This window comes from Strongylocentrotus purpuratus, unplaced genomic scaffold (genome assembly GCF_000002235.5).
Source record: "Strongylocentrotus purpuratus isolate Spur 01 unplaced genomic scaffold, Spur_5.0 spur5_scaffold_18, whole genome shotgun sequence".
In the NCBI taxonomy this organism is placed as follows: Eukaryota; Metazoa; Echinodermata; class Echinoidea; order Camarodonta; family Strongylocentrotidae; genus Strongylocentrotus; species Strongylocentrotus purpuratus.
Window position 1 is genome coordinate 14,059,829 of NW_022145603.1, and position 121,896 is coordinate 14,181,724.

The 121,896-nt window shown below is 38.7% G+C and overlaps 3 protein-coding genes across 5 annotated transcripts; 2 read left to right on the top strand and 1 right to left on the bottom strand.

The window, feature by feature from the left end:
* The first annotated feature begins 55,193 nt into the window (after nucleotides 1–55,193).
* On the top strand, nucleotides 55,194–72,974 carry LOC105445959. The gene is made up of 9 exons (XM_030988793.1): nucleotides 55,194–55,602; nucleotides 57,816–58,964; nucleotides 60,208–60,377; nucleotides 63,375–63,467; nucleotides 69,195–69,344; nucleotides 69,833–70,057; nucleotides 71,036–71,395; nucleotides 71,556–71,973; nucleotides 72,458–72,974. Exons 2-9 carry the CDS (start codon nucleotides 57,863–57,865, stop codon nucleotides 72,640–72,642), a joined length of 2,703 nt encoding a protein of 900 aa, XP_030844653.1. The 5' UTR covers nucleotides 55,194–55,602; nucleotides 57,816–57,862; the 3' UTR covers nucleotides 72,643–72,974.
* Nucleotides 72,975–80,467: 7,493 nt separating this feature from the next.
* LOC577901 (formin-binding protein 4) lies at nucleotides 80,468–99,134 on the bottom strand. Of its 3 annotated transcripts, XM_030989259.1 has the most exons (14): nucleotides 99,012–99,134; nucleotides 97,693–97,938; nucleotides 94,597–94,813; nucleotides 92,871–93,040; nucleotides 91,796–91,997; nucleotides 90,332–91,152; nucleotides 89,581–89,692; nucleotides 88,771–88,958; nucleotides 87,471–87,575; nucleotides 86,338–86,471; nucleotides 84,115–84,332; nucleotides 82,603–83,102; nucleotides 81,949–82,115; nucleotides 80,468–81,461 (listed from the first exon to the last, which is right to left on the bottom strand). In XM_030989259.1, exons 3-14 carry the CDS (start codon nucleotides 94,685–94,687, stop codon nucleotides 81,380–81,382), a joined length of 2,790 nt encoding a protein of 929 aa, XP_030845119.1. In that variant the 5' UTR covers nucleotides 94,688–94,813; nucleotides 97,693–97,938; nucleotides 99,012–99,134; the 3' UTR covers nucleotides 80,468–81,379. The 3 variants fall into 3 exon arrangements, with proteins under 3 accessions (XP_030845119.1, XP_030845118.1, XP_011680467.2); XM_030989258.1 differs by lacking the exon at nucleotides 97,693–97,938; XM_011682165.2 differs by lacking the exons at nucleotides 97,693–97,938; nucleotides 99,012–99,134 and having other exon boundaries at nucleotides 94,597–94,871.
* Nucleotides 99,135–99,454: 320 nt separating this feature from the next.
* Nucleotides 99,455–120,131, top strand: LOC100891746 (synembryn-A). Its single transcript, XM_030989260.1, has 15 exons — nucleotides 99,455–99,563; nucleotides 105,467–105,655; nucleotides 106,220–106,267; nucleotides 107,059–107,251; nucleotides 108,162–108,231; nucleotides 110,093–110,221; nucleotides 110,931–111,147; nucleotides 112,283–112,377; nucleotides 112,858–113,017; nucleotides 114,069–114,185; nucleotides 115,093–115,154; nucleotides 115,793–115,875; nucleotides 117,245–117,398; nucleotides 117,883–118,002; nucleotides 118,721–120,131. Exons 2-15 carry the CDS (start codon nucleotides 105,566–105,568, stop codon nucleotides 118,845–118,847), a joined length of 1,665 nt encoding a protein of 554 aa, XP_030845120.1. The 5' UTR covers nucleotides 99,455–99,563; nucleotides 105,467–105,565; the 3' UTR covers nucleotides 118,848–120,131.
* The last annotated feature ends 1,765 nt before the right edge of the window (nucleotides 120,132–121,896 follow it).

Below are 121,896 nucleotides of genomic sequence, written 5' to 3' on the forward strand. Positions count from 1 at the left end.
ATACGCTGACAAAATGTGTCCTAAAAAATGAAGCCTCGTCCACGAAAAGTTTGCGGATTTTTTTTTTCTTCTGCGGGTTTTGGGTTCCCGATCCGTCTACTTCCATGGGTTGTCCGTCTTCCCTAGGATTTATCGCTCAAAATGTAAAAGTCTCTGTAGACAACAAAGTAAATGTAAAATTTTTGCGGAACCCGTTTTTCGCATCGCCAACGTGCGGATCGGAAATCAGAATCTTCAGCGAAAATGCGGGCGATCCTTATTTTTGCGTGCATGTCACGTCATGAGTTTGTGAGGGATGCAAGTAATTGTAGTTTTTAGATGAATTTCATTTGTACAGTGTATGCCATGTTCAACTCTTAATTTTCGCTAGATTTATTTTGAGAGCATTATAGAATACTACAACGTGCTTAATTTTGTTTTTTTATTTTTCAGGGTATCTTCGGCTGCTGGAAAGTCATCAACGTGGACTGTGTGGCACTGGCATGCTTGTCTCCTGGTGTACATGCAGACATGCAGTCTTAATTTGTAAGACTGAACTGTCCAAACACATCAAGGAAATGCAAGACATGAGTGAGAGTGTGAGACCCATACTGGGTAAATGTTCATCGGTATGGGATTCCTATATTAAATGGAAAGCATTTCAAAATGATGTAAATTATGCCGACCAACAAACATTCAGCAAGTACTTCCAGGTCGCCATGCCCTGTCATAATCACCTTGCGTTCGGTCGGAATGAATCTGAGAAATAAATCTTCAATACACATCTTTGTAACAAGGCAATCTCGACGAACATAAATTGAATTACCTTACAGCGTAATAAAATATTTACATATATCCTATATCTGTGTGTGAATATATCTTCATAACTTTATTTCTCTACACTTTTTGCCATGACAGCTCATTGCTGGTATAGTTGATGCCAGTATTGTGTAACATTTTATAGATGTGTATTCACGTATCTATAGCTTTGTTTTAGTATTCATTTAAATGCATCTGAAGACTATTCATGTTTGACAATTGACATCTGTTGACACTTGACAGATAGACCTAGCTGCAAGTGCTATTAATTAACAATTTTAACATTGTTATGGATGTAAACTTATTTATGTATTGTATACCTTTAATTGCCTTCACATGTATTCATTCATATACATTTTTAAAGAATTAATTTTTGGACTGTTTATGTTCGTCATGATATCTCATTGAAACTTGCCAGATAGCCTTGCTACTGGTATGTAACATTTTATAGTTAATATATACATGTACATGTGTATCCATGCACTTGTACACATATCCACTTAAAGGTAGTGAATCCTATTTGCTGCCAACATCAATTTCTGTAGAACTTTGCAGGAATTTTAAATATGTCATGTATGTCCTATCTGTGAAATTTAAACGTTAGCAGTATTCAAGTATTCAAATTATGCAAGGAAACCCATTTAGTTTCTAGACTTCACTGTCAGACACTATGAGTGACTGACTGACTTGTTTTTTTCTTGGGTAACACCCCTGCATAAAATGAGCTGTAAAGGGTACAGGAGCATTTGTACACATCAATAACCTGTTTCTTGTAATGGCCACAAAAAAACGCATACATTTTCAAATTTGAACCAAATCTGACCTTTTTCTGTTGTAAAGTGTGCATTGAATGTATTTAAGAATATATCAAGGGTTTTATTCTAAAATGTTTGTTTTGCATGGTTTTTTTTATAAGTCTAGTTTTGTCATCTCAAATTCCTGTGGTAATGCCTGGTATATGGTAGGCATGCTAGGTGGTCCTGTGGTACCTGCAATGCGGGAATCCTGTGGTAACTGGCATGTGGTAATCCTGTGGTACCTGCATGGTGTATGGTAATCCTGTACCCTGTGGTAACTGGCGTGTGGTAATTCTGTGGTAACTGGCGTGTGGTAATCCTGTGGTAACTGTCCTGTGGTAATGTCCCCAAAAGCCACACAAATTACCACAGAAATATTCTTGTGGTAATTTGTGTGGTAATTTTATGTGGTTACTGGCGTGTGGTATTCCTGTGGTAACTGGCGTGTGATAGTCCTGTGGTAACTGGTGTGTGGTAATTCTGTGGTATTCTGTATGGTAACCGGTGTGTGGTAATTCTGTGGTAACTGGCGTGTGATAATCCTGTGGTAACTGGCGTGTGGTAACTGTCCTGTGGTAATGTCCCCCAAAACCACACAAATTACCACAGAAATATTCCTGTGGTAATTTGTGTGGTAATTTTTATGTGGTAACTGGCGTGTGGTATTCCTGTGGTGACTTGCGATGTGGTAATCCTGTGGTATTCTGTATGGTCACCGGTGTGTGGTAGTCCTGTGGTAATGTGTGTGGTAACTGCTGTGTGGTATTCCTGTGGCAAATTTGGACATTCCCACAGGACCATTGTATCTAGTACCACATACTAATCCCTTCTGTGGTAACTATTACCACATGTTAATCCATGTGGTAACTGGTGTGTGGTAATTCTGTGGTATTCTGTATGGTTACCGGTGTGTGGTAGTCCTGTGGTATTCCTGTGTGGTAAATTGAAATATCCCAATTTACCATTATGTGGTAAAGTCATGTGGTACAGCCCTGTGGTACAGTCCTGTGGTAATGTCCTGTGGTACAGTCCTGTGGTAATCCTGTGGTATTACCACAGGACATTTTCGTAAGGCCCCCCCCCCCAACAAAAAACAAGAAAAAAGAAAAGAAAAGAAGAACAACACACAGGCATGACTGAGAAATGTAATGGTAATTAGGGTTAGTAATATTAATCGCACCACATGAACTAGAAATATCGCAATCTGTATTGCCGCGCAATGCGAATGTATGCCCCCAGCAGTGGTAGCGATTTTGTGTCATCCTTATGTTTAAAGGAGAGACAAAGATCCCCTCTCCCCTCCCTAAAACAAAAGGATGACTTAGAGATCGCCACTAGTGGCTCAGTGCTCAGACTATTGCCAAGACTAGGAGCAGCATCACCCAAACAATATGTGTGTAGATTAGAGTGTAATGCATCGCTGTAGAAAATTTGAAAGAAATCTGTCAAGAAATGTAGCAGTTAGAGCGCACAAAAGACAGCCACCAAAATAAGACCTTTGACCCTATAACAGATGGAATACAGGTGGTAGCATCACCAAAAACTATAGGCTTGTAGATTATACCAAGATACACCTTGGTTACAAATTTGAACAAAATCCCTTGAAAAGTGTGGCCTATAGAGCACACAAACCATCCCCCAAAATATGGCTTTTAAACCTATAGAAGACAGAACACTGGAGGCAGCATCACCAAAAGTTATAGGTGTGTAGATTATACCAAGATACACCCCCATACACAATTTGAAAGAAATCCGTCAAGGAATGATGCAGTTAGACAGGCACACAAGTCACCTATCAGAATATGACATTTGACCCTATAAAAGACGGAACACTAGAGGCAGCATCACCAAAATCAATAGGCTTGTAGATTATACCACGACACACCTTCATTTAAAATTTGAACGAAATCCATTAAGAAATGTGGCCTATACAGCGCACACAAACTATCCACAAAAATATGGCCTTTTACCTTATAAAAGACGGAACACTGGGGGCAGCATCACTAAAAGTTATAGGTGTTGAGATTATACCATGATATACCTTCATACAAAAATGTTAAGAAATCCGTCAAGGAATGTGGCAGTTAGAGCGAACACAAGAATATGACGCGGCAGCGTAACGCTGCTGAATCCAAAGTACCCCACCGGCATACTGCCTGGGGATACACTAAACCTAAAAGTTTATGATTTATTGCAAATTTTACCGTTTGTTTTGTTTCAACTGAGTGCTACAAAGGTATCGTGTTCAATGGGATGCATCCATCATATGGAGAAAAACAAAATGTCATTGATGATAATGATCGATGTACTTGTAGATTTTAAACCATTAATGGAATGTATGGTCATGTATAGACACCCCCCCCCCCCCTCATTATACAAACCTGTAAATGAAATAAATCTAACTGTATGTGGGTTGAACCTTTTAAAATTTAATCAACATGTGTTTGCCCTCGGACTGCCTAAGATGCGGTAGGGCCTCATGGTGATTATAGACTAACACATAATTTTGGGGATAAAATTCACTTTGTGAAAATTACAATGCTAGTCAGCAGAAGTGATTTTTCTTTCCTTTTTTTGCAATTTCATTTGCAAAAGGTACAAATGTCAGCATAAAAGACACACATGACTGTTTGGAGAGCAATGAAGAAAAAGTATAATGTCTTGGATTATCTAAATAAATCTGGTTAGACTTGAAGGCTCTCCTCTCTATTGGGGGATTAATTATCACCTATCCTTACACAAAATTAAATGTTGACATTCACGAGAAATAATACATACTCCCGTTAAAGGGCATCAAATTATACAGACTGAGAAAGAGAGATAGAGAGAGAGAGGGATGGGCGAAAAAGTAAGAAAGCAGCTTCACGCCTTCACTAACCTTTGAATCCACTTCTCTGCCATGAAGGTCTGGAAAGCGTTCGTCACTTGCAATATTTACGCCCATTTCGAGTACCTCCAAACAACGGACACATGTTCGATGGCAAAGTGCATCCATTATATCTACTGTTAATAATCCAGAGGAGCATTTAACCTGTGCACCAAATGTTATGCTCTCTTGTGCCTGTTGAAAAGAATAGATAAAAAAACCCTGAAGGAAATACCATGACATCGCATAGTGAACACTAGGTATTGGTAATATACAACCTAGCATGTTGTATATGGTAACTACTGTAGAAGGAAAAAGTTACAAATGTTAAATGGGATTTCCATAAGAAGCAAATAATACAGTTTACATTCCAACTTCCAATTAATCTGAATTACAACAATGGAAGTTGGGTCAATTTGCTTACAGTAAACACGTTTCAGAGGAACTGTTAGCCGAATGTCTACATGTACAGGTGTCTGAAAATGTGTATGCTTTTGATGTTGTATTTGGAATGTTTTACTGGTAAAAAACGGGCAAGTAAAATGTTTGCTCTTCATTAACATTTGATAAGAAAATTGTAAAGCAAAGTTTTTTGGGGTTTACTTGTGCATGTTTCTATGCAATTCCGCAGTTTATATGGGTTTTTTGAAAGATGAAAAGTCGTTCCGACTCGTATTTTCAAGGGCGATATCATATAATCGTATTTCACCTTTATTATCATACTAAATACGATACAATCGTACTGGTTGGCATCTCCGTTAAACATCTCAAAATAATCAATAAATTATATTATTCTTTATCAGGTTTTGCACAAACATTCACTAATTTATTTCCCTAAATTTCCTGCTCTCATCAAAATCAACTGAATATCAGGGTGAAGTTCCCTTTAAGTATCATATTTCCACTTTAAAAAACTTCTTTAGGACTAACATAGTCGATGTGACAAAGACATTTACCATGTCATGTTGAAGTGTAATTTTCATCCTGTTCTCAGTAGTTATTCGTTTAGCCAGGGGGTCCAATTCGTCATCGGTAAAACAGCTGATGATACTATACAAAATATTTGGTCAAGGAAAGTATATATTTAAACATTTTGAATCATTGAATGTTTCATGGATTTAAGAAGAATATAATACTATGTGATACAATATATTAGACTATTAAACCATATCAGACATCTGAGCAGGACAATTTTCAAGTATTATTGCCCAGTGCTAGTTTGATGAGTTTTTGCAACTTGTTAGGGCAATACGACTCGTCATATATTACCCTCACCTTCGCGGTTCGGGCGATTTATGTCGTATTGCCCTGAAGGCAGTCAATATTACTATTATTATCCATATCCACATCAGATATCTAGAACAAACAGGCTATATATCAGCTCCCAGAGGGAATTTTATAGTATTTGTTTGAATAATTTTTGTTTAGGTTAGAAAATGATCGATTAGTCTCTACTATCAAACCGAAAATACCATTAAATGTGAAATAAAAATCCCATATATTATAAATGATCTAGTGGCTTTGTAGCAAGGAAAAGTAAAGTGCCATCATTGTTCCTGACTAGGGTATTATTCCTTTCAGTTTTGTCAGCTTTGAAACGTTGATCATGAAGAAAAAATCACGAAAAATAAAGCAAAATCACGGAGCAAATATGTTTTTGACTACCTGAATACATGAGCCCCTATCAATTTATTCATTCATCTATTTATTAATTTGTATCATTATTATCATTATTATTATTATCATTATTATCATTACTATCATTGGAAATAATGACAATTTCTGCAAACATGGCCCTGATTAACGTACCTTATTGATTTCAAATGCAGATGGTTCTTTAGATTACGTAGTATTGCTTCACTGCGTATGTTGCCCATAACTAGCTCTCGGAAGGTCAGACAGGTGAGTTGTGGGAATGAACTGAAGAAAAGTTGTCCCAGTGAAGTAGGTGCTCCAATGAGAGGAACTAGATCTCTCCCTTTCTTACCACGCTCAATAGAAAACACTGCTAGGCTGGAATGTGCCAACTGTTCAACTCCTCCCGGTGAGACAGTTTGAAGAGTGGTGAAAGTCAGTTGTTTCAAGCTCGGGAATAGGTCCCCAATGGTCACATTGATATCACCGTTATTAAACTTCTGTAGACCATTAAGGAATTGATGATCTACAACCAGCTCTTTGATTGAGGATTTATCTCCCTGTATGCAAAATGACAATGAAGTAGAGTATTATTAACAAGTCTTTTCATATAATATGATTTGTATATTCTCCACATTAAGAAAAAAAAACTAAATGCTTGTCAGTATGAAACCTAATGGCAGTTTAGTAATGTTTTACAATATGCTATACAATTCTCATTCTAATGAAAAGTATGAAAAAATTATAAATACAACTGTTTCTTGATAGAGCAGACATATTTTTTCCTCAAAGGCAGATATCTTTTGGCCCAATTCAGTTGTGCTATCCGTCAAGACACAAGAAGGGGTATTGTTTCCATTACTGCTCAAAGAAAACATACTCGTAAACGCTTTTCCCATTTTCCCCTTAGTCGCCACCCTGCTAACGGTAATATACTTTATCATTAACTTCTTCATTAAAAAAACGGATTACGTATAAATTGGACCGGACATTTGGGGTCACTTTTGTAACAAACTATATGATTAGGTGTTCTCATATTATCGTATGTTCTATCTTACTCCTGTTGTTTTGTTTATAATGCAAGTGCTTTTTATAAATGCTTTTTAACTTTTTTCAAAATTGGGAAATGCAAATTTAATTTGAAGTTTATTTGGGGCATTAAAAATCTCAATTATTATTACTACTATTCTTATTACGCTGTATCATTATTGTTATCATCATATTTATGAGATGGTCTGTTATCGACAGACCACCTATTGATTTTGTCAGAATCTTCTTTCTTTATTTATTTATTATTTATTAATTTATAAGGTGGTCTGTCATAGACGGACTACCTATTGATTTTGTCAGAACTATCTTTCTTTATTCTTTATTTTTATTTCTACCCCATTTTTGTGTGTAGACGATTACTCAAAATCAATGCGGTCAATTTCTTTCAATGTTAGCACAGGCATGGGTCATTGTCATGAGACGTGACAGGAACATTTTCAATTTCATCAAGTACTCATGACGTCATCCATCCGCTTTTTTTTTTTTTTGACATTCAAGTTATTGGCATATCTCTAAAATGGAAAGTCAATTTTCATTCATATCTATCATGATTAAGGTCAATATCCGTCCTGTCAATGTCAGGTCAATAACGCCCACGTACGCGTATGTCCGCGCGCAAAATTTCAAAATCCTCAAGATCACTTTTTAATCAAATTAAAGTACGTTTCAGACCATTTTAAGCATTTCGCCCCCAAAACGCGCACACGCGATCGTGACGGCCGAACAAAAAAAAATCCTCCTCTTTTTTTTTTTGCTTGATATTCCTCACTTTTTCCAAAGAATTTGATAACGTTTTTTTTTTAATGACCATTAATAACGAAATAAGCGTCCGTCCAAGATATTGTCCATGGGTGCAAGCTCTTGTAATACATAGCATATATGGGCAAAAACATGCCTATACAATATCGATGGTAGCTCTTTAGGATGCAAGGCGACCCCAATTTTTGTTTCATCTTTGGATTGAGTATAAGTCGGAGATATCATTTCATGTCTCATTTGGCCTTATTGTGGCGTCATCATAATAGCCTTGGAACTTTAAAAAAACGAATTTGCATATTATGACTTCAGTATATTTACGGAAAAATTGATTGTATCTCTGTACATATTGACTGATTTTCTTCCAAATTTTAATATGTTGTAGCTAAGATAATTGTCTACAAGATTAAGGTACATCATTTCTCATTGTGATGACGTCATCATAGTGAAAAATTCACTTAAAGGCGACTTGTCAGAATTTTCTTAATTTACGCGTTATGCCTACCAAAGATGAATTTCGTTCACATCATGAATCTACATGACATTGATCTTTGAGCGGTCTCTCACTTATTTTTGCTCCATTTTTTCCTGGATTTTGATATGTTATAGCTGATACTATAGGTATAGTAGGTGTGCCTTCCGTTTTTTGATCAGATGTCGGTATCATGTCAAAATTTTCAATTGAAAGTTGAAATTGCAACTTTGCGAAGACCGTTTGTCAGCTGTGCATGTAATGTCTATGGGACATATCGACTCCCATTCCGGTGACCCAGGTTCGATTCCTGATGAGTCAATTTTTTAATGATTTTTTTTTTCCTGTCGTTTTATTTTGCATTTTATCACCTTCTTCGCCAATTATAACATGACATATGTAATCACCAACAATGTAATGAAATGCCTTATTTTGTGTGTTATATCTATATGGGAGAGGAATGTCAATAGTCTCAACCCTATGGTAAATCCGATTCCTTGTCGTGTATCATACCTATAGGATTAATGTCCAAAGTCTGCACAACAAAGTAGTAAAAGTTAAGACTGTAGAAACCCTGTCTCACAGAGGCATCAAAAGGTAGAGGCTTAGGTTTCCTTCCATCGAGGCAAATCATTTCTGCCCCTTCCCTCACAAGGGCTCATCTCTCTAAAAAAAGAGGGGGCAATTTGTTTGTTTGTTTGTTTGTTTTTGTGTTTTTTCGGTCTCATTCACAAGATAAAATTAAGCCATCAATCGTTTTGCTCATTCACTATGCTCCCTTGCCTAGTAATAAAGTAACCCTTTTAGGCAGCAAAATTCCTGAATACCTTCATATTTGGAGGTGCCAGAACATTCTTTTATTCAACAGCGAGGTGTCAGAATATTGTCATATTCGCGTAGCATTGTCCGCAGCAAGGTGCCCGAAAATATCTTATAGTTTTTTTTCTATATGTATCTAGTGAGTTTTGATAACATTTCTACCATATTTTTTTTATTTTTATGCAAGACCGCATTTAGAAACAAATGTGCCCACAGGTTTATTGACGAGTGCCAGGGTGATGCAAAATGTATCTTCTTTGACAAATTTGGAATTGGGGTGACGCGAAACTTATTATTTCTTGAAAGGGTGCCGTGACTGAAAAAAGGGTTGAAAAACACTGAGCTAGTGTATGGCACAGTACTGAAAACACACCTGATTAGATTTAGATAATACCTTACTTGTACTAGCCCATTGATTGTTTATCTTGTATTTTTTCACCTGATTGGTGACAAAGTGAGATTCATGGAAAAAGTGTCAAGAATATTTACGCCAATTTATTTGTATTCCTATCACGCAACCTCAGGTTTTAAAAAACCGAAACAAATATTTCCCATTTCTTTTTATCTGCTTCTTTTTTTTACCTGAGATGAAGAAGCTCGATCAGCAATCTCTTTGTAGAAATCAACATGAGGGGAACATGTGTGAATCTCCAGGTCTGTAAGATGAGGCAGGAGACTGAGAAACTTCCCCAGACAGTAGGATGCTGTTTGATCATCGCCTAGATTCAAATTGTAGACCTTAAACGTCTGAATCTGTGCATGGAAATGCAAATAAATAACATACATGAATCAGAAAGCTTGACATAAAGCTTACCGGTAAATAAAGTCTGTAGTGTAACATTAAGCATTCACATAATTACAAAAGATAATTTGAGGGGGGGAGGGAGACAGTCGGCAAAAAGGATTGAAGGAAGGGAGACGTGACGAAGTGTTGTCACAACGACCGCCTGCACAAGGGGCAGGGCTGTCACCATAGGCGCCGGAAGTGGGGTGGCAGGGGGGGGGGGGGCAGTTGCCCCAAATTTACAGTTGGGCGAAAAATATGCTTGTTTAGAAGCCTTGGTCATGTCATGGTCTGAGCACCTCACTTTTTGAAAAAGTATGTTACAGAGAAAAAGAAAGGAAGAGCGAGAGAAAAAAAAAGTGACCTGCCAATGTCCCAAATGAGGTATCAAAATATGCTCATCTGACCGTAATTAAATGACTAAAACCTCTGAGCTTCCGGGGGCTCTGCCCCCTGGACCCCACCAAGGGCCCTATATAAGGCGGTTCCCTGGATGCTCATCTGACCGTAATTAAATACCTAAAAGCCCCGAGCTTCCGGGGGCTCTGCCCCCTGGACCCCACCAAGGGCCCTAAGGCGGCCCCTGGATGCTCATCTGACCATAATTAATACCTAAAACCCCTGAGCTTGCGGGGGCTCTGCCCCCTGGACCCCACCAAGGGCCCTAAGGCGGTTCTCTGGATGCTCATCTGACCGGAGCCCAGAGCTTCCGTAATTAAATACCTAAAACCCCTGAGCTTCCGGGGGCTCTCCTCCCTGGACTCTCCGCCAATTAGTGACCTGCCAGTCTCACAAATAATGTATCTAAATATGCTTATCTGGCCGTAATCTGGCTCAGACCCTGGACTTCGGCCCCCAAGCCAATTTACGCTCTACCTGACCGTTAATACTCCACTTTGAAAAACGTTCCGCGGGGCCTGCATGTAACGTGTAAGAGTGGTGGTGATGCAGATTTTTTTTTCTGCCCCCCCCCCCCTCCAAACGTTTTTGCTTATTACGTCACTGCCCCTGAAAGGTGAGCCCCCTGGAATGTTTGCCCCCCCCCCCCCCCCCCATCCCAAACTGCTTCCGGCGCGCCTGGCTGTCACCGGTAAATAGCTGGCTCTAGCTCTGCCGCTGTGTGAAAGACAAAACCGCGGTCGTTACACAGAAATGCATACACAAACAAGGACACCCACTAGCGGTCACTTCCAGCCACAGGCGCAGCGGCTATCATTGCTAAGAAACATTCAATTCAATCACGAAATGCGACTCGAAAAACATCCAAGTTATCAATGGAATCCCGACGGACGTTTCTAGCACGCATTCATTTCATGGCTATCCACTTAGCGTGTATATGTAAACAAAAAACAGTGACGTCGTTCGTTCATTCGTGGACCTGACAGGGCGAAAGATTAGCACTTGCGATAGCACGACGTACGCAGTCATTGTCAATGGTATTTTCTGGTTTCGATACGTGATGTCAGGCTCGTCCATATCTTTATTTGATCTTGTTAATTTTCTTTAAAGAAAATAAACTAGAATTAAATTATGCAGTAAAAATATTGGCGCTTGTTCACAACTGTCACCATACTTTTGACTTACGACTCTGGCGTGGTGATACCGAACTGTAACACACCAAAAATCATCTAAATCTTCCACAATTGTTCAAATTTACGGTCATGATCTCTCTTACCTGTTTTTGTCAATTTTCTTAGCTTTTTTGGAGTATTTTTCCTAAAAATGAAGACATTAGAATTTTTTTTACCCGAGATGAAGAAGCTCGATCAGCAATCTCTTTGTAGAAATCATCATGAAAGGAACATGAGTGAATCTCCAGGTCTGTTGGCAGGAGACTGAGAAGCTTCCCCATACAGGAGGATGCTGATTGATTAGTGCGTAGGTCCAATTCGTGAACCTTACACTTCTGAATCTGTGCATGGAAATAAGTATGGTAAAACCGGTCACTCAAAGATTTTTACTTTTTTGAGGCACTTCATGATCATGTTGAAGCGCAATTTATCTAGGTCTTCAATATTTCACCATATCACAGACACTGATCACACGTAGGGCCATGCATTTAAGATTTAATTGTTAAATGATGCCTTTAAGATGATGGTGCCAATGAGGACCTTGTTATACTGAGTTTCCAGCGTACTATGACAAAATTAGTTATGCCTCTCTTAGCAGTAAATCTGTGTATGGAAATACAAAAGATTAATAACATACATGAATCATACAGCCTCACATGGGAATAATGGAACCCTTAATACAATCTGTACTGTCACATTAAGCATAAAAATAGTTACAGAAGATGATCCAGAGCTCTGATTTGATGGGGAGGGGGGAGGAGAGAGTCAGTAAAAAGAAATCTGAAGAACAAAATACTCGGTAACTGTTTGGTTGGTTTGAACACAAACATATGAACAATTAGTTATTACAAATACAGCTGGAACGCGCTAATCCAGACACAGAGAAACTTTTCCCGACAAGAGGAAGCTGATTGGTCATCATTTAGTTACAGAATCTGTTTTGTTGGTAGAGTAATGGTAACGAGATGATGTGTTCAACCTTCAACGTGTGAATCTGTGGAAATGCAATCGAATACGCCGTACACTGGCAAGTCATGAAGAAGGATGATAGTAGATAACCTTCAGTCGGTAATTAAGTGGTACTTTGTACAGCGACCCCCCCCCCAAAGGACACAAATAAAACAAAACAAAGAAAAAAGAATAACACACAGGCATGACTGGGAAATGAAATGGTAATCGGGATTAGTATTATTAATCGCACCATACGAATACCCCTAACAGTGTGTAATTTATGGCAAATTACATTCACAGTAACAAAGGAAACGGAATTCATTTTTGCGGGAACTTGAGATTTAATAGAGGATGGAATCTTGTTTTCCCTGAATAGCAACATCATGACAATAGCAACAACTACCAATTGGTGCTCTGCAAGATACAATTGCCAATTAAAATAATGCAATTCATATTCGCAAAAACACAACCTTCCCATGAGGTATTTTACAGCAGTGTGTAATATATCTTGTTACCCTGAATATCAACATCATGACAATAGCAACAACTACGACACAAACTTTCCCAACTGAATATAGAATACTTTTACTTTAAATGTTACACTGCCCAAATCCGCCCCAGGGAAGGACCCGGGTATTACTTTCGGAACCTTTGATCAATTTATACAAGTATCTGCACCTGAAAATACTGGAGCATTGAGCTACCATGTCCAATCCAAAGTACTCTCTGCATCAAGGCCACCAACAGACGAGACTAGTTTACAACCCCCCACAGGCCGTAAAAAGGCGACACTGTTCCCTGCATTTAAACAGGCAAACAGTACTACCTTCTCATTTGGAACTGCGAGTACAAGATATACGTATAACACCCCTCTGCATAAAAAGAAGGCAAACAGGTCCCTGCATTTGACAGGCGAAAAGATGCCAAATTAACAGGCGGATACAGGTTATAAAAAAACGACAGAACGGAATGCCTGTTATCATCGGGGCCCCACCGGAAACCAATAGGTGCTCTGCAAGATACCATGGCCAATTACAATAATGCAATTCATATTCTCAAAAACACAACCTTCCCATATATACTAAGAGGCAAAAATGACAATTTCCCAAAATATAAGGGGAAAAGGAACTTGGACGAAGAGTTGTCATAGTTAATCTATGACAACCCCGTGATCGGTACCACCATCGACTTCGCCCCAGCCCGGGACGTCCCATCGTCGCTCGCCATGGACAAGTTCGGCCAACTTAAGGAATCGCACGCCCTCTTTCGAACTTGACATTCTAAGTGCGACGAAAAAGCCGCTCCGGCGTTAGTGCGGAGACAAAGGAGGTCCCGACACTTACCCTAGGATTGGGTGAAAACCTGCTAAAACCGCAAAGCGGGAAAAACCTCGCAGGAAAGCCCCAACCTGCCAAGCACTGCTTCGACATCAAGATTTACTTGACTGAGGTGGATAAACCATCATTATTAATCCTTTATGTTAATCACTTGACACACTATTAATTTCCTTGACCACTTAATATTAGTAAATCATACTATCGAATACGCTTGGAAAACGTAAGGAGGTGGAAAAACAAATTGGGGCTGGTGGAGGGAAAATTAATTTGCGACCGATCAATGTCTACTTCCATCCTCAACTAAGTCTGCAAGGAGATTGAGGTTTATCACGCTAGCACCGTGGGAACCCATTACATCCCGGCTAATACAGTTCCATATATAGATTCGAAACATACCGCGCACTATTTCCGTTTATAGCTACGCGCACATGAAAGATACCGCGCGGCTGACACAAAGGGCGTCGGCATGTTATTGTTTTCTCTCAAGATGCCGCAAAAGGTCATCACAAAAGAGCCGCCGCCCCCTACGCGTGCTGTCACTGATGAATGTAAACTATTCATATCGCCCTACGTGCGATAAAATTCCTTATCACCATTTGTTTGTTTGTTTTGTTTCAACAGAGTGCTACAAAGGTATTGTGTTCAAGGGAACGCATCAATTGGATTATGGCCCTATCAGGGGCGTACGCAGGATTTTATTCGAGGGGGGGGGGGGGCGATAAAATGTGAAAATCGCGCCGAAAATTTCCCAACGACTCAGCCAGCCACAGGGGGGTAAGATCAATTGAGTGTTTAGAGAGCAATGAAGAAAAAGTACAATGTCTAGGATTATCCACATAAATCTGGTTAGACTTGAAGGCTTTCCTCTAGTGTGGGGGATTAATTATCACCTATACATACAAACAAATAAATGTTGACATTCAAGAGAAATAATACATACATTAAAGGTCATCTAATTATAAAGAGGGCACAGAGATCATGGGGAGGAGAGAGAAATTGAGAAAATAGAAGGAAATGGGAGAAAAAAAAGTTAATTAGAGGCTAAGAGATGAAAGAGGTGTCAGAGATATTAGTAATAGACAGGAATCGAAGAGATTTTAACATGATGATTTTATTTTGGATGGAGAAAAAAATTGCTGAAGTCCAGGATTTCATATTCCTGAGATCAATTGTTAGCGCTAAAGGATCAAGTGAGAAAGAAATCAAAAGGAGATTAGCAATAGCAAGGAATGCAACTCAGAAAATGGTGAATATCTGGAGAAGCCGGGGAATAAATAACAGTTTAAACTTAAAGATAGCACTGACATCTATATTTCCCATTGCTACATACGGAAGTGAGACATGGGCCATGACCAAAAGAGATGAAAAGAGAGTAGATGCGTTTGAAATGTGGGTGTATCTGCGAATACTGAGGGTTCCATGGACAGACAGAAGGACAAACCGATGGGTACTGGACAAGCTGGATACAGAGATGTTGCTCAGAAATAGTATTGCCAGAAGGAAACTGCAGTTTTTTTTTGGCCATGTAGTAAGGAGATATGGTCTTGGAAAGTCCCTTATAACAGGAACAGTGGAAGCCAGGCGAAGATGAGGCAGACCTGCCATTTCCTGGTTCAAAGACATCCACATACGGACAGGGAAAAAGCTGTCAGAGGCAACGAGAGCAACAGCAGACAGAAGAGGATGGCGTAAACTTGTGATGGCCACAGCAGCGCAACTAGCGCCACCTGACTGAAGAAGAAGAAGAGATGAAAACTGAGAAAGAGAGATAGAGAGAGAGAAAGAGAGAATGAAAGAGAAAGAGAGAGAGGATGGGGAAAATGTAAGAAAGCAGCTTTACACCTTCACTAACCTTTGAATCCACCTCTCTGCCTTGAAGGTCTGGAAAATGTTCGTCACTTGCAATATTTACGCCCATTTCGAGTACTTCCAAACAACGAACACATGTTCGATGGCAAAGTGCATCCACTATATCTACTGTTATTGTTGATAGTTCAAAGGTGCATCCAACCTGATTACCAAATAGTATGCTCTCTCGTGCCTGTTGAAAAGAAAAGATGAAAAACCCAGAAGGAAATACCATGACATCGCATAGTAAACATATAGGTATTGGCAATTTTGGGGAAATATTCCCAAATACAACCAAACATGTTGTATATGTTAAATACTGTATAGAAGGAAACGGTTAAAGATGTTAAAGGGATAGTTGAGTTCTGTTTTCAGACCGCAAATGCCTTCAAAATGCATAGTTATTGCTCATATACTTATCTATGACATTTCTAGTGCCCTTTTAGACCCCAAAATGTGTGAAATTTAGCCAATACGATCACACCAATTCAGCTCCACTTTCAAAAAAAATACGGTGACTGTTAATTAATTATTTAATTAAAAATAACAATACATGGGCCGGCTGGTTGTGCGTGATAACGAACACGAACATGCCAACCTAAAAGCCAACATCGGCATTGGCTGAAATACTACGTAAAAGGCGTGATTTCGTTTTTTCAAATTATCTAATATTTGTGGTGGTACACAAGTATTAGAAATCGTTATATTTATGGATATTTCAGCTGTCTCTGAACCGATTTTGATCAAACAAAGATGATTTTGTCATTTAGGTTCTTTCACATTTGACACTAAGTTTTTCATTTTCTCACAAAAAAAATATTTTGTGTAGCGCCCTCTGCAACATAACTCAACTATCCCTTTAAAAAAAATCCTCTGTACGACCATGCATTATGGTTCAAGGCATGGGCACCCCGATTTTTTGTTTTCTGTTTGGGACCGGGGGGAAATTCAATGAATTATTGAAAATTTATTGCATTTTATTTTTTTATTTTTTTATTTCTGGGAACTGCCCCCTACCCTAGCCCCCGCTGCGTACAGTCATGGTTCAGTGGCCAAGCAATGGTCTCGTAACTGTGAGGCCCCAGGATCAAAACCGTGTCGATGTGCCATATTAGTGCCCTTTTGTGGGGCATTAATCCTCATTACTGTCATTTATGACTTAAGGGCGTAGGTCCCCTAGCTGATACGCATAGTAGCATACACATGATTTAGCAGTCACGCAAAACAAACACTGGCAAATTATTATTCAATACAATCTGAGAATGTATACTATTATCTAGATCTATTAGGAATAAATCATTGTCAAAATAATTCCATAAATTGGGGTAAAACAAATATTCCAACTATATGAGCGACAGTGTATATGTTTTGTACACAAATCACGAAAATGAGCGACATTCGGGCTGACATGCATAGACAAATAATAATAATAATCTTTTAAAGTCCACTCCAAATTTAATTAAGTTACACCGGAAATGGAAATTCTTTTTGCCCAATTGATCGTGAGCCCGGCAGCCACTGAGCAGCGCCAGATCGACGTTGCTCTATCCCTTATTGTTGAACGCCAAACAAGGTAGCAGCAACTCCCGTCTTTTAACGTCTTTTGGTATGACGCGGCCGGGGTTCGAACCCATGACCTCCCGGTTGTGAGGCGGACGCTCTACTGACTGAGCTAATTAACACACCGGTTCTCTATCAGGTTTTCTCAACCATTCACTTATTTATTTCTCTCAATTTCCTGCTCACATCAAAATCAACTGAATATCAGGGTGAACCTCTATTTAAGTATCATATTTCCACTTTTAAAACTTTTAAAACGACCAACATAGTCGATATGACAAAGACATTTACCATGCTATGTTGAAGCTTTATTTTAATCCTGTTATCAGTAGTTATTTGTTCAGCCAGGGGGTCCAATTCATCATCCGTAAAACAACTGATGATACTATATGAAATATATGTTCAAGAAAAGCAAATATTTTAACATTTTGAATCACTGAATATTTAAAGGAATTAAAGAATAAATTACACTATGTGATATAATATATTAGAATATTATATTATGATTCCTCCAAACAGGCTTTATGCCAGCTACTGAGGGTTTTTTAATTATCAGTTTTGTAATAATAGTTTACGTTACAAACAGTTTAGAAAATGATCGATTAGTCTCAACTATCAAAACAAAACTAGCATTAAATGTGAAATAAAAATCCCATACATTGTAAATGTTCTAGGTGGCTATGTACAAATGAACACCAATGGTGATGGTTTAATCATTAAGATGAATTTAATTATGTAGTTTATATCTGTAGTTTAAGACTCTTTTACTTTCGCACCGACCCTTGAATTTATTCTGATGGAAACAAATTTAATAATAGACAACGCTGTTAGAAACACACAGTTCTTACCCTTTAAAAATTACTCTTGGGATAATTCCGATTGCTGTCAGAAATTGAAATCATTTACTTATTTTTTGTATTTTCGTAATACATAAAAAAAGGTGTACGCCCATCCGTGTTTTAAATTAGCTAATCTAATTATTTATTAACTTGTATTGTTATAATTATCTTCATCATTATTATTACTATCATAATTATTATAATCATCAGTATCATCATTGGAAAGAGTGACAATTTCTGCAAACATGGCCCTGAACGTACCTTATTGATTTCAAATGCAGGTGGTTCTTTAGATTACGAAGTATTGCTTCACTGCGTATGTTGCCCATTACTAGCTCTCGGAAGGTCAGATAGGTGAGTTGTGGGAATGAACTGGAAAAAAGTTGCCCCAGTGAAGTAGGTTCTCCAATGAGAGGAACTAGATCTTTCCCTTTCTTACCATGCTCAATAGACAACACAGCTAAGCTTGAATGTGCCAACCGTTCAACATCTCCCGGTAAGACAGTGTGAAGAGTGGTAAAAGTCAATTGTGTCAAGCTTGGGAATAGGTCCCCAATGGTCACATTAATGTCATCAATATTAAACGTCTGTAGACCATTTAGGAATCGATGATCTACGACCAGCTCTTTTATTGAGGATTTATTTCCCTGTATGCGAAATGACAAAAAAGTAGAGTATTTCTAATAAGTCTTTCAAATAATATCAGACTCTAGTTATGATGCGTATACTCTCCACATAAAAAAAATAGATTGTTAGTATGAAAACAAATGGCAGTTTAGTCATATTTTTCAATGCCATTCAGACAGAAATTCCCATTCTAATGAAAAGAGAAAAAATTCTCAATACTACTTTTTTATGATGGAGCAGATACGTTTTTTTCCCTGAAGAAGTGAGTTGTGTTTTCCAATCATTGGAAAACATACTCACAAAATGCTTTTCTTGTTTTTCCCCTAGTAGTCACCCTGCCTATGGTCATATACTTTTCATTAACTTCTTTATTTAAAAAAACACCTTTTTAAAGGGAAGTCCACTGCTATGTCCTGAACACGTACACAAAGAAATTATCAAAATAACTTGGAGTAGTTATGAAAAGTAATTATTACAAATATGTATCTATTAAACCCCTGTATGGATAACAAAATTATTCCATCATCAATAAAACAGAAAATGAAAGTTTATGAAATTTTAGGTATAGCGCAAATTGGAGAGGACCTCGCAAAATACGTCAGTCTTACCAATTTGTGTCTGATTGATCACACCTTCAAAAAGTCTTACTGTTAATTGGAATTTGCTCAAACTTTCACTGACCTGTTTATCTCATTTTTTCTCTGTCTATTAAAACTAACTTAGATCAGGGTGCACTTCCCATTAACAAAGAATATGGTTAGTTGTTCTTTTATTATAGTTACTTCTATCTTACTCCTGTTTTGTTTATACTGCAGATACTTTTATGCGATTTCCTTTTATTTTTTACAAGTGTGCCTTTAAAATTTGATTTCAACTGGATTCAGAGCCTTAGAAGTCTCATATATTATTATTATTATTATTATTAAAGTGAATTTTTAGTTCTTGCCATACGAAATTATACATACAGAAGTATTGACTGTCATTTGGGAGGATTTTTAAAATACCGGTAACAACAAATTTGTTATACTTTAATGTTTATATTTCTAAATTCTTTTCATTAAATTTCCACAAAGGTATTTTACGGTTAATTCATCTTTTGTCTGCTTTCTTTGCGTGCCTCTATGAACGGTCCGTTGGTCACACATGCAATTTTCCTGTATAATGATACCATTTTCAAAATTGTGCTGCCAAGGATGACTGAACAGCAGGATTTTCAAAAAGTATTGTCATAAAGTTTGGGCTGAAGCAAAGAATGCGGTTCAAATGCCATTATTTGTGTGTTATCTCATTCCAAAACAATTGCTCTTTTATTTTCATTTTCTATTAGGCAGTTGAAAAAAATAATGTTGACATCAACTCAAACTCAAAGAGCTGCTTATTACAAGCAAAATTATGATATTCTCTTCGTTATGATGATTAGAATTTTGACTTTATTTGCATCCCTTGTTTAAGGTAACCTTGTCGTTGAGTGATACAAAATGGATAAAGTTTATCTGGGATGTTATCTTTTTTATGAAAGTCTGCTTTCAACTTATTTCATACTTATCATCAAAAATGTACTTTCTTGCATTTGGGATTAGCACCGGTAAGTAGTAACCTTTGAGTTTTCGCTCGCTATTCAAGATAAATGGTGCAGTGGACAAGTGAGCAGAGAGAACTTAGATTTCATGAAACAAGAAGTAAGTACATGTAGGCTGTTCAAAATAATTAAAGGTTATCGGCGGGATTGGAACAAGGTTCAATGAAGGCCTAGTTACATTGCATCATTTTAAATAATGAAGCACGAAGTAAATTTTAAACTTTTAAAAGGATTTAAAACCAAAGAAGCACATGCATATGGCCTGACCCACATTGGCTCCTTAAGCTCAAACTTGGTACAAGGCAATTTTGACAACACTTTTTAAAGACCCTGGTGCTCATTCACCCATGGCAGAAATGTTATGAATAGGATATCATTGGACAGAAAATAAATTACTCTTCATCATGAAACCAATTCCAAAGTCATACTGGTTATGACTTTACAATTAGGAGCCACCAAAGTTGGGTAAACCTTTTATTGATACGCCTAATGCACCCGAATGAGGAAGAGAAGATGTGTATGTCTTGATCATACAAACACTGCTGTACTGGTTGCGGGGGGGGGGGGGGGGGGGGGGGGTAGATCAGGAGCATCTGCCTTTGAGTTTGAGGGAGGGAATGTGTCAATGTATGAATTTTGCTTGGTTGTTGTTGTTGTTATTGATATTTTTATTTGTGTGTTTTGTTTAACACAAATTTAATAGCAGATAAACCGCCGGCCCTTTTTTCTGTCTCATTCACATTATAAAATTAAGCAATCAATCATTTTGCTCAGTCACTACGTTATATAGATTCTGAATTTGTGTTTTAAGCATTTTCAAGAGTTACAAAAGCTTAGTACAAAACGCATAATGAAAGTTGTAGATATTCCCTTTCCTAGCAAGTGCTCACTCTCTACCCTATGTCAACCATTATCCTGCTATCCTGCTGAGACAATAATAATTCCATGTCAGGCCTTATAAGCAATGGAGACAACAATGGATGGATTATATTCTTTTTAAATATTTTTTGAGCGAATTTTGTAATTGTTGAAAATGCTTGCCAGTTGACCCCCCCCCCCTTCCCCAAAAAATGAAATGGTTCAGACGCGCCTCATCCCAGGGTTACGTTTTTGAATGGAAGTATAATTTACACTGTACTAATTTAAATAATAATATATATATTTACCGCCTTTGTAGAAACTTGTGTATGCAAGTAGAAGTCATGATCCAATGTTGTACAATAAAACTCTAATCTTGATAATGAGTTGCATGTGAATAGAACGTCTGCTAGGTCACGTGATACAGTCGGGCCACATGATCTGTCTCTGAATACCAAAGTCACCTGAAATAGACAAAAACACGTTATAATTACTATACAATTCTTATTGCTGAAATAATCCTGATGTGTTACACAGGCCTAGGTATATCATACAGTGTGTGTCTATATATAGGCCTACATTTACATGAAACCATTATTTGAATTGTAAGAACTTGTTCTCTAGTTTCAGTAATTCTCTCTCAGGCTATGGTTCTAATTCATCGAGGTTCAACTGGCAGTAAATGTCTACCATTTACTGCCAGTTGAACCTCGATGAATTAGAACTATAGAAATATAGAAGCGTTACATTAACATTAATAATGTTAATGTAACGCTTCTATATTGAATTACATCATCTTTTCAAAGAAGCACATTGATACGGTTCTAGCACAATAACCCCTGAATATTACCCCCCATTAAATTACCTACTGTGTGTGTCAATATTGTTTCTGAGATTTTAGAAGAACACATGTAAAGCTTCAATCAAAAGAGGGCGCCAGATGGCCCCATCAGTATTAAAGACTCTCTCGTTACTATACCAATCTGACTATACTATCTTTTGTCGTCTGACATTAAATGCCATCGAACTAAGCTTGAAACATGATGACAGCGGTGAAAGTTTGTAAATCCATGTAGGAAAGTGTTTGTAATACACCTATAACTCAATTATGCGTCTGCATACCGTGTTATGAACTGGAATTCACCTGTTTACTTTGAGAGTCAATTCAACGTATAGTCAGCCCCACTCATGTAAGTTTGTGTAGTGTTACTTACATGCAAAGCATTGACATTCGAGATCTCTGTCTGAATTGTTTGCAGTGGTGTACAACATGCCTGACACTGTGTCTCCTGAGGGTACTGAGGGTGATTTGCAAGGGGCCCATTTCGTAAAGCCTTCTGTCCAACCCCCTGGTCATTTCCATGCGGCTGCGGGAAATGTAGGTCTAGTTGAAGGGTGGAAAATCTGGAGACAGTAATGGGACAACTACACCATTCTCACAAACCTCTCCAAACAACCAGATCGGTACCAAACTGCACTACTACTGCAGTGTGGGACAAGATTGTCTGCGTGTCTACAACGGCATGAAGTTTGCTAATGCCGCTGAAAGTGTGAAATGCTCTGTGGTACTGGATAAGTTTGATAAACATTTCCTTGGTGAGAGCAGAGAATTCTTTGAAAGATTCAAGTTCAATCAACGCAGTCAGGAAGATGGTGAATCTATTGAACAGTATGTGACAGCTCTGCGTACAATGAGTAAGACGTGTGGATTCTGTGACTGCATGAATGACAAATTGCTCGTTGATCGTGTTCTACTGGGAGTACGTGATGATCGTATGCGAGAACTACTCATCTCCAAATCTGATCTTGACCTCTCTACTGCCATTGATGTTTGTAAAGCAGTTGAAGCGACGTCTACTCACACGAAGGCGTTGAAAAGTGAGGAAATCAACAGGGTGAATCGAAAACCTTTCCCTAAACATGCTAAAACTGGAAGTGGAAAGCAGAAGTTTGTAAAGCAGAAGCCGAAAGAGCTCAGAAAGTGCAAGTTCTGTAATAAATCACACGAAATGAAGAAGGAATGCTGCCCTGCATGGGGTCAAAAGTGCAATGTGTGCCATAAGCCCAATCACTTCAAGGGATCTGCAGTGTGTACTTCCAAGAGTGTTCACCAACTCGAAGATGATGAGTACTCCTCCACTGAAAGTATCAGTGTTGTACAGATAAATACAGTAAATCCTGAAGATGGACCAATTCATTGCAACATGCTACTAAATGGTCGAAGAGTACAGTTCCAGTTGGACTCTGGAGCAACAGTGAGTGTTCTCCCACAGAAGTTTCTGTCTGAAGAAGATGTAGTGAGAAATGAATGCATCCATCTCCGGATGTGGAACCACTCTCCGCTACTACGTGCTGTGGGAAAGTGCAAAGTCGTGACAAGGAATCCAGCTACTGGACAAAAGTACAGGATTGACTATGTCATAGTTAAGGAGGATCTGACTCCACTGCTAAGCAAAACAGCTTCTGAGAAGATGCAGCTTATCACTGTTCACTACGAATCTATGGAAATAGTCCACAACATATTTCCTGAGAATGTCTGCAACCTAGCTCCTGAGAATCTTCACAAAGAGTATCCTGTGGTCTTCTCATCCTCTGTGACTGGTACTCTGCCGGGGAACGATGTTCATCTGACTGTTATGGATGATGCTACCCCTAGTGTTCGTCCTGCTAGAGTGATACCAGAATCCTTGAGAAGTATTGTGAAGGATGAACTTGATGCACTGCAGACAAGAGACCTGATTGAGGAAGTAAGTTCTCCAACTGACTGGGTAAGCCAGATGGCTGTTGTACAGAAGAAATCTGGTAAAGTGCGTGTGTGCTTAGACCCTAGACCACTCAATCTCGTGCTGAAAAGAGAACATTATCCTCTGCCTGTTCTCGATGATATCCTGCCTCAACTGTCCAATGCAACGGTCTTCTCCATCTGTGATCTTAAAGATGGATATTTGCACTGTGTTCTTGACGACGACTCAAGTCTGCTAACTACCTTTGCAACGCCCTGGGGAAGGTATAAATGGAAACGTCTACCATTTGGCTTGAAGGTTAGCAGCGAAATCTTCCAAAAGAGACTTCATCTAGCACTGGATGGTCTTCAAGGGGTACGATGTGTGGCAGATGACATCATAATCTGGGGTAACAGTGATGCAGAGCATGATACCCGACTACAGAGTCTTCTACAGAGATGTCAAACTGTTGGCATAGTGTTGAACAAGGAGAAATGCCAATTTCGACTGACGGAAATCAAGTTCCTTGGCCACATAGTATCCAACTCTGGACTGAGAGCTGATCCATCCAAGATCGATGCAATCCTGAACATGAGTTCTCCAATCTGCAAGGATGACATCCATCGCTTACGAGGCATGGTCAATTATTTGGCCAGGTATCTGCCCAAACTATCTGATGTCATGAAGCCTCTCAATGACTTAACCCACAACAACTCTGCGTGGACTTGGGACTCCAACCATGACAAAGCCTTTAGGTTGCTGAAAGAGATGCTGATACAAGCTCCTGTGTTGGCGTTCTACAACCAAAGCAAGCCACTTCAAATCCAAGCTGATGCCAGTGCTACAGGGTTAGGTGCTGTGATGCTACAGGATGGTCAACCAATAGCATATGCCAGTAGGATGCTGAGTGATCCTGAGACCAGATACTCTGTCATTGAGAAGGAGATGCTAGCAATAGTCTTTGCACTGGAAAAGTGGAACCAGTTCACTTTTGGTCGTAAGACAACAGTATATAGTGACCACAAACCACTGGTCCAGTGCATTGTGAAGAAGGCCCTGGACAAAGCTCCCAAACGCCTACAAGGAATGTTACTACGCGCCATATTCCGTATGAGAGCGGACAGCATGATCTAGAGGTGGTGAATGCTGTCAAACTCTTGTCTCTCCCTGATGACAAGATAGCTGAGATAAAGAGACAGACTACCCAAGATCCAACTCTCTCCCAGCTCAAAGACACCATACTTGATGGGTGGCCAGACAACAAGACAAAGCTTCCTTTGTCACTGACTCCATACTTCAGTTTCAGAGATGAACTTTCGGTGACTGATGACCTGATTTTCAAGGGAGAACGGCTGGTAATCCCTAAGCAGATGAGGCGACAGATCAAGGAGGAGTTACACATTGGCCACAATGGAGTCGAAGGAACTTTGAGAAGAGCCCGTGAATATGTCTATTGGCCAGGTATGAACAAGGAGATAAAGGAGTGGATCCAGACATGCGAGACCTGTCAAGAAAACTCAGTCTCTCAACCTGCCCAACCTTTGATGTCTCATCCTATCTCTGACAGGCCATGGTCAAGAATTGGAATCGATCTCTTCCATCATGATAACGAGAACTATCTCATTATGGTCTGTTACTACTCCAATTTCTTTGAGATAGAAAAGCTACAGAGGACGACTGCCCCCGCAGTTATCAAGCGACTGAAACGTCACATCGGACGCTATGGAGTGCCAGAGATCATTGTCTCAGACAATGGACCTCCTTTCTCTTCAAGGGACTTTGCTGAGTTTGCCAAAGAGATGGGAATCAAGCATAACACCATCTCACCTCACAACAGCAAGGCAAATGGCAAGGCAGAGTCTGCTGTTAAGACTGCCAAAAGACTGCTTACCAAATGCAAGGACACTGGAGATAACGTTGATCTAGCCTTACTCAACGTTCGTAATACACCAACTCAAGGTACCCAGACCAGTCCTGCGCAAAGGTTCATGGGTAGACGAACACGTACACTCCTACCCACCACAACTCAGTTGTTGATGCCTGATCGTGACTCAGGACCTGATGTCGAGAAACTCAATTCAAACCAGAGACGACAGGAGAAGTATTTCAACAGAAATACAAGGAAGCTCAAGGATCTTCCACTTGGAGCAACTGTACGTGTGAAGCCATACAACCATGGAAAGAAATGGAAGAAAGCAGTGATCCTGAAGAAACTAGACGATCGCTCATATGAAGTTCGCTGTGATGGTCAAACACTTCGTAGAAACAGAGAACATCTCAGAGCGACCTCATCCACGTCAGATACACTTGATCCTATTCCCAACATGTTTAACTGGGAATGCCAGGACAACAACCAACCCAAGGTGAGGACAACAGAGCAGCGTCAATCTACCACTACAAGTCCTGTGAAGTTTCGCGGTGATGGTACATCTGAGACGCTTGACGAGAACAACACAAGCTCGCTGAGACGTTCAAACAGACAACGTCGAGAACCGCATAAGATGAAAGATTTCGTAACATTTTGAACACTTAAAAAGAGAACATTCGCGAGATACGTGAATGACATCACTTCATCTCACTCTGTTTGGACATTTGAACTTTTTTTAAAATTTGAAGAAACTGGACTCTAAACACAATCCCAAATCTTCTGACACTATGAAGACTCACAAGAACTCAAAAGGACTCTGATATTTTTTGCTTTGAAATATTATTTTGTGCAGTTATATGATTGTAAAAGATCTCATAAACCAATCTTTTGATATTCTTTAATCTTTTATCTGTTTTGGTACCAGGTTGATATTGACCTCCAAAATTGAGACATTCTCCGGCACAAAGCTCAAAGAGGGGAGGATGTGTCAATATTGTTTCTGAGATTTTAGAAGAACACATGTAAAGCTTCAATCAAAAGAGGGCGCCAGATGGCCCCATCAGTATTAAAGACTCTCTCGTTACTATACCAATCTGACTATACTATCTTTTGTCGTCTGACATTAAATGCCATCGAACTAAGCTTGAAACACTGTGGACAATTACCCCCCCCCCCCCCCCCCTTGGACAGTCACACCCCTCCCCGAGGACAATTACCCCCCGGAAAAATTAAAACCAGTTTATTATCAGGGTGGTCTTCCCCTTTAAAGGGATCCGGTAACTTTGTCTTAGATCCTTTAGAAATAATCCTTGATTTAGCTCATGCTGCAATGATAATTATAAACCTTTAGGTCAGTCAGGAACTCCATGACTTTTACAAGCCGATCGCCTGTCTGATTATCAAGATATTAATGATTGGCGTTACAAATTTTGAAAACCGTTCGCCGAACGGTTTTCATAACACTACAGTCTATTGGGGAAAACGAGTATGGTAAAACCGGTCACTCAAAGATTTTTACTTTTTTGAGGCACTTCTTGATCATTTTGAAGCGCGATTTTTTTTAGGGCTTCAATATTACACCACATCACAGACACTGATAACATGTAGGACCGTGTATCTCAGATTTAACATTGTTAAACGATCCCTTCAACCTAAGGACCTGGGAAAACGGGTCCCTTTAAAGTAAACCAGTAACATTGTTGAAGGTTGATGAAAAATCTGTGTAATTTTGTATTCCTTTTACTGTACTAACCCTCTATTATACATGCACAAAATTCTGAAAAAATGTAAACTGCAAAGATATTTATGATTTTCTTTGAAGGTATCACTGTGCGACACCCTCTAAACAGTAAATTCTCCCAACCATTTTTCTATGAAAATAAGACATGAAGCAGGCTTTTAACTAGATGGATCTTCGTCTGCGAAAATGATGCCTCCGCCAAAGAGCGATTTTACAAACCAGAACAGAACAATTTTTAAAATTCAAGTTTGATTGTAATCTATTAAGAGGTTCTCAGAATATCGTGATTACAAGCTATTTTTCATATACATGTATGACCTCATGACCCTAAAATCTAATCAGTTTATTGACTCTCCAAGATACATACATGTCCTGATTTTGATAGTAATCCGTCGGTTCTGTTGATATGTTCACAAGCTATTTTTGCATACATAATGAGCCCCATGACCTTTGAACTTTGACCTCATGACACCAAAATCTAATCAGTTCATTGGCTTTGCAAGACACATACAAGACCCATGTTTGGCAGGAATCCGTTCATCGCTCCTAAAGATGTGATCACAAGCTATTTCTGCATACATAATGAGCCCTGTTACTTTTGACCTCGTAAACCCAAAATCGAATCAGTTCATTGGCTCTGTAAAATATATACATGACCCAAGTTTGGCAGGGATCCATTAATCGGTTCTTGAGATAGAGCGATCACGAAAACGGGCAACCCAAAAACCTTTCAACACTTGAATGTTTGGAATGGTATATGGAGCCAATTCATTGCTTTGTGACAATTTACATTCACCTAAAATTGAGTAAATTTTACTAATGTAGTTGGGAGAATTAAAGTGACTCGGTAACATTGCATGCCTCAGATTCTGAAACAAAATCCTGGATTTAGCTCACGCTGCAATCATACTTATAAACCATTAGGTCATTTTACAAGCCCATCGTCTGTCTGATTATTAAGATATTTATGATTGGATATCGAAATTTCGTTTTTTGTTTTCCTAACGGTTTTTATAACACTACAGTCTATTGGGGAAAATGAGTATGGTAAAACCGGTCACTTAAAGATTTTTACTTTTTTGAGGCACATAATGATCATTTTGAAGCGCAATTTTTTTAGGGCTTTAATATTACACCATATCACAGACACTGATAACACGTAGGGCCATGCATCTCAGATTTAACATTGTTAAACGATCCCTTTAAGGCATCGATTGGTTTTTTAGATAATAATAATAATAATAATACTAGTAAGATTTGTATGGCGCCAAATCCACTTGACAAACAAATGCTCAAGGCGCAGCTTGTGCAAAAGATGAAATACATGATAAATATATATACAAAAGTGCAATAGGAAAGGTGCAGACATGAAAGGTAATGGTAATCAATTATAAGCTAAATTGAACAGATATTTCTTAAGATTGTTTTTTTTTAATCCATTGAGGGAGAGTATTTCATAATGAAGGCCCAGCATGAGCGAGAGTTTTAACCCTAGGAATAACAAGTAAGCCAGAGTTTTTAGAACGTAACTGTCTAGAGGGAATGTAATACTTGATCAAGCCGATGTTGGACTGCGGAGCAGAGCCATGTATACAGTGAAATAATAACAAAATAATCTTGAAAAGTACAGGTTCTTCTACGGGCAACGAATGGAGTGATGTGACTGTTCTTGTTAGAGAGGGTCACGACACGAGCGGCAGCATTCTGTAATTTGTGTAACTTTGCAAGTAGGTTGTGAGGCGAACCAAACAAAAGGCCATTACCAAAATCCAAGCGAGATGAGATTAAAGCATGAGTGATTTTCTCAGTGGCACTACGGTTAAGATATTTACGAATAAAACCTAAATTGCGTAACTGATAACCTATTGATTTTGAGACATATTGAATTTGTGTAGACATTGTCATATTTGAGTCGAGAAACACACCAAGGTTGCGACATACATTGGATAAGGTAATTTCATGTCCAGCAAGAGTAATTGAAGTGATGGAAATCTTCTCTAACTGAGTCTTAGAACCATACATTACAAATTTGCATTTGGCGAGATTTAATTTGAGTGAATGTGAGTTCAACCAATCATGTTATGGATAGCGCTGGCTGCATTCCTCTGATTGGGCTTGAAAGAAGTATATATTTGAATATCATCAGCATAAACATGATAAGAAAGAGAATGGTGATGAAAAATATTCTTCAAATCGGTTAAATATAACGAGAACATGGTGGGCCCGCCCACAGAGCCTTGCGGAACTCTGCATGTAAGTGATACCAAATCTGAAAGGCAGCCGTTTATCAAGACAGCTTGAGAATGGCATGACAGGTGTGATTTAAACCATTCCAGGGCTTGACCTTTAACACTGAGTGACATGAGGGTATTCACCAGAGGAGTGTGGTTAACAGTGTCGAAGGTAAAAGACAGATCAAGGATTATCATAGCAGTTACTTTTCCACCATCCATCTCCCGAAGTATAAAGTTAGATACATTAACATTAACATTTAGGCAATCACAAGCTATTTTTGCATACATAATAAGCCCTGTGACTTTTGACTTTGTGAGCCAAAAATCTAATCAGTTCATTGGCCCTGCAAGATACATACATGGCCCAAGTTTTGCGGTAATCCATCAATTGGTTCTTGAGATAACGTCATCAGAAGCTTTTTTTGCGAACATAGTGGCCCGAATTCACAAAGGAGGTTTGTCGACAAACCTTGGTTTTCGTGCGTCATTTGACGCGTTTCGACGCGTTTTTACAAACCAGGTTAAAAAAAACCTGGTTTAAAAAAAACGCGTCAATACGCATCATATGACGTACATAAACCTCGGTTTGTCGACAAACCTCCTTTGTGAATTCGGGCCAATGAGCCCTGCTGTGACCTTTGACCTTTTTACCTCGTCACCCCAAAATCTGTGTGGTGGTGATTATTTTACCTGACTGCTAAGAAAGCATAAATGCTTGTAAGTAAGAGTAAGCAACCAAACAGCCGACGGCTTTAGGCCTCTCCGAGGGACTTGGTAATGAGGATCATCGCCTTAAAGGGCACTAGCGTCTTGTTTTCGAACCCGGGTCACCGGATTACGCTCTACCGACTGAGCTATCGCGCCTCCTGTCTAATCAGTTCATTGGCTCTGTAAGATACATACATGACTAAACTTTGGCAGGAATCTATCAATGGGTTATTGAGATAACGTGATCACGAGAACGGGACTTACAGACGTACGGACAACCCAAAAACATCTCTGGCAAGGGATAGATGTACAAACATTTTTAACAAAATAGGCATGTCAAAATGTATTTATTTGTAGGCAAATTTACATGCGTTTCTAACTGCGTATATTCATATTTGTTGACTTTCATTGAATGCACAAGTATACCCGGTCAATATTTTTCTGTATAATGCCAAGCAGTCGGTAATGAATTTCATGCCTGCAATTTTGAAAAATCAGAGGCTTAGAATCTTTGTATGCGGCATATGAATAAAACTATAACAAACCATTCCATGCTGTTCCATGATGAATAAATAACCAGAAGTTGTGTGAGCAGTCATGTCTTTATCGATAGTCAGTATTCTCTCGTCTGCAAATATCTCCTGTCCTACTGCTTTCGCCGTGTCTTTGTTATACGCTTCAAAAGTGACATCTACTAGAAATTCATTGTTTCTTTTTTCTTGTTCTACATTCAGTAAGTCATTTTGTTGTATTTTCTTGACAATATCAAGTCCCACCTCCTTTCCCAGGGCAGCGGTGAAATACAAGAGGTAACGGAATTCTTGTGGGTTCTTGCTCAGTACTTTTCCCATTGAACTACTGTATTCTTTGCGATTCGTGTCATATAGAGAGGCAAGATAAACAGACGCAACATATTCTTGAAATAATTTGTGAGGAAAGAAGACACTAGTGGTTACAGACTGTGAAGCAGTCAAAGTTCTTTCCCATCTGGAAACTTTATTATTTTTCAGACTTAGAACTCCGATTCTGCAACACCTCTCCATAGCTTCCGTACACGAGCTGAAGTCTTTCTCATTAAAAACCAATTTCTTTTTCAGGAGTCCTGAGAAGGCAATCGATCCTATTCTTTGCAAACTAAGCTTGATTTCCTTGTTCAGATGGGCTTCATGTACTTTGGGAACCTTTGACACATGATGGTCTCTCAGAAACAGGATCATGTGATCAAATAACTGAGAAAATGTCTTCAGTCTGCGTATTACTTCTCGTTTCTCACTGTCACAATTTTCCCATAAGATGCATAGCATTGCAACGTAAATTGGGAAGGGTGCCATGTTCTCCTTGATCACATCATTCACTTCAATAAACCGAATCAGTTCTAATCCTGCCATTTTATCTTTCACGAAGTACTTGCTGATGTATGTCGAGACATTTTCAGCACTAAATCCTTCTACAGCAATGAAAGCATACGTCCTACTCAATCTTTCGTTGGATTTGATCTGATACGCCCTCCACGATCTTGTTGTCACCAGAACGATGCATTCCTTGAATTTCTCCAATCGTAGAATCTGAGAAATATCTGAGCTTTCTTTGGCAGAGAGGTCTCCATCATACTCATCGAGTCCATCAAGTACAATCAGAACCTTTGCAGGTTGGGACAATATGTACTTATCGATCTGTTTAGGGTTTACAGCATTACTGTCAGAGAGATAGGTTTTCATAATATCACCAATTGTCTGACCCTTGACAACGTTGCGCAGGGGTATTACCAGAACCCAACTGAAGCGCTGAAACTCTCGAGATCCATTGACCCAATCCCATGCCATCTTCGAACAGAAGGTTGTTTTACCAACACCACCTTCACCTTCAACCAGAAGACGTTTAGGAAGCCCCCCGTTAATCTCTGTAGTAAGAAGATCAGTGTAATCCAGTGGCGTTCCGGTTCTCCTTGTTCCCATTTCGTTCCTGAGCAGCGTTAAGTTTGTGTAAATATGCTCAAATTCAAAGATAATATTGAAATCAGTCGGGTCAGGTTTGATTTTGCACATATCTTCCCGATAGAATGTCTTCAAGTCTTCCCCACACTGGAGAACCTGTTCCTTAGTCAAATCTCTTTGGGAAGTCTCCAGTATTGGATCTGTTGGGAGATTAAAGACATTTCATGTAAATTCCGACAAAATATCTGTTTCAACAGAAAATGATGTTACAAATAAGGACACAGACATTAAATGCCTAACGCGTCATGAGAGGCAATTGACACCTTTTGGTCATGAATGTAGGAACAAATCAAATATCTTCAGGATTTTACCACATCCTGGGACACAACCCATAGGAAATAAAATGATTTGGGTTTGAACATGCAATTACTATCAGTCTTTGACGGTACGTTATAGATATATGATGAATAGATGATTTATATATCAATGCTCTTAAAGGACAAATCCGGAAAAATCAGACCAACCAATCAAAAAAAGTTTGAGCAAAATCGGATAACTAATAAGAAAGTTATGAATTTTAAAAAAAAGTATGTTAAACTATGGAACAATGAAGAGCACAAGACAAATTGGGAGCTCACTCATCAGTCTGTGACGTCATGTCCTCACTATCCACTAATTATTTTCTATATATTGATAATATAAATTTCCTATTTTCCCCCTAAGAATCTTATTACTTCACACCAGCATCCAAGATAGATTGATAGTAATATGTTTTTTGTGTTGATGCACTAATATAGAGTAATATTTCCAGTTAAATCATGAAAAATGTGAATTTTGATAAACTATTTATATAAACATCAATAATTATGAATAAACAATATTCAGAAAATAGTATAAATTCTTCAAAGTTCATAAAAGATTTTGTGAAATGTCATGCACGCAATATAATACAAATCATATAATCTGGGCAAAGGTATGGGGAATCAAGTTTTGGGGATAAAAAGGGAAATTAATGGGATTAAACTATATAAAGCAGTTGATAAATAGTGAGGACATGACGTCACAAACTGATAACCAAATTGGCAATTTGTGTAGTGATTTTCATTGTTCCATATTTTTACATACTTTTTCAAAAATGTATAACTTTCGTATTAGTTATCCGATTTTGCTCAAACTTTTTTGATTGGTTTGTTTGATTTTTCTGCTTCTATTGAAAGTAAATTATATTTGGAATGGACTTGTACTTTAATAATAACGGATACACAACGCAACAAATTACATTCTATATTTGTCTAGTGACCTGTCCAAAGAGCTCGCTTTAAAGAGAAAGTCCACCCTAACCTAATTTACTTTTAAATATGAACAGAGTATGAGAAACAGAGTATCTTAATTAGTTTTCACATTGAAATAATAATATAAAAATCTAGACCAAACCTGCATTGTTCTGGAATTACTATGAAAATTCAGTATATCTGCAATTGTTTCAATTATTGGAGTTTTTATTAATAAGACATGATAGTCCCCTGATGGACAAACGTAAAGTGTAAAATGTGTAATATAAACTTACCAGACGGTGAGGTTCCAGATGTGAAATATTTTCCTTAAGACCGGAAATAAAAATACATAGACACAAGAACAGTTAATGTTATGTTAATTAATGTGGTAAAAAATGTCCACACACCATATTCAAAACAGTGTATTTCTCTGGCAGTGGGGTGGGGGTCGAGCATAAGTCTGAAAATTATGTAAATAATAACCAAACCTTGGATATGCTTCCGAACCTTTCGTTTTTCTTCCATGTTGTTCAATAGTTCAATACTTCAATATAAAGTAATAATAATAATAATAATAGATCACATTTATAACGCGCTTATACATTGTTTCTGGGCGCTGTGGTGCTGTTGTCCCAGCAGCCATTAAGTGAAGCAATGTCCGTCCACGAAATAAAAGCCGGGACTACAGCACCACGATTACACAATATTATTTAGTACGATATTACAGTATGTTACGCTATGTTTCGTTACAAAATTATAGTTTGTTACAGATAAATGAATAAATCAACTTAATATAACTTAAATTGTGCTAAAGTAGTTTTAAGTGGATAAGATTCGAACGCCAAACCCTAAGCCTACACAATAATATTCTTGGCTGATAATACTTCTCCTTTTTAGGTTTTATTTGATTAATTGTGTTTTTAATGCGAATAAAATCATTCACGCTTTCGTATCTACATATTTCTCACTATCCGTTGTATGTGTATCACAATGTTGATCGTTATAATGCACCTTTATAAATACGAATGAAATGACGACATTCATGTAACAAAAAAGACATTAAAAATACGATGACAAATCTACCTGTCAATAATTTTGTCTGAAGTGCACCCATATCAGCGTGTTGAAGAATTTCTCCAAGAAGTGCTCTACAATTGGTGCCATCTCTCTGCTTGACTTTCCATCTGCAGAAAAAGTGAATCAAAGCTCCTGGGAAGTTGAAATGATGGTGGTCTAATACATTTTGGCTCTGCGTTAAGCTGAAACCAAGACCAGTGCACAGTTTATTGTAGCAGACGCATGGAACTTCTTCAGCGAGCAGTACGAGTTCACTGTCCTGCAGTACACTATCTATCGATCTGAAAGAAAACAAGAAGAGAAAAGAATTTCCAAACATAAAGTAACAAAATGTTACATGTTGACATGTGCAGGACATGGTTCATAACCTGTTTGAAAATTTGAACAAACTTACAATAAATAATGATGAGAAAAAAAAATCGAAAGCACTTGTGAAGTTAATACCATGCTCCTCTTTTTTAAATCCTATATGATGTTGTGACCTCTATATTTTTTAGTACGAAACTATATATATATATATATATATATACATAAATAATGAAATATATAATATGGTTGCATGTGTACAAGTTGAGCGTGTGTATGCGTGGGTGTACAGGGTGCATGTCGTGTGTGCTAATTCATTTAGTTTAAATTGTATTACCCATGAAGAGGACCCGGATTGAGCTCCACATCCCCCGCTTTAACAAGCAGTAACTCAGTGAGGTACGGCTGCTGTGATAACATCACATCAACTGTTCCTTTTAAGCTATCTGTTTTGTGGCATGATGATCTTGATGATGTATTTGCCATCTCCTGCAAATTAAATGATGCAATAAGTCCAATAATCTAAGGAAAATAAAGTGTACAGGGAATGGTTAAATTATGAATGTTGCATGGCCAAATAAAGTAGGACATGTATTTCTATTAAGGGCAAACGTACAGTTAAACTAACTGATACCGGTAGGTGATTATTCCAAGGAGCAATTTAAGTATGTCAGGCGTTTGCACCGGTGAAGTTTTTACTCGGGGTTCAAAGTTGTTAAAGGCAAGCTATAGGGTTATGGTTTGGGTTGTGTTAGTTCTTTGGATATGAAAATTGGAGGGCTTCTATTAGTGTTATAAAATCCTCGTACTCCTTACCAGAGCACTGATTCGAATATTCAACTTTACCACCAAGCAATTGTCGCTGTGCATATAATGTCAGGATTTAGACAAACCTTTACATATACATGTATCTTCACATTGATTGTTTTTCTCCGATGTCAGTTCAATTTGAATAAAGAAGAATACAATTAAGAAAAGTAGTGGACACAAACGACCAGAGAGTCTGCTTACCTTTCCACCGAAGGGCCCATGTTGTACGGCACCACTGTCTAGGCTAGATGTAGGTGAAGTTTCTTGGTCTCCTTGCCTAGGTGATTCAAGTTCAACACCAGTAAGTGACTTAATGGTGTAGGAATGTCCTGGTGTAAGTCGCTCATTAGTGTAGGAATCTCTTGGTGTTAGTAACTCCTGAATGTAGGAGTCTCCTGGTGCAAATGACTCATTGGTGTAACAATCTCTTGGTGTCAATAACTCCTGGATGTCAGAATATCTAGGTGTAAGGAAGTCCTGGGTGTAGGAGTCTCCTGGTGTAAGTGACTCGTTGGTGTAGGAATCTTTTGGTGCTAATAAATCGTGGATGTAGGAGTCTCCTGGCGTAAGTGACGTATTGGTGAAGGAATGTCCTGGTGTAAGTGATTCATTGGTTTGGGAGTCTCCTTGTGTAAGTGGCTCATTAGCGTAGGAACCTGTTGGCATCTGTAACTCATTGGTGCAGGAATTTCTAGGTGTCAATAACTCTCGGATGTAAGAATCTCTAGGTGTTACAAATTCCTGGTTGTAGGAGTCTCCTTGGGTAAGTGACTCATTGGGGTAGCAATTTCCTAGTGTAAGTGACACATTGGTGTAGGAATCTCTTGATGTAAACACTTCCTGGATTTGAGAATTTACTGATAATAACTCCCGGATGTAAGAATCTTTAGGTGAAAGTGACTCCTGGATGTAGGAATTTCTAGGTGTAAGTAACTCCTGGATGCAATAATCTCTAGGTGTAAGTAACTTTTGGATGATAGAATCCCTAGGAGTGAGTAACTCCTGTTTGCAAGAATCTTTGGGTGTAAGTAACTCCTGAATGTAGGAATCGATTGGTGTAAGTAACTCCTGGATGCAAGTATCTCTAGGTGAAAGTGACTCCTGGATGTAGGAATTTCTAGGTGTAAGTAACTCCTGGATGCAAGAATCTCTAAGTGTAAGTAACTCCTGGATGCAAGAATCTCTAGGTGTAAGTAACTCCTGGATGCAAGAATCTCTAGGTGTTAGTAACTCATGGATGTAGGAATTTCTAGGTGTAAGTAACTTCTGGAAGATAGAATCTCTAGGTGTAAGTGACTCCAGGATGTAGGACTCTCTAGGTGTAAGTAACTCCCGGATGCAAGAATCTCTAGGTGTAAGTAACTCGTGGATGTAGGAATCTCTAGGTGTAAGTAACTCCTGAATGTAGGAATCGATTGATGTAAGTATCTCCGGGATGCAATAATCTATAGGTGTAAGTAACTCCTGGATGCAAGAATTTCTAGGTGAAAGTGACTCCTGGATGTAGGAATTCCTAGGTGTAAGTAGCTCCTGGATGCAATAATCTTTAGGTGTAAGTAACTCCTGGATGCAAGAATCTCTAGGTGTAAGTAACTCCTGGATGCAAGAATCTAAAGGTGTAAGTAACTCCTGGATGCAAGGATCTCTAGGTGTAAGTAACTCCTGGATGTAGGAATCTCTAGGTGTAAGTAACTCCTGGATGCAAGAATTTCTAGGTGAAAGTGACTCCTGGATGTAGGAATTCCTAGGTGTAAGTAGCTCCTGGATGCAATAATCTTTAGGTGTAAGTAACTCCTGGATGCAAGAATCTCTAGGTGTAAGTAACTCCTGGATGCAAGAATCTAAAGGTGTAAGTAACTCCTGGATGCAAGGATCTCTAGGTGTAAGTAACTCCTGGATGTAGGAATCTCTAGGTGTAAGTAACTCCTGGATGCAAGAATCTCTAGGTGTAAGTGACTCCTGAATGTAGGAATCGATTGGTGTAAGTAACTCCTGGATGCAAGAATCTCTAGGTGTAAGTAACTCCTGGATCCAAGAATCTCTAGGTGTAAGTAACTCCTGGATGCAAGAATATCTAGGTGTAAGTGACTCCTGGATGTAGGGATCTCTAGGTGTAAGTAACTCCTGGATGCAAGAATCTCTAGGTGAAAGTGACTCCTGGATGTAGGAATTTCTTGGTGCAAGTAACCTGTTGGTGAAATAATCTTTTGGCTGAAGTATCTCAATGATGGCAGAGTCTCTTGGTGTTAGTAAATCTTTGACCTCATAATCAGATAGCAAATCATCTTTACAAGCATCAGCTGACATATGTAGCTCTCGGAAGCACGAATCAGAATGTATAATCAACCCCCTGATGTTTGAATAGTTTGGTGTAAGCATGGCAAGATCTTCACATGCTGTATGTTGGTTCTTTCTACATGAATTGGTGAGAGATAGCAAATGTCTAATGTTTGAATCAGTTGGTGTCAGCAATTGTTTAATACATGTATCAGAAGGGGTGAGCATCTCCTTGATATGAGAATCACTTGCTGTTAATAAACCTTGTATGCACTGATCACATGAAGTTAGTGAATCCTTGATATCTGATGTGTTTCCTGACGACCGAATGTTTGAAGTTTTATGAGGACATCCCTTGGAATCAGGGCCATATTCTTTGCTTTTGTCATCTTCGGACTCCTCTCCAGAATCACCCATTTTTTCGTCAAGTCTCTCGCAAAGAACCTTCAGTCTCTGAATCCTTTGCAATCTTTCTCTCCTTGGTGTCAGCAATTGTTTAATACATGTATCAGAAGGGGTGAGCATCTCCTTGATATGAGAATCACTTGCTGTTAATAAATCCTGTATGCACTGATCACATGAAGTTAATAAGTCCTTGATGTCTGATGAGTTTCCTGACGACCGAATGTTCGCAGTTTTATGAGGACATCCCTTGGAATCAGGGCCATCTTGTCTGCTTTTGTCATCTTCGGACTCCTCTCCAGAATCACCCATTTTCGCTTCAAGTCTCTCGCAAAGAACCTTCAGTCTTCGAATCCTTTCTTTAAGCAATCTTTCTCTCCTCTCCTTAACTTCATACTCCCTAATCCAATGGACGAATGTTCCGATTCGGACCCTCCACTCACTTAGTGATACAGGCATCTTGGCAAATCAATCGGCTCAATCACAGGAACAAGCCAGGATCTGGAAGAAAATAATGGTAGGGGGCCAAATGAACAATAGCACTGGTAATGTCCACACTTATACAGTAACACAGTCATGGAAAACAGTCAACCGAAAGTGCTAAATAACAAGAAAAAGAGAATAGTCAATCTGAATAGCCCACATTGTTTTATTCTTCAAACTATCTAGTAAGTTTTGTTGTGCATAAGTAATGACTGGAAAAAAAGTATACGGGTAGTAGTAGTATGAGAAGTAGTTATAGTAGTAGTAGTAGTAATAGTACGAGTAACTAGTTAATAGTTGTAGTCAGTGGCGTACGCAGGATTTTTCAAGGAGGGTGTTTGAAAATCCCGCCGACCAAAATTTCGCTCGGGGGGGGGGGGGGGGGGGGGGGGGTAGTGAGCCATAATTTTTTCTTTCTTTTTTGCCCCCCGAAATTTGGAAGAAAACAAATTGAGGGGGGGGGGGTTAACCCCCAAAACAACCCCACCCCCCCCCCCCTGCATACGCACCTGGTTGTAGTAGTAGTTAATTTTGCTGTTAAGCTGTTTGGATGGTAGATATTGAAGGCTGCCCCCAATGTATGCCCTATTTGAACAACCTTAAAAACTCCCTTGCCTAAGGATGATTCCTTCCAAGTTTTGTGAATATCTGGCCATGCGCTTTTTGTAGATGAAGTCCAAAAATGTAAACCAGAGGGGTTTTCGGAGGTGGGGGGGGGGGTGCTACTCCCAGTTGGGGGCCTAATAAGGGACCTAACTCCCATCCCCTTGGCAACAGGGACATAGCCATTTTTTGAAACAGTAGAGCGATTTAAGAGTGCTACTCTCAAGTACCCTGCAGGTGCAGACATGAAGTTGGGTCTTCTTCATATGAAAATAATTCCTACAATATGGCCAGAATCCGTACCAACTTTTTGGTATAAGTCAAATCTACAATTCATGATCTATCAGAATATGAAATGAAAAAATGAGGGTAACCAGGCATTTTGAAGAGATATCTTTCATTCAAATGGAACAATTTCTGCATTTTTTGTTGACAATTTCCAAGATTCGCGCATGCACATATTTTAAAGCTTGCCGTGCTCGCAGTGCTGTTTGCATGGTGGATATTCAAGGCTGCTCACAATCCCCCTTTGGTGGATATACCCCATTTCACAAACTTTAGATCTTCCTTTCCTGCAGGTAATTCCAACAAATTTTGGATGGAATCCAGCAATGGGCTTCAAGAAGAAGTAGAAAATGTGCAATTACTACCAATGAGGAGCTTTAGGGAGGGGCTGCGCTGCCCCCAGGCCCCCCTTGAGGGTACATACCCCAGTTTAAGAACCTCAGATCTCCCTTGCCTAAGGATGATTCCTACCGAATTTGGTTAAAATCTGATGATGCATTTTTGTTTCTGAAGAAGTCAAAAATGTAAACCAGAGGGCATTTTTTCCTAACCATTAGGAGCCAAAGCATAACACTGGGTTCCTATAGGAAATATACTCATTCAGATGGTCATATCTCAGCCAATACTTAACATATTCAATTTGTTTTCGACATTTGGACATTATTTTTGGTGCTCTTTCGGAAAATGAAGAAAAAATTGAGAAATTGAGAAATTAGATTGTTATGACTTCACAGCTTCGGTACTTTATGTTAGTTTATTCTGTCATCAAGTTTGAGGTTCAAGAGATATTAGGGACTTTTAGATTTGCGTGGACTGATACGTGTGACTTCCATTCAAGGCAGTGCATTAAAAGGACGTCGGTCGTAGCAATCCCCATTGTCTTCGTGCAAATCTAAACGTCCCTAATGTAATGACAAGGAAAAACCTGTAATTTCAGAGATTGACCCCTGTGACCTTGGACCTACATAGGCCTACCTATAATATCTCACAATCAAATCCAATGGTCTTCATATAGTGATACACAAACATAAACACACAACGTAATGCCGCAGGCACTACCTTCTGTGGGTGGGGGCATACAAAATCCCCACATATTCGAAATGTGTTTGAAATGGATGCATCCATATTCAGATACCCCGCCCCCACGGCCACGCCCCTCTTTCCAACAAAATCGGCAAAGTAACCAATATCAAACAAATCAACTCACACAAAGTCACAAGCATGAAAGAACAATAAAGCACCAGAAAAGGATACTTCCTTTGCAGCAAATCTTTATAACATAATCAACTAGATGGAATTTTGACTGCGCGCAGTCGAAAATGATGCCTCCGCCATAGAGCAATTTAAGCAAGTTTGGAGTTTAAATCTCCAGTGGTTCTTGAGATATCATGATAACAATCTCAATGTATGGAATTTCATAAGTTGACCTCTGTGACCCTTGACCTTTGACCTACGTGCTCCAAAATCTAATCAGATTGTCTTCCTATGGTGATACACACTATCATTAAGTTTGAAGTTTAAATCTCCAGTGGTTCTTGAGATATTATGATATGGTGATACATACTATCATTAAGTTTGAAGTGAAAATTCTCCAGTGGTTCTTGAGATATCGCGATAACGATCTCAATGTATGGAATTTCATAAGTTGACCTCTGTGACCCTTGACCTTTGACCTACGTGCTCCAAAATCTAATCAGATCGTCTTCCTATGGTGATACATACTATCCTTAAAGTTTGAAGTTTTTACATCTCCAGTGGTTCTTGAGATATCATGATAACAATCTCAATGTATGGAATTTCATAAGTTGACCTCTATGACCCTTGACCTTTGACCTACGTGCTCCAAAATGTAATCAGATTGTTTTCCTATAGTGATACACACTATCACTAAGTTTGAAGTTTAAATCTCCAGTGGTTCTAGAGATATCATGATAACAATCTCAATGTATGGAATTTCATAAGTTGACCTCTGTGACCCTTGACCTTTGACATACGTGCTCCAAAATCTAATCAGATCGTCTTCCTATGGTGATACATACTATCCTTAAGTTTGAAGTTTAAATCTCAAATGGTTCGAGATATCGCGCTAACAAACTCAATACAAGGAATTTCATAAGTTGACCTCTGTGACCTGTGACCTTTGACCTACGTACTCCAAAATCTAATCAGATCGTCTTCCTATGGTGATAAATACTATTCCCGAGTCTTAAGTTTAAATCTTAAATGGTTCTTGAGATATTGTGATAACGGTCAAACGGGACGGACGTACGGACGTACTGTACGGACGGACAACCCGAAAACATGATGACTCCGGCACCACCTTCGGTGGCGGAGGCATAAAAATTGAGAAATCAGATCAACACAAGAAGAAGAACACAAGAATCGAGAAGGCTTACTTTTACCATCCCGCGGCCCCCCAGTATATGTACGGTACTTTTTGCATAGGCAAACTGTTTGGTACTATACAGGTATCTCCTTGCTCTTACCCATGACGAACGTGAACACAAATCAAAATCGAGTAAAGCAACTCTTTTGTATAACATTCTCCTAAGCGTGGAATGCACGCAATTCAGACAAAATACTCACCATCAACACCAATGGCAAATGTTGGCATGTATCATTGAAAATGGTATGCCGAAAACCAGCACATTTGCTGTAAAACGGAAGATCGCTACACAGTCTCAAATCAAGTTGGTATTCTAGCTCCGCATCCGAATGTATGGGGTCTCTTACAAGAAGGTTCATGAATTATGCATTAGTTATCTGGACGAAGAAGTGGAAGAGTGATGTTTATTCATGAGCACTTAATCAACTAGTCTACTGTCGGAGGAAATGAGACTGTAATAACTTTTTTCTTCTACGGAAATCTGTTTGCTTTTTCCATGGATCATTTCTTATTTTATTGAATATATTTCTGATATTCAAGAATTATAATGTGATAAAACCTTAATACCATGGACATGGTATTCATCGGTTAAGAGTGAATCAAAGACTAACTAACTATTTAGGCAAATCGAAAAATGTGAAAGTCTAGCCTGTGATGCAGCTTGTCTTTAAATCGTGTCTCCCCCCCCCCCCTTTCCCCCTTTCTTTTTGATCGTCTTCTTGTCCCGACTTTTTGGAATCTTGTTCTTCTTTCATATTCTTCCTCCTTCTAATACCTCTAAATATGGCCTACTTTAGTTTCAAATTCTCATATCATGCATTAAAAGCTTGACTGCTTTTGTGTAATGTAGGCCAACATGTAATTGTATTTGATTAAACCAGGGAAGTGAGACTATTTGGTGACATTCATATTTGCTTAGTTACCTTCATGAATGATATGTGTGTAGAGGCGTACGTAGGATTTTTTCGAGGGGGGGGGGTTAACATTTGAAAATCGCGCCGAAAATTTCGCAACGATTCAGCCAGCTGCTGAATAAGCGGGGGAGGGGGAGTAATTAAGAGCACTTTTTTGGTCACCCTTTAGCACACATTTAAAAAAAAATGAGGGGGGGGGGGGTCCTCCAAAACACACACATACAACAAAATGCTTTTTAGTGGGGAAATACCGACCATTAGTTGTCGAATCCATTGCAATCACCCAAGTAATAGTTTGATTTTCAGACCCTCCTACCGAATGGTCTTACGTTTGTGCTCCACAAAGATTCAATCAGTTTAATTTTGGCGATTGCAAGTAGAGGGTTATCGGTAGACAAATGCTCCTGTATCTGTTACAGCTAATTATATGTATGTTCTTACCAAAGAAAAAAAGATGTTAGCCAGTCACTCAATAGTGTCTGACAGTGAAGTCTAGAAGGTAAACGAGTTTCCTTGCATAATGAGAATACTAGGACACTGCTAATGTTTAAATTTCACAGATAGGACATACATGACATATTCATTATTCCTGCAAAGTTCTACAGAATTTGCATGATTTGCAGTCATTATATCTATATTTATAAGAATAATAACAATATTAATAATAACAATAATAATGATAATGATAACGATATTAACTATTATAGCAACAACACCAATGATAATAAATATAACAAGGAAAATAATAATGATTATTATGATACTGCTGCTGCTGTAACTACTACTACTAGGAAGAAGAAGATGGAGAAGGAGGGGAAGGAGAAATATCATTTCTGCGATATTAGTGATTATATTCTCTATGGTTGAGGCATACACATACACATTACATACTCCGTGGTAAAAAGGAAGTAAGCGAGGGAAAAGGAAGACAATGGCAAACGAGAGAAGAAAAAGAGAGAGAGAAAGAAAGAGAGAGAGAGAGAGAGAGAGAGAGAGAGAGAGAGAGAGAGAGAGAGAAAAAGAATATGGCCCGGGTTCAAATTTAGTTTTCTATAGATTATTAGACCCGGGACTGATGATCATTCATTTGCCATGTGATTGCTACGTGAAGCTACATAACAATGATACCAGACTACCAGAGTGCCGTCTTTTGTCATCAAATATTGTTCAAATAGCATTGTAGCAAGGGCGTATCAAAAGGGGGTGTAACAGGTGTTCAAACACCCCCCCCCCCCCTGCCAAAAGGGGGTGTATAAGAATTTTAAAGACACCCTATATCTGTGTTTTATCTATGCCCCCCCCCCCCCCAGGCACAAAGAAGGGGGTGGATGTTGAGGAAGAAAAAAAAAGAGTGTTCACTCCGCCCCCCCCCCCCCCCATTGAGCCCAACACAAGTTAGTGTTTACCCCCACAATAGAAGGATGATAATACAAGGTTGTTTGTCATGAGAATATCAACTTCTATCTCTCGATCTCTGCTAAATACACAAGGGAGGTGAAACTATTTGATAACATGTGTGTATTCATATTTGCTTAGTTACCTTCATGAATGATATATGTGTAGACTAATAGCTCAGTGTAAAGGTATTTAATTCCAAGGTACGTCCCATTTGCAGGCCAAAAAATGAAAAGGTTTAATTTCAACGGCTTTTGAAAGACAATACTTAATTAAATTCAGAACTTCCCTCAAAATGAAAGTGCTTGAAAATGACTTAAAGTGGGAAAATAAAGACCATTAGTTGTCGATTCGACTTAAGTAATTGCAATCACCCAAGTAAGAGTCTGATTTTAAGACCCTTTTACCGAATGGTCTTACGTTTGTGCTGCACAACGATTCAATCAGTTTAATTTCGGCCATAAGTAGTGGGTTATTGATGTAGACAAATGCTCCTGTACCTGTTACAGCTCATTTGATGTATGTTATTACCAAATATAAAAAAAAGTCAGTCAGTAACTCAATAGTGTCTGACAGTGAAGTCTAGAAGGTAAACGGGTTTCCTTCCATAATTTGCACACTAGGACACTGCTAATTGTTTAAATTTCACAGATATAGGACATACATGACATATTCATGATTCCTGCAAAGTTCTACAGAATTTGATATTGGCTGCAAAAGGGACATAGTACATTTGAGGTCATCTGTAGAGAATTACCTGGTAACCATACTGTGATTGATTTGTAATGTGGTATTCTCATCTTCTGGATAAGTGAATGAGAGGAACAAGTTAGTAGGCTACTTTTGAACATTCTTTTGTTGTCAAGCCATGCATGCATTCATCCTGTAATCCATCATGTAATTATCACCCAACAATGAACAAGTATAACAAAATGTTGTACATATGACGTGGGAGGGGCACAAAACAAGTTGAGTGGACATCTTGTTTTCTGCAATGATTTCCTTTCAATAAATCTCTAACACTCAACATTGATTACATTACGTTAGGCCTGCAATACTGTTCAATATGTTTTAATTGGTTGCTTATGAATACACGACTATCATTTGCTACCTGCATTTTCATAGATAATTCTTTTTGTATAAAGACTGCAGCACTTCAAACATGAATACTATTATAGCTAAATATATTACTCATGGCGGATATAGTATCGAAAATAATATCGCTAGTGACATACGTCGTGATCTTTTAGGTCCCTTGTTGACAACACATTGCGAGACAAACGAATGTCACTAGCGATATTATTTTCGATATGAATACTATTACTGGGAATACTGGGATAGATCGAAAGTATAATTTGTTTTGAAGCATATGCATTTTCTGTTCTCTCAGACATACATATAAAACATGGAATATTTACATTTATTAGGAAATTTGTTTCACCCGTTGTGTATACATGGCCTTCATAATTCACCCATAGTTGAAAACAATGCCTTGTAGGTATCTTAACTTGAGATTCACACCTTTTCATGTTAGCTCATATAGTTACTAAGTTATTAACTGGTGTAAAACTAACTAACTGAAAAAACATGTTAATCATCCAATACCAATAACCCCAAAAAAGTAGAGCAAGATGCAATTAAGGGTAAGCTTAAAGACAATAATTTATGACATATTGTCTATTGTCATGATTGTATTCTCTATTGTTATTTCTTCGTTATGTTTAATTTTAATTCAAAATATATATTCTTATGTTTCTTCTTTTCTCTTGATAATATTTCTGCAACGAATTGACAGTTTTGGTAGACATCTTGGATGTATTATAGTAATAAATCCTTGCCCCTTAACGTATTGAAAAAGATTATTATGAGAAGAAGAAGCATAAAAATAAATATAAGAAAGATAACAATATTAATAATAACAATAATAATGATAACGATATTAACTATTATAGCAACAACACCAATGATAATATATATAATAATAATTATTATTATTATGATACTGCTGCTGCTTTAACTACTATACTATAGGAAGAAGAAGATGAAGAAGGAGGGAAAGGAGAAATATAATTTCTGCGATATTAGTGATCATATTCTCTATGATTGAGGCATACACATACACATTATATACTCCGTGGTAAAAAGGAAGTAAGCGAGGGAAAAGAAAGACAATGGCAAACAAGAGAGAGAGAGAGAGAGAGAGAGGAAGAGAGAGAGGATATGGCCCGGGTTCAAATTCAGTTTTCTTTTAGCTGGTACTGTTGATCATTCATATGCCATGTGAATGCCACGTGAAGCTACATAAACATGGTACCAGAGTGCCATCTTTTGTTATAAAATATTGTTCAAATAGCATTGTAGCAAGGGCGTATCGAAAGGGGGTGTTACAGGTGTTCAAACCCCCCCCCCCCCCTTGGCAAAAGGGGGTGTATTCGAATTTTAAAGACACCCTATATCTGTGTTTTATCTATGCCCCCATCCCTCCCCCCAGGCACAAAAAAGGGGTGGATGTTGAGGAAGGAAAAAAAGGAGTGTTCACTCTGCCCCCCCCCCCTCCCCCCCCCCCCCCCCCCCCCCCCCGTTGAGCCCAACACAAAATTAGTGCTTACCCCACAATATAAGGATAATAATACAAGGTTGTTTGTCATGAGAATATCAACTTCTATCTCGCGATCCCTGGTACATAATCCGAACAATAGAATCAACCAAGTGGAATCAACTGTTAAATGAATTTAGGATGAGACCTGAAATATCAATTTGTTACTGCTTGGATTCGGGATATACATGGAAGGGACCTAGATAGGGCTTATAAGCTCTGCGTGCAAAACGAATGGGATTGTGGTGAATGAAGAACACAACATGAGGCGTGCAGTGGCACAAAAGTAATGGCCGTCCAACTAATATCATCACCTCGGGCGTTAAATGGTGTCTAAAATTTCCCCCTTGACAGATTAAAAAAAAATCCGGCTTCAAGATGCAAAATTTCGAGGAAAAAGGGGAAGGAAAGGGGCGAAAAGCAGTCTTTAAAAATGACGTCTCAGCCCACAGTGTGTGAGGGTGTGTATGTGGGTGTTTCTATGTGTGGGTATGAATGGAGAGAAGGGAAGAGAGGGGGAGAGAGGGGAGATAAATATAGCTAGTACAGTGTGCATTAACTGGACTGTATATGTTATATAGAAATTAAAACATTGATGGAATAAGGAAAAAATGTTTGTGGAAAGCATGATTGTAGATATGAAATAAAATTAGTGTGCATGCATGTCTGCATGTGAACGTATAGGTTATACGACTGTGTTTGTGGGTGTGGAAGGTACACACACACGCGCATAAACTAATATTTGGGAGTAACAATACATGCATGGGCAAGCTGGTGTCGGAAAAATTGCCCTGGTTTTATGTCCTTACAACAATCAATCAAAACGTTTCCCTCTTCGAGACCAGTTTTGGAAACGCCCCCTCTCTAAAATGAAATGGAAGCTGTTATTACCAATCATGTGAAAGAATATGTTTTTATTAATACGTGATGATACAAATTTTGCCGGGCCGCCTACTAATTTATATATTTGGTATATTATCGTATCGATCCCGCCTGGATAGATATCGCGAATGCACCTCAACAATGAACATTTGGGCATATATTTCTGCTTTTTTTTTTGCGAATTGAGGTTGAAGTTTTGCAATCTAAACCTCTGAAGGCAATTTTACCACTACCGGTCTTTACCTTTAATCACGACAGCCTGATCAAAAGAGAGCTAGTGGAGAGAGAAAGAGAGGAAGACAGAGAGAGAAAGAGAGAGAGCGAAAGAGAGCGCGCGAAAGGAGCGAGATAGGCACGAGGGAAGATGTAGACTTAAGATAGTTTTGAAGTTATCACTTACGCTTACAGCTTGTATGTCAAAAGTATACCCAACTTTAATAGACTGATTCCCATTTACAGATACAAACCTGTATGGCATTGAATTATAATTCGTATTAGATGGTAACTTATATTCCGTGTAATAATTCCTTACTCATAACTCTGCCGCCAGGGATGACTAGGCCTTTTCAAGAAGCATTGTCGAAATTCTATAGTACCTGTTACGGATTGCTTGCTCCACCCGTTTTCCCAGGTCCTTAGGTTTAAAGGGATCGTTTAACAATGTTAAATCTGAGATGCACGCCCCTACGTGTTATCATTGTCTGTGATGTAGTGTTATATTGAAGCCCTACAAAAATTGCGCTTCAAAATGATCAAGAAGTCCCTCAAAAAAGTAAAAAAACCTTTGAGTGACCGGTTTTACCATACTCGTTTTCCCCAATAGACTATGACAACCGTTTGGCAAACGCAAAATTTGGTTTCGATTTTCAATCATGAATATCTTCATAATCAGACAGGCGATCGGCTTGTAACAGTCATGGGGTTCCTGACTGACCTAAAGGTTTATAATTATAATTGCAGCATGAGCTAAATGAAGGATTTTTTTTAAACGATCTAAGACAAAGTTACCGGATCCCTTTAACATAAACAGATCACATAGTCACACATAGTGGTTAAGATTCTGGAACCTATATTGTTCAATCTTCGTTTCGAGCTCTCTTTTAAAACTAAAACTAACACAACTCGTCCACAGGACGAGTATGTATATACATCGATCTATACATCCATCACAGTACCAAACCATTTGGGGTGCAGCATTCACTGGGGTGAAAAGCCTTTACGAACTGTTAATTCAGTCCGCAAACCTATTTGCCTTATTTTGTGCAATTGCGTAAAAATAGTGATATGTCAACTTATGCTTTAAAAAATGCTCATTTGCGAGAAAATGTTATGATTCTCTCTTTATTATGATAAAACAATTTTGGCTTATTTCGTATTCTTTGTAGCAATATTACATATTGTCAGGCGCGTACACAGGGGGGTGGTTTGGGGGTTAAACCCCCCCCCCCCCCCCTCGAGTTTGTTTTATGTGTATGTTTTATGTATTTTTTTTTGGAAAACCCCCCCCCCTTTTGATTTTAAAACCCCCCCTTGAAAAAAATCTTGCGTACCCCACTGCATATTGTAGTAGTAGTAGTAGTAGTAGTAATAGTAGTAGTAGTAGTAGTAGTAGTAGTAGTATTAAAAGTAGCAGTAGTAGTACGTAGTAGCAGCAGCAGCAGCAGTAGTAGTAGTAGCTAGTTATTAATTGTAGTAATAGTTGATGATGTTGTATTATTAGTAGTAATACTACTACATGTAGTAATATTATTAGTACAAACATGTACCTGTAATACAGTTATAGTTGTAGTAGTACAGTGGTAATAGTAATATTAGTACAATGTAGTTAGTAATATTAGTACAATGTAGTTAGTAATATTAGAAGTAGTAATCGTAGTAGGAGTAGTAGTAATTGTAGTAATAGTAGTAGTAGTACTTGAATAAGTATAGTAGTAGTAGTAGTAGTAATAATAGAAGTAGTAGTAATGGAAGTAGTAGTTGTAGAAGTAGTAGTAATAGTAGTAGTAGTAGTAGTAGTAGTAGTAGCAGTAGTACGTAGTAGCAGTAGCAGCAGTAGTAGTAACTAGTAATTAGTTGTAGTAATAGTTGATGTTGTTGTATTATTAGTAGTAATACTACTACATGTAGTAATATTATTAGTACAAACATGTACCTGTAATACAGTTATAGTTGTAGTAGTACAGCGGTAATAGTAATATTAGTACAATGTAGTTAGTAATATTAGAAGTAGTAGTAGTAGTAGTTGTAGTAGTAGTAGTAGTAGTAGTAGTAGTAGTATAGTAGTAGAAGTAGTAGTAGTAGTACTTGACGAAGTATAGTAGTAGTAGTAGTAGTAGTAGTAGTAGTAGTACTAATAATAGAAGTAGTAGTAATGGAAGCAGTAGTTGTAGAAGTAGTAGTAATAGTAGTAGTAGTAGTAGTAATAATAATAATAGTAAATATTAATAATAAATAGGGTATGCTCCCTAGTCGACATTGACAACCGTCATCATTATTCTGTAGATCAACCAGTTTCATACTTTCAGTACATTCTGTATTTTCCCATTATTGGCATAAAATGACTTTAAGCTTGTAGACGATCATTTTGAAAGACAACAGTGAATTAATTGATTATTCAAACAAATATATGTTTAGATGCACTGGCATAGATGTATTCCTGAGGCAATATGAATTTGACATGAATTAACTTATAGCCATTTTACTAGGCTCTTTTTTTCTTCTCCTGCTTTTGAGATAATCCGAATATGATTTCTATTAGCTCTGCAGTATTGAAATTGCTCTTAAACCCAGATGTATTTCTTGAGTGTGTTTTGTTATAATTTTGGGGTATTTCAGTCATTATTTGTCGATCCTTGGCAGAAAGAAGATTAAAATACACATACATGTACAGATTCTAGGACACCTACCCCTGAACAACCACCCCCAGATAACCACCCCTAGGACAACCTACTATGGCAACCACCCTCCGGACAACTACCCTCTAGGACAACTACCCCCGGACAACTACCCCCGGACAACTACCCCCTAGGACAACTACCTTCCGGACAACTACCCCAGACAACTACCCACTAGGACAACTACCCCCGGAAAACTTCCCCCCAGACAACTACCCCCCTACATCAACCATCCTCTATGACAACTACCCCCGGACAACTATCCTAGGGATAGTTGTCTGGGGGTAGTTGTCCGGGGGTAGTTGTCCTAGGGGTAGTCGTCCTAGAGGGTTGTTATTCTAAGGGTAGTTATCCTTGGGTGGATGTCCAGGTGGTAGGTGTCCGGATACGACATACGACAAATAGCATATGAAAATTGAATACCATATTTTCTTGTTCTATTGTATCTACTGTACATATAATTTAGATAGTAGGCCAGCACCTGGATGAAGAGGGTGAAGCAAACTCAGACACTTGAAGTAAATCTATACGAGTTTCGTTTCATGACAAACGGTCTTTTCTTTAACGTACATTAAAATTGCGTCTGAAATAGACGGCGCCAAGTTTTGACAACACCCCCCCCCCCCTCTCCCAACTAAATCAAGAAACAAACAAACAGACATAAACAAAACAACTCAAGCATTAAAGAACAATAAAGCGACAGAAAAGAGACTTTTCTTTACAGCAAATCCTTACAACATAATCAAAAATACAAAAACCAAACAAAAATTATATCGAGAAGCTTTACTGGTTAACATCCCCTCCCTCAGTACGTACGGTATTAGGTTTTTTGGTATAAGAATACTGGAATACACTTACCTTATATTCTGACGTATGTGTGTCAACTGTTATACCAAATCAGAAGGAAGTCAGTTCTGTTCATCATTTTCCAGCTTGAATACACGCAAGACGAAACACTAATCATCAACGCCAATGTCAAATGTTGGTATACATCACTAACAATGGTAAATGTGTAAACTGATTATATAATTCCGAAACCAGAAAGTTTGCTGGAAAATACAAGATGGCTAGCTACACTCAAGTCAACGTGGTATATATAAGGCGTCACGCCCTCCCAAACTTAACTCTTTCCGGGTTCGTGTGTATGCGCTGCGTGAAAACCAAACACGATATGGATGCAACACCTTTATGGTTTATTACTAATGTGATAACTTGCATAACGCCTCCGTTGCAAATGGGAAACCCGTCCTTTTTGTTGTTGCCCGTATATACATAACACAGAGGCAGTGAACTAGAGATCGACATAACATCCGCACCTAGCTTCTGTATTTAAAGCTGCATTGTACATTTTTAAATGCCGCCGTGAGGGGCCAGCACGGGCAATATTCATTTTAAATGGCCCCCGGACGGCAGACGCCTGTTGTTGTGCATATCACCCGGGCTCTTGATGGGCCCATGAGGGAGCCGTATGGTACACGTACGGCACCCTTGAGCACCGCAAGGCGCCCGGAAAGATTTTTCATGAGAATTGACCAAAACAAATCGTGAGGGGCCCGTCCGGGCACCGTCCGAAGCACGAACGGGACCCGTATAAGGTGCCTTACTGGCCCTTTACGGGCTTTCTACGGCCTAATGGTCAGATAAAAACGCCGGAAGAATCGGGAGCAGCCAACTCAGCACCACGGCGCCCGTACGGCTTAAAAAAACTGTCCCAGAGCCCGTAAGATCTTAACGGCAGTCGGCCGGACACCGGCCGAAAATTTCCAAAATGTCTGTTTTCACTCGCCTTACGGGCTCCAGAGTGTATATGTGAATGCCCCACTAGAAGGCCAAACTCGGGTTGGCGATCAGATCGAGACATAGTTATCTCATAAGATGGCGCTATATAAAAGACCGAATTGCTCAGTTTGCTTTATCCAAATGCAATATCGAAGTGAGTTAAGGAGAGTAGATAGTAATCTTTATCCTTCAAAATCTCCACAATGTCCCCACCCCGCCCCCCATTTAAACAACCATTATTCCAATCCCGCCTGCACCCCCCCCCCCCCCCCCGAAGGAAACAAAAATCAGCGCTTTACAGGGCAAAGCGCTACCTTGAGAAGCGTTAAAAAGATGTGACGACTCTATGCTTTCCTGCGGCCAAAGGCCCCGCGCCTCCAATAGGCACTGACCTCTTTCTATAAATTGTATAATACAAGTACTGGGAATCTTCGGGTGCAGGAGAGCACATATTGTGACGTGCATCTTTCAAACGCTTGTTAAGATAGCGCATTCTCCTGTATTAGCGTGTATTCAGGGCGGGGGAGGGGTGCAGATGGGAATTTAATAAATTTAGGGGGATGGGGGCGGCAACCAAAGGACACCTTTTCCGCTCATTTTGTTTTATCCCAATGCAGTATCGAAGCGATTTAAGAAGAGTAGATAGTGTTCTTTATCCTTCCGAATCTCAATAACGATTACAGTTAAATTAGAAGGCATTTTATACGCCCCCCTAATCGGGTTGGGGAACTTTTCTATCAAAATCATGAAACAGCGTCTAAACTAAGTAAGAGGTAAGGAGGCGTCTGGATTAAATATGTAACAATTGGTTTTGCTGAGCAATAACATAATTAAATTTGTCTACATTCAACGTAACATCGAAATATGTTATGTTTATAGACTGCTGTCTGGACCTCTTCACAGTCATGATTTAGTAAGTTCGCTACCTTTTTGATGATTCCAAAACCTCGTAATACATTATCTTTAAGTACTACATCACCAACCTTTCCCTATAAATTCAAACAATATCTGTCACGATAGGAATCAAATGACCAGTACTTGAATTCATCTTTAAACTCTAGTAAAAGGCATTCGTGACCTCGTATACAATTTTTTTTTAAAAACCTTCCCCTATTTATATCACATACGCTATACCGCAGTTGCAAATCATGAGCATTACTCGTATAGCTCTTTCGGTTTCATGAGCCATTAAGGGGCATATCCGTGAGTTTCTCGCAAAAAGGGGTTTTATAGTTTCGAGGGTACTGTTATCTACGCTGTGGGAATAACCGTTACGCACGAAGCGTCAATTCATTGACGTAGGACTACGTCAGCGACTGCCAAATTCTTTGACGCAAGCACACACAATTTGTTTTCTTCTTGTATTCATACTCATCCTTGGCGTTTACTTACTTTCTATATTTTTGTATCTCGCCCAACTGATATAAACAAGGGCAGGGGGTGTAGGGGGCGGGGGCTTTCCGTAGTACACCCATTCACTCCTGAAAAACTCCTGGCATATAATAAATGGGCGGCGCCAGAGATTTTTTTTTTAAAGGGAGCACGGTCCTCAAAAGTCTAAGATTTTTTTTTAAATCCTCACTCCTTGACGAAATCGTTACATGCCTCAAATGTATAGTAATGAGAAATAAACATAGCCTGTCAATTCGGGAAGTTTGTTTACGATAATCATGGGCCGCCCCTACCCTCCCCTCCCCCCCCCCCCCCCCTCCTCCACCCCACAATGCCGCTTCTGTATCAAAACTAGATTTGATTATTATGTGGTCGTTTCATCATTAACTCTGTCAACTTGATGGCACTTTTACTTCCTGAATGACACGGCAACAGATAATAAAAATTACATCAAATTATGAAAACGTTTACTCACAGAGAGAGAGAGGGTGAGGAAGGGAAAGTTCTGAATTGTGCGTTGTGTCTGATCGACCAATATCGGCCATGTTTGTGTAGTCAGCGGCATTGTAATACTGCAGTGTGTTTCGTTTGTACTGTTTAACAAAATGAAAGTAGGAAGGACGAGTTTCTTCTATTTCTGTGTTTCGCGACATCCATCTTGGTTAAAGAACATCAACTATTCACTTGCCACCTATGTTTGAGGAATTGTATTTATCAGTGGCAAGTTTTCATGCTTTTATCGTTCGTCGGAAAAGTGAGAGCGGTTTTCCTTATTGCTGTGTTCTCCATGTACTTCACCGAAACAAAATAAATAGTTAATGAGTCATTCACAAGGATCAAAGTGATTTTCTGCATGTATGCAACTTGAATATGCTCTTCTTATTTCCGTGTCTGCTCAGAGGAATATAAAGTTTCTTTCCTTCACAGCGTGTGTCTCAACGCGGTATCATCAATGTTAATGATTGTCATCCATTTTGGGGAGTGATTACGTGTCAACAACATCTAGCTTTTCTTGCTATCATTATCGTCGTCATCATTGTCATCGTCGTGGTCGTGGTCGTGATCATTGTAGTCTGGAGCAAAACACCAGTCGTCCTTCACTGTTACAAATCATCGATAAGCTGCTAACTCAACTCTCAAAATCAGAGACAGTCTATTTATATCGGAAGATAGCCTACAATGATATTGAAAGATAGCCTTCTATATATCGGAAGATTGCAGTGCTTATTGCAATCTGGAGCAAAACAAACATCGTCCTGAACTGTCGAAGCATTGATAATCTACTATATATCGGAAAATAGCCTCCTATATATTGGGAAATAGTGTACTATCCATCGGACTACGCATGTGATATTTTCGTTCATTGTCCTGCATTGATATTTGACTCGGTATAAAAACTTATAGTGACATTGATCCTTTCCTTCTTCCGATACTTATTAGTTCTTTTGTGACGTCATCGATACGTTCGAGTATTCAACGTAGATTGAAATGAGGTAAATTACGTTTTTTTTAAGAATCACTTTATTGAATTATTTGGCCTATTTCCTCTCCTTTCTTTCTCCTTTTACGTTTATCTACCCTTTCACCTTCTCTCTCTCTCTCTCTCTGTCTCTCCCTTCCTCCTTTATACACATTTCGATCTTCTATTTTATCTTACTTCATTCTTCTTATATATCTGTTTATTTAGTTTTTTTGCCCCGCTCCCGTTTTTTATTTGTATTATGCAATTGTTTCAATTATCGATTTTGTTTAATGTGTTATATTGAACGTGTTACAACACCAGTTGTAAATCGATTTATATTCAATTATAACCGTGAGCGAGTTCCACTTTTTCATATTGTGTGTATCACTTTTTGTATCTATTCAGGACCAAGATGTAAAACAGATTTGATATTGTTATCTGATTCTTGGCATCGTGAATAATTTTTCTTTCTTCCTTTTTTATATTTAAAACTTGCAATGCTCCTTCTTTTTAACAAGGAAATAACAAAAATACATTAATAGGCGTTTTAATGAGAAGTGGCTCTGAAGATTTATTTATCATCGTAACCAGAGGAATATCGTCAAAGTAATTCGATACCAATGTCTTATTTCATATTCATTATGCTCAGCTTCTCATTCCATTTAAAATCAACTTTTATTCAAAGATTAATTGTTTCCATGAAGCAAGAGATATATTCAATATCAGTACCACGGGTTTAGCATGGCTGCCATTACGGCACTCTAAAATATCATGAATTAGTTCCTGCCAGGTACCCATTTACCTCACCTGTGTCGAGTGCGGCAAATGTAGATCAATGTTTTGCCAAAGGCCGTTAGTGCTGTGGTAGGGATTTGAACCCCGTACCCTATGATTCACAGTCTGCCGAATTACTGTATTGTCTTTCCTGATTGATAGGTGTATTTAAATATGTAAATCAAATTGCTTTTATAGTACACTTTATAGATATTTATACAGGTATATGGAATGTGTCTTATAAATCCAGATGGAAAACATCATGCCCTACTTTAAAAAAAAAAATGATATCAAATATGACGAACGTCATCACATGCGAATTATATATATATATATTGTTAAGTTGGTAATATTTAATCACTATTTACTGAGATTTAGGTCAAACATCATTCACATAAATTGTAATTTCCGAATCCCATTTTTCCATTCATAAACACCCGTTATCATTAATCATCTTGTTCATTTCCATGCACGTAGACTAATATACCCGTTGACTACTGAAGTCTTCTATTTTAATAGGCTTACACGATACGAGTATGTAATGGGTTCACGTGGTTACTTATATAATCTATTTCAATTCTTTGAGCTCCGTTTTTAGCATAGGCACTCTGAAGGGTATGATATATTTGTCATCATATTTCACAAGTAAAGAAAACATGCTTGTGCCAGTAAAACCAAAACCAAGCCAGGCATGACAAATCTGGAGGCGTTCGAGTTTTAAAACTAAATCTTCACACAGTCACACTGCTATATTCGTTCGAAATTTGAAGTATTCATTTGTTAAATATTATCTTCGTATCATTAATTTAAATTATCTTTCGTAGTCTTTCTCTGTATTTCTCTCTCTCTCTCTCTCTCTCTCTCTTTCTCTCTCTCTCTCTCTCTCTCTTTCTCTCTCTTTCTCTGGCGTCTCGTTTGACTATTTTTTCTTTCTGTTTACAAAGGTTGAACGTACTAAGAGACTTACCAACTTTAAATCAACCCATACTCATTTCCGTTTTTATTTGCTTACGTTTTTGTCAATGCGCAATTGTCAACCAATGTGTGAACCTTTTCATCAATGCCTTTTAACTTTAATCAAGTTCTAAGTTTGAAATATTGCTCTATAGATATTCGTCTCTTCTATGTTCGCATTTTGAGTAAATATCAACTTTAAATTGAGAAAAATAGAACATAAATCGCGCAAACACTGTACAACCATTGAACTTAAGCCACGGCCTCCATTTTGTTAAATTAAATATTTATTTCGTTGGCTGTCTCCAGTGCGCAGTCGTCCGCTGTCTTAGACCTTTTGAAAAAATTATGTTAAAAAGAAATATGTGTACGGTATTTTCTGTGTTTTGTCAGTCTCGTGGGCAGGAGGTCTTATGGAATGACCCCCTCCTTCTATAAATTTCATTGATCTAATCACATCCTTATTATATGAGATCGTCTCATTAAACCTTCTCAATTGTATATTTCCCGTTGTAGGAATTTGTTCGTGACTCTTTACTAAGGCTGTAAAATCCAAGGGGAAAATGGCGCGATCTGGTCATGACGAGGAGGTCTTCTTTTCCGCTTGTTTAACACCAACCGATTGTTACGTCACAATGGCCCCTATCTGTGGCACTTCCGAGTCGGCTGACGACCATACTCCGACAAAGAACGCAGAAGAGCGAGCAGCCCGACCAACCCCTGCCCGTCGCCGGCGTATCAGTCATCCAAACCGAAATCTGTCCGGCCGTCGATCGCGCGTCCTCTCACCAACGTTCGAACCAGTGACGATTCAGGTACATTCAACATACGACAACCTAGATATTGCGCCGCAACCGCAATACGAAACACCGCGTCTGAAGCTCCCGGAACCTCGGCGGGACGTGGAAAGCCAATATGAAAATGTAGTCATGAGACCGCAGCGGCAATCACCGAGGGTACAACCGCGGGCAAGCCATGCGGTGCTCACGCAACATGTTAATCCACAACCGGCGTTGCCGCTTCGATCTAAAGTCAGAGAGTCATATTCACCGCAGCCATCGACCGAAAAACGATTTTCGAGAAATATAAACCCGGATATCCAGCAGCAGCTCGAAAAGGCCGTGTTGCGGCGAAGAGATCCGGTTTCCCAGAGTCCGCCGAGTCCAAAGATTATTACGCCCCAGCCGGTTCAGAAATTCCCCTCCTATGATCCGGTCTTTCCCGGTTTTAAGAAAACCGGTTCAATTGACTTCGACGCTCGGATCTACCGATGCAACGAACTTGCAAGGGAAAACATAGGAAAGCAGACCCTAATAACGGGTGAAGAAAATTTCGCGTGTGCCTATGTCAACCATCTTGGTGGCTACTTGAAGCTGATGCGCTCTCAAGCGACGCTTTTTATTCCGCCTCATGCCATACTCGGAGATCCGGAACCGGTTGTGCTCTACTTCATGTCCAAGACGAATCAGGTCGGGTACTCGCCGCTTGTCAGTTGCCTACAACCGGATCAGTTTCTCGTGAGTCCGATCATATACATCGGTAAACCGGGTTTCAAGTACAGTACGGTCGATGTGGTGTTATCGTTTCCTATTGATGAGTCACACAATACCGCTAGTTTCTTCAGCGTTCTTTCCGTCAAAACATTCGATGCTGCTTTCTGTCCCGGTAAGTACAGAGACTTGGGCAACTGCAAATAAAGCATGCTTTTAAAATGTTTTTTAGAAGAGAACATATGTCAAAATAACAAAAAGGAGAGATGGTACAGGGGTAATGTTAAACTGAAAGAGTATAGAAGAGAAGAACAAATGGACAGACAAACAAAGAGAAAAGGGGGAAAGTAACGCTGCATAAAACCAGGGACGAAAGAAAATAATGTTAAAGGTATTACAAAGTTTTGGTAAATTTTGAAAATTTGCTGGATAGTGATTCTTTACAATTTTTATATATTTGGATGCCCCTATGGATGTATTATACGCACTAAAAATTTAAGCCCCTAAAACTCTTCTGCTTTCGAGAAAAATTGAATATAAACATTTACCGGTGCTCCCGGTAAATGTTGATAAATTTGAAATAGCGCCTACGGCCAGACGATGGTAGCTGCGACCATAAAAATCTCAGAATATGCAGATCTGATATATATATTCCAAACAGTAATAGCAAATCGGTCGATTTTATTCAAATCACATTGTTTTATAGCTAAATTAATATGTTGACCTTGAGAGGGCGCTATACAACATAAATAGTTTATTATTTACAATTTCATCACTTTAGACTCGATTTCAACCGCAACAACGATCAATGAATATTGTAGGATTGCATATGCTTCCAATATGTTTATTTGAACCAAATTCATTACCCCATACCAAAACTTTGTATTACCTTTAACGTGGTAGGAGATGGATTTAAATACAAGAAAAAAGCGGAACAGATCGAGTATTGTTATGTTATAATAATCATTCTTACTACACTATTACTATTGCCACTACTACTACTCTTAATACTAATACTGATTCATCATTACTATTCTGCTGTTGTTGATGTTGTTATTGCTGATATCAATGTTTTCTTTTTGTATGTCCGACTATCAGAGACGACAAAACTACCCCTGGGTGGGGAGTGGCGAATGTGAATTAATGCCTTACCAGTTAATGTAAGTGCCGGCCTGGGATGCAAACCCACAATCTATTGGTTGAAATTTAAGTGAATGAACGACTGACTATACCTAGACAATGGTTGTTTTAGTCCTTTGTGTCGTAACAATAGAAAGTAGCACATGGCTCCATTTACTGATCATGGGTCGAGAGTGGCAAATGTGAATTAACGCCTTATCAAGAAAATTAAATTAATGAATGATTAATGCACAAAACTGATTTTACTTGTTTTGTCTTTCTTTCTGTCGGATCACCAGAGAGCGCAAAATGGCGGATCTTGGCTCCGGGTCACGACTACTTCTTTTCAGTTTGCGGTGGGCGTGGCATCCTCATGGTATCCCAGTCCGCCTTCTACGTCATCAGAGCCACAAAGGCGGCGCCGGAATATCAGAACATGGCGATACCTAGGGATACCTCAAAGAGAAAGGTATATTTATTTGTACAATAATTTATCCATTCATGTATTTAATTGCTAATCACTCCTGACGACGGATAGTCAACCTGTTCGAAACGTCGAGCCACTCCCGCCACCCATCCTCTCCAAGCGCTATAGTTCTCCTTAGAACTATAAGCCAAGAAAGATAACCAACATTCTTTTTCAAGACTACACCAACAGTCCTTTTCAGGACTACACACCCTCAAGAAAGATTACCGAGAGTCCTTTACAGGACTCCTCAATCCTCCCTCTCTCTCACATGGTGCGTCCGCAAGCCTACTGTATATCTTATTGCTGTTTTAATTCAATTCAATTCATTTCAATTTCAATTTATCTATGTTTCCAACTAAACAATACAAATCAATCATAAACATTTATAACAATTTAGGAATACATATTGGAAACAGAGAGGTCCACTAAAAAAGCAATGCTTGTACAATTTTATTGTGGACCCCTCCACCATTCAACTCATTCATTTAAACATTCTTTTTTTTTTAAATCTATTTACTTATTTATACATCTTATTTATCTTTCTGTTTAGTTGTTCATCCAAATATTTGTTTATTTATTTATCCGTTTACTTTTTTAATCTACTAATCCATTCATTTACGCATACAATTATTCATTTAATAATGTATGTACTTATTTATTTTATTTACTTATGTTTGATTGTTATGATTTATTCATTTCTTAAGGCTTGTTTATTCGAATGAACGCATATTAGGGTAAGGATTTGGTTTTTAGGTTGAGAATTTGGGACCAGTCCGCTTTCTTCGTCATCAAAGTAATGAAGGCGGCTCCAGAGTATCCTATACCTATGGATACCTCAACAAATGAAAGTAGACTTCTTTATTTAGTGATTTTGTTCAATTTATTTATTTATTCATTTATTCAAATATTCATTTATGTATATATGCACTCATTCATTCATTTAATTTCTTGTGTTTATTCATTAGTTCAATCATTTATGTGTTTGTTCACATGTCTACTTATTACTTATGTATTCATTTGCTGTTTTAATTCATTGTTAAAACTAAATAAGGACCCCTTTGAGAATCATCTAGTTATTAGCTTTCAGGGGCTGTCCTGTCACCCCACCTCCCTTTCTCTCTCTCTCTCTCTCTTTCTCTCTCTTTCTCTCTGTCTCTCGCTCTTTATCTCTCTGTCTGTCTATTTCTGTCTCTCTTTATCTTACTATCTCTGTTTTTCTCTCTCTTCTCTCTCTCTCACTCTCTTACTCTCACTCTCTCTCTGTGTTTCTCGCCCTTTCTCTCTCTCTCTCTGTCTCTACTCTCCTCTCTTTCTCTCTCTCTCTCTCTCTCTATCTATGAATTAATTTATAATTGCGGAATAACATCAAATAAAATTGAATGAAATATTTGACGATTAGTACAAGACTGCTTCCAACTATTTGCCTGTACAAGTCATTTGTTCGGTACACCTCGTCCTGTTTCTTCTTCCAAAATAAACTCATTGGTCTTAGACTTAGGCTGCGTTCATGCTTAAGTTTTGAAGGCAGAATGAGCGATCTGAAACGCTCATCGTAAACGCTCATCGTGATCGCAGTTCCACGATGTTCTGTTCATGCTTACTTCTCTGGCTCCCCCAGGCAATTCTCAGTGTGTGGCCTTAATTGGTCTTCCAGCTGGATTCGCAAACCTTCACTGTGCATGCTACGTAGACCCACTAGAGGTCAGTGCGTTGACCCCATTTAAACGCGTTTACAAATTGTAAACGCATCTTTTTGTGAGTTTACGATCGGCGATCGTGATCGCCGTTTTTCGGTGATTCTACAAAAGTGAGCTAAGACGCAACCGTGTTTTAAACTAAACGCGTAACAGATGCCTGATTCTGGCCGTCAAAATCAAGCATGAACGCGCCCTTAGAGCACCCACACAGAGTTTTGAAAGGTCACTTAATAAGGTCGGAAGTAACATGAAGTATTTTCGTTCTTGACGTTTGAAAAGAAAGCTGAATAGGAAATGCATATGCTAATCATGCTAGTGAAATGAAAAATCATAGCCCAAACCTGACTATGAAAGTGATACAGTTTCTGATCATATTTTATGATATGTTTATGATTCACTTTCAGTGATTATTTATAGAAAAGGTTTTGAGTACTGAGGAAAAGGTGAAAATTAATCTATTGGCTGCTTGATTATAGATATATTGACTGCTATGAGAGGCATCGCTGTTTCTATAGGCTAAAGTGGATGTAACGTCCCCGAGAGCCAGTATAGAAACAGTTATGCTTCGAATATTAAAGCAGTCTATACATCTTTTATATACCGAATTAACAAAAAAAATCTACAAAGAAATCTTACCTTATCAATTTCTCGAGTAAAGATTGGTTAAAACATCACAGAAAATCCGTGATACTGTCTGTGAACCTTCGCTGAAAAGTTGCCTGAATGTGACGTTCATTTGGGAATCGCACACACACTGCACTGTATGGTATCCGCGCTCGCACAAAGAAACTTTTTACACAATCCGGGTAACGGGCATATTTCCCATGAACTATTGACCGTTAGACGGGCATGGCTAAAATTACAACTCCAATTTCAACTAATCGGATGACTAGATTTATTCAACATACTAAAGAGAGGTAAATAATATTTATATAAAGTGTGCATGTTAAGAATACCCTAGAAAAAAAATCTTCAAATGCCATCATATTTTGAATATGAGTGTTTGGACAAATTTCCAGCCACATGTTTGTGTAGTCCCATATAGACATTTATGTGTACAGTGTATGTGGCGTTCAGCAAGACTGTGTCTGTTTCTGATCATATTAAACCTATATGATTAAAACCTCCCAGTATAGACCAATAATTATTCCTATGTGTAACATAATCTATTGTTTTCCAAGTGCTTCCAGGTGGTCGCTTTCACAATGAAATCGCATGACCAAAACATGATCTTCATCTTTTAAGTATCATAAGTGTAATTGTTGTGTATGCTTGTCTCCTTCTTCTTATTTTTGTATAGATTCGAGTGGCTCTTTTTGGTCGATCTTTACCGGAATCCAATAGAGCCAAACTTCATGTCGTGTTCTGCAAAGACTGTGACAAAGAGGTCGAGGTAAGATTTTTAAAAGGCCCAGCCAACTTTTGCAGTTTTCCTGTAAAAACAAAGTTATCAAAGCCATACTGAAATAGCATCAAGATGTGAAAAGTAGACATTAACAATGACTGTTTTTAAAGCCCTTACAGTATGGTCACTACCCATTTGGATTCAACTACGATTCTACACTTTATAATAATAATAATAATAATAATAATAATATATGTATAAAGCGCATAATAAACAAAAGTTTCTCAATGCGCTGTACAAGCATGAATGACGAGAAATAAAATCACATAAAAGGAATCAACAAAGAGAAATATACAAATCTTTTAACTTCTAAAATGATTAACTTAACTCCCCTTTGGGGAGCATTCCACCTAGGTACCCTTTTACTATTTAAAAAAAATATATATACGCGCACATTCTAATTCAATCACATTGACTGTCACACCATAGATTTAAACAAAGATCAGTTAAATTTACGAAATCACAATAGAGAAATTTTGTTTAAAAGTATGAACACAAGGAATAGGCCTACTATCCCAGTCGATAGTCTTTCGAAATCGTTCGTAACCATACAGCTGCATTGCTGACGAGAGGCTGTGCAGCTAACTAGATATAAGACGATTTAAACTTGTAACCTTGTAAATCAGCATGTACGCAACCTTACCTTAACAATTAAGTTCTGCAAGGATCTTAAAGGTTTAAGGTAGCAGACTGCAACTTGAAGATAGAAGAAGAAAAAAAAATGAGAGAAAAAGAAAGAAGAGGTAACAGAAGAAGAAGAAGAAGAAGAAGACAAAGATTAGAAGGAGGGGAGGAGGAAATTTTCTGCAAGAATCTTCAAGATTGAAGGAAGTAGAGTACAACTTGAAGGAAGAAGAAGTAGAATTTGGGGGAAAGAAGAAGGAGGAGAAGAAAAAGAAGCAGAGAAAGAAGCAGAGGAAAACAAGAAGAGCCACTTCGAGTGTCAACATATGACTTTTGTAACTGGTGGTATAGTGTTAATTTTCGCTTTCGACCATATATTTCATGACAATAATCACTTTATTTCAAGATAGCAAAGAGTAAGTTAGGAACGTGTTGTACTTAGTCCCATATTGTGCGACCTAATAAAAAAGATACATGTCCCAGATATTTCAATATTCCGCCAGTGATTTCCAATGATTTCTTTTCGGGGGAAGTATCCGAAAGAACCCCAAATCAATGCTACCCTTAAAATCTGTCCTCGCCGGGGCTCACGACACAATTATATTAATTATGTTAGACTAAATAACAACAATTAAGTGTTTTTCGTTTCCCCCCGCCTCCTTTTTGGCCGCCGCCGCCTTCCTTTTTTTTTTTTTTTTTATTTTTTTTTTTACTATTTACTATTCAGATGAAGAAAAAAAAGCAACAACAAAAAAAAGCCTGTGATATACATTTTTTTTTAAAGCTTCTAAAATGATACAAAGCATTTGTTTTGACATACATTGCATCAGTATACTAACATAGCACAATATCTGTGAATAAATAGGCTCGGCCAGCTATAATTAGCATATGGCAGCCATCTTGGAAAAAAAAAACCTAAAAATTGCAAAATAGTAAATAGTAATGCCCTGCCTCCTCCTTTTTTAAAAGTCCGGACGAGATTACTGATTTTTTTTTGTTATTTGGCCTTACTGCGGTTCGTACGAATCGCGAGCACACATCCGTCCGAGGGTTATTACGCGTTAGAATTTACATCTCTGGCCAAGATATAGATTAGAGTTTTTTTTTTAATGAACAAAATGTGGAGTTTTCACTTTCAAACAAACAAAATTCATCGAATTTTAGAGTCGCTCAGTATTTAAAAAAAATATGTCAACGAACTTGATATAAACGTCTGACTAAAGCTTTTCTCGGGTTAACCAAAATTATATGTGGGCTTTAAAAAATGCTTAGTCACTTCCGGATGCATGTCAAAGAATAGAATAATTGTGTTTTGTCGGGATTAAAATGGGCAGAAGAACCTTCGAAACAGACTTGCTCATTTTTGGTTTCGGTGTATCAACATCACGAAGACGAGTCAAGTGTGTGTGGTGGTGACATTCGCTTATTTATTACAACTTAAACATAATGTAATGTACAGATTCTTTTCCCATTGTTATACTAGTCTTATCACGTTTTCTTGATAAACGACTTCGCATATTCCGACATGATACCAAGAAAATGGCAATGCCCATGTCGTGCTGAGAAACTAAACATCCTGCTCTATATCTCTCTCATACACACTTTGGTGGGGAATCTTGTAGATTAATGGACAAGAATACAATAAATCTCTCAGAATAACTCAAAACTTGAGTTATTTTCACGAAGTGACGGTAGTGAAAAAAAATTGCATTCACTTTGCGTTACGATTTTCCTCACTACCGTCACTTCGTGAAAACAAGGACGAAGTTATTTCTTGGGGGGGGGGGGGTCCTTTAAAGGAAATCAAGTTTTAGTTGTGGGAAAGATGAACAATAATTTGTTATTCATGATTATGTGAGTGTGGAAGAATAAAACAAATTTACATTGAAACGGATGGCTCTCCAAATGCCCTCATTTCGAAATATGACAAGAAATGGTTAAAGGTAAAGACCAGTTATGGTCATGCGATTGCATTGTAAAAGAAACGTTGTGGAATCGATCAGAAAAGGTTGATCATCTAGCATCTAGCATCTGCAAGGTTCTGGAATCATCAAAATGATAAGAAATTTGGCCCATTCTTCGTAAAGTTACAAGCACTATACACAGAAAGATGTATATGGGACTACCCTATATCTCTCACAGACCATGAGAGAAACAAATTTACCAAATATATGAATTAGTAGGCGGTTTCCCGGCAAATCTTTTATCATCATGTATTAGTCAAAACATATTCTTTCACATGATTGGTAATGAGAGCTTCCATTTCATTTTTTGAAATTGGGGCGTTTCCAATACTGGTCTTTACCTTTAAACTGTGACGACCACGCTTTCATGGCGCATGTTTCTGCAGTCCCATGTGACTGTTATCACTGAGACTGGGCCAATTTCTAAGTTTGATTCCAAAACCTCAAAGTGCACGCGAATTCTATATATACTACATAATCAACGTGTATCTAATCGCTTACAGACAGTAATCTTTAATATTGAAATTACATCGTAGATTTCTAACCTAATTCTAACTCCTTAAAAATCCAACATTTGTTTGTGGACGAATTGATAGGACTTATAATAAATGTTGTTAAATATTTTTTATAACGCTTATGTCCATTACGCGTGACCCTCCTGCCGCCCTAACGCTATACTGAAAGCTTTGTTATTTTCGCGTGAGTTCTAAAATTGCCGATCTTAGTGCGAAATCCGCGAAAGTTAATGTTCCGCAAATATTTCTATTTGACAGTATGACTCCCGTCATAGCATGGACGTATTAGGTCCATGGTTATAGCCAAGCGGCCGAACTATGTATCACTCTGACGTATCGGTTACCAAGAGTGCACCTGGGTGGAGAGTGGAAAACTTGGATTGATGTCCTGCCAAAGGGCAATCGTGCCTAGCAGGGTATAGCGATATAGAGCACAAGAGTCAGTACGACAGTGTCAAATGGCATTCATAAGCATTGATAAACGAATGTTAAACTAAAGATATGTTTTGAAGGACTTCAAGTGTTGCTCTCCTATTGTTCTTACACTGATAGCAAAAAGCCGCAATAATCCCTAATCAAATTGAAGACAATGACATCGAGAGAAAGTAGTTATGACTCGACCCTTAGCTCTTCTCGAAAGTGAAAGTAATGTTATGTGATATCATTTATATTGTACAGTCACGATTACACGGGCGTTGTGGCGTGCGCCAGCTAACAATTATTTATTTTGTAAAACATTTTATAGGCAGGATACTATTTATGTGTTCAGGAAACGTTTTCTGTGGCACTACATATAAGGTTATTTTTACAATAATGAGATTTAGTCCTCCACATGCTAAAAAGGTTGTTGGATACAGTCAAAATAACCCAGAAACAATCATAAAGTATTATACTAGAAGCACTTGTTTACAAGGTTGCACTTGGTTACACTGCATTAGTTGGTGGACATCTCTCGACGGTTTTCTTCTGTTTATTCATGCCAATATAAGCATCCGAGGATAACTACCAAGTTAATTGCTGACATCTTGAAAAGTGTTGAGTCATTGTTGACTTATTACTATTTAGCATTGACGTAACGCCTTTCTGACTCTCAACTTACATGTGTATGCCAATGTTTAAATTGTATTACATACCAATGGTGAAAATATGTTTGCATTATCAAATACAGTTAACAGCTTAATTATTCATACCCCTTGTAAATTTGATGTTTTGTTTTTCCACAACTCAAAAATGACAGATGAACTGCTTGAATAAGGGCCTTTGTTGAATACGTTTGAATACCTGGTGACACCCTAGGGCAGGCGCGGATCCATGATTTCTTAGGGGGGGGGGCCCAAATTTGAAATCAATTGGAAAATTGCGACGGCCGACAATTCGCTCAGTAGGGGGGGGGGGGGTAGTGAGCACTAATTTTTTTTTGGCCCTCGAAAATTTAAAAAATCGCACACAGCCCCCCCCCTTGAGCGTCAGGGGGGGGGGCATCTCTGTTTTTTTCCCAGACCCCCCCCCCCCCCCTGGATCCGCAACTGCCCTAGGGTACTCGTCTTTAAAATGTGCAGGAGATTTGCCTTTGCAGCGGGTTTTAGTTTGCACCCTCGCGCAATTTGGGATCATGTCCAGCTATTCAAACCAAGTTTAACGGGGAGCGATTATCGCTACCGCAACTATGATATTTAGCCATAGAGGGTAGCACCGTATATTTGGCAAAGGTACTTCCGGTTACCGTACAAAATACAAGGAGTCGAGAACTAGAAAGTCTGATAGAAATAATAGTTTTGGAACAACAAAAATACCACCAAAAAAGAACAGAATATGATTGTGCCTACATAGATCTAATCAAGTCATCATGGCAGTTCATGAAACCTGAACAATGCTTTAAAGGTACTATGTCCCTTTTGCAGCCAACCTCAAAATCTGTAGGACTTTGCAGGAATTATGAATATGTCATGTATGTCCTATCTGTGAAATTTAAAACGTTAGCAGTGTCCTATATTCAAATTATGCAAGGAAACCCGTTAACTTGCTAGACTTCACCGTCAGACACTTTTGAGTGACTGACTGGCTTTTTTCTTCTTTGGTAATACATGAAAAGAGTTGTAAAAGGTACCGTGAGCATTTGTCTACATCAATAACCCACTTCTTGTGATGGCCAAGATTAAACTGATTGAATCTTTGCGCAGAATAAAACGTATGACCATTCGGTACAATTATTGTCTGAAAATCAAGACTATTACTTTTGGGCTCTATAGCCCTAAAGTCGATTTGACAACTAAGAGTCGTTATTTTCCCACTTGAAGACATTTTCAAGCCCCACCTTTTTTTAGGGAAGTTCTAAATTATTATTATCTCTCAAATGCAATTGGAATTTAACTTTTTCATTTTTTTTGGCCTGCAAATGGGACTTAGTACCTTTAAGATAAGGGATTAGTTGCTACATTTTCAAGGGAAGCCGAAAGAAACCTACTTTTCATCTTCCCCAGTATCGTATCTGCGATTGCGCTTAAATGCACTGTCCTTTTAGTTTTAGGCGGTTTACTGCGTTATGTATGAGAAGAGACCGCGTGTATCTATCTCAATCTATTTCGTATTCTCCCACCTAATTCATACTACAGAGAGTAATCGAATCCGAGAAGCAAGATTCATTCCGTAAGTTAGACCACGTGAGGGCGCTGTCCATCCAGACGTCGTCGGGGCAGCCGATCTGGGTCTCCTTCTGTCAGCTGAAGAACACTTCATGGATTCTACAGACCAGCTCTACCGCGGTAAGTAAATTCCATGACCTCCAGAACTTATATACGGGTAAATCGTCCCCTCCGCCCCCCCCCCCAAAAAAAAAACCAAACATCGCTTTGAGAGATATCAACTCAAGGGCTATTTTCAATACCCTATTGAATATTCCATAGCAATATACGTTCGGATTACGTAATACTTCATTGTCTGTTCACGCACATGGACAAGGCTTTTGATTTGCCTTAGCCTTAGGTCTATTTTTCGAAATGTATAGGCCTACTCATAAACAAGTATATAGGCAATGTGACCAACTTTAAGTGTGAACTTTGCGGAAAGCTAAATTGCCAGTTCAATATTCAAATATTGGAAATATTTGACAAGCGCCATAAAAACCGAATCTAACAAATCAACAACAACATCGATCATATTTCTAAATACAATTCTGACCCGGCCAACGCAAGCAATGACCTGAAATTACATAACCTTGCAATTTTCTTTTGATTTGGATCACACTACGCAGAAATTCACGCATGACGATCTATTCAACTACGCTGATCAATACCCACCCTCGGTAACCTTTGCCCTTTCAAACCCCACCACTGACCTCATGTCAACGGAAGCGTTCGTCCAGTGCATGGTGGTCGTTCACGAAGGAGCCACGGCTAATTACCAGGATGCAGATGTGAGCAGCTTCGTTCATCTGGTGGGTGACGTAACTGTGGCAAAGAGTGGCCAGTTCCAAAGCGTAAGTTTTCAATAGACCACCTTTAATTATTTACATATACGAATTTATGGATGTTTCTTCCCTTGGGACCTAGTGACGAGGAATCCATTAACGTGTTATTAATGAAGGAACTATAATATTTGGAATCCAGTTTGCCTACATTGTTTATTGCTATGTCGGACAAGCCCTCAGGTTGTCAAGAACAACCTCTATTTAAAAAGTATGCAAATCATTTGAATATGTTATAACCCGGTCTATTCCTCAACTTTTCCAGTTACGTTTTGTGTCAACTGTTTTTCGGTGGCAGGAGTGGGATTAATATCAATCCGAAAATAACCGATTATATACGAAGATTCTGTTGTGAAAAAGTTTGCTGAAGGCCTATGTCTCGGGAAGATTCAGTGAATGATTTTTTTTTTTCTCAAAACATCTGGCGTTAAGGAACAACAAGGGGAAACAATACAGCTTTCAAAACTTACCGTCTGGTATTATCAAAGACCACTACATGGTGTCCTTTCCACACACTGTACTTCCTTAATGAGGTAGCTCTATGATCATGTTTCGCATTAACTGTTTCAAGGTGTAAGGAGTAGGATTGATACCAAGCAGATATTAACGTTATTATTTTACGAGGCTGTATGACCAGAAAAGATTCAGTTTCAACTAACACTTTTATGATTTATTACAGATTATGATTAACTCATTTTTACGAGGCTGTATGACCCGAATGATTCAGTTTTTTACTACACATTATTTTTATGGAATAATAAGAGACTAATATTTACTGGGTGACGAGCTTTAAACAAAACTGGACAACAACCAGTGATAAAATGCAAGGAGATGAATAATGAGAAGGAAGAGAAGAAGAAGAAGAAGAACATAACTTATGCTGGCGTATAGGTATATGAATCAGCCAGCTTCTTTTCTCTAAAAGATAAAGTACTTGCCATGTTTAAGTATTATATCACCGAAACTGACTTTTAATCTTTCTTTGTACAGCAATCACTTGGTCGAGCTTCCGGAAGACGTCTTCCGGCTTTGACTCTACCACCTTCCACTGGAGAACCACTTGGCACACACCCTAGCAGTGCGTCCAGTCATCCGCCTATATCACCGCGATCCTCCCAGACACCTTCGGACTGCCCTTCGGCGTCACCGCCACCAGTTCCGGGTGACCGAATGTCCGTGTTGCTGTTAAATTCGTACGAGCTCGACACGACGAAAGGATGCTTCGAGGAGATCTACGTTTCCTACCAGACTTTAGCGGAGCTTTGCTTGCTGCTACAGGCGGCCAAGACCGAATCAAGCAAGAGCGACTGGATGAAATTTGCCAATAAGATTGGGCTTTCAATGCAGCAGGTTAGTTTTGCCTTTTGTATACACGAGGCGTCATGATTTATAATATTTCGTCATTACCTTCGCTGATAGAGCCTGTCAGTGTACCGAAGTTGTTTAAGTGGACAGCTGAAAGTCAACATTGGACCTGCTTGACCATTATACACTTTATTTCTCTTCATAGGTTGACCGGATGTCCGATCGCTACACTTTCCAGTCCCCACTTTCCATCATCCACCTCTTCTTCGGCACCTGTCCGGCAGCGACATCGTGCTGCCAGTCGACGTCGCCTCGGGACAAAGCCCGAGGACTTCTCGCCCGCCTCCTCTCCGTCTTCCAAGAAATGAAACGCGACGACCTGACCCGCGTCGTCCGGCGCGAGCTGACGCGCTTCGACCAAGAGACCGACCGCTACAGCAAGTTCCTCTTCGAAGGGGGCCAGTTCGAGATCAGGACAAACGTTGGAGGCGCTGCTAACGCGAACAGGGGACAACCCCGGCACTCGTTTAGCGACGGTGACGTAACGATGGTGGCCTCTTCGGGGGAAACCACCAAAGGTCGTCTGAATGACATCGTGAACTGGTTCAAAAACAAGTCATCTGGTGAGTGTATGGTAAACTAGAATCGAAAGAGAGAGTAAGATAGAGAACGAGAGATAGAGACTAGAAAGAGAGAGGGGAAGAAAGAGATCGAGCGAGAGAGAAAGAGATATCAAGGGAGACGGGACAAGGGAACGTGGAAGTACGACTCCCTCCAACAGGCGCGTACGCAGGATTTTTTCAAGGGGGGGGGGGTCTCGAAATTTGAAAAATTGACATTTCGCTCCACTGGGGGGGGGGGTAAGGTCACCTTTTTAGGTCAGCCATGGGAATAATTTTTATTTTAAAACAAAAATTCAAAGGGGGGGTTAGGGGGGTGATGGGGGGGGGGGGGTTTACACACATAAAAATACCAAAGGGGGGTGTTTAACCCCCCAAACACCCCCCCCTCCCCCCTGTGTACGCGCCTGCCCTTCAATACCATCCCTCTAACTAACGGCAACCGAGTAAGACTGATGTCCCCTCATCACCTATTATTTTATTACAGATGTCTTCAGACTGGCGGGAAGCAGCAAAGAAACAACCGTGGAAGAACTCTACGAAGTCCCGCCGGCGAATTTCAGCGTCTTTGATGATCAGAACACGTACGAAGCACTCCTACCGATTAAGGGACGGAAAAACTCAGGCAGCGATAAGAGAAAGGAAAAGGCGAAGCAAAATGAATATTATTAAGATTTAAAGGATCGATGCACCTAGCTAAACCCTGGAGATTTTATATGGTCGAGAACAATTTCTGTGTTTCCTTTACTCGAAGCACTCGTACGACATAAATATTCGAACAGCTAAAAGAGAAAGGAAAAGGCGAAGCAAAACAAATATTATTAAGATTTAAAGGATGCACCTAGCTAAACCCTGGAGATTCTCTATGGTCGAGGAAATATTTTGTGTTTCCCTTACTCGATCGCGAAACACTCATTCGACGGACTTAAGCAAATTGAACATTATAAAGGTTTAAAGGGGAAGTCCACCCTGAAATTAAGTTAGTTTTAATAGGAGTAGAAAAATGAGAGAACCAAGTCAGTGAAAGTTTGAGCAAATTCCGATTAAAAATAAGGAAGTTAGGATTTTTGAAGTTGTGATCAATCAAACACAAATTGGCAACTCTATGACGTATCATGCGAGCTCAACTTCCATTTGCTCAGTACTAAAAAAATCTAAAATTTTCATTTTCCCTCAAGAAAAATTTCAACCATACATGCACCCTAAATATAATAATTGCAAATATGTTTCTATACTCCCCCTGCAAGGAACAAATATATATTCCGTCATCAAGAAAACATGATTTTATGGAATATTATGCACAAAGCAAATGAAGGAGAGCTCGTATAATAAGTCACAGAGTTGCCAATTTGTATTTGATTGATCACAACTTCAATAATTCATAACTTTCTTATTTTCATTCAGAATTTGCTCAAACTTTCACTCACCTGATTTTCTTATTATTCTGCCTCTATCGAAACAAACTTATTTTGGGGGTGGACTTTCCCTTTAAAGGATGTAGCACGCTAAACCCTGGAGATTTCCAATGGAAAGGAAAATCTGTGTAGCTCCCTTACTCGAAGCACTCATACGACGGAAATTGTTCCTATTGATGAATGAGTAGCAGAATGTCTTCATTACTGCAACATTGTCTTTCACTTCATTAATTTTACTTAGGCAAATCCATGACAAATTAATATGCACATAATTTTCATCAAAAGAGTTGTTGCCGTGGTCCTAGGTCGACAGAGAAGAAACTATTAATAATTCGACTAGGAGACTAAATTCAATTGTTGTTACGAAATAATGGACAGAGTTGTCCGTCACTTGTCACTTTTGCATCACAAAAAAAAATCAAAAGTTATCTTAATTTAAATCTTAGTTTAAATCTTTTGCGTCATCAATAACTAAGAAAATGAAAGTTTATGACATTACTGTACAGAGCAAATAAGATAGGACTTCGCAAGATACGTCATAATGTTGCCAACATGTATTTCATTGATAAAACTTTAAACTATACATAACCTTCTTTAGTATCATCGGTTACGTTATTCGATTAACATGTTATAAATAAAATGATCACACTTAGAATCCAATCTGCAAACATAACTTGTTGCTTTGTCGGGCAAGCGTCCAGCAAGCTTTCACGTTTTCAAGAAAAACCTTTGTTTTAAAAGTATGCATAGAATTAGAATAGAATATGTTAGTTAGCCGGTCTATCAACATATCGATCCCGTGATTGTTTGTATATAAATACATTTTGTACAATTTCTTATATTTGTATATTTAGAACCAGAGGATACATGGATTATAATATGTTTTGTGACGTAGTATCTAAAATGCCAGGCAACTCTTTTAAGTCAGCTTCAATTATTACTACACTTTTACGTTTCTCTAAATGATAAATTCTCCTCTTTTTATCTACCATTGTCCTTTTCTAATTGTGTTATTCACTTCTGATCATTTCACCCTTTATCTTTCTAATGTATTAGATCTTTATTAACCATCCCTTTCTTGCTCTTTCTTTTTAATTTGCTATATTCATCCTCTTCTTCACTTCTACTTTTTTTCCCTCCTGATTTCGTCTTTCTTCGTCTTTCCTTTCCACTCTTTTCCTGTCTGTTCTTCCTTGTCGAATTTGCTTTCTTTCTTATTCTCTCTCATTTTTACCTTCGAATTCTCACCCCTTTTACAGAGGATGCATAAAGGAAATCTGTCATCCTAATTTCTTTGTTGTGCCATTGATGATGAGAGAGGCTGTAACGCCTACTCTTCTGCGCGCAATTTTTAATTTGCTATATTCATCCTCTTCCTCATTTCTACTTTGTTTTCTTTTCCTAATTTCGTCTTTCTTCGTCTTTTCTTTCCACTCTTTTCCTGTCTGTTCTTCCTTGTCGAATTTGCTTTTTTTTCTTATTCTCTCCCATTTTTACCTTCGCATTCTCACCCCTTTTATATCTATTTGTCCACTGTCCACCCTTCTGTCTGTCTGTATCTCACTCCCTCTCCCTCTCCCTCTCTCTCTCTCACTTCCTTTCTCTCTCTTTTGTTTCTTTCTCTCTCTCTCTCTCTCTCTCTCTCTCTCTCTCTCTCCCTTCCTCCTCCTCTCCCTTCCTCCTCCTCTCTCTTTTCCACTAATCTCATGCAAATAATTAGTGACACGATCGCAACACTTTCGTAAAATCAACTCAAGAGCAATCTCAATATGCCTGTATATACCCCATAGAAATTATGTTCGGAGTACGCAATACATCAGGCCCGTTCACACATCACAATTATTGCGATTTGGATCGCGAAGAAAATATCGATTTTGGGTTGTTGTTGTTGTTTTTTGTTTTTGTTTGGGGGGGGGGGGGTTGCGACCGTTCACACAGTCATGTCAATTGAGTGCGAATTGGATCGCGATGCAAAGATTTTTATTTGTGGGGGGGGGGGGGGTCGACCATTCACACGAATCTCGACGATGTATGCGCGCTTGGAATAATGTGATTATTTTTTTTAATTCTCAATACCATTTACACACACCGCGCCCGGCAAACTAGCGCGATTATTCTGACAAATCGCAAGACTTACTGCGAATTGGATCGCGATGTGAATCGCGAAAATTAGTGAAATTAATCAGTCCGCACACGCAAAAAAAATGTTTAAAAAAAAAAAAAATTGGATCGCAATGCAAAAATCGATTTTTAAATCTCACTTTTTTATCGTTGCAATGTACACACATTTCAAAACTTGGTGGACTGGCTAATTGCAATTGTTGTAAGTTGATCTATTGAAAGAAGTTACAATCGTGTTAATAGGACTTCTACGTGCTCATTTTTACAAATTAAAACAATACAATGACTATTGCTCCAATTAATGAAAGTGAAACGCACTCATGTATAAGTAGTATGAATCATCGGCTCGTTTTAATTACCACTCCATTGAGTGCTCCTTAAAAAATATGTAATGCACTTCATGATGTATTTTTGAATGCTTCATTTTTAATATAAAGATATTCACATATTTTCTAATATAGAAATATTTTCATATCCTATCGGATTTCGTGTTTCGTTATCATGTTTCTATAGAATGCGTGGTTTGTTTGTGAACGGGGGAACGGGGTGAAGTGGGATGCGAATCATGAATTGGTACTTGTGTCTCGTGGTTATGTAAATATACACTAATAATAATAATAATCCGGTTTTTTATATAGCGCTCAATACAACGATCCAACGATGTGCCTAAGCGCTTTACAGATATATTATTACCACGGTCATCGGATTCAGGCTTACCCGCACACAATGTGTGCACATTTTCCACTCCCTGGGGAGCATACACTGTTGCGCATACAATTGGAATAATTGTTTTAACGTGTTTTCATGAAGTGATTGTGCGAGTAATGATCAATAATAATAATAATAATAATAATCAGTCAATTTATATAGCGCAGCAAGCCAGCTACTATATACGAAAGCTAAAGTTTATGTCTTCTCAGATCAGAACTTGTTTATTGATCAATCTCTGAGACTCTTTAGATTGTTTAATAAAGTTCTGAGAAGATATACATTTTATCTATCAATCTATCAAGAATAAATCATATTCTCACAAACATTTCACGAACAGAGGTAAGAGAAAATATCATTCCAATTGTATGGGCAACAGACATCAGTGTATATTGTAACCTCTACATGTTTATGTTGTACATTATTAAGGACTATACAATTTGTAGGTCTACTAAAAAATACTAGGTTACAAAAAGAAGGGTTTAGAAACTGTCGCTATAGTTAGTGACAATTATACCTACGATCGTAATGCAACTGTGGGGATGCATAAATTATGAAGGTTGCTTGTTAAGACCTTTTGTAGGATTTGATGAAAGGTTATTTCCTTTGAGTTGGGGGAAGTGTCCCACTTCTCTCGCGCCCTGTTCACCCCGTTCTTCCCATGAACAGTGATCTGCTAACTCGAGTCAATCTAGTTACCGGTGGGGGAGGGGTAGGGCATACGAGGACAGAAGGAACGGAGAGAGAAGGGGGCAGAGGAATAGTTTGGAGAAATGGAGAAAGAGAGGGAGGAGGGAATAGATGAGAGATATAGAGAGACAGAGACAGACAGAGAGAGAGAGAAAGGGAGAAAGAGGGAGAGAGGGGGAAGAGAGAGAGAGAGAGAGAGAGATAAAGACAGAGAGAGGGAGATAGAGGGGGTAGGGATGAGGGATAAAGACGCAGAATCGAAGAAAGACAAAAAAGGACGTGCAAAGAGGAGATGAACAAATGTGTCCTGTGGTGCTGGCACCTGTAGTAGTACAGCAAAAGCTCTCTCTTCATCTAACTCCACCTCTCTCTCTCTCTCACTTCTTACATGTCTTTCTTCTCAAATCGTCACCTTTCTCTATCCTTATCTCTCCTATTGAATCTCCCTCTCTTCCCCTTCTTTCTTCCTAAATCTTTGTATCTCACCCCATCTCTCTCTTTCTCTCTTCTCTCTCCCACTCATTAACAAATTCACCTCATTTCCATCATGTCTATATGACAAAATAACAAGACAAAGATTATATTTTATATTTAATATTTTTTAATACTTGAATATCAAAATAACAATACAATAATCCATTGCTTATCCAGTGCATCGATATTGATCAATGCGGCCTTTTCACAAATTTATATAATTCAGAGACACTTCTTCCTCTATAAACACATCCAATCTCAAGTCCATCCACCTCTTAAGAATCTTAGTTTTGTTTTTGCAATATACACATTCAGAATGTACATGCTGCTATGACAGAAAAACCTCAGGTCCTTAGAATGCATGATGCATAATGCGCATGTTGCTACAGCAGATAAACCTCAAGTTCTTGGACTATGCCGTCAGAATGCATGATGCATATTGCGCATGGTGCTATGATTAATCTTAATTAAATTTACTATATGGGGAGTTAAGTTCAATGCTCCTTGCATTTTCTTCTTCTCACTTGGTTATATCTACAAAAACGCTGACTTGACATCAGGCATATATAAACCTCTTTAGAGTCAGCTTAATTTACCAACATCAATGGTACCACTCTCGTAATGTATTTTTAACCGCGCCATCTTTCGGTGATGGCGTAAAAAGAGCGATTTCCGGTTCCTGTACACAAGCATTATCACTCGCACGCCATTCAGTTGGTGATGCATTGTGGGACGAGGCTGTCAACACATCAGGACATTGTGAGCAGTAGATGGCAGCATACATAAATCTGAAGAGGAGTCAGTAGAATACCCTACTTTTATGTCAAATAAGCAGAACATTGAAAATAAGCAGCATTTATACTCGTCAAATCATGTAAAATATATATAAACATGATTTATCCAATGTTTTCTCCATAAGGACTGAATACAAAATACCAGCGCTGAACAAATCTCTTGGCTCGTCTATGTTTTTCTTTTTAAGGATTAGTTATCTAAATAAATGATATCCACTTTGTAAACAGATTAAACCTTATCTTTTAAGAACAATACATGTAATGGTTAACTGAGATAAGCAGAGAACAAAATGCTACTTATTACGATCGGATTGAATGATAAATCATAAACCCCCTCAAGAGAAGTTTGGAAACTCAAGTCTAATTCATTATATCTCGCTTGTTTATGACATAAACATCGCTATGCCGAGTATCATTAGAAAATGTGTTTATTCCTCTTTGAAACGATACCCCATATATAATGATTTTTCAGTCATGGAATGTGATTACAACAAAATAAGGGGCACGGTCAGAAGGGAAAAGTTGCAAAATGAACTACTCATGTTCGGCTGTGTATCCCTCTTCCTTTGAAGAGTATAGGGTTGCTGTGTGGTACAGTACACTGCATAACAATACCGGAGCTTACCAGTGCATTTTGAAAATTTTCACTTTTAACCCTGCCCCTTATTCTGATGTTCTGCTCAATCCAGAGCTGCATAATCATAAGAAATAGGGTATCATTTTAGAGAGGAATAAGCACACTTTCTCAGGATAACGATCAAAGCCAGGATTATACCATGATAAGAGAGCCATAATTCAATGCAACTTGAGTTCCTAGCTTATTTTGAGGCGTTTAATAGGGCCAAATGAGCATGTTCATGTATGCATATAAGGAAGTCCACGGTACGTCCAATATATTACCAAGTATAAGCCAGTTTATAAATAGCTTCAGTACGCATGAACCCAAAATATCCACAGATCTTTTACACGATGGATACGTCCCACTTGCGCATTTTAGAATAATCACTGCTGAAGTGATGGAGGTGCTTCATGAATACCTTTTGTTTGCCTCTTGAGAAGAAAACTTCCACCTGTGTATCAGATAAATGTACTGTTGGTGCATAAATGAATAATGATTACATAACTTTCATGAGCACTATACCAGTATTCCTCTCGATGGGTTTACAATTGGGAACAAATGACCTTTATCTGCCCATGTGCAGATAGTATTTACGAACTGGCTTATTGTATTATGGAATCGTGAACGTAAATTGACAAAAAATACAATATCATTTTATTAGATAGTTTGTCTGATTCAAGCTCTAGCAGGGCTATCAGCTTGATACGGTCATTACATAAACTGAAATCTCAGAGAAGCCGTCCGTAATGTACATGACAAAATAGCTTAGAGTTGTCCATACGATAAAGAAACAGAGGTAAAATAAGAAATGTCCTTTTTGTATGTTTCTGAATATTTTAATTAAATTGCAATGATTATAATGAACATATGTTCTAGTTTAAAGCAGTTCGATCCTTTCATTGTACAGTGAAACCGATCTATAAAGACCACCCAAGGTAGACAAGAAAAGTGGTCTTTATAGAAAGGTGGTCTTTATATATAGGTTCCTTTAGTACATGTTTCAATGAGAAACCTTTTTCACTGGGAACCAAAAAAAGTGGTCTTTGTAGACAGGTGGTCATTAAAGCAGGTTTAACAGTGTGAAAGTGTAGAGGTTATCGCCCTTTTGGTCCCAAACAGAGGATATGCAACATGAAAGATATTAACAGCAGAAACATAACACACTACATTGTATCAAATTTTTATGGACTGTCTGTATTTGACATTTCAACATGTGGGTACATGATAAGCAATGGCCAGAATCCTCAAAGAGCGGGTTATGGTAGTGGGCTCTCATGGGCATTTTGACACCATTCATGTGTTTACCCAACAACAGGCATCATCAATCACAAGGATTAGCCTTCAGTTCTATGACCAAAAGGCCTTAGGTAATGTCCTGCATTTTTAACCAATCGCGCCATATGGAGAATTCATCATCTTACAATTCCTTCACCGAAGACTCTTTGAGTGACTAGAAGGTATTTCTTGATGGGACCCCGGATTTGCTATGTGCAAGACTTGTACATCCATTAACAGTATTTCCACCAAGTGACCAAGTCAGGTGTCAGTGATTATGACCTTCTGCACATGGAAACTGACGGCAATCACCCTTTAATCCATAGTTTAAACTTCCATAAGCGTAGTATGCATGTGTCCTGATGTCCATGGCAAAATAATACAATTATGAGTCACTAATGATGATTATATGCTTTATATTTCCGCTTCATATACAGCAATACGATAAGCAATAGCATGTTCAATTTGACCCACAGAAAAAATGACATGGTTTGAATTTTTTTTTTACAATGACCATATCGACTCCTAACAAGAATTGATAACCTGATAACCCTATGTACAGAGCTGCCAACCTGTCACTTTCAAAAAACTGAATGTAGTGTGCCTTCAATTATCTTACGACTATTAACAGATAATTATGATAATAATTTTATTTACCCAGGGAAGACTCATTGATATCAATACTGTTCTTCCAGAGGGCCTTGCAATCGTAATTTCCTCAGTATTGGTATGTACCAATTAAATACACCTTGGTCGAGAAGGGAAAAGTGAGGGTAAAAGACCTCGTCAAAGGATCGAGTAGGACAATTGAGTTTTGACCCATATACCAGAATGCTCCCACTGATCGGGAAGAAGCTCACAAATAAGGCTCCATCACACAAATTTATACATGTTTGTTAACAAGAAGACTCATGTGAATGTCTGGTTTAACAGAAACATGTTATGTTATCCTAACGTACAATAGTTGAAATTGCTTTTAAACATTGGATGACAAATATTCATCTGGTGTTGTCATAAAAGTTGTTGTACTTCTGTAAATTACGAGCAATTACGCATGCTACTAAAAACTATGCTTTAAACTCTCTGGCTTTTCTCTCTCTTTCTCTCTCTCTCTTTCAATCTCTCTCTCCCTCTCTGGCTCTATCTTATTTGTCATATCTTACAATCTTCAATCCAACACCTAATAACAAAAAGTGACGGATATCTATCAGCGACGTTTCAGTCTGACTACAGGGTCACAAGAGAGATACAAATAGATGTAAACATGTAAACCTGCTTCATGAAAGGCAAAAATACCGATGTGGTAACAGTTATCATGGTTTGTTTTTTCGTTTTAGCCTCTCTCTCCAGTCACCCTGGATTTGCTGGAAGTTGGCGTTATGCTTCGTTTTGCCCCTGCAAAAAATAGAGGAAAATAAAAGTAATTTTAGTATTTAAGGTATTATCTATCTTGTTTGAGTATTATGCGCTGTGTAAAATTATATTTATCATTATTGTTATCATTATCTCTGGAACGGACCTGTTGGATAATATCCTGTCTGAAAGGTGATGGAAACCAAGATTATAGAGATGGTTGCTATTGTATGGAGTCCATTTGAAATCACTCTTATGACTTGTAATGTGACTTATGACTAGTCATCATTCTTGGTTTTATTGCAGGTGAAAAACGAAGGGGTAGCAAAAATACAGGTGGGGTCCCTCAGGGCTGCCTCAATGGACCATTGTTGTTTATAATGTAAAATAATTCCATGCGCTTTATCAAAATTAACTGCATTTTCAAATCTGTGAAAAACTCTCAAGCTATATTCAAAATGTGTGGTATCCCTCAAGGAAATGTACTTGGCCTACTATTGTTTAGCTTAACAATATAGGTTTAACTTACATGACCAACTGCTCCTTCTTCCAGTCGCTGATTATCTTCTTATTGCGGACTCCAAGGTCCTCCTCCTCACTCTCCTCGCTCTCCTCCATCTCCTTCTCCTGCTCTTCCTTGATCTTGCTCCACTTGGAGACCAGGGAGTGAGGGAGTTTGCTTTTCACCAACTTAGGCTAAGGGTGGGGCGAGGGGGAGGGAGGGGGGGGGGATGAAAACCAAGTGATGAAATGCCATTTAGTAATACTGAATAAGTATACATATAAATCGACCAACCCACAAATTATTTAAATCAGATACCAAGGGAGAGGGATCTTATTTGGGCTTAGTAGGGGGGAAAACACATCTAAAGATCGTAATGGTGAGAGCAAACAGTGGCATGAAAGGCCTGCCATATTCAAGTCCAACTTAAAGTATATCTAAGTCTTTGTGAAACACTCCCTAGGCTTGATAGAGAGCATATACATGTAAAGCTAGAAGTTTTTTCTATAGTATAATGTAACTGAGGATTAATGGACAACCAGAAATATTAGAGAACTTGATGTTGATTATCAAAGGGATATGAATACATCTACTTCTAGCATCTAATTCTCAATGATGTGCTTATTGATTTTGTAATGCCTCTGGACTTTTGTATGCTCAAATATTGTATTGTTATCTTACCTCTTTCTCTTTCTTCTTTTTCTTTTTACTCCGAGCAGGGGGTGCAGTTGGTTGCTGAGGTACTGGCGGTGCCGGGGCTGCTGTAGCTGGTGCCGCCAGTACCGGTGCAGCAGCTATGGTGGCGGCACCCGTGGTCATTGCAGGCGCCGAGTAGAGGACCTGGGGTTTCCCTATCACCACTGCCGATGTCTGGGGTGGGGGAGGGGGTTGTGCCAAGGCGGCAGTCAGGAATGGGGGCGGGGTGAGGGGTCGAATGGTGTCCCCTTCCTCCGGGGGAGGTGCTGGTGGTGGGGTGGACGGTGGTGGGCTTGGGGGTAATGGGGGTAGAGCCGGTTCTTCTCCAGGTGGTGGAGGCGGCGGTGGGCCGTCTGGTAGAGGAGGGGGAGGGAGGGGTGATTCTGCTTCCTCTGGAGGGATAGGGGGTAGGGGCGGGGTCGGCGAGTGGGGAAGGGCAGGTGGAAGCTGGATCTCTGCTGGTTTAGGAAGGGCTGGCTCATCATCTGTTTAAAGAAAGAGCATGGAAACAAATGACTAAAGAAACAAAAACTTAGATGAAAATCAAACTATAACACCAACAAAAAGAGCTCTCGCCAGCATCAAACTCCCAGAGGTTTCATATTTGCTTCTTATTTGACTGACCATTTTATGTTTTTTTCTTTGTTTGGATCATTGATAACTATGGCAGCAAACCACTGGATATTGCAATTTCCATCTAACCATTCAACATTCTAACGATGACCATATATTTTATGAGACTCATTGTAAAGTGGTTGTACGGCATATACTCCTGCAACAACTGCTCCACAGCATCTTCTTTAAATGACCGAGTTCCTTATTTCAAACCTGATGCATAACACTACGCCTAACCCTAACCCAAATCTTAACCCTAAACCTATCCTAAACCCAATTGCAACCAGCCTAGCCGTATAAAGCCCAAACCAATTGTTGCTGAAGCGAATGGCTGACCACCCATAACCTATTAGTACTATGAAATATATTTTTAGTCACAGCTGCTTAAAAAGCCAGGGGTATAAAATGATTATCTGTCCAAAAAGGCCACTTTTCTACTTTTATTGAACAGTGTTTCTCATTCATATCTGCAGATTTCTTCAATGGATAATTCATGGTAGTGTGTTATCAGTTACATTTTGTTTTAATCTTAGTATTTTTTATAATTATTACATTGTGTACACGTTCAACAAAATTGTTAATATGTTGTATCTCTGAAATGTAATTTGATTTGTATGTTGTAAAAGAAAATAAATTGAATTAAAGGCTGTCTGAACTAGTTGGACCAGAAGGTATTAGACCACCCAGCAAAGTCACCGACAGGTGGCTATCTAATCAACTCAGCTCTCTTTTAACATAAAAAAGAGGATCATGGGGGACCAACAGGCACCGATTGGGGAAGTTTTCTATATAGAGGGAGCAAGTAGCTACAACTAGTACAGTGGGGCTTTAAATTCAGTATATACATACAGGGCAATTACCCTTATCAATTATTTTCTTTACCTGAGGTGTCGCCCTCGTCCATTGACTCCTCTCCGCTATTCCCACCGCTGTTCACCGATCCTCGGTCAGCGGCAGCAGCACAGCTGAACGCACTCCTCGTCTCCTCCCTCGTAATCGTCGACTCCGCCCCTTTCGCGTCTTCATCCGCAGCCTCCAACGGGTAGTCCCACTGCGATTCGTTGGTCGCCATGTTGGTGTAGTAGTACTGCTTGTGCGTCCTGGTGGTCACAAGAGGGCGGCAGACAGGAGAGTGCACGGTTGGGTGAGGAAGGATGGGAGAAAAAGGGAGAGAAGGAAAGAGAGAGAGAAATCGAGAGAATGAGAACCTAGAAATGAGATGAATTCCAAGCAAGATGTAGTAAGTCATTTAATATCACTGACACAAATGAAATCCAATACATATACGTTTTTTGAAAAAAAATTAAAATCCCAGTTTTCAGGCATCTTTTCATTTCAAAAAGGGTTAAAATCCTCAATGACAGAAAAGTGCAAATTTCCGATAATGCAAAATGATCCCTTTCCAGCACAAGCTGAGCTGAATTCATGCACAGCCAATTTTATTGATAAATTTTGACCGTGTTGTAATCATTTTTGAGAACAAAGAAAACTAGGGACTTGGGGTTTGTTGCAATTTTTGTGGGATTGGTCCTGGGATTCAAATGCACATTTGAAGGGGAAAAAAATCAATGTGCAGATGGCATCATGTTAGAACACAAAAGCAAATTTCCATGTTCATTATGAATATTCACTGCTCATGAATATTCAGGTCACATGAAACATGATTCACTGATGAATATACATTCACTCTTGAATAATCATTGAGTAAACGTTTATTCATGAAGGTCTGGAACATGTCCAAACAAAATACATAGCATTGATCGTTGATGAATGTTGCATTTCCTGAAAAATAATTGAAACCTCCACGAGCAGAAAAATGAATCATTTCTGCACTCGCTAAATTCATTTACCGCTGGGTTTGATGGCAAGGGTGTATAAAAAGAAAATAATCATTGTAATCTTTAAATCAGCAACATGATAAAGATACAAAAATCTCTGCTTTTCCACACAAAAATTATGTCTTTTATTGAAATACTTGCAAAGAATTTAATTTTATGTGAGTTTAAAATTTCAGAAAATGTAACATTCACACATTCACATTCAACAATATCATCAAACATAACAATAACTGAATAGAAAAATGGTAGAAAGATTTGTTTTTGACTGACCGCACCGGAACATCTTCTCACTGGTGTTGCTGAGTTCTGCATCCTCGCCGATGGACAATCCTTGATGCCTTCTGAAGTGCCGCATCCTGCTTGCACCATCTTGGTGACTTTTAAAACACAATTTCTTTTTGTTCTTCTTTCATTTTTTATTCTTTTCTTGGCAATGGAGAGAAAAGAGGCTTGTGTTGTGGGAAGGGAGGGACGTGGATTGGATGGGGGGGGGGGGTCGACTGATGAATAGGAGACCCAAAGGGAACAAATTTTGAAACAAGAAAAAAAAATTGATAGGAAATGCTTTCTGCTCCTTTTGAAATTCATTAGCTTTCTTCCCCTATATGTTCAACTAAATGTAAATCTAGCATAATTTGTTTCTGTTCCCTTTCAATTTCTTTGGCCTACACATGATAGTCCGGAAAGTATTCAGATTTTAGATTTCAAATGGAAGTATGGAAATGAATTTCACTAAGTTCCAATAAAAAAGCTTGTGAACGAACTGATATAACAAATTTCTAATTTATTTTGGATTTCATATCTTTTGACAAAACCCTTGTCTTTTTTCAGCTCTAAGGCTTGTAATCCGAAAAATCTTGAATAGTCTCAAAAAGTCTTTACAAAAAAATCTTCATGTATCCCTGTGAGAGTGAATTAGGCCGGGGGAGGGGGCATAAAGGGGGAAACAGGAGGAATGAGTTAATCGACAGGCAAGGGGTCATGGGAAAATGATGGGAATTCACGGGGAAGGGGAAAGAGAAAAAACACATAGCAACTGCACACAGTAATGAAAAGTGTCTTGGCATCATTGTTAATACAGAGTCGTTAATGGTGCTCCACCCGAACACCTTCCACAGGCGAGGGTGAACCACACTGCTAAGGTTCGCACACCAGAGCAATGGCCACTCGGGACAGAGTCTACTGTTCAATATTTTCAATTTCATTCATTCATCCAGTCGCCAACAAGAGGGGGCGCTGTTGAAAGTGAGAAGTCGTTTGACCGTACCTGTCCCATGAGCAGAGCCAGCCTTCGGGGGCGGCCTCCGTCTCGTAGCGCTGGAGCTCCCAGTCGGACGTCTCCAGGCGCTGCAGGAGCTGCTTGCTCTCCAGGAACCCCTCCCTCCAATCCTGGATCCGAGTCTGCGAGCGAGAGAGAGAGAGAAGAGACTTTAAAAACAACCCTCACACAAAACAAAGCTGGGCGTTGTGGCATGCGCCTGTAATCCAGCTAACAATGGAAGTTACAAACTGATTCAGCCAAAGACGCAGGCTCGAAACCCAGAAGTAAATAATCATCTGATTGATACACGTCTGTAAAAACCCAAAACATGCCCCAAACACAAATTTTTACACGTAGTCCTGACCACATGTATGCCCCCTTGACAATATTCACAAGAATACAGTGAAACCTGTTTATAAAGACCACTCAAGGGAAATAGAGCACCAGGAGTTAGCAAAAGGTCCCAAACTTTCACAAATAGTGGCGAAAGATTGGCAAATAGTTGCTAATTTTCGCAAAAACTGTCGCTAACATTCGCTTACAGTTGTTAATAGTCGCCAACTGCCTTTGGCAAACAAATCGGTTAAATGTTGCTAATTGTCGCTAAATGTCGCAGAGGCGAACCCTGATTTTCGCCAACATTTGTTGGCGAATACAAATTTGCAACTTTCGTAAGCATTCACCGCTCAGTGAGATACCCCCTTAAAGGCATCATTTAACAATGTTAAATCTGAGATGCACAGCCCAAAGTGTCTGTGATATGGTGATATATTGAAGCCCTAAAAAATTAGCACTTCAAAATGATCAAGAAGTGCCTCAAAAAAGTAAAAACCTTTAAGTGACCGGTATTACCATACTCCTTTTTTCCCAATAGACTGTAGTGTTATGAAAACAGTTTGGCAAACGCAAAATTTAATTTCGATTTTCAATCATAAATACCTTGATAATCAGACAGGCGATCAGCTTGTAAAAGTCATGGAGTTCCTGACTGACCTAAAGGTTTATAATTATCATTGCAGCATGAGCTAAATCAAGGTGTTTTTTTTTAAGGATCTAAGACAAAGTTATCGGACCCCTTTAAAGCTGTATTTTCTTTATAATTTCATTTTCCATCCCTTTCCATATTTTGTTTTACTCACCTCCATTTCTATGAGCAAGACCTGGAACTTGTTGAGGCCCTTGGTGGAGATTCCAAGGAACTCCAGTTTGTTCATCATGGTGGAGACCACCTCAACGATCTCCTCCTGGAAAACGCAAATGAAAATGCCATGAAATATTATAGTATTAATGACTGCTTTGAGAGAAATAGTTGTTTTTATACGCTCAAGGGAAGGTTAGAATTGTGCTATTGCCCCGAGGCGTGCCGAGGGCAATAGCCCAATTGTAACCTTCCCGAGAGCGTATAAAAACAACTATTTCTCGAATATTAAAGCAGTCATTAATACTTTTATATGCCAAAAAAAAAAATAAAAAAAAAATAAAAAATAAAAAACTTTTGTCGAAGATGGGATTCGATCTCTTGCGTACAAAAGATGATGTATCTAAAATCAGCACCTTAAACCGCACGGCTATCGCGCTCTGTTACCATACTTATCAGTTTTCTCTAATATATACATGAAAATGGATTTAAAACGGCTTCGCGTGATTGATGATTCGCGGCTGCTCCATTAATCGGGCCCTTCTTTTAGTTTTGCAATGCATATTGGCACGAACTTAGATCAGGATCTATCGGCAGATGTTGTTTTTTTGTTTTTGGAAGTTTATTTTCGTCTTCATGTCAACAATGCAAGATAAAATTGTCGGTAAGATCGATCGAGATTCAATTGTATTGAAATTACTGACCAATTCTTCGCACACGTACGGTATCCTCGATCGCTCAAACCATTTTTTAACATGTAAACCTATGGGGTAACCATGGAGACTGACCTATTTTCCCAATAACCATGGTTATTGGGAAAATAGGTCTGTTTTTACAGGAACAGTTAAAGTTTATGAATGCAATTTCGACCAATCAGATTGCTGGATTACTTAAGTGAGGTATATAAATTACAATAATAATAATTGATCACATTTATAACGGCGGCCTAATACTTGGTTTCTAGGCACAGTATATATTATTACCCCGGTCATCGGATTCAGGCTTACCCACACACAATGTATGCACATTGTCCACTCCCTGGGGAGCATTCCGGCCAGTCGCCATTTTTCAAGCGCACACTTGCTCACCCAACCACATTAGAAAACAAGTCGCCAGTTCAGTATCTGCGAAGTTGGGAATTTATGTTGAAAATAAAGAAATATTCATCACTCTAATCCCAAAACCTAAATCACGACCTTACCCATATATCCCTGATGGAATAACACAACTACTGCTGATATTGTGAATTAGTATGATGACATACATCATTTTGCATTTTCATATTCATATTTTGAACTTACCTTCTTTCCTTTCTCTTCCCTTTTCTTCTTTTTTTCCTTGGCCTTGTCTTTCTCCTCCGGTGTGAGTTCATCCTGGAGGTCGCACTGAATACCAGTTTCCTGCGTGTTTCCGGCGCTCTTCTGCTTCCCCGCCAAGTTCTCCAATCGCTTCTTCTTAAACCTTGATAGATCAACGCTCCCACTCTCATCTGAACAGAAAATGGAAATACAACATTGATTGACTAATATAGTTCACATCAATGTCGTGGCAGAAGTAAAATTTGTATGAGTATGTCTTGGGAATCACATTGTACACTGGTCTTCAGTTGTTCCAGAGCTTTACTGCTTCCCTGCCAAGTTCTCTAATCGCTTCTTCTTAAACCTTGATAAATCAACGCATCATGCTACTGGTTGCTCTCAGACTCACCATTCCTGGCATTAGTCTCTCAAGGGACGTACAAATTGTGGTCACAAATAATAATAAGATCATAATTTCTAAGGTTTTTTCCTCTAATTACACATCTGGTTCAAGACTTTAAAGGGCATAAGTCGCCTACCGTAGTACGAGTCCTAGTCTTAAATGTAACTTAAGTTTAAAATGTAAGTAACTTTTTTTCTGAATTGTCGAAAAATGTAAATTCTGTAGATATGTGACGTCTTTTGAAAGACCAATTATGAGAGCAACCAGTGGCATGAATTGCGTGCCATAGTTCAATTGTTAGTCTTTGTGAAATACCCCACCCCCCCCAGGGTTTCCTAAATAAAACACAGGAGACTGGATTGCCATGAAGGATGATAGGGCGATGGTTGATTTCAATGAGCGTGCCTTACCGTAGATGCTGGCCATATCTGCCACGTCTGATTTGCGTTTCTTGCTTTTCTCAGACTGCGGGGGCTCCGGCGACTTCTTCTCTTCGGCCTCTTCCAATTCCTTCAACTCCGCCTGTGAGAGATAGAGAGAGAGAGAGCAAGAGAGAAAGAGAAAGAGAAAGAGAGAGAGAGAGAGAGAGAGAGAGAAAGAAAGAGAGAGAGAAAGAAAGAGAAAAAGAAAGAGAAAGAAATGGAGAGAAAGAGAAAAAGAGAAAGACAAAGAAAGAAAGAGAGCAAGAGTGAAAGAAAGAAAGCAAGAGAGAAAGAGAGAGAGAAAGAGAGCAAGAGAAAAGAGAGAGAGAGAGAGAGAAAGAGAGAGAGAGCAAGAAAGAGAGAGGGATACAGGCAGATGAGAGAAGGATAATGAAGAGTAACAATTGAGACGGATGGAAAATAATCTATTTATGAGTTGTCTCATAAATCGGTTGGCTAAAGACAAAGTTTTTATGATTGCCATTTTGAAGTTATTTGGTAGTTTTAATTACCATCCACCCACCATGTTCAAGGATGTTCACGTACTCATTAGAATGTATTTTTGAAAATGGTGTCTCATTTCTAACCAATGGTAGCTTTATCAAGTCAGAGAGGGAGGGGCACCTGGCTGTTCTTTTAGCTGCCAAGTTCTACTAAAATAGCATACAAACTCTGTTTTGTTCTGGATTATATTGTTTTATTCAAAATTTCAAAATATATAAGGTATTTCAGTATTTACCTTTTTCTTTTCTAAAGCCATCTCAAGCTGTGTGTCAATGTCGTCCATCTCATCAGCAAACATATCAACAGCATAAAGCTCATCCTTCTCCTTCTTCTCCTCCTCCTCGTCTTCCATCTCCGATTCAGGATGAAGATCATATCTTCCATCATCGGATGAATCATCCCCCTCCTCCTCCTCATCCTCCTCCTCCTCATCATCGCTTTTCTCCTTAACATTCTCAGTCCGTTCATCAATGCTTTCCTCTGGTTTGCTTGTCTTTGCGTCCGTACTTGCTGGGAGTAAGGTCTCCCCTTTGGTAAATTGCGAGACGTAGTTCAGCTTGGGTTTCCGCGAGATGGGAGCGATAACCTCCTCCTCCTCCTCATGCTCCTCGTCGACATCTTCCTGCGATTTCAAATCGTCCTTCATGATATCCGCCAGCTCATCAGGCACTGGATCCAACTGGTAGTTCGCTCTCGCTGACCCATACACGGGGAGTTTCTCGATCTCGTCTTTGGCGACTTCGCCAACATCTGCCGTCATTACCGCAAGGAGATCCTCGGACGCGACCCCATTTGGAATTAGCACACTGGCGACATCGCCGTTTTGTGTGTCCATTGCGTTCGACTCTGCAGCATTCACGGCTGGAAGATTCAATTCGCCTGTATCTACTGCATTCGCGTCCGATGCGACAGGAAGGGTTGTGCCGGCTGCAGCCAGCTGCTCTTGTTGGAGTTTGAATGCCTCAGGCATTTCCCATGTCACTTCATTACTATACATGTTCCAATAATAGACACAATTAGTGTTCTCATCCAGTAACTCTTGCCACTCCCCAACAGCTGTGAATAAAAAGCAAACACACACGACATTAACAAAACGTTGATTTCTGGTAAATGTGAAAAGTGATTTGTTATCTTTTTCATTCATTGTTTATCAGCTTGGAATCATATCTTGGCATAAATTTATCCTGAAAAAAATGATTGCTATTCAAATACCATCATATTCGAAATATGACAAGGAATAGCTGAAAAGTTTGGACCATATTTTCAAGCCACATGTGTGTACAGTCCTCATGTCCCACATACCCGTTTCTGTGTGCATGTGAGTTCCGGCAAGATTGAGTCACTATCTCTTCATTTGGATAATTCTAAATCCTCGAGGGATACATAAATTCTCATGCACTACACAATCAACCTATTCTTTCAAAACGTAATCACATGATCAGGGACCCGTTTCACAAAGCCTTTTTTCAATGACAAACAAAAATTAGTGAAAAAAAATCTGCCGACAACTAATCAGAAGGAAGGATTTCACTAGCTTAAAACCAAAACTGTCATTTATCACTGATGACAAGTTTTGTGAAATGGGGCCCAGTACTCAACTTTATCTTTAAACCCATAGACTACTTAATTCTCCTATTCTCATGGGTTTTATACAAAGATCACCCGGTTCCTAGAGGCAATGGGTTAAATGTTGCGTTACCTGTGAGTTCAGGGTTCTCTACCCCTGCCTCTGCCTCTGCCCCGGCCACCGCCTGGGTGTTTCCCACTAACCCCTGGGGATCCGTTGCAGCAGGCTCTTCTGAATTTAGGGGTTTCCCCTCAACGGATTCGTCTTTTGTCGGTTTTCCATCCACCATCTCTCCGGTTGGACTGTTGGAGGCGGTGTCCAATGCATCAATCTCCTGGAATAAGAAAGCAAAGGAAACCAATAGGTTATGATATCTATTAAAATAAAACTTTCTAGTAACCACAACAAAAAGGAAAAGAATGGATCACTTTGGATTTAAAAAGAGGCAAATATTGTACAAATTATTGATCACCTTCATCCTGTAAAACTTCTCACAAAAGACTGTAAATGGACAAATAATTATAAAATATCCTGTGAAATTATACTGAAAGGAATTTGTAGGAAATTAAATGTGAGGCATTAATGCTCGGAATTCTTAGTATCACTGATTACTATTACTGACAAAGGAGACTATTTAAGATTCGCATAGCCTTACTGATCTCATAATTCAAAGATTCATAACTTTCTTATAATCGATCCAATTTTTTCAAACTTTCACCTCTCTGTGTATCTTATTCTTGTCTGCCTCCATAAATTTTCAAGTAATCACAAAGGTTGGATCGCCCTTAAATTGTTCCTTGCCTGTGGGCAGTAGATAAATTTTAGTGCTTTAGTGACAACCTATACAGAAAGATCCCCTGCCTATAAAGACCACATTCATATTTCCCTTGTTTCTCATTGAAACCTGTACTTTACAAATACCACCTGCCTATAAAGACCACTTTCTTGTCACTCTCGAGTGACCTGTTTCACTGTACTTACAGCTAAGGAAACATGATTTCCCTTGTTTCTCATTGAAACCTGTACTTTACAAATCGGTGCACAAATACCACCTGCCTATAAAGACCACTCTCTTGTCATTCTCAAGTGATTTTTATATGCAGGTTGCACTTCACTTTCCTAGTTTCTCATTGAAACTTGTACTTTACAAATCTGTGCTCAAATACCACCTGCCTATAAAGATGTACGCAGGTTTCACTGTACTTACAGCTAAGAAATCTGCCAGCTTGGCATCCATTGCATTCTTGGGCTTGGCTGGGGCGTCGGCAGGTTTGGGGTCAGTGTACGTCGGGGTGGTGTATTCCTGCTCGTCATCACTGTCACCGTAGTTGGCCATCAAGCCGCTGAGGGCGTTGGCCCCAGAGCTCGGTCCATAACCTATATCAAAAAGATTCCGATGAGGTCAGAGGTGTTGTGGACTAGTGGATAAGTCACCTGACTGCAGATCACAAGGTACAGGGTTCAAGTCCCGTCGCAGCACTAATGTCCTTTGGCAAGACGTTAATCTACATTTGCCACTCTCCACCCAGGTGTAAATGGGTACCTGATATGCTTGAGCGCTAGTTACTTTGGCAGCTCGGCTACGACCAGGGTAATATGTGTAAAGCGCCAATTTATTATTATTTAATGAAGTGATTGACTAACTTTGCCTCTGATTCTAAACAAAATCCTGGATTTAGCTCATGCTGCAATCATAATTATAAACCTTTAGGTCAGATATAAATCCCATGACTTTTACAAGCCCATTGCCTGTTTGATTATCAAGATATTTATGATTGGAATTCGGAATTTCAAAAACAGTTTTTATAACACTACAGTCTATTGGGGAAATTAAGTACCGTATTTTCCGGCGTAAAGGCCGCAGTATTTTCGGGTGAGAAAAACTCAAAAAGTCGGGGTGCGGCGTATACGCAACAACAACAAAATTCAGCGGTCAAAACATCACGTCCATTTGCACGTATGGGACTATAGGAACGGTAGCATGACTAGACAACTGTACAGGACAATTCTAGAATAACTCCACACAACTTACCGACAAGTTTATGTTGCATAGTTGACATGAAGACGAAAAAACTTATTTTTCTAATAAAATCTGCCGATAGATCTAGATCTAAGTCCATACCATTGCATCGCCAAAAAGTAAACAAAGGGACAGGCCGTTACTTACGGAGCTAGCTGCCGCGCAACGCAACTGCGCAGGTCGAAAAATGCTATTTCGGATTACACCGCACATCGAGGAAGGGGTATTGTAGGATACCAAATCTGCGTACGATACAGTACTAGCTTAAAAGTCGATGAAGATCTGCTAAATTATGATCATTTTTGAGGTTAACTTCTTGTTGATTTATAAGAATATTGATGAATTTGGTATAGTTTGTAAAAAAAAAAGAGTGTTCTACAAGAAAATTACGATCATTTTGTTTGGTCTGTTTTTTTTTTCTCTTTTTTTTTTTCTTTTTTTTTTTTTTTTTTTTTTTTTTTTTGTTGTAGTTTTTTTTTTCCTCTACGAAATGTCAAAGTTGGGGGTGCGGCCTATACGGCGGTGCGGCCTTTACGCCGGCAAATACGGTATGGTAAACCGGTCATTCAAGGATTTTTACTTTTTGAAGAGTTCATGATCATTTTGAAAGGCAATTTTTTTAGGCCTTCAATATGACACCAGATCACATACACTGATAACACATAGGGCCACGCATCTTAGATTTGTAAAACTGGAAACATTGTTAAACAATGCCATAAATAGGCAGGGGAGGGTGCCCAATTCGTGAGTAAATATTTAGCGGCGAAACACCCAGCCGGTCAATTTTACAAAATATTTTCAGAGACTTTCCATAATTGTTAAGTCCAACTTAGAGATAAGTTCAACTTAGGATCTTTGTGAAACACCCCCAGGTCTGTTGTAACAGGAGAATGCGTCCTATGACTGCTCTTACCTTTCTTGCTGCTGACGGAGGGTCCTTCGATCTGGAGCACGGTTCGTCTTTTGCCCGGGCCTGGCATGACCCTGTCTTTCTTCTTCCCCATGGTGGGGGGCTTTGTGGAGTGGGACGTTGGATCAAACTGCTGCTTACTGGCAGTCCTTTAATAGTCTATCTTGTGTGGCTTGACCAGCATTTCTAGGCACTGGATATGCAGTTGCAGTCCATACATCTAAATTGAGACAAATACAAATACCGTTATCAAAATACTGAGGTCTTAAACTTAAAGCCCATCTGTACTAGTTTACAGGAGGGATTAGACCACCCAGCAAGGTCACAGACAGGTGGTTATCTCATCAAATCGGCTCTCACTTAACATTAGAAAAAGAGGATCATGGGGGACCAATGGTCACTTATTAGGCATTGTTTGCTATATAGAGGGCGCAAGCAGCTGTAAGTAGTGCAGTGGGGCTTTAAGTCCAGGTTGTGGCTGGCAGAAAGGTGTATCTTCTTTTTCGGTAGCTATCTTTCATGATATTGATTGTACTTTTTGTGTTATACCATTCTTGTTAAAACATCAAATGAATTTTTCCTTTTATTGACTAATAAATGAAAAAAAAGAAATTGGACCCCAAGTAACCGAAATAGAGTAGTTTCATTTCAAATTCGCACATATTTTTGGAGTTACAGGCATTTTGATGCTAGCAAGCTTCTTAAGGCACTAGTGGGCATTAGCGTTGAGGAAAAATGGTCCAATGCTCTTATACATGTATATGCCTTTCAGCCAGAAACTGGTGGCTCCTGTATTATAAAGCCTATGGGAATGAGAGAATTCAGTCATCAAAGGGTCAATGGAAAAGATAGCTCATAGGACACAAACCATCACCATTTGATAATAAACTGCAGAGGGAAACATATTGCAAGAATGTGAGTGGTAGTTCTATTAAAGGCCAACAGCTAAAAGCCAAAATAACCACAAAGAGCCACAAAAGAGTCGCAAAGAGCAAAAAAGAAGCTTAGAGTCAAGCTACTGGAAGCCAAAAGGGCCAGAAGAAGCTTAGAGTCAGGCTACTGGAAGCCAAAAGAGCCAAAAAGATGCTTAGATTCGAGCTACTGGAAGCCAAAAGAGCTGTAGATTCACTTTACTGGAAGCCCCAAAAAGCAAAAAAGAAGCATATAATCAATGTACTGGTAGCCAAAAGAGCCAAAAAGAAGCATAGAATCAATCTACTTGAAGCCAAAAGAGCTGTAGAATCACTTTACTGGTAGCAAAAATGAGTAGGAATGAGCTGAAAAGAGGTAATAATGCTGCAAAGTGCTCAAATCACCTTAAAAAATATAATAATTTGCATTTAAAATGTATTAAATGACACATCAAACATTTTTTTTTTAACGTGGGCTACATGTAGCTCTATGGGTTTTACAGTTAAAAAGGTATGTAAAACATGTTTAAAGGATCCTCCTCCTCCTCCTTCTTCTTCTTCTTCACCTTCATCATCTTCTTCTTCTCCTTCATCATCTTCTTCTACTTCTTCTTCTTCTTCTGACTTCTTCTTTTAAATCTTTTCCTTTATCATTGTCTTCTTCTTCTTCCTCTCCTTTCTTCTTCTTCTCCTTCTTCTCCTTCATCTTATTCTTTTTCTCCTTCTTATCCTCCTCACCCTCCTCCTTCTTCTAATTATTATTATCATTATTGTCATTATTATTATTATATTATAATCATTAATATTATATTATAATCATTAATATTATATTATAATCATTAATATTATATTATAATCATTAATATTATATTATAATCATTAATATTATATTATAATCATTAATATTATATTATAATCATCATTGTTATCTTATTTTCTACTGCTACTAGGGTAGCGTGCCCAGTATTCGGTCAATTCCCAGTATTCGGTCAGACAGCCGTTTCAACAGCTGTAACAATTTAAAAAATAATTTATGAGCCACGAAACTTGCACAAATCAGGCAGCTGAACAATTTTTCTTAACTCTCAACATTAAATCAGATTTAGGGCCCCGGAATGATCTCCAACTTAGCTCGAAATTGGTCAGTGTCGCACAACTTTCTGCACTTCCGCGTTCTCTTAGCACATGCGCTAACATGCATAGCCATATGTAGAAGTCTATTTCGAAACAACTCCGTGTGCTGTCACAATGAATTTAGTATGTGTGTGAAGAGAATCACTTCCGTGTTCGCTCCATCGCAGCGAATTTGCAAATGACGCACTTGCCGATGTGCAAGAGGTATTTATACGATACCCTTGCCATGCGGTATCGCATGGCCAGTATTCGCTCAACGCATTGACATTCAGTGCTTTATCGCGCAATTGTGTGAAAATAGTGCGCAAATACGCTACGCTCCTTCGCAACGGAGATACCACGCACAAATCGCGTGACCGAATTCTAATCGGCGCGACCGAATTCGGGGCAGAAAAATGCTCCGTCTTCTTTCGGAAGTATTTTGCTTATCATTATTCTATATTTTAAGTGACTATAAAATCCTGTCAGAGGAATGAATTTCTTTTCTTTTGATGGGTAGATTGCCAAATAAAAGAGGTAAGAATTCAAAATATTAGTGATTTCCCCTTAACTGACCGAATACTGGGCACTCTACCCTACTACATAACTATTATGAGATTTCCACTTCAAGTTTTTTTTTACATAATTTTTGCTCGACAGTTGAAACTGCAGTGTTTTTTTCCAGTATCTCAAGATAGGAAAAAACTAAAATCTTGTACGAATTTTAAAGTAAATTGTTGTACATGTATAGGAACATACATATTCTGCAACATGATACTGTTATAATTCTTCATCAATCACCATCCTTATCTTACATGCAAAAAGAGAAAATTACATTGTTTACATTAGATTTTACACATACCTGTAATGTAACTGATAATAATATTAACCTAAAAAAAAAACACTACAAACACTTCTTGGAAGAAAAAAACCCAACAACCACAAGATGCCAAATTTTTCCAAAGTCAAAGGTGACCCTACATGTTGTAATTATCAACTTACTTTCAAACACCATTGCCAATTAGTCAATTACATGCTGTAAATGAGAAATTAAGTAACCAAAATTATTTCATACCGTGAATAATAGCATCATAAGAAAGATGATAAAAATGACGAATGCACTACTCCAATAAATACATGGATCTGAAGACGTTTTTGATCCCGAGTTACGAGCCATGTCTGCAAAGTGAGACAAACATGCATTACCAAATTAGCATTGACCACTAGCAGTCTACCATGTGTTGTTGGTGTGGGTGAGACAGTCACTAGTGGAGTAGTGCTTTATACCACAGTGACAGTTCCAATTCGTAAGCCCTCAGCGCTACAAGATAATAGAAACATGATATTGAACTGTACATGTATGACTAAAATTCTAAAAAGAAGGAGTACAAATTGCTTTTGACCAATCTTATAGATATTGCATTATCCTTACACCGGGCCCCCGTCGCAAATTTTTTCAATCTAGCCAACCCAGCTTGCTTTCAGTTCGTTTTTTCACCATTAATATGGTTGGATAATTGAAAAATTAACTAGTCTACTCAGAAGGGCACATTAAAAATTTCAAGACTCATTGATGATTCTATCAAAAGATACAGCCCCCCCCCCCAAAAAAAAAATATTAATGACTAGCGCATGACGCATAGGTTTCTTTCGAGCCAATCAAATGCAGCACTAGACTGGCCAGTAGGGGCGCTGGTCCGAGAATGAAGATCGTCTGCATAAACAAGGATATCCTTGTAAACGCGAACAAATCACGTCCTAAAAAATAGGTATCGTTAGCTTTTTTCGCGGAAGATCCTTATTACCGCGAAAAAAAGGATTCCGCGATGATGCACCATGAATGATGTGTTTCTCACTTACGATAAATACTCGGAAAGACAAACACCTCATAAAGGTAAGTAGACAGTGAACTGGGGGCATTTTACTACGAGGAATTCGTTTTTCGCATTGCCAGCGCCGATCGGGAACCCTACACCCACAGAGCGCCGAAGGAAAAAATGTCCACGAAAATGCAGAAGTCAAGATCCATATTATTTTAGGACGCGATTTCTCCTCGTTTAGAACAATATCCTCAATTATGCCAACGACCCTCATTCTCGGACCAGCACCCCTACTGCTGGCTGGACTAGATTTTGAAACAAGTCGCGCCCCCTTCATCATCGCGGCGGCCATGGCCATGGCCCATGCCACATCCACAGCAGTACACACTTTATTTATCAGTTTATACATGACATAGCCTCTACACACAATCGCGACACAACACAACCGGACCTGCAGCGGAAAATGCAGGAATTTGGAATCACCCACCACTTAAATATCAGATATCTAAAATCAATAAGTTCAATAACTGAATACGGAAAACTCTAGTCTTACTAAAACTAAACTATTCCTCACCTATTAATTTAGACAACATTTTTGCGACAGAGCATCTTCATCATGTTTTCGCGACGATTGATTACACTTTGCACATAATATAAAAACCTTGTTTTCATTGGACCTTGCAAACGCATGAACAACTCCTTAGCCAATCGAAGAGCACGTTTATTAAAATTAGTTCGAGATCACTCTCTGTGTAGGCCTGATCTGAACACAGCCGATTATTTTCAATGGTATTCAGTAATAGGATATAGGCCTAGACTATTAGTAGATCTTGTTCAATAAGATTTAAACACTAAATTGACATATCAAAATAGGTTTTAAAAATAAAATATAATCTAAATATATTGGTTATTTAAATAAATTGAATTTTAATATTTTTGAAGATATATACGTTTAGAAGTGTAAAACGATCTCCACTATAATATGCTATGCTTATAATTCACTCCTCCTTTTTAGTAAGCTAACTTCATTCGTTTGAGAGAAAAAAGTAAATGTTCATTCTTGTCACTGATGTCTGATGATGTCAACAATAGAGTGAAGAGACCTTTCCTTGGCTGGCAATTTTGGGTAATTTCTAACTTCATTTAAAATTTCTCGAACTTCTTGTGTTACCCTAAATCCATATACCATGAACCTAGAACTTGTAATTACTAGTAATTTGCTTTGGAACTTGGAAGTTCAAACTTCGCCGGTGGATGAAAAAATGTTCACAGTGCCGACGATCTCCGACCTGTGGCTGAGCGGAGGAAGGATACAAGAGAGAGATTGACAGTCACATTTCAGTGTTCATGGTGTTGTCCTTGTCTGCACGTCGCTTCTGTTGTTGATAAATAATTGATATTTTCGTATCGTTTTGTCAGGGCAATGATTATGCGAAAAGTGAATGAAAACGTGAATGAATGAATAAATGAATGCATGGATTATGCTAGACCGAATTTTCCGTCTCTTTCGTTCGTTAGCCTCTTATTGGGGTAGGGTCGGCTCTCTCTTTAGAGACGGAAACCGTCTATACACATTCCCTTGATAACGCCACGGCCATTTCAGGTCGTAGCGTTTTGCCCCCAAAATCCCCCAAAATCCCCCAAAATGTCATTTTACCTCATGCATTGATTATTTAAAATTAGGAGAAGGTTATAGACCTACTACATCGGTTCCACTTACCAACTTGACTGAAATAATCCATTTAATGGTCCCTTTTATTAGGAAATTATGGGTCAAAATCGACATCCATGTTGAAATCTTGCAAGCCGTGTTAAACTCTCGCTGCGCACGGAGTCATCTAATTTTAAATAATCAATGCATGAGGTAAAATGACATTTTGGGGGATTTTGGGGGCAAAACGCTACGACCTGAAATGGCCGTGGCGTTATCAAGGGAATGTGTATAGACGGTTTCCGTCTCTAAAGAGAGAGCCGGCCGACCCTACCCCAATAAGAGGCTAACGAACGAAAGAGACGGAAGATTCGGTCTAGGATTATGCTAGACCGAATTTTCCGTCTCTTTCGTTCGTTAGCCTCTTATTGGGGTAGGGTCGGCTCTCTCTTTAGAGACGGAAACCGTCTATACACATTCCCTTGATAACGCCACGGCCATTTCAGGTCGTAGCGTTTTGCCCCCAAAATCCCCCAAAATCCCCCAAAATGTCATTTTACCTCATGCATTGATTATTTAAAATTAGGAGAAGGTTATATGGCGGTGTGACCAAAGTTCGCGCGTGACCAAAGTTCGCTTTCTCAAAAAATCGGTAAGATTTCGAAAATCTGATATCACCAATGGAAAGATGGTCATAAAATTACCCAGAAACGAAATTTTCTTTAGAATTGGGTGCGAAATTGTGAAAATATTGACAAAAGATCGGCAAATTTTGCAGTTATTTGCGTCCGTTCCGAAAAATTATCAACTTACCGATAAGGGTCTGGAAATCTTCATTTTGAGATCAGAAATCCTCAAAATTGTAAGTAAAGAGTGGTACTAACTGATTGTACGATATCTTGCCTTGCAAATTATGATATTACCTTATTTTTGATGGATCGCATTTTTTGATAAATCAACTGTAAACCACCGTGCGTGAAGTTAGGTCTCATTGTTTTTATGACTTTTTTAGATGCAGCGCGCACGCACGATCAGACATCGAATTTTTAGATCGCGATATCTCCGAAATCCTTCGACGGTAAATTTTTCTAGTTGAACCAATCTGTTATAAAAAACTTTGCCGTCCATTCGGTAATAATTGAAATAAATAAAGTTGTGTAGAATGTGAGAAATCATAGATCGAATATCACATTTTGTAATGTGTTCTAAAATGTCCGCGAACTTTGGTCACCCCTTCATACTACATCAGTTCCACTTACCAACTTGACTGAAATAATCCGTTTAATGGTCCCTTTTAAGGAAATTATGGGTCAAAATCGACATCCATGTTGAAATCTTGCAAGCCGTGTTAAACTCTCGCTGCGCACGGAGTCATCTAAATCAATCTCATCCCTTCTAGTCTACGCCGAAGGCAAAACGATTATGAAGGAAAAACTGTGCACCATCTACACGTTCGTAATGGCGTTATCACAGTTTTTCCTTCATAATCGTTTTGCCTTCGGCGTAGACTAAAAGGGATGAGATTGATTTAGATGACTCCGTGTGCAGCGAGAGTTTAACACGGCTTGCAAGATTTCAACATGGATGTCGATTTTGACCCATAATATCCTTAAAAGGGACCATTAAACGGATTATTTCAGTCAAGTTGGTAAGTGGAACCGATGTAGTATAACCTTCTCCTAATTTTAAATAATCAATGCATGAGGTAAAATGACATTTTGGGGGATTTTGGGGGCAAAACGCTACGACCTGAAATGGCCGTGGCGTTATCAAGGGAATGTGTATAGACGGTTTCCGTCTCTAAAGAGAGAGCCGGCCGACCCTACCCCAATAAGAGGCTAACGAACGAAAGAGACGGAAAATTCGGTCTAGGATTATGCTAGACCGAATTTTCCGTCTCTTTCGTTCGTTAGCCTCTTATTGGGGTAGGGCCGGCTCTCTCTTTCGTTCGTTAGCCTCTTATTGGGGTAGGGTCGGCTCTCTCTAAAGCCGACCCTACCCCAATAAGAGGCTAACGAACGAAAGAGACAGAAAATTCGGTCTAGGATTATGCAGGAATAAATTTGTGAGTGAATGAATAGACCTAGAGTAAAACCACCAAACTTCGGACACCGCCAAACTTCGGACAAAAATTACTTCGACGGCTCGAACACAAAATATGAGCCTAGCTCAGGTGGGTAACTTGCATGCATTTGATACTACTACTAGATCTAACCTACATCGTTAGTACAGAAAGTTAGGGCAGGTTGCCGTCTGCAAAACTCACAAAAAACATCGAATTCAGAGACAGATTTCAGGTTGGATTTTTACAGTCCCTTAACAGGGGAGTTAAAGTATAGAGCCTTCAATATATCGATTACAAACAAATCCTTGGCATATTTCACGTGGTTTCTGCCAAAATTATGGGAGCTTATGAGATACTTTTTCACTCTATCGCGAAAATTTTCTAATGGCGGCCGTTACCACGGACCTAGGGGTACTATACAGGTACCCCTACCAGAAGATGGCGCTCTTCCAAACTTCGGACAGGCAACATTGAGTGTCATTTTGACTACGAAAAAATAGCGCTTTCGTAAGATTTAGCACCAAAATATTGTGTGAGTGTTGTGAAAAACACCTTTCTGATAGTTCTACCTAAAATAAATCTACTCAAAACGAGAAAATAATACTTTTTTCATGAAATCAACGCAGTCAAACTTACCCCCGTCGTACCATTTTTGATCCGGTTTCCAAACCTCCGATGAATGCGCACTTTAGCGTGCGCGCTATACGTGCACTGTACGTGCGCTATGCGCTATACGTGCGTTATACGTGCGCTACTCATGAACGTCCGAAGCTTGGCAAGTGCGTCCGAAGCTTGGCATATAAAAAGGTTCGGCGGGTAAGTAAATAATTCTAGTTTTCCATTTCCTTTACTAATTTTCTTTTCATGATATACATAAACAGTATTTGCACAATAATAATATATTTGATCTTTCAATAATTAAAAAAAGAATTTAATTTTTTCCCCCGTTTTGTCTTAAGTGTCCGAAGTTTGGCGATCTTACTCTAGACCTAAAAGAATTTTCGCAGAATTTTTTTTGATCGGCGCTCTGTGGGTTTCGGGTTCCCTAACCGCCCACTGGCTATGCAAAAAAAACGGCTTCCGCAAAAGAAAATATAAATAACCCCAGTTCACTGTGTACTCCCGAGGATTTATCGCTCACAACGTGAAAGTCTCTGTACAAAGTCAATGGAAAATGCATTAAAAAAAATCATTGAGGAATCCGTTTTTTGCATCGACAACGGTAATGCGCGGATCAAAAATATGAATAATGACCAGCACCCCTACTGATCAGTATTAATAATGTTATAGATATAATGACTGCTGTGAGAGGAATAGTTGATTTATAGGCTCAAGGGGATGTTGCATCCTGATATCACCCCGAGGCGTGACGAGGGGTGATGGCAGGATGCAACGTCATACGCTGTCAACACTGTCAATGTCAATATGTCATTCCGAATAGATTTAGTAATCCCTTTTTGTTTGTTATTTAATTATTAATCTCTACAATATCTCCAATATTTTTTCAAACTTTCACGATATTGTTTCTCTCTGATTTTTGTTAAAACTATTTTTATATAAAATGTAAGCACAAAACAAATGCTAATATATTCATTCATTTATTGCAACCAACATCCAGAGTTGGATTTCATACAATAAAAAGGCAGGCATAAAAATGGTTCATAAAAATGTATAAATTGACACTTTAAATACATAGATATGAAGAAAGAGAAGAAGAAAAAAACACATTCAAGAGCAATCGCATTTAAACATAATTATAAGGTACATAGGACTTCACAGGACCAATAATCATATATCAACTGACATCAACGTATTGTTCAACAATTAAAATTGATAACGCTGTTTATATATTTCTTTTTATGCCTCCGCCACCGAAGGTGGTGCCGGAGGCATCATGTTTTCGGGTTGTCCGTCCGTACGTCCGTACGTCCGTCCGTCCGTACGTCCGTACGTCCGTCCGTACGTCCGTCCGTCCGTCCCGTTTGACCGTTATCACAATATCTCAAGAACCATTTAAGATTTAAACCTAAGACTCGGGAATAGTATTTATCACCATAGGAAGACGATCTGATTAGATTTTGGAGTACGTAGGTCAAAGGTCACAGGTCACAGAGGTCAACTTATGAAATTCCTTGTATTGAGTTTGTTAGCGCGATATCTCAAGAACCATTTGAGATTTAAACTTCAAACTTAAGGATAGTATGTATCACCATAGGAAGACGATCTGATTAGATTTTGGAGCACGTATGTCAAAGGTCAAGGGTCACAGAGGTCAACTTATGAAATTCCATACATTGAGATTGTTATCATGATATCTCAAGAACCACTGGAGATTTAAACTTCAAACTTAGTGATAGTGTGTATCACTATAGGAAAACAATCTGATTACATTTTGGGTCACGAGGTCAAAGGTCAAAGGTTACAGGGCTCATTATGTATGCAAAAACAGCTTGTGATCGCGTTATCTGAACAACCGATTGATGGATTCCTGCCAAACTTTGGTCATGTAAGTATCTTGCAGAGCTGATGAACTGATTAGATTTTGGGGTCACGAGGTCAAAGGTCAAAGGTCACAGGGCTCATTATGTATGCAAAAACAGCTTGTGATCGCGTTATCTGAAGAACCGATTGATGGATTCCTGCCAAACTTTGGTCATGTATGTATCTTGCAAAGCCAATGAACTGATTAGATTTTGGGGTCACGAGGTCAAAGGTCACAGCGCACATTGTGTATGCAAAAACAGCTCGTGATCGCCTTATCTCAAGAACCGATTGATGGATTCCTGCCAAACTTAGGTCATGTATGTTACTTGCAGAGCTGATGAACTGATTAGATTTTGGGGTCATGAGGTAAAGGTGAAAGGTCACAGGGCTCATTATGTATGCAAAAACAGCTTGTGATCGTATTATCATTAGAACAGATTGATGGATTCCTGCCAAACTTAGATCATTTATGTATCTTGCAGAGCCAATGAATGGTTCATAAGATCAAAGGTCATGGGCTCATTATGTATGCAAAAATAGCTTGTGGACGCATTCTCATTAGAACTGACAGATGGATTACTATTTAACTCAGGAAATCTTGCAGAGCCAATGAACTGAGTAGATTTTAGGGTCATGAGGTCAAAGATCAAAGGGTCATATATGTATATGAGAAATTGCTTGTAATCACGATATTCTGAGAACATGTTAATGGATTACAATTGAACTTGAATTTGAAAAATTTCTTCCGTTTCGGTTTGTAAAATTGCTCTATGACGGAGGCATCATTTTCGACTGCGCGCAGTCGAATTCCATCTAGTTTTTCTTCCAGATTAAACTGATTTCAGGAACTTGAAGTTCTGCCAATACCCAGAGGGGGATCTCAAGCCTCAAGGAACTAATCAAGCTTGTATCAAACAGTGTCCCGAAGATGAATACGCTGCTCGTATCGGCTGTGCCAGCCTTCGAGTCTGGCAACCAGACCGAAATCTGCAACAAGCTGCAAGAATTCACAAAAGAGGTATGAAAGTTTGACCAGACTTACTGATTTCTCTGTCCCAATAAATTTCATACGGGATCCTCCTGGTTCTCCAAGTCAATGGATTAAGTTGGCTTAACAAAATGTAGTAGCATGTACAGATGAATCCGGAACGTAAAATTAATAATAGTTTAATAGTGATGTTTGTTAATTAAAAGTTCTTCGCTTTGTTGTTTTTTTTTATCTGAAATTCCATTTTCCAGAAAGAAAGTGTTTAATCATACATGCACCATAAATATAATTATTGCAAACACGTTTCTATATGATTTAACCCCTGTATGAAACAAATCTATTCTGTCATCAATAACTATGAATATGAAAATTTTTGAAGTGTATGTACAGAGTGAGTTGAAGAAGACCTCACAAACTGCGTCACAGCTTCACAAATACAACAATTCTTAACATTTTTTATTCTTTCTCAGATTTTGCTCAAACTTTCACAGATCTGTTTTTCTATGTTTCTGCTTCTATTAAAACCAATCAAATATTAGGGAAGACTTCCCCTTTAAATTTTATTTTATTTGTTTTCTATTTTCATTGAAACAGAATGCTGGTACATTCTCTTTCACAGATGTGCAATTGGAAACCAAAAAGGTAAGTTAAATTTGTATCTCGTGATCTCAAATCTTTCCCCAAACCAATAGGAGTTTATCGTCCCATTTCATTGTCATCTTGGCATTATTTTGATTCAGAATGCTATATTAAATATAAAAAGAATGAACAAAGTTTTAGACAATGTTGATTCCATTTCTGTTGCAATTCATTTTGCCATTTATGAATAGAATGATTTAATTGAAAGTGAGCAGTAAATTGGCAATGTGTGGAGTGAAGGTTGCAATCGCTATATTTGTGAACAAACTGGCAATTTTTATTCCATTTTCATTCTATTTTCATTCATACTGTGTGGAAAAAACATGAATGAAAATGACTTGTAAATGTTTCTTTGGGATTATTGCTATCTCCATGCTTTAGTGTCCACTTGTATAGAAAAAAAAACATGTCTGTTAGTTTCTTTTGAGTGGTCTTTTTACAGGTTTTACTGTATTATGGATTTTACGTCTCCCATTTTATATGAAATTTGTTGGTGATGTGATTGATATACATGCTGATACTAAAAGAACCTGTACTTACAGATCACCTGCCTATAAAGAACACTTTTTATTTCTCCCTTGAGTGGTCTTTATATACAGGTTTCACTGTATTACTGATTTTTTTTTTTTTGGTCTCCCTTTTTATCAGAAATGTGTTGGTGATGTTATTTACATGCTGGTACTAACAGAACCTGTACTTAAAGAACACCTGCCTATAAAGACCAATTTTTTTTTTCTCCCTTGAGTGGTCTTTATATACAGGTTTCGCTGATTTTTCATTTCCCATTTTATCAGAAATTTGTTGGCGATGTTGTCACCATGCTGGAGGCAACGGACAGCTGGGAATGCCAGTTACTGTGTCTGGAATCGCTCAAGATATTCAGTCGGGATAAATACAACATGCTGCAGCTGGAACAGAAGGAATGCGTGCACCTTCTGGCCAAACTGGCCGGCCTTAGTGAAGAACCAAAGGAGTGTGATATTAAAGGTCAGTGCCGTCCTGTTTGCTGCCCTCTTGAGGCATGTTGATTTTGTTAATGTCATCCCGTTTGGCCCAGCGGGTCGTGCATAGCCATGCGGCAATAAATTGTACGGTAGCCTAACAACTCCCAGTATTGTGATATAAATACGTCCTTACTGCCACAGTGTCGTGGACGAGTGGATATGTCACCGGACTGAGGATCACAAGGTCCGCGGTTCAAGTCCCACCGCGGCACTAATGTCCTTTGGCAAGACATTGATCTACATTTGCCACTCTCCACCCAGGTGTTAAATGGGTACCCGGTAGGATGCGAAAGCTAATGTGGTTAGATTAGCAAGTGTGTGCTTGTAAAAATGACGCCTGGCTGGAATGCTCCCCAGGGAGTGGAGAATGTGCATACATTGTGTGCGGGTAAGCCTGAATCCAATGACCGGGGTAATAATATACTTATCTGTAAAGCGCTTTGAGAGGGCCTCCGGTCCTGAAAAGCGCTATATAAGAACGAGCTATTATTATTATTTATATTGCATACAATATGAAGTATCATTATCAAGCGAATTGGTCGTAGCGGAGTAACGAGCAGTAGTAACAGATGTTCATAAAGCATACATGATAATAGTGATGAACGGGTCTTGAAACTCTACCAAGGCAAAATGGGTAAAATGAGGGAATACTGTTTTCATAAAATGCAGGGAACGTTGTCATTTAATTGAAAGATGTTTACAAGTTTTAATTTGTGTACATTTTATTCATTCAAACATCCCTCCTTATATTTTACATGAATACATGAATAACAAACATGATACAATCATTCAAAGCCAGTATCTCTTGAAATGCTTTTCCACCAGCAGAATTTCCTGGAATATTTTTCCAATGTGACCGTAACTCTGTGTTTATTTTTCTCTCACCTCTCCAGTTGTCACAGAAGCCCAGAAGTGCCTGTGTAATCTCGTGTTCAACAATGCCAACGTGCGGACAATATGCAGGTACATATAACTGGCTTTCCTTGCTCAAGATTGCCACTCTCTTTTCTTGCTATATATCTCAGTGCAATATGTGAACACAATTTAAGAATACCAGTACTTTAAGATAAAGTTGAGTTCTGGTCATGCGATTGCATTGTGAAAGAAAAGGTGTGAAAAAGTTGATCATGTAGCATGTAAGTATTGGTGTGTACTGCAAGGCTCTGGAGTCATCAAAATCATAATAAATTTGGCCCAGTCTTGGTAAAGTAACATGCACTGTACACAGAAGGATGTATATGGGACTACACAAATGGTGTCGGGGGCTACTAACCTTGATTTCCTTATCTTTCTATGCTCATTACTCAGCCATTATACATCTTCTACCAAAATTGTTTGGCACATGACATTTATTTGTAATCTTGAATATTCAGTGTAAGTTGAGTTAGAATTTATTTTCTTTTTTTACCACAACTCAAGTTTATCTTTTAATACTTTCGAGAAACAAACTGACATCGAAGTTTAAAAGGTTTTGGTGTGACCTTGGCAGTAGATTTATGGATGTTACATGTTTTTGGAACCAAATTTGTATACCTGCAACCCTGTTAGTAATTCTGGCAATGTCATGGAAACAGAGTGGTTTCGCTATTGAGAGCTCCAAAAGTGCTTTGAAATATTTTGAATAACCCTATACAAATAAAAGAAGTTTGACTCAATTCTGCAATGTTTACAACTGCTAATCCAGGACGAACTCTACTAAAAAAAAAGATATGATTCAGATTCTACTGAAAAGATATTGGTCACTGCAGAACTAATTTGTCCTGTCATTTTAATAGTTATGTCAGAAATATGAGTATTTTAATAAGTTTTTGGCTCAGGTAAAATACTTAACCAACTGTGGTATTCAATTGATGCTTCTGGCTAAGCACTTTTCCCTAGATTTAAGACAGCTCTCAAGCAGACTTAAAGGTAAAGACCAGTTATGGTCATGCGATTGCATTGTGAAAGAAACGTTGTGGAATCGATCGGAAAAGGTTGATCATCTAGCATCTAGCATCTGCAAGGTCCTGGAATCATCAAAATGATAAGAAATTTGGCCCATTATTCATAAAGTTACAAGCACTATACACAGAAAGATGTATATGGGACTACCCTATATCTCTCACAGACCATGAGAGAAACAAATTTACCAAATATATGAATTAGTAGGCGGTTTCCCGGCAAATTTTTTATCATCATGTATTAGTCAAAACATATTCTTTCACATGATTGGTAATGAGAGCTTTCATTTCATTTTTTGAAATTGGGGCGTTTCCAATACTGGTCTTTACCTTTAAGCCAATTTTATTGAAGGCCCTTGATTGGCAAGCATATGGTTATCATACGCAGTTATCTTATTTATAAAAGCGCACATTCAATGCGACGCGTTAATTGTGCATAATTCTGGATTGACCGTGTGATGTCACAATACTTTAATATCAGTAAGTATTTTGACTTAAAGTCGACTTGCAGATGTAAAATTCTCAGATATGATCCGAAAATAAGACATATAACTTAGCCAAGTAAAATTGTGAGTAAAATACTAACTCAATCTGCGTACTGAATTGAATAAGGCTCCTGGTGCCTGCCATATAAATCATTCTCATAATGTTTTAAAGCCCCACTGCACTACTTATAGCTACTTGCTCCCTCTATATAGCAAACAATGCCTAATTGGTGACCATTGGTCCCCCATGATCCTCTTTTTCTTATGTTAAGTGAGAGCTATTTGATGATAACCACCTGTCAGTGACCTTGCAGGGTGGTCTTATCCCTCCTGTAAACTAGTACAGATAGGCTTTAATGATTAACTCTCCCTCTCTCTCTTTCTCTCTCTCTTTGTCAGTGAGAGCACGTGTGTAGAGAAGATCCTAGCCCGTACAAAGCGATACTCTGACTCCACGGTAACATGGGAAACCAAGTTCTACGACATGAGACTACTCTTCTTACTCACGGCACTCACTCCTGATCTGAGGTAAAGTAAAATCATGTTCCGTTCAAGTCAATTTCTGACAAACTTGCATTTCCAAACACCAATGTGTATATTTGCATGCTACAGTGTATGTGTTCTGTCTGTTCCAGATATTGGCAATAAAGCGTTTCTGTTCACTTTCATTTCACATGATTTTTAATGTGCTGATATCAGGCAAAAATATTGCTTTAATTAGGTTAGTCATGACAAATTGAGTGAAATGTTTCTTTTGAATTATCTTTTTAAGATAAGACAACAGTATTTACAGGTTGAGCATGATTTATTTTTTCTTTTCACTTTTGTTGTTGGTTTATTTGTTGTATTTTGTTTTGTTATGTTTTGTTTGGATAAAACATGTACATGTATATTATCTCTGTCTGTGATAAAACCATCGGCAAATCTATCTTTAGAGTTAACATTAGAAGATGGAATTGGTAAAAAATGTGTAGTTCAGGCATTAAAAAAACACATTATGAAGCATCCTGAATTTTATTCAATTTCAAGGAGAAGATTCGCACACAAAACTTTCCAGAATTTAAATCCTTACTGCTTTTCTGGAAATAGAGGACTGGTGCTATGTGACATCACAGATTGGGATAGCATTGGGACAAATGGGCTTTGGAGAAACCCCCTCATTATCTCCTATGACTATGGGTTCCTATCTCAGCTCTATATCCACATATTTAGAATGATACATATTATTCATTTTCAGGGCGAAGATTCGAACAGAACTCTCGGGAATCGAGATCTTTACCGGTCTGCTGGAGACGGAGGTGCTTTGTGACATTGAAGACAGGGAGAGCATGGGGACAATGGGGGCTTCAGAGAAGAGAGAAATCATCACAGCAGCTCAGGCCGACCTGGCCGGAGAGATACTCAAGACGTTCTTCAATATTATCGTACATGTCAAGGTGGAGGACTTACAAGGGGTAAGGATCTTATACCGGAAGAGGTGGATGTAGTGGTAGCGAATGTGGTTGTGGTAGTGGAAGGGGTCATGGCAGTGGTAGTGGTAATGTTGTTAGTAGAAGGTAGTGGCAGTAATGGTAAAAGTAGTATTAGTAGTTGTAGTGAAGTTGGATTTTGCATTCAACTAGTGGTAGTGGTTTTAGTGTTAGTTGTAGTGGTATTGATGGTGGAAGTGGTAGTCGTAATGGTATTGGTTGTGGTTTTAGCGTTTAAATAGTGGTAGTGGTTTTAGTGTTCGTTGTAGGGGTAGTGAAGGTGGAAGTGGTCGGAGAGATATTCAAGACATTCTTCAATGTTATCGTGCATGTCAAGGTGGAGGACTTACAAGGGGTAAGGATCTTGTACCGGAAGAGGTGGATGTAGTGGTAGTGAATGTGGTAGTGGTGGTGGTGGTAATGATGGTGGTGGTGATGGTGCTGGTAGTGGTAGTGGAACTTGGAAGATGTGGTGGTAGTGAAAGTGGTGGCAATAGTAAAAGTGGTAGTGGTAGTCATGGTGGTGGTTTTAGTGTTAGTTTTAATGGTTGTGATAGTGGAAGAGGTGGAAGCTGAAGTGGAAGTGGTGTGGTTTTAGTGATAGCGGTAGTGATGGTGGTAGTCAAAGCAATACAAGTAGTGTTTGTAATGGTGGAGGTTGTGATGATGTTGGAGACAATAGTGATTATGGTGACATAGATGGTGATGATGGTGGTGGTGGTTGTAGATGTTGGTGGTGATGGTTGTGACAGTGGCTAAAGATGTGATGATGATGATGATGATGGTGATTGTGGTGGTGGGGATGGAGATCATGGTGATAGTATGATGGTGGTGGCTGCGTAAGTAATGGTAAATTTGACAAAGATGACCATCATAGACTTGTACTATGTTTAGTTTCCTACAGTTGCTGCTATTTCTCTGTGTTAGTGACCACCTCTCTACAAAGGCCACCTGTTTAAAGTGGTCACCCATATTGCCTCCCTTTGGTGGCCTTAGTAGACATAGACAGGTTTGATTGTATATATATATATATATATATATGTACATTATTTGAAGAGAAATCATCACCTTCCACAACACATCGTTATCCTCTTTCTGAACTTTTATTCTATCATTTCAGGAGGATGACACAGTTTGGAAGAGACTTGGTATTTCATTCCGAGCACTGCTGCTCTCAGACGCAGAGAACGAGGAGAAGACAGAGGCTTATCACAGGTGAGTAATATTTATATTAGATATTTTGATACATGAAATTCTTTTAATTCATTAGCTTGATTATTTTCTTATCCCAGCCTCGCTTGATAGGCCTTGGGCCTTTGCTATTCCCTCCACATATACTCAATTATCATATTAAAGGTACTTGGTAACATTGTAAAGATGAGAGAAAATGGTGCTAAAAGGTAGTGGCTTCAATGCTAGATGTACAATTAAAGATAATCTGAAATTTTGAGTGAAAACTGACCATTATTAATGATACAAATCGAGAAAAACTGATCTGATCAATTCCTGAATTCTCCCAACTATTTCATTATAATTTTATTATATTTGAGGTGAATGTAAATCGTCACAAAGCAACGAATTGGCTCTGTATACCATTCCAGACTAAAACTGTAACTCCAATTGCTTAAATTGGTGTGCATGATTTGCATATGATTGAAATATTGTCTATGTTTACGTTATCATCTTTCATTGCAGCCACACAGTCAACATGTTAACCTTGCCACTACCCAAACCCTGTGTAATGCAACTCATCCCGGAGCCCCAGGGAGCGACCGGAGGATCGTCCACTTACCATGGTTACAGCATGGATCTCATCGCAGCTATACTCAAATTCCTGGAGAAGAGGATAGAAAAGGTTTGAATATTACTCATCAAACTTCTTTTTTCCTCTCTTCCCTCTCTCTATCCCTGTCTCTCTCTGTTTCTTTCTCTACTATTTAATTTTCTAATAGGGGATATATTCAACTTCTCTTTTCCTTTATCCCCCTCTCTCCTCTATTTCTCTCTCCCTCACTCTCTTTCTATTCCTCTCTCTCTCTCTCTCTCTCTCTCTCTCTTTCTCTCACTCACTCTCATTTTCTTTCTCTCACTCACTCTCATTTTAATTAAATTAAATTAAATTAAATTTCTCTTTTCTTTCTCTTGCGCGCTCTCTCTCTCTCTCGGTTTCTTTCTCTACTATTTCATTTTGTAATAGATTTGAATATCTTTACACATCCAACTTCTCTTTTCCTCTCTTCTCTCTCTCTCTCTCTCTCTCTCTCTATCTCTCTCTCTCTGTCTCTCTCAATATCGGTTTCTTTACTATTCATTTTCTAATAGGGGATATATTCACTGCATGAACAAGAGTCTTGGAGCCATTCTCTCTTTATGTCACCTGTCCTTTTCCTCCCCCTCTCTTTCTCTCTCTTTCTCTCTCTCTGTGCATCTATCTGTCTCCTTTTCTCCTCTTTCTCCTTTTCTCCTCTTTCTCCTCTTCCTCTCCTTCACACCCTGTCCTTACCTCAGTTTCTTAATCTATATCAGTCTTTTCCTATTCTCTAGAGGAGCAGGAATATTCCAAGGAAAAAAAGAATTTGAGTATGTAATCCATATTACCTCTCTCTCTCTATCTACAGCTAACAACTAAATCATTCATACCCTTGTAAATTTTGTATTTTTTTTTTTTTTTTTTGTAACTCAAGAATGGAAGGTGGGCTGGTTGAATCGGGGGTCTGTGTTAAAAACTTGTAGATGTAAGCTCTAATATTTCGCATTCTCACGTAACATAAATTTGGAAATAACTGTGTTCCTACATGTACATAACTCTGTTCTTACACGTGCATACAGTTGTAATTACGTTCTTAAATGCACATAACTGTGTTTTCACATGTACATAACTGCGTGCTTTGATGTTTATTTTACAGTGTGGTGTCAAAGATGGAAAGCAATATTCTCTCGTGGAGCAACTCAACCCTGCGATCAGCGCCCTCTGTGTCCTGTCTCGGTGCAACCGCTATATAAGAAAACATCTCAAAGAACAGGTAACAAAAAAATATACAGCCAAAGCTGTCTTTAATAGTGGCCACCTGTCTACAAAGACCAGATTTTTTTGTTCCCCTTTGAAAATGGTTTCTCATTGAAACATGTACTAGAGGAACCTGTCTACAAAGACCACATTTTTTGTTTCCATTGAAAATGGTTTCTCATTGAAACTTGTACTAGAGGAACCTGTCTATAAAGAATGCTTTTTTGTTTTCCCCTTGGGTGGTCGCTTGCGCTAGCTATAGACAGGTTTGAATGTATATACAGTCAAAGCTGTCTTGTGACGATCTCTCTATACCTGTCCATAATGGCGAAGTTTTCTGTCTCTCTCCTGAGAAAGAAATGTGCATTGTAGAACCTGTTTAGAAAGGCCACCTATCTACAGTGGTAAACTTTTTCTGTTTCCCTTGGGTGGCCTTAATAGATAGACAGGTTTAACTGTATATACACCGAGCTCCTATTTTTAGACGTGAAAAGTTATAGTGACTGATTTATTATATTCGATACTGTACTTTTTTTTTTAACCACTGAAAAGTTTAAATGGTAATAAAATAGTCCTATGAGAGTGAATACAATAAGTCATTTCACCATTCACAATTTCGAAGAATATACTGTAATGAGTCAATTTGTTCTTGCTCATTTTCTCTTCTTTTTTTTTTGGGGGGGGGGTGGAATTTATTTGTATATTTGTATATTTTTGTATTCATTTATGTAATTATTTGTTGCTGCTATTGCTATCATTAGAGATGATGTCTACAGGCATGTTTGATTGTAGAATTTGAACTCTAAATTTTCTCTTGAAGTGTTAAAAATTTGATCCCGTCTCACCTATGTACATTTCAGCTCGTAGTCCCATATGTAGAAATTCATGTATGTGATGATTTTAATTTTTGTGCTAAATTCCAGGTCTTGCCACCATTAAGAGATGCCTCCCTCCTACCTGAAGAAGGAGATTCACTTAGAAACAAGTAAGTTATGGTCTAGTGGTTAGGGTATGTGGAAACTTAGACAGTAGATCTGGGCTGAAATTTTCATGAAATTGTACTTTAGAAAGCTGTTTTTGCTGAGGGGGACACTTATAAATGAAGAAGAAGGAGATGAAGGAGGTTGAGGAGGAGGAGGAAGAGAAGGAGGACAAGGAGGAGGAGGAGGAGGTGGAGGAGGAGGAGGGGGAGGAGGAGGGGAAGGAGGAGGAGGGGGAGGAGGAGGGGAAGGAGGAGGAGGGGGAGTAGGAGGGGAAGGAGGAGGAGGAGGAGGAGGAGGAGAAGGAGGAGGAGGAAGAGGAAGAGAAGGAGAAGGAGGACAAGGAGAAGAAGAAGAAGGAGGAGGAGGAGGGAAGAGGATAAGGAGGGGGAGGAGAAAAAGGAGGAGGAAGTGAAGAAAAATAAAAAAAGAGGAAGAGGAGCTCTGATTAGCTGCCAGAGAAGTAGAAATAAAGAGAAGAAAAAGAAGAGGAGGAAAGTGATAATAGTTTTCATGTTATCAACCTGGAAGAAGAGAAAAAGAGAGGAATAAAAGAAATCATAACACTTTAAAAAAACACTGTAATTTATTTATTCATTGAAAATGTTAATTTTGTTGAATTAATGATAACCTTTCTTTATAGGTTGGTGCGCTTTATGACAAACCCGTCAACTGAAATCAAAGAATCAGTGGCTGATTTCATCTTTATTCTCTGCAAGGAATCAGGTATGGTACTTCACAATTTTTCCCATGTGATATGTTTGATGTTATCTTTTTACCAGTTTATTGCCATTTGGTCTACTACCAGACTACCCACTTAGTCTTTTCTCATATGGTCTACACCAAAGCCAGTCTACTATCAATGATTATTATTATTTATGATTAAATAATTCGTCCTTGTTTTCACGAAGTGACGGTAGTGAGGAAAATCGTAACGCAAAGTGAATGCAATTTTGTTTTCACTACCGTCACTTCGTGAAAATAGTGACAAATTATTAGACCATTAGACGATTGGATAGTAGATAAAATGTACATTAGACGAACTGGAAATTAGACTAAATGAGTAATAGACCAAATGGGAGATTAGACCAAATTGAAATGAAACCAGATGAATATTAGCCTTACTGGTCATTAGACCAAATGGGAGATTAGACCAAATTGAAATGAAACCAGATTGAATATTAGCCTTACTGGTCATTAGACCAAATGGGAGATTAGACCAAATTGAAATGAAACCAGATGAATATTAGCCTTACTGGTCATTAGACCAAATGGGAGATTAGACCAAATTGAAATGAAACCAGATGAATATTAGCCTTACTGGTCATTAGACCAAATGGGAGATTAGACCAAATTGAAATGAAGCCAGATGAATAATTAGCCTTACTGGTCATTAGACCAAATGGGAGATTGGACCAAATTGAAATGAAACCAGATGAATATTAGCCTTACTGGTCAATAGACCAAATGATAAGTAGACAATGATTAGTAGACAGGCTGGGTGTAGACCATATGGGAATAGACTAATCGTGTACTAGATGAACTGGTTATAGACCCAACAGCAATTTACTGTTATGACCTGACTGCTAAGAAAGCTTGTGTTAGCATGTAAGTAATCGACCATGATACCAAGGGTCTTAGGAGAATGAATGCCTCACCAAAGGGCACAACCGTATCAATATGGTTTTGATTTCTCATGTTGGCTAAGAGGGGACTACTCCAGTGTTCAAAGAGTTTAATCCATGCTGAGAAGGATATATTACAATTTATTTTGGTTGCGAAATACTATTTTGATTATTAGACCTCTCTTTGGGTATCTTGTGACAAAAATGACATATATTCCCAGCAATTTGTATGGACGTATTCTTTACTGATTTACAAGAACTATTTTGGGATATTTTCAGAGCTTCAATGCTCACTGCTCCTGTGTTCTTTTCTCACTGATGTATGTGTGTTACAAAGTTTTAAGAATGGTGAAGTATACCGGATACAGCAATGCTGCTGGCATGCTTGCAAGGAGGGGGCTAATACACGGTGGGTGGGGTCTAGTTCACAATTTGAATAATGTCTCAGCTCCCCCCTTTATTTTCCACAGTTTCAAGAATGGTGAAGTATACTGGATACGGCAATGCTGCTGGCATGCTTGCAAGGAGGGGGCTACTTCACGGCGGGAGGGGTAACACTGATTACAGCGATAGCGACGGTGATTCAGACAGCGATACAGAAGAATACAGGGAAGTCAGGGACAGGTATGAATACTCATTTTATTTAGCATGTACAGTGAAACCTGTATATAAAGACCACTTTAGAAAAGAAAAGAAAAGTGGTCTTTATGTACAGGTTTCAGTGAGAAACATTTTTCAAGGGAAGCAATAACTGTGGTCTATATAGACAGGTGATCTTTATATATGGGTTCCTTTAGAACAGGTTTTGATGAATGATTTTCAAGGGAAACAAAAAAAGTGGTCTTTATAGATGAATGGGCCTTATATGTGGGTTCCTGAACATGCCCTTCTGTAAGATTTTTAGTACTGGGCAAATGGAAAGGGACTTAGTGTTTTGTTTGATTAATCACTCCTCCAAAAATTCATTACTTTCTTATTTTCAATCGGTTTTTGCTCAAACTTTCACTGTCCAGTTTTCTCTAATATTTCCAACTTGATATGAGGGTGGACTTCCCCTTTAAGTATGGGATTTATTATTGTTGAATTTTAATCTCCGCCCTTTGCACAGGATAAATCCCATTACAGGGAGAGTAGAGGAGGATAAACCGGACCCCATGGAAGGCATGTCAGAGGAACAGAAAGAGTTCCATGCCAGAGAACTAGCAGTGATGATCACTAAGATGGCCAAGTGAGTTCAACTTGAAGAGGAGGAGGAGGGTGGTGATGGTGGTGGTGGAGGTGGTGGTGGTGGTGGTGGTGGTGGTGGTGGTGGTGGTGGTGGTGGTGGTGGTGGTGGTGGTGGTGGTGGTGGTGGTGGTGGTGGTGGTGGTGGTGGTGGTGGTGGTGGTGGTGGTGGTGGTGGTGGTGGTGGTGGTGGTGGTGGTGGTGGTGGTGGTGGTGGTGGTGGTGGTGGTGGTGGTGGTGGTGGTGGTGGTGGTGGTGGTGGTGGTGGTGGTGGTGGTGGTGGTGGTGGTGGTGGTGGTGGTGGTGGTGGTGGTGGTGGTGGTGGTGGTGGTGGTGGTGGTGATGGTGATGATGACGACGACGATGATAATGAGGATGAGGAGGAGGAGGAGCAGGAGCAGGAAGAGGAGGGGGATAATGATTGTGGTGACGATGGTATGGTGATGATGAGGATAATGATGCTGAAGATAATAAGATGGTGATGATGTCAGGGCAGATAGTTGCAAATACTGCCAAAAATATATGTAAAATTTAACAAGATCAATATATCCCCACATAAATAAATACCCAAGCATTTTCAATAATGATTATAGATTTTGCAAGATCTTTAAGAAAATTTTACAAGATCAAAATTGTATATTGAACATAAATGATAATCAAAATAGCTCAAACAATCGCATGACAATGTGCTTCTAATACCTTTCATCTTCTTACTTGTACAGTGAGGGCGTTATCACTCCCATGGCTGTCGGACAAGATGGCCGCCTCATCTCGATGCAAGAGATCATGGGTCGCGCTGAGGCCGTTGAGAACCAAGAAAACGGCAACGGCGATACAGATGGCGACTGATCCGACCTTGTCCTCAAAATTGGCCGATCTACGTCGGTCAAGCTTTTGAACTTCTTTGAAAGACAAAGGGCTGGTCACCTGTCGATGATATATCAGTGTGTTCCTACAGGAAACCAGGGGGGGTTGTTTCACAAAGACTAAGATTGACTTTAAGTTGGACTTGAATATGGCAGACCATTCATGCAACATGGTTGCTCCCACCATTATGATCTTCAGGTAATATTTTTTTCCTTCAATAATGAATATTCAAATGATGTAAATTCTGTAGATTTGTGACCATGATTTGCATGACCCTTGAGAGACAAATGTCCGTAAATGGTGAGAGAGAACTGAGGCATGAACGGCCTGCCATAGTTAAGTCCAACTTAAAGTTGATCTTAGTCTCTGTGAAGCACTTCCCTGTAAAGTAATGCAGTCACTTACCTGGAATTAGAAATTAAGCAGTTACCCCTTTCAGAATATAACGAGTCTGTTTCTGCAGGAGTGCAATTCCATCAAAGGGAGATGGAAGTTAGTTTCCATGTACAGAAGGTCATATAAATCCGCTGACACCAGACTTGGTAGAAATACCGTTAATGGGTGTACAAGTCTAGCACACAGCGAACCTGTGGTCCCATCAAGAAATACCCCTTAGTCTCTCCAAGAGTCTTCGGGTAAGGGAAATGTAAAATAGTTACTTTTCCATATGGGTCGATTAGTTGAAAATGCAGAGCATTACATAAGGCCTGTTGGTCATAAAACTGAAATTTAATCCTGGGGATTAACAGCACATGTTATTGGGTGAATTTCCCATGAGCCCACTACTATGTGTATCTACTGTTTTATTGGATTATTATGGTGTAATTCCACGGAACATATACCTGGAAATAATCCATTAGACCGGAAAAGGAGTGGTATTTTAAAATCCTGTAGGAAACATGCCATATGATAAGGATAACACTGGCAGGAGTGATAAACGGTCTATTTAATGGTTTTATTGGATTATGGTGTGTTTCCACGGAACATATACCTGGAAACAATCTGTTAGACCCGGAAAGGAGTGCTATTTTGAAATTCCCTAGAAACATACCATATGATTACGATAACATTGGCAGGAGTGATAAACGGTCTATATAGAAAATGTATGGTGCTTGCTGATACATGCTAATTAGCCTTCAGCGCCGACTTTTCTTGGATCCATTTTTATCATTTCCATAATCGTCATTATATCCTTCATTTGTGACCAGCCCTAAATTGAGGATATTACTGTATAAACTATCCCTTGTTCACCAACAGACTTCAGTACTTGTAAATACACTTTATTGTTCAATGTAGAAGGAATGCATGTAATTATTGAAGGGGAAGTCCACCCTGATTTTAAGTTGGTTTTAATAGAAACAGAAATATGAGAGGAACAGGTCAGTGAGAGTTTGAGTAAAATCCTATTAGAAATAAGAAAGTTATGAATATTTGACTTTGTGATCAATCAAACACAAATTGGCAACTCTGAGACGTATCTTGCGAGGTCCCCTTCCTTTTGCTCTGAATAAGACAAAAATCAGAAAATCATATTTTCTCTTTTTAAAGAAAATTTTCAACCATATATGCTCCCTTAATATAATTATTGAAAATATGTTGTTGTTTTTCTTCTAACAACCCCTTTATGAAACAAGTGTATTCCGTCATGAATAACTAAGAAAATAATAGTTTATGAAATTATCCATACAGAGCAAATGGGAGGGGGGTTCGCAAGATACGTTACAGTGTTGCCAATTTGTGTTTAACTGATGACAACTTATACAATTCATAACTTTCCTATTTTTAATCGGATTTTACTCAAACTTTCACTGACATGTTCCTCTCATTTTTCAATTTTTATTAAAACCAACTTAATATCAGGGTGGACTTCCCTTTTAAGTTAATTTGGTGATGATTCTATCAAAATGTCACACATGTCTAGATTACCTCTTCACTTTTGGGCCATCGTGTTTAAAAACTTAAAAAATACTTTTTAATTTAAATAATGTGTTTCTACAATGAAACCTTTGAATGTCCAAATGAGTCACTCAAAGTTTGCTTTCTTAGGTATCTAATGACTTGTAACACATTTGCATGGTTTTAGATGATAAGAACATTTTATACATTAAATTGCAAATAATTTAGCTCCATCATATGCACACATATGCAAGTTCCACCTTATAACTAAAATAAGCTGGTAGACCTTTTTCATGCTTGTCATTGTAAAATAAAATATGAATAAAATCATGTGTTCAGTGCAAAACTCAGAAAATTATAATGAAAGAATCTTGCTGTTTTTTCACAAGAAGTAATTTTTTTTAATACTAGATGTAAATTATGTAATGGTGAAATGGGTTATTTTTCGTAATGTAACAAAATTTAAATCATACGTCTTTGTGAAGTGCCTAGATACAATTAATTTCATTCACCTGTTACAAATAATTGTATCTCAATAGTCAGAATGCGAATTGCATACAGTATTTGTTGCTACAGTAGGTAGGACAAACATTGTGGCTTGTCCTACCTAACACCACATAACGTATGCTGGTTGCATTCTGACTATTGAAATACAATTATTTTGTAACAGGTGAATGGAATCATTCAAATCGAGGTGCTTCAAAAAGAGGTATAAATTAGATTTGGTCACATGGCCCATTCTAATAATGTAAAAGTAGAAATATTTGCGGTACATTGATTTCACGCTAAATTGGCAAGCGCGAAGTTTAGAACTCTCAAAAATACAAGCATGACTTCTTATGAGTGTTTTGAACGGGCTGAATTGCGTCCAATGCGAATTTAGGACCAGCGAATATATTTTGGGGTCGCTCAGCACGAAAAAATTTATCACGCAAAAATAAAAGTGTTTACAGTACATTCTTACAGATTCAGATGCAACTAGTCTTGCATCTAAACTGTAGAACCTCTTATTAAACAAATAAGTTGTCTATTTTCCGAGACTAAGAGGGAATACCAGAATCTTTGTATTTTTATCTTCTTTTTTTTCTTTGATAAAAACTCATGCACTGTGTTTACCATTTGGTATAGTCATAGT

Excerpts from the sequence above, each read along its gene's own strand:
- LOC577901 (XM_030989258.1), bottom strand. The coding sequence starts at position 94,687 with ATGGGGAAGAAGAAAGACAGGGTCATGCCAGGCCCGGGCAAAAGACGA. Across the intron at positions 91,998-92,870 it reads AGCTGGCAGATTTCTTAGCT|GAGATTGATGCATTGGACAC; the intron begins GTAAGTACAGTG and ends TTCTTATTCCAG. Across the intron at positions 86,472-87,470 it reads TCTTGCTCATAGAAATGGAG|ACTCGGATCCAGGATTGGAG; the intron begins GTGAGTAAAACA and ends TCTCGCTCGCAG.
- LOC100891746 (XM_030989260.1), top strand. The coding sequence starts at position 105,566 with ATGAATACGCTGCTCGTATCGGCTGTGCCAGCCTTCGAGTCTGGCAAC. Across the intron at positions 106,268-107,058 it reads TGCAATTGGAAACCAAAAAG|AAATTTGTTGGCGATGTTGT; the intron begins GTAAGTTAAATT and ends CCATTTTATCAG. Across the intron at positions 117,399-117,882 it reads TACAGGGAAGTCAGGGACAG|GATAAATCCCATTACAGGGA; the intron begins GTATGAATACTC and ends CCCTTTGCACAG.
- LOC105445959 (XM_030988793.1), top strand. The coding sequence starts at position 57,863 with ATGGCGCGATCTGGTCATGACGAGGAGGTCTTCTTTTCCGCTTGTTTA. Across the intron at positions 58,965-60,207 it reads CGATGCTGCTTTCTGTCCCG|AGAGCGCAAAATGGCGGATC; the intron begins GTAAGTACAGAG and ends TCGGATCACCAG. Across the intron at positions 70,058-71,035 it reads AGAGTGGCCAGTTCCAAAGC|CAATCACTTGGTCGAGCTTC; the intron begins GTAAGTTTTCAA and ends TTCTTTGTACAG.